Genomic DNA, 144,179 nt, shown 5'->3' with positions numbered 1-144,179 from the left:
ACTCTCTCACTTCGTCCCAGCTTCCCCTTCCCCGCTTGTGTCCTCAAGTCCATTCTCTACATGTGACTTTTTCTTAAATTCAATCATCCTTTTCTCTATCTGGTAATGGGTTCCTATTATATCAACAATAAGTATGGAAACTGGCAGTTGCAGTTTACTTTTATTTCCCAACAGGATTAAACAAATCATCATTGGCTAAGATCTTGAATTGTCTGGGTACATTCTGCTTTGTTCTATAGATCAAAAACCCTGGATGAGAGTTCAGAGAAATCCAATATTGCTTAGAAGACAGTTCTGTGATACCCAGCTTGCTTAATTTCACCACTGCTGACTCAGTGTTTGTCTATTTTTATATTTTCTAGAAAGAACATATTTTGGACTGCTTATCAGGTTTATGAACTTCTTATGGGTTCACGTAAAAGACTGAGCTCTGACCAGCCTAGGTTAGAAAAAGAAGCCTAAGTTAGGCAAAAGGAAAAGGTAATTCAGTGGAGGGAAAGAACTTGCCTGCATTTCCAGGTATTTAGTTTCCTTGGTATCTTTACTAGTGAAACTGACTGGAAAAAAGAAACTGATTTGACATGAAAGTTGTAGCTTACCAACTGGTATCGGGTCTCTTGGAAATCAACCAACCAGAAACTTTTAACTCAGTAAATTTAATAAAAGGCAGAACTGAAAGGGCCAAAATTGATGTTCTCCAAATGAGAAAATTGGAGCACTGCTCCCCACCCTGCCTTAGAAATAAAGTGCCTTTTGTTAGCGGTTTACAGATGCAGAGAATTGTTGCTATACCGATTCCACATTGTTTTTCATGTTCGAACCAAAATAAATTTCTAGAAAATTTGGATTTTTCCAGAAGAATTTCTAGGAAAGAGGGATAGGATACAGGTTACCTATAGGTAACCTATATAGGTTATATAGGTTATAAGAGGCTGGATTCAGTTGCTCAGTAGACAAACCTGAACATAACTTCCTGTTACTGCTGGACCATATGGTGACTTTAAGGCATCTTTAAAACCAAAACCCCCAAAGAAAACAACACACACACACACACACACACACACACACACACACACACACACACACACACACCCCCCCCCAGACACACACCAAAAACCAAACAAAGACCTCACCAACATGGCCAGACTGTTTTCCTTGCTCCTGAACATACTACTCATATGGGATTTTGAACTGTTAGGCACGCTGTCCCTCCTTAACATTCTTCCTTCAGTTTACTTCAATCTAGCTTCCACTTCCACCATTCTGCCAAAGCTGCTTTCATCAAGAATATCATCGATTTCCATGTTGCCAAATGCTACTTATTCTTTTCTCAACTTACTGTTGAGAAACGGATGAATAAGCTACTTTTTGTTAATTTTTCTTTACTCTTCCCCCTCTTTTAAAATATTATAGGTTAACTGTGCACACTAATGCATCTCTTAATTCAAGTTTGTGAGACGTAATTTTGGCTATTTATAAGTGATGACATTTTATCCTCTAAAATCTCAGTGATTTAGATAAAACCTTTCTTTCCCTCCCTTCTGTCTTTCCTTCAACTTCCTCCCTCCCTCCCTCCTTTCCTTCCTCTGTTTTTCACTTTCTTCCTCCCTTTCTTCCTTCTCCAAACATTTATAGAGCAAGAACAATTGATTAAGGAGACTTCCACGATCACCTCTATTACCCTCAGCACTGCTAAGATGTAGTCATAGATGGGCTAGACCAAAAATAGACTCTAAAATAGAAGCAACTTCATCCTCATTCTTTAGGTCAATATTGAAGCACATGTGTAGAGCTGTAATGGAAAAGAACATTTAAAAATTTTATTTTCTTGAAGTATAGTTGATTTACAATGTTATGTTAGTTTCAGGTGTACAACAAAGTGATTCAGATATATATATATATATATATTCTTTTTCATATTCTTTTCCATTATGGTTTATTACAGGATATTGAATACAGTTCGCTGTGCTATACAGTAGGACCTTGTTTTTTATTCATTCTATATATAGTAATTTGCATCTGCTAGTCCCAAACTCGCAATCCATCCTCCCCACTCCCCTTCCCCCTTGGCAACCACAAGTCTGTTCTCTATATTTGTGAGTTTCTGTTTCATGGATAACTTCATTTGTGCCGTATTTTAGGTTCCACATGTAAGTGATATCATATAGTATTTGTCCTTCTCTTTCTGACTTGCTTCACTTTGTATGATAATCTCTAGGTCCGTCCATGTTGCTGCAAATGGCATCATTTCATTATTTTGTATGGCTGAGTAGTATTCCATTGTATATATGTACCACATCTTCTTTATCCATTCACCTGTTGATGGACATTAAGGTTGTTTCCATGTCTTGGCTGTTGTAAATAGTGCTGCTATGAACACAGGGGTGCATATATCTTTTCAAATTAGAGATTTGTCTGGATATATGCCCAGGAGTGGAATTGCTGGATCATATGGCAACTCTATTTTTAGTTTTTTGAGGAACCTCCATACTGTTCTGCATAGTGGCTGCACCAATAAACGTTCCCACCAACAGTGTAGGAGGATTCCGAAAAGAATATTTTTAATCTACTATTATCAATTGGCACCTTATATTCATACCTGGTTCACTCAGGCTAAGGCAAAAGTGTTATATCATTCTAAATACTCAAATCTGTGATTTAGATAATAAGACAAGTAGTTAAATAATTGAATTTTTTCACTGTAATATTGGTAGAAAGTATATTGGTTTTGGGCTATCTGGTTTGAGAAATAGTTCTGCCCATACTGGGAATGTGATTGAGAGCGAGTCATTTGACCTCTTCGAAATTTAGATTCCTCTTCTTTAAATTGGGGCCATGTGACTTCATCTCATTTAGTAAGTATGAACAGAATGGAAACATTCAGGAACTGGTGCATGACTCTAGCCTCCTGCCAGAGTGACTACTGATGTTCCAGGTGGCAGAGCCTCCATCAGCCTGTGTCCTGAGTGAGTGAGCTGCAATGGCCATGTAAATGGAGCCTGTGCAGCATTAGTAAGCAGTTAGCTTCTGCATATTTATATTAGGTCACTGAATTTTGGGGGTTGTTTGTTACTGTGACCTAACCTAGCTTATGGTTCTGAAGAACCTAGGGGTAGGACAGGAATAAAGACACAGACGTAGAGAATGGACTTGAGGACGTGGGGAGAGGGAAGGGTAAGGTGGGACGAAGTGCGAGAGTGGCATGGACTTATATATACTGCCAAATGTAAAATAGATAGCTAGTGGGAAGCGGCCGCATAGCACAGGGAGATCAGCTCGGTGCTTTGTGATCGCCTGGAGGGGTGGGATAGGGAGGGTGGGAGGGAGACGCAAGAGGGAGGAGATATGGGGATATATGTATATGTATAGCTGATTTACTTTGTTATAAAGCAGAAACTAACACATCATCGTAAAGCAATTATACTCCAATAAAGATATTAAAAAAATAACTAATATAGAGGGAAGAAAAAAAATAAGGCAAAAAGTAGAGGAAAATCTAAGATTTAAGTTGGGTAATTTTAGGTTGGAAGAAACTTGAACCTACCTATAGGCTAAAGAGAAGGAGCTAATAGAGAAGGATAAATTGAATATATAGGGAAGAGGGTGGCAGGTCATGGAAGGATAAGAAGCAGGCTGGCCTTAAACATGAGGAAAGAGACATCTCTGAGACTGGATGAGATGCTTATAGATTGTGGGGTGAGGTGTTCAGGGAATTAAATCCCTGATCACTCATTTTCTTTGGTTAAGTATGAAGTAAGTTTATTTGCTGAGGGGGAGGAAGGATGGAGTTGAATGAAAAGAACTTGAGGAAGTTGGTGGGGATTTGGAATGGTTGCCAATGAGCATGAGAAAGGGAGCTGACCAAGGACAAATAAAGGACTTGACTGTCTCTTACACTCAATTATGAGCTCTTAAAGGCAAAGGATGTATCTTTATTCCTCTATATTATCAGATTCAAGCACAGTGCCTGACATACTAGAAGTGCTCAAGAAATTCTTGCCAAAAACATGACTGCCAGTCATTACTATTTGACCCATAGCTTTGACACGGAATGGCTGGGATTTCCCCCTTAACCTTGAAATATCAGCTTGCCCCAGACTTACTCTTACTTATTTCCTATAAAAGTTATTATTAAAAGAAACAAAATCAAAATCCAGTTCCTAATTGGAAAACTAAATCCCAATATACCCAGGAAGCAAATGCACAGACACAGCAAGACCAATCAGTCGTATTTCTCTTGTTGTATTTCAAACTCTTTCAACAGTAGTGGCAATTTTCCAAAAGGACTTTTTTTAACAGAAAGCTTTCATCACGTTCAGTTCTCATATCAAGCAGGTAGTATTGCAATGCATTTGCAGTGTGAATTGCAGTTAACATTCTAAAGAGATATGTGAATTTTGGGGATGCCTCTTGTGGCAATTAAGCTCTGGAGGAGTTAACATCATGGCTCCATTTTAAATAAAGTGCATGCATTTTTAAAAACTTTAAAAATTACCAAAATAATGTTTACCCATTGAAACAAGTAAAACAATGCCAAAATATGTAAAGGATAAGTTAAAAATTTCCACTTTTCCCATGCCCATCCACTGGAGACGATGTTAATAGCTTGGAGTATATTCTTCTTTATGCTTTTCTCTATGCTCAGACAAATATATGTAGCCCTATGGATGACTTTTTCTTATTGTTTTATGTTTTACTAAAACTACATACATTACTCTGCAACTTGCATGTGTAATCGTCTAATTTATCATGTATATTTTCCCCAGGTTAATAACTTTAGATTGAATTGTATTACCTAATGTATTAAATTTTCCCTTTTTCATAAACATTCAAGTTTGCTAGTTTTCTGCCATTTAAAAAAAGCTACAACAAATGTCCTTGGATGTACCTTCTCATGTTTTTAATTTCTTTTTCATAGCATCCCCAGAAATACTCTTTTGGGGTTTGTAATGAGAAAGCCCATTCTAGATATCAGGGGGGAAAATGTGTCCAACAAAAGCTAACGTGTGGGACAGTGCAGCAAATGGGGAGCAGAATGAGAGGAAATCAGAAGTGGGTTCTAAGTCTTGTTCCGGGTTTGCTGTGTGTTGGGGAAATCTCCGTGACTTCATCCCTTTCCTTGAAATTGAATTATTAATGTTTTCCTTGTCATCAACATAGCCCCTCATTATTTCTGCTATACAGAAAATGCTGCTTATTTATCATACATACATGATTATACGTATAATACAAATGACTGCTGGCTCCATAGCTCCCACTCATATTTCCCCCAAACCATTTACTTTAAAAAATTTTCCAAAGGGATGCTTATATGCTGCCCCAAAAAGTTATTTGGAGAAGCTTTATGCTCACTTGCCATCAAGAGGTGGCAATATTCTTGTCAAGGGGCTGACTCCAAATGCTCCATGCTTCCAGTCCTCTTGGTCCCTAAAGGTCCCAGGTTCTGCCATCTGCCACTGGGATGCCCAGACAACTCTGCTATGTACAGTCATACAAGGTTTTTCCTGAACTGCCCCCATGACTTCCTGGCCCTCTTCTCTCCCTAACCACTGGGCCTCAAACTCAGTCCAAGGGGCTGGATGGAAAACAGACGCCAAACCACCCTTTCCACGGTTGACTTCTTCTTTTGGAAGCTCTGATCTTTTGGGCAGTCTTCTGATGACCTCTTTCCAAACTCTTGTTCCAAGACAAGTTTCAGACAAAAGTTTGCAAGGTTACAATCGAAAGCGAACAGATATATTTAGAGGAGGAGGACAGCCTATTCCAAATGCCCTGTTACATATATCCCTATAAGGTGTAGCTATGTTCAATATTCTGAAGCTTAAGTATTCTGTTAATTAAATATGAGGGTTTTGTGAATGAAGAATAACAAAGAAAGTAAGAAAACTCAAAAGGGAAGTCATTACTTTCACCACGCGCACAGGTGAAGGGGTGGTTCTCATATTTGGTGGCATTTCATATGCAAACACACATATAGTGACGAAAATGTAAAGAAAAAAGTATCTGTAAGGAGGGATTTTATTACGGAAGTTTTTTTATTTTTTTTGGTGGTACACGGGCCTCTCACTGCTGTGGCCTCTCCCGCTATGGAGCACAGACTCCGAACGCGCAGTCTCAGTGGCCACGGCTCACGGGCCCAGCCGCTCCACGGCACATGGGATCCTCCCGGACCGGGGTACGAACCCGTGTCCCCTGCATTGGCAGGCGGACTCTCAACCACTGCCCCACCAGGGAAGCCCAGAAGTACTTTTTTAATGGCTACATTTAATTTTTTTAAGACTTTATTTTTTAGAGCAGTTTTAGGTTTAGAGGAAGATGGAGAGAAGGTACAGAGATTTTTCATATACCCCCTACCTCTATGCATATGTAACTTTCCCCATTATCAACATCCCCCACTTGAATGTTACATTTGTTATAATCAGTGAACCTACACTGACATCATAAACTCCCAAAGTCCATAGTTTATGTTAGGGTTCACCCTTGGTGTTGTACATTCTGTGAGCTTGGACAAATGATGATGACATGTATCCATCCTTATAGTGTCATACAGAGTACTTTCACTGCCCTAAAAATCCTCTGTGCTTCGCCTGTTTATCCCCCTCACCCACACTCTGCCAACCACAGCAATCACTGATTTTTTACTATTTACACAGTTTTGCCTTTTCTAGAATGTCATATAGTTGGAGTCATACAGTATGTAGCCTTTTCAGATTGGCTTCTCTCAGTAATATGCATTTCCGTTTCCTCTGTGTCTTTTCATAGCTTGATAGCTTATTTCTATTTAGTGCTGAATAATATTACATTGTATATTCTGGGTATACTACAGTTTATTTATCCATTCACCTACTGAAGGACATCTTTGTTGCTTCCGAGTTTTGGCAGTTATGAATAAAGCTGCTGTAAACATCTGTGTGTAGATGTTTGTGTGGACATTAAGTTTTCAGCTCCTTTGGGTAAATACCAAGGAGTTTGATTGCTGAATCGTATGGTAAGGGTGTGTTTAGTTTTGTAAGAAACCACCAAACTATCTTCCAAGGTGGCTGTACCACTTTGCATTCCCACCAGCAATGAATGACTTCCTGTTGCTCCACATCCTTGTCAGCATTTGGTGTTGTCAGTGTTCCAGATTTTGGCCTTTCTAAAAGATGTTTAGTGGTATCTCACTGTGGTTTTAATGTGCATGTCTCTGATGACATATGATGTAGACCATCTTTTCATAGGTTTATTTGCCATCTGTTTTTCTTCTTTGGTGAACTGTCTGTTAAGATCTAAGGCCCAATTTTGAATTAGGTTGTTTGTTTTCTTATTGTTGAGTTTTAAGAGTTCTTTGTGTATTTTGGATAACTGTCCTTTATCAGATGTGTCTTTTGCAAATATTTTCTCCTGTTCTGTGGTTTGTCTTCTCATTCTCTTAACATTGTGTTTCACAGAGCAGAAGATTTTAATTTTAATGAAGTCCAGCTTAACAATTCTTTCTTTCATGAATTATGCCTTTGGTGTTATATCTAAAAAGTCATTAACATACTTGAGGTCATCTAGGTTTTCTCCTATGTTACCTTTTAGGAGTTTTATAGTTTTACGGTTTACATTTAGGTCTATGATCCATCTTGAGGTAATTTTTTTGAAGGGTGTAAGGTCTGTGTCCAGATTCTTTTTTTTTTTTTTTTGCTTGTGGATGTTACAGGACCATTTGTTGAAAAGACTATTTTTGCCTATTGTATTGCCTTTGCCCCTTTGACAAAGATCAGTTGTCTGTATTTTATGTGGTTCTATTTCTGGGTTCTTTATTCAGTTCCATTGATCTATTTGTCTGTTCTTCCATTAATGCCATGCTGTCTTGATTACTGTAGCTTTATGGTAAGTCTTGAAGTCATGTCGTGTCAGTCCTCCAACTTTGTTCTTTTTGAATATTATGTTGGTTATTCTGGATCTTTTGCCTTCTGTATAAACTTTAAAATCAGTTTGTCAATATCCACAAAAAAAGACTTGCTGGGATTTTCCTTGGGGTTGCATTGAATCTATAGATCAAGTTGGGAAGAACTGACATTTTGACAATATTGAGCCTTCCTATCCATGAACATGGCATATCTCTCCATTTATTTAATTCTTTGATTTCATTCATCAGAGTTTTGTGTTTTTCCGCATATAGATCTTGTACATATTTTGTTAGATTTATACCTAAGTATTTCATTTTTGGGGTGCTAATGTAAATGATATTGTATTTTTAGTTTCAAATTCCACTTGTTCATTTCTGGTACTGGCATACCTCGGAGATATTGTGGGTTTGGTTCCAGACCATCACAATAAAGAAAATAAGGCAATAAAGCGAGTCACATGACTTTTTTGGTTTCGCAGTGCATGTAAAAGTTATGTTTACACATTACTGTAGTCTATTAAGTGTTCAATAGCATTTCTTTAAAAAAACAATCTATGTACTTTAATTAAAAATACTTTATTGCTAAAAAATGCTAAACATCATCTGAGCCTTCAGTGAGTCATAATCTTTTTGCCGGTGGAAGGTCTTGCCTTGATGTTACAGCTGTTGACTGATCAGGGTGGTGGTTGCTGAAGGTTGAGGAGGTTGTGGCAGTTTCTTAAAATAAGACAAGAATGAAGTTTGCCACATCGATTAACTCTTCCTGTCATGAACTATTTCTCTGTAGCATGCATTGCTATTTGATAGCATTTTACCCACAGTAGGACTTCTCTCAAAATTGGAGTCAATCCCCTCAAACCCTGCTGCTACTTTATTAAGTAAGTTTATGCAATATTCCAAATCCTTTGTTGTCATTTCAACAAAGCATCTTCACGGCATCTTCACGAGGAGTAGATTCCATCTCCAAAATCCAATTTCTTTGCTCATCTGCAAGAAGCATCTCCTCATCTGTGAAAGTTTCATTATGAGATTTCAGCAATTCAGTCACATCTTTGGGCTCCACTTCTAATCCTAGTTCTCTTGCTATTTCCACCATATCTGCAGTTGGTGGAAACTGCATATCACATTTTCCCATCACCACAATGACGATCTTTTTTTTTGGGTGTGGGGAAAAAAAGGGAAAGAATTCATAAAATTAACATTATGTCCTCAACATGTGGCAAGTCGATCAGCTATGTGATAAATCTTTTTCAGAGCTGCACTCTATAGGGCAAGAGTGCCTATTCTCTTCCACTACCTCCTGGCTTTCAATAACTCAGTACTTCAATTTGTATAATTGAGTTTTGCATCAGAGCAAAGTTCCAAAGGCCCCCAGTGGGCAGTTTGTTTCTTACTGAGCACATTTTAAGGTTGTATTTTGACTTGTTTGTCTTTCCTCCCCTTGAATGCCATGAAACAGTTTACTGGAGCAGAATTGCTTTTATGTGTCCTTTCTCTTTCATGTCCATTGCTGGCTGGCTCTTCAGTAGCGGTCATTAGCATGAGCCCTAATGCTTGGGTAACTGGGCAAGCAATTAGTCGAGCCAGACAGATCTTCCTTTTTTTAATCAGGCTCTCCTGGCTTCTCCAAACACAGCCAGAGAAACAAAGACCATGGGAGGAAACCAAACAGTAAGTCATTTCTTTCTTTAGAAGGAACGAACTCAAAACATCATTAAGTTGCTATTTTGTAGTTGAGGACAAGCTGCTTCAGGAAACAGTGCCATAGGGGTAATGTTGGAGGGGATGGCTGGATGCCATCCTAGCCCGGAATTTCCTGTGCTGACTCTTCTGTGCCACGCTGCCTCTGTTGTAGCACATCACCTTGGGGAAAACATTCAGATTCCACATGGCTAGTGGAAGAAGCTTCTGGAAATCTCCAGACATAACTGAGAAGCCCACTCGAAAGGGAAGAACTCTGAGACACCTCTTCAAACATCTTGGAAACAAATGACAGATTAATGCTGGAGCTGTAATTAGAGCCTGAGTTGAGATTTCTTTTGTCCTGGAAGCTAAACAAACTAGAGGAAGGGAAAAAAAATCCAAATATAATTTATAGACACAGAAGGAACAATTGAATTAGTAAGAGTAGGCAAGAGCTCAAAGATAAATTGGAGCATGAATTCTGTCAGCACGGGATCAGATGAAAGGTATTTTTTAAAGTTTTTCAAACCTCTGAATCCTGTTGCTCTTGAAACACGGTTGAAGAAATGGAAAAAGCATGACTAGAAGGTCTATTGAAGCCAGGAGAGTAGAAATTCTTGGTTCTAGCAGGCTGAGCTCATCTCAGGGATGGGGAATGAAGAATGAAAGAAATTATGTTCCCACATCATCCCTGTAGAGTACATGAGAAATGTAGCCTCACCCCTCATCTTTGTAGACACCATATGGGATCAATCTTGGTGATGATGATAAGTCCTTGGTGACTGTGATATTTCCTTTTAAGATCCTTCAGATTTGACATGAGAGTGGGTTGGAGTGGAAGGGTGGAGAAGGGGAGGGAGAAAAAGGGATCATAGGGGATGAAAGAGGGTAATGAATTTCAAACAAACCACAGGAAGACAAAAGGTTGGACTCATCAGAAAAGTTTCAACACTTCCAAAACAAGTAAGTTAGGGAAACCTCATGAATTGTGCCCATGACTTAAGGTAGTAAGGGAGAGGGTTCTTTTGTATTCTGCTTTCTGAAGCTGGAATAATTCTGATGGCTGCTTTGGCAAATGCTGTAATTCTTCCTTTCTCAACTCGCTGGAGCTTGCCACTAAGCAGGACACCTAGGATGAGTCGTTTGTGTGTTCTACCAGTTTACAAGAACAATCATGAGGGAAAGAGCACCGAGTTGGGAGACTGCAGATGTGGGCTTCTGCCACTACTTGTGCAACCTTAGGCAAATCAGATAGCATCTCTGGACCTGCTTTCTGATCTGTGAAATGAAGACATCGGGTCGGATGACTTTTCAGAACCCCCTAAGTTCTTTATGCCCTCAAATATAACATTCTATGGCTTTATCTTGTGTCTCTTAGTCATCCCTTCCGGCAACCTCCTCAAAATTCTCTTGAAAAGGAAAATTTCATATAAAATATTTCTTAGATAGTGAAAGAGTTCGGAACACACCACCCCCAAATATTCTGCTCTTGCCTTTAACTCAAGATATTGAGTTCAAGGCATTTCAGAAACAGCAGAAGGGCATTCCGACCTTCCTTTTTCTTCCTGAAAGCAGGAGATGAAACTCACATATGGAAGATGTCCTGCGTATATCAGGAGGAAAGAAACATTCTTATAACCAGGGATGGGGAGAAATTAGTTCAAACAAACCCTATTAAGCTCACCCTCATCCTCCTAATCACTCCTCTGCAATTAATTACTGTAGCCCAAGCCCCTTTGCCTTGTCGTCTTTTCACGATTTACTCCACCTTAATTGTCCAACTTAATGTATAAGTGTTCGGCTCTGGCTGCCTCTTTGGGTCTTCATTTCTCTTGTGAGGGCTCCAATGTACTAGTAAAAAGAGATTGAAACTTGTATGGTTTTTCCCTATTAATCTATCTTTTGTCCTTCTAATTCTTTAATTAGACCCAGCTGGAGACCCTAAGAGATTAGAGGAGAAAATTTTCTTTCCCTACAATAGCAGTATATGTCTCTAGCTTTTATTTGCTAAAGACGTGACAGGGACTTCCCTGGTGGCTCAGTGGTTAAGAATCCACCTGCCAATGCAGGGGACATGGGTTTGAGCCCTGGTCCAGGAAGATCGCACATGCTGCAGAGCAACTAAGCCCGTGCGCCACAACTACTGAGCCCTGCGTGCCACAACTGCTGAAGCCCACGTGTCTAGAGTCCATGCTCCGCCACAAGAGAAGCCACCGCAATGAGAAGCCCGTGCACCGCAACAAAGAGTAGCCCCCGCTCGCCGCAGCTAGAGGAAGCCCGCACACAGCAAAGGATACCCAGTGCAGCCAAAAATAACTAACTAAATAAATGTATTAAAAAAAAAAAAGACCTGTGACAAACATTGCCATCCATAGGCGTGTGCTTCTCTTCCCTGCCTTTCTTCTGGGGGAAAGTCTTCTTCCTTTCTCTCTGTTCTTAGTAGGAATTGCAGATGATGAGGCCCAAGTAGAACCCTTAAAAATAATATAGAGTGAAGGAAAAGGAAAGGAAGGAAAGGAAGAGAAAAGTGAAAAGGAGAATCTGGCCACAATGAGAGTTTCCTCTCTCATGGACTTTGTCCCTGGGTAGCCCTCAGGATGAGAGGAGTTCAACAATTCTGAGTTTGACAGCCCTCCAATTGCTCAAAATTTCTAAAAAGAACTAGAGATGCTTTAACTGGTCTAGCTGAGTCTATGCACCTACTTCTTCTTGAGCTCTATGGACTTTATGTTACACTAATAAAAGGACACGTCAACTTAGTCTGTGAGACAGACGTGGGATCTACTGACTATAAAAGTGAGCAGTCCTATGGGAGCAGAACCACCATGGGAAATTGGGGTGGCATCCCTTCAGGCTTCCTGTTAAAGAAGCCAGGGCTAGGTTCCTTTGGGGATGACTAAGACTCATGCAAGCCCATGACTTGCCATTGGATCCGTGAATAAAGGTCACTCTGCCTCTCCATTCACTTTCCCAACCCAAACAACTTGCACACTCAGGGTTGCCACTAGGCCTTTGTGTGAGGTGGACACGCAGTATCCCTCCATATTCCATCTGGTCTGGCAAAAGGGGCCAGGCTGGATTTGAGCAGAGACCCCTGCTGGCAGCTGTATTCAGCAGCCCTGCTCAGACTCTTTCATATGGGAATCATTGTCCAGGTCCATTCGAGGCAAAACTCAAATTGCCACCCATTAATCAGCAACTTGTAGCATTGCGGAGAATCAGAATCTGGTAATGCACAGGGAGTACGATGTTAGTATTGTTCCCCAGAAGGAGAGGCTCTGTTCTGGAAAAACCAGTACTTAGTTTTCCTCCCTTAAATCTCCTTGAAAAGTGAACTTCTTTCTGAAACACTTGGCTTTGTTAAAGGTCGGGAGAGTGCTTAACCTCGGCTAGGGGTCAGGGAAGGAGTGGTAGTGATTGGAAAGAGCAGGGAAACTTCTGGGCACTGGCAAAGTTCTCTTTCTTGATGTGGGTTCTGCTTACACAGGTGTGTTTGGTTTATGAAAATTCACTGAGCGGTACAATTATGATCTGTGTGCTTTCTTGTATATACGTTACAGTTCAATTAAAAAATGTTTTCTTTAAAAAGTTGTACTCTCCTTGAGGTGAGGGATTGTGATTTTATTCACACTCTATCCCCTGCTTTGAGCACAATGTCTGACTCATAATAAGTACTTAATAAATAGTTTTTCAATGAAAAAAAAGGAGGGAATGGCTTTCCTCTGGTATCCCAGCACCAACCGTTTGTCGTCCTTCAGAGGTGTTGGCTCCTGACCAGTGAGGGCTGCAACCACACAGTTTATAGAGGTCAGCTGGTGGAAACCTCTCAGCACTACCTTGGCAAGGAAACTTAATGGACAGGTACCTGGCTTTTTGTGTTCTAAGTTCTCTTAAGCATAGGGTGGATTTTCAAGCCTGGAGAAACCACGTTGATTACAAGTGTAAGTCATCCAGGACAAGGGCTCCATGATGGAGAGAAAGCCTAACTTCAAGTACAAAGACCCAGCTGTTCTTGGAAAAGCCAAAAAAGAACTGCACTGGGAAGTTCTGTCTTACCCACAGTGAATAGAGCAGCCAGACACCCTGATGCTTCCAGGAGAGCTATAGGACCTATTTGCCCTGGCGCAAAAAAAAAAATACTTAGAATTTCTTTGAAACAACCATAAACTTACAGAAAAGTTGAAACTATGGTATAAAAACATTGTTTTCTGAACTATTTGAGAATAAGATGCGGACCTGATGGCCCTCATCCCTGAATACTTCAGTGGGTATTACACACAACAGGACATTTTCCTTACATAGCCGTAGTACAACCACTAGATTCAGGATATTAGCAGGTACATCACTACCATCTGAACTGTAGCCTCCACTGTAGTTTCACCAGCTGTCTCCATAATGCCCTTTATTGCCTGTGAAAAGGTCCAGTTCAGAACTATGCATTGCATTTAGTTATTGTGCCTCTTTGGTTTCCTTCATTCAGCTGCAGTTCTTCAGTCTTTGACTTTCCTGACCTTCACGCTTTAAAAGATAATAGGCCAGTTATTTAGTAGATTGTCCTGCATCTGAGTATCTCTGCCGTTTTCTCATCATTAGATTTGGGTTATTCACTTTGGGCAGTGGCGTTGCAGAAACGAGGCTATATTCCTCTCATTGCAGCCTATCAGAAGGCACAGAATTTTAATTTGTCCCATGACTGGTAATGTTCACTTTGATTACTTGATTAGAGTGGTGTGTGCCTGCTTTCTCCACCATATAGTTACTTATAATTATGGGTATTTGGCGGGGGGGAGGTAATTTGAAACTATGTAACTATCCCATTCATCATCAAACTTTCAATTTATTCTTTTATTAATTAAGTATGTATGGTTTCTGTCGTCTTTATTTAGCGGGCTATAATGCATTGCTGTCATTATTTCTTTAAAAGCTCTAAGTTCATTGTCCCTCAGTGTGATCAGTGGGCCTCCTTCAAGTTGGCTTCTGTGCCCTTTTGACACGTCTTCATCATTCTCTGAGTACTTTCATTTCCTGGTATAAGATACTCTAGGCACATCTTGTATTTTCCCTGCTCCAGTGGGGAACAACAACAACAACAACAACAACACACACACACACACACACACAGAAGTCTTTATTTCTATGACTAGCTTTATATACGGAAAACCATGAGTTCACGTCCATACCTCTGATTCTAGTCCGACACCCACATCACAAGCTTCATATCTGTAGTTTCCTTTTCTGACAATGAGAGACTTGACTCCCATTATCTTTAATATATTTGCTTATTTGATCTAGCTCCTTGACGATAACCAACCTCCCTTCTCCCCGCCATCTCCTCCTCTGTAGGGTCCCCCTCCACACCCTCACACCCTGCTGGGACTCCCACACCGTTTGCTGGGTCACCCCTCCATGTGACCTTTCTTCACCCTGCTTGGGCTCTCACATCTACGCTGAGCCACCTCGCATTGTATGCCCCCATCCCCTGCTCTATCTCTGGCCACCTGTGCTGCCCCTCATTTCACACGGGCTCTGCCAGTCTGTGCTGGACTGCCCCTGCATGTGGATACCTCCTTACCCCATTTGGGCTCTGACACCCTGATGTAGCTTCCGCCATGCGTGCTACCCTCTCATCCTACCTAGACTCTGACACTCTGCTCTGGGCTCTGCAGCTCTTGTCCCAGTCCCATTGCCAGTGTGGAAGCCCACCTTGGTCTGCCCCACCTAATGGCTTTAGGATTGAATTCTTCAGGAAAGGCAGGAGAGAGAAATGAAGGGGAAGGGGAACAGCGGACAAGGAGAGCTTTCTCCTAAATTTTGGCACAGAAAAAATGTTCAGCATAATTGTTTTAAAAGCATATTATATTCTATTTAGATGGTTCACCCATATCTTTTGACTTATAACTGAGAAAGAGATATCTTTTCAGACCAGTAAGGAGAAAGATCTGATTCTTTTTATTATAGTTTTCAGAAAAGTATTTACCATGTAACTCTTAGTATGATTTCAAGTAACCCTGGTCGATCCATCCAGGTTGAGGAAGACTGAAGATGTGGCTAACAATTTCAGTGAGAGCAGACGAAGACTCTGCCTTTATTTTGTAATTTAAAATTGTTTTTAATTTTTTAACATCGTTATTAGAGTATAATTGCTTTACAATGGTGTGTTAGTTTCTGCTTTATAACAGACTGAATCAGCTATACATATACATATATTCCCATTTCTCCTCCCTCCTGCGTCTCCCTCCCACCCTCCCTATCCCACCCCTCTAGGTGAACACAAAGCCCCGAACTGATCTCCCTGTGCTATGTGGCTGCTTCCCACTAGCTATGGGTTTTACATTTGGTAGTGTATATATGTCCATGCCACTCTCTCACTTTGTCCCAACATACCCTTCCCCATACCCGTTTCCTCAAGTCCATTCTCTACCTCTGTGTCTTTATTCCTGTCCTGCCCCTAGGTTCATCAGAACCATTTTTTTTTTTTTTTAGATTCCATATATATGAGTTAGCATATGGTATTTTGTTTTTCTCTTTCTGACTTACTTCACCCTGTATGACACACTCTAGGTCCATCCACCTCACTACAAATAACTCAATTTTGTTTCTTTTATGGCTGGGTAATATTCCATTGTATCTATGTGCCACATCTTCTTATCCATTCATCTGTCGATGGATACTTAGGTTGCTTCCATGTCCTGGCTATTGTAAATAGAGCTGCAATGAACATTGTGGTACATGACTCTTTTTTTTTTTTTTTTAACGTCTTTATTGGAGTATAACTGCTTTACAATGGAGTGTTAGTTTCTGCTTTATAACAAAGTGAATCAGTTATACATATACACATATGCCCATATCTCTTCCCTCTTGCATCTCCCTCCCTCCCACCCTCCCTTTCCCACCCCTCTAGGTGGTCACAAAGCACCGAGCTGATCTCCCTGTGCTATGCGGCCGCTTCCCACTAGCTGTCTACTTTACATTTGGTAGTGTATATATGTCCATGCCACTCTCTCACTTCGTCCCAGCTTACCCTTCCTCCTCCCTGTGTCCTCAGCTTCATTCTCTACATTTGCATCTTTATTCCTATCCTGCCCCTAGGTTCTTCAGAACCCTTTTTTTTTTTTTTAGATTCCATATATATGTGTTAGCTTACGGTATTTTTCTCTTTCTGACTTACTTCACTCTGTATGACAGTCTCTAGGTCCATCCACCTCACTACAAATAACTCAATTTCGTTTCCTTTTATGGCAGAGTAATATTCCATTGTATATATGTGCCACATCTTCTTCATCCATTCGTCTGTCGATGGACATTTAGGTTGCTTCTATGTCCTGGCTATTGTAAATAGAGCTGCAATGAACATTGTGGTAGCTGACTCCTTTTGAATTATGGTTTTCTCAGGGTATATGCCCAGTAGTGGGATTGCTGGGTTGTATGGTAGTTCTGTTTTTAGTTTTTTAAGGAACCTCCATTCTGTTCTCCATAGTGGCTGTATCAATTTACATTCCCACCAAGAGTGCAAGAGGGTTCCCTTTTCTCCACACCCTCTTCAGCATTACTGTTTATAGATTTTTTGATGATGGCCATTCTGACTGGTGTGAGGTGATACCTCATTGTAGTTTTGATTTGCATTTCTCTAATGATTAGTGATGTTAAGCATCCTTTCATGTGTTTGTTGGCAACCTGTATATCTTCTTTGGAGAAATGTCTATTTAGGTCTTCTGCCCATTTTTGGATTGGGTTGTATGTTTTTTGGACATTGAGCTGCATGTAAATTTTGAAGATTAATCCTTTGTCAGTTGCTTCATTTGCAAATATTTTCTCCCATTCTGAGGGTTGTCCTTTGATCTTGTTTATGGTTTTGTTTGCTGTGCAAAAGCTTTTAAGCTTCATTAGGTCCCATTTGTTTATTTTTGTTTTTATTTCCATTTTTCTAGGAGGTGGGTCAAAAAGGATCTTGCTGTGATTTATGTCATAGAGTGTTCTGCCTATGCTTTCCTCTAAGAGTTTGATAGTGTCTGGCCTTACATTTAGGTCTTTAATCCATTTTGAGTTTATTTTTGTGTATGGTGTTAGGGAGTGTTCTAATTTCATTCTCTTACATGTAGCTGTCCAGTTTTCCCAGCACCACTTATTAAAGAGACTGTCTTTCCTCCATTGTATATTCTTGCCTCCCTTATCAAAGATAAGGTGATCATACGTGCGTGGGTTTATTGTTCCATTGATCTGTGTTTCTATTTTTGTGCCAGTACCATACTGTCTTGATTACTGTAGCTTTGTAGTATTGTCTGAAGTCACGGAGCCTGATACCTCCAGTTCCATTTTTCTTTCTCAAGATTGCTTTGGTTATTCAGTGTCTTTTGTGTTTTTATATAAATTGTGAAATTTTTTGTTCTAGTTCTGTGAAAAATGCCATTGGTAGTTTGATAGGGATTGCATGGAATCTGTAGATAGCTTTGCATAGTATAGTCATTTTCTCAATGTTGATTCTTCCAGTCCAAGAACATGGTATATCTCTCCATCTGTTTGTATCATCTTTAATTTCTTTCATCAATATCTTATAGTTTTCTGCATACAGGTCTTTTGTCTCCTTAGGTAGGTTTATTCCTAGGTATTTTATTCTTTTTGTTGCAATGGTAAATGGGAGTGTTTCCTTAATTTCTTTTTCAGATTTTTCATCATCAATGTATAGGAATGCAAGAGATTTCTGTGTATTAATTTTGTATCCTGCTACTTTACCAAATTCATTGATTAGCTCTAGTAGTTTTCTGGTAGCATCTTTAGGATTCTCTATGTATAGTATCATGTCATCTGCAAACAGCAAGGCAGCTTTACTTCTTTTCTGATTTGGATTCCTTTTATTCCTTTTTCTTCTCTGATTGCTGTGGCTAAAACTTCCAAAACTATGTTGAATAATAGTGGTGAGAATGGACAACCTTGTCTTGTTCCTGTTCTTAGAGGAAATGGTTTCAGTTTTTCACCATTAAGAATGATGTGGGCTGTGAGTTTGTCATATATGGCCTTTATTATGTTGAGTAAGTTCCGTCTATGCCTACTTTCTGGAGTGTTTTTATCATAAATGGGTGTTGAATTTTGTCGAAAGCTTTTTCTGCATCTATTGAGATGATCATATGGTTTTTATACTTCAGTTGTTAATATGGTGTATCACATTGATTGATTTGTGTAAATTGAAGCATCCTTGCATTCCTGGGATAATCCCCACTTGATCATGGTGTATGATCCTTTTAATATGCTGTTGGATTCTGTTTGGTAGTATTTTCCTGATGATTTTTGCATCTATGTTCATCAGTGATATTGGCCTGTAGTTTTCTTTCTTTGTGACATCTTTGTCTGGTTTTCTTTCTTTGTGACATCTTTGTCTAATCACTGCTGTGATTAGAACTGATCATACGAATAGTGGTGTATGGAATTGGGTTATAGCGGGTGGTTTTATGTTGCTAACAGTAGTGATAAAATTAATAACCCTGAGAATTGAGGGTACACAAGCTAAATGTAGACAGAAAATAGTAAGGTCAACTGAAGCTCCTGAATGTGCTACGTTTCCTGCTAAGGGTAGATACACAGTTCAGCCTGTACCTGCACTGGCTTCGACTATTGATGATGTTAGTAGTAATAGGAAAGAAGGAGGGAGTAGTCAGAAACTTATATTTTTTATGTGGGGGAAACCTATATCGGGTGCCCCAATTATTAGGGGCACTAGCCAGTTTTCAAACCCACTGATTATAATGGGTATGACTATAAAGAAGATTATTACAAATGCATGGACTGTTACTACCACATTATAAATTTGGTCGTCTCCGAGCAGTGTGCCGGGTTGGCCTAGTTCAGCGCGAATTAATAAACTTAGACCAGTGCCCACCATTCCGGCTCAGGCGCCAAATAGTAAGTATAAGGTGCCAGTGTCTTTGTGGTTGGTTGAGAATAATGAGCGATTTATGAACATAGGTAAAATGGCTGAGCAGGTATTAGACTGTAAATCTAAAGACAGAGGTTGAGCCCTCTTTTTGCCAAGTCCTGTGGTGAATGATCATTTTGAATTGCAAATTCACGGAAGCAGCTTCAACCCTGCCGGGACTTCTGCCTTTTTTTTCTCGCAGCGGGAGAGGTAGATTGAAGCCAGTTGATTAGGGTGTTTAGCTGTTAACTAAAAGTTTGTGGGAAACGTATCCCTGCAATCTAGTGAGGATTTAGCTTAATTAAAGTGTTTGATTTGCATTCAATTGATTGCAATCCTTATTGGGCAGGAATTAAGTAAATTGTACTTGCTTAGGGCTTTGAAGGCCCTTGGTCTGGGCTAACCTAAATTCCTATTCTAGGATTGACAGTATTGGTGTGAGACGTAGAAGTATTGTGGATATTACGATTATGGTTGTTAAAAGGGTTATTTGTTTTGTGAAGTTGAATTGTCACTTTATCTTCATGTTGTTTGTAGAGGGGAATAAAGTTAGTGCTGTGGAGTATGTGAGCCGTATGTAGAAGTATAGGTTGAGTAGTGCTGTGATGGCTATGAGTGTGGACAGGATAATGGTATTATTTTTTGTTATTTCTTGAATGATCATTCATTTAAGCATGAATCCTGATAGTGGCGGGAGTTCTCCCATTGAGGGTAGAGTGAGTATGGTGAGGGTTGTGGTGACAGGTATTTGGTTTCATGTGTGGTAGTTGTAGTGTGGTGGTGGTTGAGCTTTGAATAAAGAGTATGAATATAGTGAGGGTTGTTGTGATGTAGATGAGTAGGTTTAGGATGATTATGGTTAGGTTATACAGTAAGATGGCTGTTGTTCATCCCATGTGGGCGATTGATGAGTAGGCCATGATTTTTCAGAGTTGTGTTTGGTTTAATCCACCTCAACCTCCGATTAGAATAGAAAGTATTGATAGGGCTAATATTAGATTCAGACTGATTGATGGTGAAATTTGATATAGGATTGACAGGGGTGCAAGCTTTTGTCATGTTAGTAGGATTAGGCCTGCTGTTAAGGGGATGCCTTGTACTATGCCGGGCACTCAAAAGTGAAAGGGGGATAGTTCTACTTTAATAGCTAGTGCTATTGTTATTATTATGGATGCTGTTGGGTTGAATAGTTTTGTGATGGTTCATTGGCCGGAATGCAACAGGTTAATGATGATTGCTATTAGAAGTAATGTGGATGCGGTGGCCTGTGTTAGAAAATATTTAGTGGAGGCTTCCATGGCTCATGGATTAAAGTTTTTTTTATTATAATAGAGATGATGGCTATTATATTTATTTCAAACCCAATTCAGGCTAGCAGTCAGTGAGAGCTGGTAATTACGATTGTAGTTACTAAAATGACAGTTGTTAGGATGATAATAAAGATAATGGGATTTATTAGTATGGGAAGGATATAAGCCAACATTTTCGGGGTATGGGCCCGAGAGCTTGTTTAGCTGACCTAACTGTAGTATGTAGTGTAATGTGGTAGCACGGAGAATTTTGAATTCTTAAGGGTAGGTTCAATTCCTATGATTCTAGAAATAAGAGGGTTTGAACCTCTATTATTTACTCTATCAAAGTAACTCTTTTATCAGACATATTTCTTATGTTTGTGGAGGGATGCTTGCTGTTATGACGGATAGTGACACATGTCGTATACATAGGGCTAGTGTTAGAGGTAGGAAGTTTTTTCAGAGTAAGTGTATTAGTTGGTCACATCAAAATCGAGGGTAGGACGCTCGCATCCTTCGCATAGGAAGGATGTTGTTGGTAGCAGTGTCTTAATAATGAAGTGAATTGTGTATAGTTCTGGTGTGCAGGGGTTGTGGAATGCTCCTAGGAATAGAATTGTTGTGAATATATTTATTATAATGATGTTGGCATATTCTGCTAAGAAGAATACGGCGAAGGGGTCTGCCGCGTACTCTACGTTGAAGCCGGATACGAGTTCGGATTCCCCTTATGTCAAATCAAAGGGGGCTCGGTTGGTTTCTGCTAGGGTAGAAATAAATCATATTATGGCCAGTGGTCATGATGGGAAGACTAGTCATAGTTGTTCTTGTGTTGTGGTCAGGGTTGACGGGGTGAAGTATCCGTTTATTAAGAGTACTGATAGGAGGATGATTGCTAGTGCTACTTCGTATGAGATTGTTTGTGCCGCTGCTCGTAGGGCTCCAGTTAACGCGTAGTTTGAGTTGGAGGCCCGGCCAGATCATAGAATGGCGTATACAGCTAGACTTGATATTGCTAGTATGAATACTACTCCTAGGTTTATGTTGATGAGGGGGTATGGTACTGGTAGAGGGATTCATATTGTGAGGGCTAGGGTTGGGGGTAAGACGGGTACGATGATAAATATGGAGGTGGAAGATGTGGCTGGTCGTAGGGGTTCCTTAGTGAATAGTTTGATTGTATCAGTGAAGGGTTGGAGTAGGCCATGGGGGCCTACAGCGTTTGCTGCATTTCGGAGTTGGATGTAGCCCAGGATTTTACATTCTACTAGTGTCAGGAATGCTACAGCTAGGAGCATAGGAATGATCAGCATTAAAATGTTAATTATGAACATTTTGTTGGGGAGAGGGTTTGAACCTCTGAGTATAAAGGTTTAAGTTTTACGCAATTACCAGGCTCTGCCACCCCAACAAAACCCTGGTGTTGGGTGATTAGTTTGTGCTTGCTTATTAAGTTGAGATTAGATCATGAATTGTTTTGAAGGCGCTTACTTAAAATGGGCCTTATTTCTCTTGTCCTTTCGTACTGGGAGAAATGCGTAATAGATAGAAACCGACCTGGATTGCTCCAGTCTGAACTCAGGTCGCCTAGGACTTTAATTGTCGAACAAACGAACCCTTACTAGCAGTTACGCCATTAGGATGTCCTGATCCAACATCGAGGTCATAAACCCTATTGTCGATATGGACTCTAGAATAGGATTGCGCTGTTATCCCTAGGGTACCTTGTTCCATTGATCAGTTTTTTGGATCAATAAGTGATATTATACTTTGGCTAGTAGGTCTAGGCTTTAATCACTCGGAGGGTTTTTTGTGCTCGGAGGTCACCGAAATTGTCAACCCCTGTGAAATTTTGTTATTCCTTGGTGGTTTAAGATTATGGTTTTGGGGTTGATTAATTGAAGCTCCGTAGGGTCTTCTCGTCTTATTTTGTTATCCCCGCCTCTTCACGGGGAGGTCAATTTCACTGATTAAAAGTAAGAGACAGTAAAACCCTTGTGTGGCCATTCATACAAGTCCTTATTTAGAGAACAAATGATTATGCTACCTTTGCACGGTCAGGATACCACGGCCATTTAACGATTGTCACTGGGCAGGTGGTGCCTCTAATACTGGTGATGCTAGAGGTGATGTTTTGGTAAACAGGTGGGGTTTGTGTTTGCCGAATTCCTTTTACTTTTTTTAATCTTTCCTTAAGTGCATGCCTGTATTGGGTTAACAGTGTTTTTAATAAACAGTTTAGTGTTGGATTATATTTAGTTACTGTTAATTATCAGTATATTATTTGTTGCTGATGTAAGCTTGTGCAAGGAGAAATATTTCTTGTTACTCATGTTAACAGTATTGCTTCTATAGTCTTATAGATTAGTCCAGTATAAGGCTAGGAGATGATTTACTTAGTATTGGAATTGAAATGTGTTTTGTCGTTGAGCTTGAACGCTTTCTTAATTGGTGGCTGCTTTTAGGCCAACTATGGTATTGTTTGCTTTTACTCTCTAGTCAAGGTTGTATCCTTTTCTAAAAAGCTGTACCTTTTTAGACTAACGTTTAAATATACGTTGAAGCTTATTGTGGTTTTTAGTATTATTTAACGTTGAACTGAAATTCTTTTCCTGGACAACCAGCTATCATCAGACTCGTTAGGCTCGTCACCTCTACTTATAAATCTTCTCACTATTTTGCCACATAGATGAGTTTGTTCTAGTAACTGTTCATAAGTAGCTTGTCCGGTTTCGGGTATTTTAGCTTAAGTTCTCTTTGTTAAATTGTTCCTAGTTAAGACATTATGCAAAATGTACAAGGGATAAGCTTTGCTTTTTATTACTTTTAATATTTCTTTCATCATTCCCTTATGGTACTTTCTCTATAGCACCATCAGTGTTTCAATTTCTATCTCCTGTACTTTAGATGTCTGGTGAATGTTTTATTTGACTAGCTTGTGTTAGTATGGTGGGAAAGGTGTGGGCTAAGTTTAGTTCAAGACATACCTAGATCATGAAATCTTCTAGGTGTAAGCTAGGTGTTTTATTTAAGCTATGTCTTGTTTTATCCAAACACACTTTCCAGTATGCTTACCTTGTTACGACTTATCTCCTCTCATATACTTGTTTAGCATGTGTTGGTGGATTGTGGCTTTGTCATGGAACCTGAGGAAGGTGACGGGCGGTGTGTGCACGCTTCATGGCCTTATTCAATTAAGCGCTCTACTCTTAATTTACTGCTAAATCCTCCTTTAGTTTTTAGGTTTCATAAAAACTTTAGTGTGGGTAAAGGGTGTTCTTGGTGTAGAAAATGTAGCCCATTTCTTCCCACCCCATAGGTTACACCTTGACCTAAAGTTTTTATGTGTCATAATTATGCTTACTTTTGCTTCTTTTTAGGGTTTGCTGAAGATGGAGGTATATAGACTGGAGTAGCAAGGGTTGGTGAGGTTTATTAGGGTTTATCGATGATAGAACAGGCTCCTCTAGAGGGGTGTGAAGCCCCGCCAGGTCCTTTGAGTTTTAAGCTGTTGCCAGTAGTACTCTGGCGAGTAGTCTAGTTCTTATGATTATTTGGGTTTAGGGCTAAGCATAGTGGGGTATCTAATCCCAGTTTGGGTCTTAGCTATCGTGTGATCAGAATATATTAAAGTCACTTTTGTCGTTTATTTTTGTTTTAATTATGGCTTTTTACAGCTTAATTAAGGTTTAACTTTATCTTGTGTGGTTCTTCAACACGCTTTACCCTGTAGTTCTATTAATTCGGGTCAATCGTAGAACCCCGGTGGCTGGCACGAAATTCACCAACCCTAGTTAATACGACTTTTGGCTTATGGCTTAATTTTATCACTGCTGTCTCCCGTGGGGGTGTGGTCAAGCAGGGTGTTGTGAGCTGCTGGTGTGGCGTGCTTGAGACCTGCTGCTTTTAATCTTAGTGACTTAGAGGGCATTCGCACTGGGGTGCGGATGCTTGCATGTGTAATTCTATTGAAAACTATAGAAAGGCCGGGACCAAACCTTTATGTTCATGGGACTGGTGAGCCCATCTAGACATTTTCAGTGTCTTGCTTTATGAGATGTTTAAGCTACATTAACTTGCTGCATGTAGGTGAGGTTTGTGTGGTTGTATTATGTGGTTTATGTCAGATTTAGTATTAGATTTTTGATAGGATGGTTGGCGAATCTAGGGGGACGTCTGTCTGTATGGGTGGTGAATGTCTAACTAGCTCATTGGTATGATAGGAGGGGGGGTGAGGTTGATTCATTATGATATATAACTATTTTAAGCCGGGGGGGTGGAATAGTGAAGTGCTATGTCCTGTAACCATTAACTGACTGCACAACGTAGGTTGCTGTAGCCAAATAACAAATACATACAAGTCCAGCTACAATTTGCTTGACTGTGTTAAGACCTTTTAAGGTCATTAGCTGAGTCCAAGCAATTTCCCCCCCAAAAGTAAAAGATACCAAATGTATGAAACCGCAGTTATGTGTGAGCATGGGCTGATGAGTCACTAACCCATCGAGGTGTCTTATTTAAGGGGAAAGAGTGGGCGATTTTGGATGAGATGGCCCTGAAGTAAGAACCAGATTGTCTGATAAAGTTCACCAATAGAAATCCCCACAAGCTATGGGCCCGGAGCGAGGAGAGGGACACCTGCTGAGCGCGTTGATGGTTTCACGTGGCCTGGTGATCAAGCTCGTGGTCTAACGGACAGGGTTACCAAACATGTTGGTTTAAACTGATTTAACTCAATGTACTACGTACGATCGATAATATAAATGTACTATGTAATATTAATGATAGAATGGACATGTTCATTAGGCATGGGGTAAATAATGTAATACATGATTATACATACGATGTACATATATACATACGTGGGAAGAAGACAGTTATGTGGTGGTGACAAATATGTATGGTACACATAGCATGTATGTAGTAGAATGAATTATTTTTAGTACTGACGTAGTACTGTAGTTTTATGAATGTCTTATAATATACTTTTTTCAGGGAATAGTTTATATAGAATTTCAGCTTTGGGTGCTGGCGGTGAAGTTTAGTGCTTCTTCCTTGAGTCTTGGGGAGATATGCTGTTCTCCTTTTCCGGTTTACAAGACCAGGGTATTGTGTTATACTACAAAGGCTCTTCATTTTAGAAACTTGTTTTCAATGAGACTAATTACTGGTATTAACACTAGGATTAAAAGAAAGTATACAATGGGTGCAAGTTGTCCAATAATTATGTATGGGTGTTCCACGGGCTGTCCTCCGATCCATGTTAGTGTTAGTAAATCTGCCACTAGTACTCAAAATAAGAATCGGCTGAAGGGCCGAAATATCATGCTTCGTTGTTTGGATGTGTGGAGTATTGGAATAAATGCCAGGACTAGGATTGAGAGCAGCAGGGCCAGGACTCCTCCTAGCTTGTTGGGGATTGATCATAGAATTGCATACATGAATAGAAAATATCATTTTGGCTTGATATGTGGTGGTGTGCTGAGTGGGTTTGCTGGGGTGTAGTTGTCGGGGTCTCCTAGCAGGTCAGGTGAGAATAGGACTAAAATTAGTGAAGCTAAGATTAATAGTAAGGCGCCCAGGATAGCCTTCATTGTATAGTAAGGGTGGAATGGGATTTTGTCTATATCGGCTGGGATTCCTGTGGGGTTGTTGGATCCTGTTTCGTGAACGAATAATAGGTGGACGGCTGTGATGATGAAAGGGAGAATGAAGTGGAAGGTGAAGAATTGTGTTAGTGTTGTCTACAGAAAAGCCACCTTAGATCCATTCAGCGAGGGTAGTGCCGATATATGGGATTGCTGAGAGTAGGTTTGTGATGACAGTTGCACCTGATGATATTTGTCCTCAAGGTAGGACGTAGCCTATGAATTTGGTGGCTATGACTATAAGTAGTAGGATAATTCCAACATTTCATGTTTCCTGAAAGGTGTAGGATCCATAGTATAGACCGCATCCTACGTGGACAAAAGGGCAGATAAAAAATATGGAAGCTCCATTTGCGTGTATATATCGAATGATTCAGCCATAGTTGATGCCTCAGCAAATATGTTACTGATGAGAAGTCAGTTGTTCTGTCTGGTGTGTAGTGTATTGCTAGAAATAGGCCTGTTAGGATTTGTAGGATTAGGCAGATACCTAGTAAGGAACCGAAATTTCATCATGATGAGATATTTGATGGGGTAGGGAGGTCGATGAATGTGTTGTTGAGGATTTTTATCAGTGGGTGGGTTTTTCGGGTGTTGGTCATTGGTGTTCTTACAGCTGAATGACAACGAAGATTTTTCATGTCATTGGTCATGGTTGGAGTCTATGTGAGAATAATGATGACATATATTGTATTCATTTTAAGTATTATTTTTGTGATTAGTTTTGCGGGGGTTTCTTCAAAACCTTCGCCTATTTATGGGGGTTGAGGGTTGATTGTGGGTGGTTTTGGTGGTTCATTTTTGGGTCTGATAGTATTTTTGATCTATTTTGGGGGGATATGGGTTGTGTTTGGTTGTACAATGGCTATAGCCACTGAACAGTATCCTGAGGTTTGGGTTTCTAATAAGGTTGTACTGGGGGCATTTCTTTTAGGGTTGATAGTAGAGTTTTTAATGGTATATTGTATTTTGAAGGATGAGGATGTGGAAATTGTGTTTAAATTTAATGGGTTGGGGGATTGGGTTATTTACAACGCTGGTGACTCTGGGTTTTTTAGTGAGGCTGTGGGGATTGCGGCGTTATACAGCTGTGGTACTTGGTTGGTGATTGTTACTGGTTGGTCGTTATTTATTGGTGGTGTGGTTATTATGGCGATTACTCGGGGTAATTAAATTAGGAGTATATGGAGGGTGATGGTAATGAGAAATGATAGAAAGTATAGTTTAATAAGGCCTTTTTGGTTTGAGATTAGTGTGGAGGATTTTAGTTGAATGAAGGCTGCAGTCTTTGGTAGGACAGTTTCTAGTCAGATCAAGTCTAGTAAGGAGGTTGCTAAGCTTTGGCTTATTAATAGGTTTAGATGGGGAGGTAGGCGGTGTATGATGGTGGGGAAATACCCTAGGAGAGTGGAGAATTTAGAGGAGTTTGAGGGCTGAGTATATTTTAAGTTTTGTGTGTTAAGATTGATTTTGAGTGCTAGTACGAAGCCCATAGCTGTTACAATAAGGGCAGTTAGGTTTTTGTTTTTTTTTTTTTTTTTTGCGGTACGCAGGCCTCTCACTGCCGCGGCCTCTCCCGTTGCGGAGCACAGGCTCCGGACGCGTTAAGCCCAGCGCCCACGGCCCACGGGCCCAGCCTCTCTACTGCATGCGGGATCCTCCCGGACCGGGCCACAAACCCGCCTCCCCTGCATCGGCAGGCGGACCCCCAACCACTGCACCACCAGGGAAGCCCAAGGGCAGTTAGTTTTAAGTGCAAAGGTATAGTTATTAGGGGGATGGTTGTTGGAGGGATGTTGTTGGAGATGACGAAGCCAGAAAAAATACTGCCGATTAACAGGCGTTTGATGGGGTTAACTAAGACGGGGTTGTTTTCATTGATAGGAGCTGAAGGAGAGAAGCGGGGCTGTCCCAGTAGTGTGAAGAAGATATTGCGAGTGCTACAGATGGCTGTGAGGGAGGTAGCGGTTAGTGATTAACAGGGCTCAGGCGTTGGTAGAATACGTGGTGGTGGTTTCGATAATTAGGTCTTTAGAGTAAAAACCGGTGAGGAAAGGTATTCCCGTTAGCGCTAGACATCCAATGATAACGGCTGTTGCAGTGATGGGTAAGGTCTTGAATAAGCCTCCCATTGTTAGAATGTCCTGCTCGTTGTTTAGGTTGTGAATAATGGATCCAGAGCACATTAATAGTATGGTTTTAAAGAAAGCATGTGTGCAAATATGTAAAAATGCTAGATGAGGTTGGTTAATACCGATTGTTACTACCATTAGACCTAATTGGCTTGAGGTAGAGAAGGCAATAATTTTTTAATGTCATTTTGGGTGAGAGCACATATGGCTGTGAATAGGGTGGTAAGGGCTCCTAGGCAAAACGTTATTGTTTGAATGAGTTTGTTGTTTTCTGTTAAAGGGTAAAATCGGATAAATAGGAAAATTCCCGCTACAACTATTGTGCTTGAGTGGAGTAGGGCCAAGACTGGGGTCAGACCTTCCATTGCTGAGGGGAGTCAGGGGTGAAGTCCAAATTGGGCTGATTTTCCGGCTGCGGCTAGTAGGAGTCCTGTGAGGGGGAGGTTTAAAGGGCTCAGGTCGAGTATGAAAATTTGTTGTAGGTCTCATGCATTTATGTTGGATAAAAATCATGCCATTGATATAATGAATCCGGTATCTCCTATGCGGTTATATAAGATTGCTTGAAGAGCAGCTGCGTTTGCGTCTGTTCGTCCATGTCATCATCCGATGAGCAGGAAGGATATGATTCCTACCCCTTCTCATCCAATAAAAAGTTGGAAGAGGTTGTTGGCTGTAACAAGGATTAGTATGGTGATGAAGAAGAGTAGATACTTGAAGAACTGGTTGATGTAAGGACCTGAATGTATATATCATATTGAGAATTCTATGATAGATCATGTGATAAACAATGCCACTGGTATGGATATAATTGAGAAATAACCTATTTTGAAGCTAAGTGTCAACTTAAGTGTTTGGACAGTAATTCAGTGTCAGTTTGAAATGAGTATTTCTTGGCCTGTGTGAAGGAATATTATTGTTGGGATTAGACTGGTAATGAAAGCACATAAGATGGTATTTTTTACATATGATAGATATTTATCATTTTTGTAGAAGTTTGTGCTAGTTATCATGATTGGAATAATTAGTACTAGTAGTGTGATTAGGCAAAAGAAGGGAATAGGTTAATTACTTTTATTTGGAGTTGCACCAGTTTTTTGGTTCTTAAGACCAATGGATAGCTACCATCCTTTAAAAGTTTGAAAAAGCCATACTATTAGGTATGGGGGCATGAATTAGCAGTTCCTGCAATGCTTTCTCGGTAAATAAGAAGTCTTAGTCTTCTGTTGCTAGATCCACAATCTAGTGTTTTTTTATAAACTATATTTACAGTATAGGGGGCCCAAGATGATTTTAGGGTTTAGTGACAGGAGTAGAAGTGAGGATATGGAGAGCTGTAAGAGCGTGTTCTCGTGTGAAGGAAGGTATAATATTATCAATATGGTGTGTACGTTTGGCCGCATTGTGTTGTGATTAGTATATACATGGAGTATAGGACTGTAATTACAATATTGGTTCCTATTAGGATAATAATGAGATTTGACCATGAGAAAGTTGATATAACTACGAACAGTTCTCCGATTAGATTAATAGTTGGGGGTAGGCCAGGTTTGTTAGGCTTGCTAATAGTCATCAAGTGGTTATTAGTGGGAGGAGAATTTGCAGGCCTCGGGCTAAGATTATAGTTCGGCTGTGGGTTCGCTCGTAATTTGAGTTTGCTAGGCAAAATAATATAGACGACGTGAGGCCGTGAGCAATTATTAGGGCGGTAGCCCCTTTGTAACTTCAAGGGGTTTGAATGAGGATAGCTGCAATAACGAGTGCTATATGGCTGACTGAGGAGTAGGCAGTGAGGGATTTTAGGTCTGTTTGACGTGGACAAATAGAGCTAGTTATGATTATTCCCCATAAGGAAAGCATAAGGAAAGGGTATGCTATGTATTCTGTTAGGGGATTGAGTATTGATGTGACTCGTAGCATGCCATAGCCCCTGAGCTTTAGTAGTACGGCTGCAAGGACTATGGAGCCTGCGATGGGGGCTTCTACATGTGCTTTGGGTAGTCAAAGGTGGAGGCCGTAGAGAGGCATTTTTACTATAAAGGTTATTATGCAGGCCAATCATATCAAGATGTTGGATCAGGAGTTGGATAGTGATTGGGTCCAATATTGAAGTACTAGGACATTTAGGGAGCCTATGATGTTTTGTACGTATGTTAATGCCACTAGCAATGGGAGGGACCCAATTAATGTGTAGAATAGAAAGTAAACCCCTGCCTTCAGTCGTTCTGTTTGGTTATCCCAGCGGATAATGATAATAAGGGTAGGGACTAGCGTGGCTTCAAATATAATGTAAAATAGGATTAGCTCTGTGGCAGTGAATTCTGATTAGAAGTGTCTGTAACATGATTAGTATTGTGATGTACAGTTTTTTCCAGATGAGTGATTCTTTGAGTAAGTGGGATTGGCTGGCTATTAATATTAGTGGGAGGAGTCATATTAGGATTAGTAATGATGCAGAGAGGGAGTCAGAGAAGAATATTAATGAGTAGTTGAGGCTGTTGTCATTGAATTGGTTAAGAAGAAGTAGGCTTGTAAGGCTAATTAATAGGCTGTGGGTTGTGGAGGTAATTCAGATTATGTTGCTTTTTGATAGCCAGTTTAGAGGTATTAATATGATTGTGGGGATAATAAATTTTAGCATTGGAGAAGGTTGAGGTTTTGTACCTAATCGGTCCCACATGTGTTTGATACTATTACTAACAGGGCTAATCCGAGGGCTGCTTTGCAGGCCGCCAGTACCAGTAGGATGATTGGTATTATGCTGGCTAAGGTGGAATGTGAGTTTAAGATTGTCAGGGCTGCTAGGATAAATGGTGATAGTATCATGCCCTCCAGGCAAAGTAGTGAGGATATTAGGTGGGACCGGTATATTAGTAACCCTACAAGGGATATAGTGAAAGCTATAATAATGTTTAGATGTACTAGGGACACTTGGTAGTTATGAGTTTAGCCGTAATCTAAGGAGTCGAAATCACTGTTTTATTTTAAACTAAATACCATATTCAGCTCATTCCAACCCCTTTTGAGTTCATTCGTAGGCCAGGCTAATTGCTATTAATGAAATTAAAAATAAGGCTATGATAAGTATTGTTTTTAGGTGGCTTGGGTTGCTCTGGGGAGGGGTAGTAGGAGGGCAATTTCTAGGTCAAAAAGAAGGAAAGTGATTGCTACTAGGAAAAATTTTATGGAAAGGGTAAGCAGGCGGATCCTATAGGGTCAAATCCGCATTCGTAGGGACTTGTCTTTTCTGCGTAGGGTTTAGTTGAGGAAGTCAGAAGGCGATAAGTAGGAGTAATGAGGCTAGTATTGTGTCTGTTAATAAGGTCAGTATTAGGTTTATTGTTCTTTTTCGGGGTGTACTGAAACTAGCAGATTGGAAGTCAGTTGTACTAATTAATACTAAAAGGACTCTGAGCCTCATCAATAGGTAGATACGTAAAGAAATAGTCATACAACATCTACAGAATGTCAGCATCAAGCAGCAGCTTCGAAGCCGAAGTGGTGGGTGGATGTGAAGTGGAATTTTAGTTGGCGTAGGAAACAAACAATAAGAAAAGTAGATCCAATAATTACCTGCAGTCCGTGGAATCCTGTGCTTCGAACAAAGTTGATCTATAGACTCCATCTGAGATTGTAAAGGGGGCTTCGTAATACTCTGACGTTTCTAGGAGTGTAAAGTAAACACCGAGGGCAATTATAATAAAAAGGGCTTGGAGTATGTGCTTGTGATTTCCTTCTATAAGCCTATGATGGGCTCAGGTAATGGATACACCAGAGGCTAATAGCACAGAAGTGTTAAGGAGTGGTACTTCTAGGGGGTTTAAGGGGTGAGTGCCTGTTGGTGGCCAGCATCCACCTAGTTCAGGAGTGGGGGGTGAGGCTTGAGTGGTAGAAGGCTCAAAAAAAGCTGGTAAAAAGTAGGACTTCTGAGACGATAAATAAGATTATTCCGTATCGAAGTCCCTTTTGGACGGTTGGTGTGTGGTGGCCTTGGAAAGTGCTTTCTCGAATGACGTCTTGTCATCATTGATATACTGTTAGAATATTAGTTAGTAGGCCCAGTATTAGAAGAACTATTGAGTTGAAGTGGAATCACATGATTAGGCCTCATGTTACGAGAAGTGCTGAAAGAGCTCCTGTGAGGGGTCAGAGACTGGGGTTTACTATGTGATACGTGTGGGTTTGGTGGGTCATTATGTGTTGTCGTGCAGGTATAAGCTTACTAAGAGGGTAAATACATGGGCTTGAATTATAGCGACAGCAAATTCAAGGATGGTGAGTAGGGTGAGAACAGTAAAGGTAATAAGAGCTGTGAATGTGCTGGTGCTTACTAGCACGAGGGTCGTCTCCCCGATTAGGTGTATTAGTAAGTGGCCTGCCGTAATACTGGCTGTTAGTCGTACTGCCAGTGCTACTGGCTGGCTGAATAGGCTAATGGTTTCGATAATTACTAGCATAGGGATGAGGAAAGTGGGTGAGCCTTGTGGTAAGAAGTGGGCTGGGGATGCTTTTGTTTTATTACGGAGGCCCGTAATGATGGCACTGGCTCATAGAGGGATGGCTATTCCTATATTTACTGGGAGCTGTGTGGTGGGTATAAATGAGTGGGGTAATAGTCCGAGGAGATTGGTTGAGCCGATAACTAGAATGAGTGATATTAGTATTAGCGATCAGGTTTGTCCTTTATGATTATGAATACCTATTATTTGCTTTGATGTGAGTTGACTTAATCACTGTTGAAGGGAGATTATGCGATCATTAATTAGTCGTTTTGATGTTGGGGATAGAATACTTGGGAATATAACGATCAGGATGACTACAGGGATGCCTGTTACTGGGGTTACGAAAGGGGCAAATAGAGTTTCGTTCATACCGTTTCTCAAGGGGCGTGTTGTTTTTGTATTTTAGTGAGTGTTGATTTTGGGTTGGGGTAGTAGATGTGCTTTGAGATTTTTAGTTGAAATATAATAAATAGTGTTAGAAATATAGATGAAATAGTAACAAATGTTGTTATATCTAGTTGTGGCATGTCATCAAGGAGAACTTTGGCTCTCAATTTTTAACTTAAAAGGTTAACGCTAATCTAGCTTCTTAATGAGTTTATAGTGTAGATGCTGATCATTTCTTGAAGTATTTTAGGGGCACTAGTTCAAGAACAATTGGCATGAAGCTGTGGTTTGACCCACAGATCTCTGAACACTGTCCGTAGAACAAGCCTGGTCATGTTGATATTAGGGTTGTTTGGTGTAGGTGCCCTGGGATGGCGTCTGTCTTTAGGCCCAAGGAGGGTATGGCTCATGAGTGTAGTACGTCTTCGGAGGAAATTAGTACTCGGATTGTTATCTCTATAGGTAAAATTACTCGGTATCTACTCCTAGTAGTCGTAGTTCTCCTGGTTTTAGGTCTGGTGTTGGGATTATATAGGAATCAAAGTTTAGGTCTTTGTAGTCAGTGTATTCATAGCTTCAGTATCATTCATGGCCTATAGTTTTTACAGTAAGAGATGGGCTGTTGATTTCATCTACCATATAAAGAGTTCGTAATGATGGCAGGGCGATTAAGATTAAGATAATGGCCGGCAGGATAGTCCAAATAGTCTCCACCTCTTGGGCATCTGTTGTGCTAGTACGTGTTAGCTTAGTTGTAAGTATTAGTGTAATGATATAGAGGACTAAGGAGCTAATTAGGAAAACAATTATTCGTGTGTGGTCGTGAAAATGTAGCAGTTCTTCTATGATGGGTGATGTTGCATCTTGAAAACCTAGTTGGAAGGGGTATGCCATAGAGATATACAGTATTTTCACTTGTGACTTAACTTCGACAAAGTTATATAAAATTTTACTAATACCTAGTTCATGAAGAAAGACATAGTGGCTATGATGTGGGCTTGAAACCGATAAGAGAGGGTTTGATTCCTTCCTTTCTTGACTATTTTAGATTAATGTAGGTTGGTTCTTCGAATGTATGATATGGTGGAGGACATCCATTTAGTCATTCTAAATTTGTGATAGTAAGCTCTACTGCTAATACTTCTCGTTTGGATGTGAATGCTTCTCCGATAATGAAGACTCAGTATGACCGCTGTTAATGAGATGAATGAGCCTGTTGATGAGATGGTATTCCATGTTGTACAGGTGTCTGGATAGTCAGAGTTTCATCGAGGCATGCCAGATTAGCCTAGGAAATGTTGTGGGAAGAAGGTTATGTTGACATCCACGAATATGATCACAAAGTGAATTTTTGCTCATGTCAAGTTGAGTGTATACCCTGAGAATAGGGGAAATCAGTGTACAAATCCTCCTATGATAGCAAAAACAGCTCCCATTGAGAGCACATAGTGAAAGTGTGCGACTACATAGTAGGCATCATGAAGTACAGTGTCTAATGATGAATTAGCTAGGACAATACCTGTGAGTCCGCCGACTGTGAAAAGGAAAATGAAACCCAAGGCTCACATCAGGGCCGGTGATCATTGAATATTGCCTCTGTGGAATGTTGCCGATCAGCTAAATACTTTTACCCCTGTAGGGATGGCAATAATTATAGTAGCTGATGTAAAGTATGCTCGCGTATCGATGTCCATACCTACTGTGAATATGTGATGGGCCTATGCAATAAAACCTAAGAACCCAATTGATATTATAGCTCATATCATACCCATATATCCGAAAGGCTCTTTTTTTCCTGAGTAGTAAGGTGCAATGTGTGAGATCATTCCAAACCCAGGTAGGGTGATGGTGGCCTTGTAGAATGAGTGTGAGTGTTCCTTCTCTGCTATATTTTGGAAGAGTTTGAGAAGGATAGGTGTTAGCTTTTCTCTAAATGTTTGATAGAATTCACCTGTGAAGCCATCTGGTCCTGGGCTTTTGTTTGCTGGAAGATTTTTAATCACAGTTTCAATTTCAGTGCTTGTGATTGGTCTGCTCATATTTTCTATTTCTTCCTGGTTCAGTCTCGGAAGGTTGTGCATTTCTAAGAATTTGTCCATTTCTTGCAGGTTGTCCATTTTATTGGCATAGAGTTGCTTGTAGTAATCTCTCATGATCCTTTGTATTTCTGCAGTGTCAGTTGTTACTTCTCCTTTTTCATTTTTAATTGTATTGATTTGGGTCTTCTCCCTTTTTTTCTTGATGAGTCTGGCTTATCAGTTTTGTTTATCGTCTCAAAGAACCAGCTTTTAGTTTTATTGATCTTTGCTATTGTCTGCTTTCCTTTCTAAACGATTCACTTAAAAAAAGTTTATTTATTTATTTATTTTTGGCTGCATTGGGTCTTGCTGCACGCAGGCTTTCTCTAGTTGCAGCAAACGGGGGCTACTCTTCATTGAGGTGCGTGGGCTTCTCACTGTGATGGCTTCTCGTGTTGTGGAGCATGGGCTCTAGGTGCGCGGGCTTCAGTCGCTGTGGCACGCAGGCTCAGTAGTTGTGACTCGCGGGCTCTAGAGTGCAGGCTCAGTAGTTGTGGTGCATGGGCTTAGTCGCTCTGCGGCATGTGGGATCTTCCTGGACCAGGGCTCGAACCCGTGTCCCCTCCATTGGCAGGTGGATTGTTAACCACTGCACCACCAGGGAAGTCCCTGAATGATTCGCGCTTTTTTTTTTTCAAACTTTTTTTTTTTTTTTTTTTTTTTTTTGCGGTATGTGGGCCTCTCACTGCTGTGGCCTCTCCCGCTGCAGAGCACAGGCTCCAGATGTGCAGGCTCAGCGGCCATGGTTCACGGGCCCAGCCGCTCCGCGGCACGTGGGATCCTCCCAGACCGGGGCACGAACCCACGTCCCCTGCATCGGCAGGCGGACTCTCAACCACTGTGCCACCAGGGAAGCCCCCAATGATTCGCTTTTTAGTGCAGGGACTTATTCATCCTCAAATGATACCTGGTAGGAATTCAATGAATATCTGTCAGATGATTAAATAAATGAGCAACAATTTAATTCTGCAGCCACCTTTGCTGGGTAAGACACTTTGGATCTGAAGATTCTGTTGAACACAGGGCACCCTCCAGCTCCTCAGGAAATAGTGGACATGGAACCTTCCCTTGAGGGAGAGAAGGCCTGTTTCTGGGAGCTTTGCAAATGTTTCATGGGAATCCCTCTTTTGGTTCTCTTAAGGACTCTTTTTTGGTTCATCACTCCATATGCCTCATGGACCAAATTACTACATGTTTCTGGTGGTTCAACATGTTCTTGGCCACAGAGGCTGATATGCTGCTACAAACTGAGCCTGGTAGGAACTTAAAAGGAGATACTTCTCATCTGTCCTCTGGCATGCCTTCAGTGAGACTCAGGCATCTGAAGACATCAGACCCAGACACCAAAATGAAATTAACAAGAAGGGGCTCCCATGAGGGGGACTGGGCGCCTCAGATTCAAATGAGCAGTCGATTGAATCCAGTGAAGGCGCTAATGAGCTGTTCTACGCAGCTCTGGCAAACTCACCCTGCACCTATAATTTTCTCTCTGGATATCATTAAAATCAAATGATTCCCTTATTTGGGGTATCCATTTACAGTGTAATTATTTTGGTCTTTTGTAGTGACTTTCGTGGTTAAATTAGGCAATTCTCCTGCCTGTGTAGATAATGTAATGACTTTTTAATCATTTGTTTTCTACCAGCCAAATTGTTTCCATGATCCCATTAGAATTCTTCTGTAGTGATTCCAATGGATTTATTGAACTACTGGTGACAGCCTCACTGATGAACTGCAGGCTGCCTGCCGTTAAATTCAGCCAATGAATATCAAATACCTTCCATTTTCCCAGGAACCCAGAAAAAAATCTAATAATTTTGATCGATGGATATGTTTCCTGACATTCAGCATAGAAATTACAAAGAATACCATATGCTTATGGTAGGTTTTAAAAATATAAATTTTTTTTTATGATTATGAAAGTAATACATTATTATTCTTAAAAAATCCAGAAATAGGGCTTCCCTGGTGGTGCAGTGGTTGAGAATCTGCCTGCTAATGTAGGGTACACGGGTTCGAGCCCTGGTCTGGGAAGATCCCACATGCCACGGAGCAACTGGGCCCGTGAGCTACAATTACTGAGCCTACGCGTCTGGAGCCTATGCTCTGCAACAAGAGAGGCCGCGATAGTGAGAGGCCCGCGCACCGTGATGAAGAGTGGCCCCCGCTTGCCACAACTAGAGAAAGCCCTTGCACAGAAACAAAGACCCAACACAGCCATAAATAAATAAATTTAAATCATATGGGCTTCTAAGAAGACCTCTGCTTAAAAAAAAAAAAAAAATCCAGAAATACCCCAGATACAACAAATACTATAAGAACGCCTGTAATTTCACCATTTACTTAAAACCATTTTGTATTAGATGGTATCTCCCTATAGTTTTTTTTAAAAATCTATTTCTCTTTCCATTATCTATCAATTATCTACATACCTATCTATCTATTCAAAATTGGAGCCATAATTTTTTAACCATATTTTTTTCATTTAATATGCATAAGAATTTTTCCATGTCCCTGAATATTCATTGCAGTTATAATCGTTAATGGTTGTGTGATATTTTAGTGTATACATTTGTTCTCCAAATATTTTCTGAGCTCCTACTCTGAACAAGCAAAGACTTACTGTAATTTATTTAGTCATTGATCTATTGTTTGAACATTGTTTGAACTTTTAAAAATATAAGTCACATCATAGCTCTCTGCTCCAAACATTTCAAGAGCTCCCCATTTTGCTAAGAGTAAAAGCTTACATTCTTATGATGGCCTTTGAGGCCCTTCAAGGTTGCCCCCAACTCTTACCTCTCTGGCTTCATCTCCTATTCTTCTCCCTGCCCAGGCCACACCAGCCCCACTGGACTCCCTACTGTTTTTCTAATTGTCAGACAAGCTGTGCCCCTGGGCCTTTGCACTAGCTGTTCCCTCTGCCTGGAATGCCCAAAGACCCACTACCCAGATTTCTCACCTCCTTAGAATCTTGTGCTCAGGCGTCATCTTCTTAATGAAGCAAACTGTTCCTTTTTGTCTTGCCTCCAGCCACTCCTGATTGCTCTTATCTTGCTCTGCTTTGTCTTTTTTTCTTTCACAGCATCTATTATTTTCTCATGTACTATTATACTTTATTTACTAAGTTTACCATTTATTATCTACTCCTCCCACTGTAATGTAAATTCCGCGAGGGTAGAGATTTTTGTCAATTTTGTTCACCAATGTATTGCAGGTGCCCCAAACACTACTTGGCACATAGTAGGTGCTCAATAAATATTTGTTGCATGAATGTATAAATGTTTTTGCATTTTTGGCTACTTGCGTACAATGCTATATAGAGTCTAAATCTTTGAATCAATCTCTTGTGATTTTCTGAGATTTCATGGAATTACTGAATCAAAGGAACAACTTTTAAGGCTTTCTGATATATGTCATCAAACAGCTTTTTAGAAAACTTGTGCTGATTTACGCTTCCAGCAGAGTATAACTATGTCCATCTCATTGCATTAACACGGGCATTAAGTATTATTTTAAAAATAACTTCGTTAACCTGAGTGCTGAAGAACACTACTCATTTTAAAATTTTATGTTAAAAAATTTTACAACTATTTGACTACTAGTAAGTTTGAAGATTTAAAAATCAGCTTATTAGTTATTGATTTCTTTGGGGGATCACCTGATCACATTCCTTACTGATTTTTTGTAGTGAATATTAAGATTTATTTTCATGTTTATTAGGAATACTTTGTGCACACAAGAGAATATATTTAGAGAAAAAAAAATACTCTTGAACCCACCGCCCAGTTTAAGAAATAGGACATCGTCAGTTCTTTTGAAATCCTAATGTCCCAGTGAATGCCTCCCAGCCCCATTCCTTAACATCTTCACAGAGAAACCATTGCTTTTGTGTGTGTCCCCAGTGGCATATTGTTTAGTTTTGTCTGTTTTGAAAATGGAGTCATACTGCAGTTCAACATTGTGTTTCTAAAATGTTTGATTGCTGGAATCTGGCCGCAGCCTCCACCGCGCCCGCCGCCTCCCGCCGCCTCGGACAGTGGACCCGCGCAAAGTGAGCGAGCCTCGAGCCTTCGTGAAAATGTGCAAGCAGGACCCAAGTGTTCTGCACACCGAGGAAATGTGCTTCCTGAGGGAGTGGGTGGAGAGCATGGGGGAGTAAAATACCACCTGCTGCTCATAAAACTAAATTGGAAGCAAATACCAAGGAAGAAAAAACAGATAGTAAGAAGGTGGAGGAAAACATAAAGACAGATGAACCATCAAGTGAGGAAAGTGATCTAGAAATTGACAATGAAGGTGTGAATGGACCAGACACTGATGCCCCTCCAGAAATGGGAAATGAAAATGTAGAGATAACTGAGGAGATGATGGATCAGGCAAATGATAAAACAGTGGCTGCCGTTGATGCCTTAAATGATGGTGAACTACAGAAAGCCATGACTTGTTCACAGATGCCATCAAGCTAAATCCTCGTTTGGCCATTCTGTATGCCAAGAGAGCAAGTGTCTTTCTCAAATTACAGAAGCCAAATGCTGCCATCCGAGACTGTGACAGAGCTATTGAAGTAAATCCTGATTCAGCTCAGCCATACAAATGGCGAGGGAAAACGCACAGACTTTTGGACCATTGGGAAGAAGCTGCCCATGATCTTGCCCTTGCCTGTAAGCTGGATTGTGTTGAAGACGCTAGTGCAATGCTGAAAGAAGTTCAACCAAGGGCCCAGAAAATTGCTGAACGTCGGAGAAAGTATGAGCGAAAACGTGAAGGGAGAGAGATCAAAGAAAGAGTAGAAAGTGTCAAGAAGGCTCGGGAAGAACATGAGAGAGCCCAGAAGGAGGAAGAAGCCAGATGACAGTCTGGAGCTCAGTATGGCTCTTTTCCAGGTGGTTTCTTGGTGGAATCCTGGTAATTTTCCTGGAGGAATGCCTGGAATGGGGGGGGGGGGGGCATGCCTGGAATGGCAGGAATGCCTGGGCTCCATGAAATTCTTAGTGATCCAGAGGTTCTTGCAGCCATGCAGGATCCAGAAGTTATGGTGGCCTTCCAGGATGTGGCTCAGAACCCAGCAAATATGTCAACATATCAGAGCAACCCGAAGGTTATGAATCTCATCAGTAAGTTGTTGGCCAAATTTGGAGGTCAAGCATAATGCCCTCTGACAAATAAAGCCCCTGCTGAAGGTAAAGCAACTTAGATCACCTAATGGATGTCACAGTAATACAAACCGTGTACCTCTGACCTTCTCATGAAGAAAGCTGGGGTGCCTTGAGGATAATCCCTACCCCTCTGCCCCAAATGCAGCTGAAATATTTTACAGTGGTTTGCCATTAGGGTATTCATTCAGATAATGTCTTCCTACTAGAAATTAAAAACTTTAAACAATTTAAAAAAATAAAGTAAAATTAAATGTGAATTCAGCAACTACAGTTCATTTGCTTTTCCTGCTATATACTATTCTCTTGTGTACATATACCACTGTTTATTTATCTAAGCTCAGTGGGCAGTAGGATTGTTTCTAACTCTTTGGTATGATAAGTGACACTGCTACAAACATTCTTACTCATGAGCGCTGAGACGTTATACACAAAATGTCTGTAGGGTATGTACCTAGGAGTGGCATTTCTGGGTCATTGAGGATGTGTATGTTCAACTTTTCAAGATAATGTGGAACTCCTTTCCAATTTGGTTGTATTAATCTATATTCCTACTAGCAGTGGGTGGGCTTTCCCATCGCTTCACAATTTTTCTAACTCTTAGTACTATGCTGGAGTGGCTGAAAAGTGGTATCTAATTTTGGTTTAAATCTGCATTTACCTTTCAAATGATTATTGGCGATTTACCTTTCCTCTTCTTTTTATGTATATTTAAAGGGTGATAACCACTGTTACCACAGTCATTGACTGGGTACTACATTGTGTGCCAATCCCTGCACATTGCATCATCCACTCACCAACCCTGTGAAGTAGTTACCATCATATTTTGGGGCCCCAGGGAGATTACTATCAGAGTACATATTACAAACTGTATTTCTTCCAAATGATGACCTTCACATCTTTATAACATGTGACTTGAGACCCAAGACTAACCTGTAATCTTGTTAGACTGCAATTTGACAGAAGGTATCTAAGTTCTAAAGTCTGTCCTAGGTCTTCCAGAGATTAAAAAAAAGAACACTAATAGTCGTATGACAGAAAAATTTCTAGAGTTTATCTCCAAGGCCATTTTCTTGTGACCTTAGCAGAAAGGAAAAGGTCAATGGCATCTTTGTCATTATGTCTTGAATGATTTAAGAAATCACATACATGTGAAAGTACCAGCTGGAGCAAGATACATGCCTCCTCTCAGAGGAGTTGTCTCCTGAAGGAACCTATTATTATTTTTTCAATGAATTACTTTTTTTTCTGTTGGATTTCCAAAGGGGAGTTGGCTGGTTCCAAAATCGAGTCTGGAATTTTAGAAAAAGGGAATGTTGTTATTGTTTCTTTTGAACTAATCAATCCAATAAGCATCTATTTTGAATCTGCTTTCTATAAGACCCTAAGACACAGAGATGTTTGAAAGAACAAGAGGATATCATTCCCATTTCCACTCTGTTTCCTATTAAGTTGGAAGGTTTCAAACTCTCAGAAATAGAATTCATTCATTTTTATTTATTTTCTGTCATGTATGTGTACCCCTGGTGTGTGATGGTTAATCCAAGATTAGGTTAGGGGGCCTGATTGATCCCTAAATACATGGAAAGCCATCATTTTAAGAAATGTTTTCAACAATATTAATAGTATATCAGAGGTAAACAACCAGCCCAGAGCTTCCTGTCAATCTCCCTGTGAGAAAACCCATAGGAAGTAATGTGGGACGGATCTAAGGGAGCATGGAAAGGTGTTATCATTGTGCTTTGGAAGGCTAGGGCTAGACCATTGCAGGCTAAGCAGGTCTTCACTCCCAGAGTCCCCTCTCTGATGGAGGAGGCCCCAGCCAGCCTGATGGAGAGCTAGGTATGTGGGAGTGGAGAGGGGTGACATGCTTTGCTGACACTTGCCTTTGGGTCAAACTAGGCTCAGGAAGCCCACTGGGCCGCAGACCACTGGGTCTCCAGGCAGCCTGCGAAGGGTGGGCAAGCAGGAGGTCAAGAAATGGGCAGAGGAAAGAATGACACTGTGGGCCATGAGGCCAGACCTGAACCTGATCTTTCCCGTTGCACCTCTGGTTGGGTTCATCTGTGCTTGTCTGCCAGCCCAAGATAACACATACAGCACATACACACACACATATTCCACACTCATATCCTTTTCTCAACCTTTCCATCACTCACTTTACCTATACTGTATGTGGCCTTGTGCTATATTCACTTGAAACAAATAATTTTATTGAAGTATAATTGGCATACCATGAAAGTTACCCATTTTAACTGTACAATTCAATGTTTTTTTTGTTTTGTTTTGTTTTGTTTTTGGTAAGTTTACTGAATTTGGCAACCATCACCAAAATCTAGTTTTGCAACAGTTCTGTTACCCCAATAAAATCCTTCACGTCCATTGGAAGTTGACCCCTGTTTCCTACCCTCCAGGCCCAGAGCAACCAGTCGTCTGCTTTCCATCTCTTATAGATTTGCCTTTTCTGGATATTTCATATAAATGGAATCATGCAAAGTTGGCCTTTTGTGTTTGGCTTCTTTCAGTTAGCATGAAGTTCATCCATGTTGTAGCGTGTATCAGTTTTCCATTTCTTTTGACTGCTGAGTGGTGTTCTATTGTTTGGACACACAACATTGTGTTTGTCACTTGCCAGTTGATGGACATTTGGGCTGTTTACACTTTGGGGCTATTATGAATAAGGCTGCTATGAACATTCATGTGTAAGTCCTTGAATAAGCATATGTTTCCATTTCTCTCGGGCATGTACATAAGAGTGGAATTGCTGCATCATATGATTAAGTCTATGTCTAACTTTTTAAGAAACTACCAAACTGTTTTCACATCAGCTGTACCATTTTATGTTCCCTGTGATTGACTTTTTCGTATGAGTTCTGTCTCCCTTTACAGGCTATAGGCTTGTAGGGGACAGCACTCCCCTGTAGCTCTGTGTAATCATAACTCTCATAACTGTAGCTCTGTGTAATCATAACTCTCAGCATAGAGTAGGTCTGTGGTCATTAATGATGATTGCTGGAGTGGGCTGAATGGTGATTCCAAAGATATATCCACATTGTAATTCCTGGAACCTGTGAATATTACCTTATATGACAAAAGATGTGATTAAGTTAATGGTCTTGAAAGGAGGGGCTCCTCCTGGAATATCTGGGTGTATCCTAAATGCCATCACAAGTATTGTTGTAAGAGGACAGAGGCAGAGGGAGATTGCACACAGACACACAGAGGAGAAGGCCATGTGAACACAGAGCAGAGAGATAAGGGGCCACAAGCCAAGGAATGCTGACAGCTACCAGAAGCTGGAAGAGGTAGAGAACAGCTTCTCTCCTAGATCTTCCAGAAGGAGTGAGGCTCTGATGATATCTGGTTTCAGCTCACTGAAACTGGTTTTGGATTTCTGGCCTCCAGAACTGTGAGAATAAATTTCTGTTGCTTTGGTAGTTTATTACAGCAGCTGCAGGAAACTAATACAATTTGCTAAAAATGGTAGCTGGATGGAGCAGGAATAGAAGCTGAAACACAGCATATCTGGAGATCGTAAACATAGTCTTGGATGTAGGAGGCAAAGAGTTTTCCATTTCCTTTGGGGTAAGCCTATTATTATGAATGAAATGCATTCATTTACTCATTTAGTCATTAATTTTCAACCATTGAATTTCTAGCAGCTTTATTTGACTGACTTTCCTTTAGAGTGGATATGTTTTTCTTTCCATCTGGAATGAAGTTACATATCTGCCATTGCTTGATATACTTTATTTTATGTTGTGTCCAAACCAGTGTTACTGCCTGTAACCATCGGGAGGGCAAGATTCTGGAACCAGACCACCTGTGTTCGAATACTGGCTCCGCCACTGTGTGGCTCTAGGCATGTCATCTGTATAATTGGAATAATAAGTGCACATAACTCATAAGGTTTGTGTGAGGATTAAACAGTAACAGTTTAACGACCAGCTCTCTTGATTTGTAATATTTGCCAATTTCTGTGGTATAAGTACTCCCTCCATGAACCATTTTAAGGTATCAAAGTAGCATCACTGAAGGTAGAAGTTGGAAGAGATGCACAGTAGCACACCATGATGTAATATTTCCTCTAATACAGATACAATAGATACCTAAACCCAAGAATGTAGATAATAGTAAAATGCAGTAAAATAGTTAGGAAGACATTAGTTTTAAGTATTCGTTAACCTTGTTTTTTTAATAATTTATTTAATTGTATTTATATAATTTAATGTTTAATAACGGGCTGGGTTTAACAACTGGCTCATAAACTTCTTAAAAATTTAACAATTGCCACTCCCTCAGGCACTGGTATAAACTGACTCTAGCTCACCTAAATTAATGTATGTAAAGAACTATAAAGGCTGAAGTTAGGTATTTTTCTTTATTATCCTGGAAAAGCCCTGGCACTAGCCTAGGATCCTGTCTTGTCCCCACGGATGATTAATCGCTGTTAGGAGAGACCTAAATTTAAGGACGTGAGCGCCCAAGAACAGCACTGAATTGGTAGCAAAATGAAGGAAATGGTAGCTTCTCGATCTCTTTATCAGAGTGCTTGATGCACTCAGACCACTTTGGGCTTGAGGGCCCTTTAAGAATAAAGAAAGGGCCCAGAGAGGGGAATGCATAGGGCAACATCTAGCTTAAGATGTAGCATAGTTGGGGTCTTGGGTAAGAAACCTAGCTAGAGAGTGGCAGAGTTGGCGCTCTTTATTCCCAGTCTGTCTCTCTGTTAGTCTTTAGATGGCGACCTTTTGTTCTCTTCCCACCACCTCCATCTCTGATTTAAAGTTGACTAGTTTTTAAGAAGCGATGTGCTGCAGTGAACATTGTGGTGCATGTCTCTTTTGAATTATGGTTTTCTCTGGCTATATGCCCAGTAGTGGGATTGCTGGGTTGTATGGTAGTTCTATTTTTAGTTTTTTAAGGAACGTCCATACTGTTCTCCGTAGTGGCTGTATCAATTTACATTCCCACCAACAGTGCACGAGGGTTCCCTTTTCTCCACACCCTCTCCAGCATTTATTGTTTCTAGATTTTTTGATGATGGCCATTCTGACCGGTGTGAGGTGATACCTCATTGTAGTTTTGACTACTCAGCCATAAAAAGAAATGAAATTGAGCTATTTGTAGTGAGGTGGATGGACCTAGAGACTGTCATACAGAGTAAAGTAAGTCAGAAAGAGAAAAACAAATACCATATGCTAACACATATATATGGAATCTAAAAAAAAAAAAATGGTACTGGCGAACCTAGTGGCAGGGCAGGAATAAAGACGCAGATGTAGAGAATGGACTTGCGTACACGGTGGGGGAAGGGGGAAGCTGGGGCGAAGTGAGAGTAGCATCAACATATATATATTTACGAATGTAAAATAACTAAGTAGCGGGATGCAGCAGCATAGCACAGGGAGGTCAGCTCGGTGCTTTGTGATGACCTAGAGGGGTGGGATAGGGAGGGTGGGAGAGAGGCTCAAGAGGGAGGGTATATGGGGATATATGCATGCTAACACAGGATTATGAAGCAATTATACTCCAGTAAAGCTCTATTAAAAAAAAAAAGCAATGTGTAGATCAAGAATTGATGAATCACCGTAAACACAGTCCAAAGGCAGCTGACTTAAAGTGCTTTAGCTAGGTAACTCACGTGGACTCCCTAAATGTTGGATGTTACTTAAATACTTAGAAAAGTAATTCATGATAGTATCCATTTATCCTTTTGCTGATGAAACTAGTTCCATGAATTGTAAACTTAAATCTATATATACATATGTACATAAGTACATGTATATGTACATATATCCAGTGGAATATTACTCAGCCATAAAAAGGAACGAAATTGGGTCATTTGTAGAGACATGGATGGACCTAGAGACTGTCATACAGAGTGAAGTCAGAAAGAGAAAAACAAATATTGTATATCAACGCATATATGTGGAATCTGAAAAAATTGGTATAGACAATCTTATTTACAAAACAGAAATAGAGACACAGACGTACAGAACAAACATGGATACCAAGGGGGAAAGGGGAGGGGTGGGATGTATTGGGAGATTGGGATTGACATATATACACTATTGATACTATGTATAAAATAGATAACTAATGAGAACCTACTGTATAGCACAGGGAACTCTACTCAGTGCTCTGTGGTGACCTAAAGGGAAGGAAATCCAAAAAAGAGGGGATATATGTATACGTATAGCTGATTCACTTTGCTGTATAGTAGAAACTAACACAGTATTGTAAAGCAACTATACTCCAATAAAAAAAATAAAGTTTAAAAGTACTTATAGCAATGAAAGTGTTTTCTAATACTCCTTTAAATGAGTAAAACCAGAATATAACAGATCAATTTATTCTGGAATACATAGGGAGAAAATAAGCAAATTACCTAAAACCAACTAATTCACAATTTAAATTGAAAGTTCTTTGTATTGCGAGCTACAAATTTCAGTTTTCCTTGGATTACCTTCAAACAGGTAGGATAACATAAAAACTTCTGAAGCAAAAAAGGGTGTGGTAAAGACCTGCCTCCAGAAACTTCATGGCTTTGCTCCCCAAAGTGTGCTGTGTGGAATTTTATTCCTGGGAAATGCTTTAGGGGAAAAAGGTCTCTGATCAAATAAGCTTGGGGAATGCTGCATTTAATCCCCTCTCAGAGATGTACGAGGCTCAGCAGTTCAAGCTGTGAGCAGGGCTATTGTAGAGACAACTCCCTAATTTAGTGTCACTCTCCATCTCTTAGACTTATTTGACCCCAGAATCCTGTTTTCATGTAACTCCTACAAACATCTCGAGCAACCAGTGTCCTCCAGGACACAATTTTGTAATCCCCACAACTAGGATGATTATTATTGCTTCTAAATTGTTTTATGATCTTCAGCAAACCTTAGCGTCAGTTTCGCCTTTGAACTAATAACCCCCTCACAGAGATGCTGTGAACCAAAACTTCCACGGAAAGGTCCCCTGAAAACTTTGGCATACTACTTCTGTCTTGGGCTAATGTTCATTTACCAGAAAGACACCCTGTTAGTTCTTCTATTACCCCATTCTGCCAGAACTCTCAGTAATACCCCTCCGTGGAATGTCCGTCTCCGGTTGGCACGCACATAAAAGTGTGGACACTCGGCAAAGCCAAGGAAGCTACGACTTGCTTATATTTCAGCCTGATGGTCTGTTTTAAGGGTCATTGTTTTCTTCTAAAGGCGAAAACGCTGCAGTAATTTCCTTTAGTACATTTTTAGCCACCTATATCGAGACAAGTTGTCATGGAATAACCTGTGTTCACATCCTCATTTCAAGGGTGGCTTAGATGTGGAGCCAGGATGGCTGCAGCCTTAAGGCTCACCTCGGCTGGTTACTCTGAAGCTGCCTTCTCAGTCTGGTTTTGGTTTAGAAACAAGGTAGTACGTAATCCAAATACGCCAGGGCAGAAGATACAAATGACTAAAAAGCAAAGCAACTTTAAAACTCCAGTAGGGGGCTTCCCTGGTGGCGCAGTGGTTGAGAGTCCACCTGCCGATGCAGGGGACACGGGTTCGTGCCCTGGTCCGGGAAGATCCCACATGCCGCGGAGCGGCTAGGCCCGTGAGCCCTGGCCGCTGAGCCTGTGCGTCCGGAGCCTGTGCTCCGCAGCGGGAGAGGCCACAACAGTGAGAGGCCCGTGTAACGCAAAAACAAAACAAAACAAACTCCAGTAGGATACTGGGGGTTTGGCTCTTGTGACACTAGCCAAGGATTCATTATTCAACGAGGTGCCCAGTGGACTAGGTGCCCGTGGCTGGCTTGCTTCTGCAGAGGCAGCGTTTGCTTCTTTCCAAAGTGTGTTATGCTTTAGGCTCAAATGCAAACTCTGAATAAATATTGATCTTTACAGAGTAGGAAAAAAAATGACAGATGTGCTTTTTAGTTTTTGGGTGTTTCCTTGAAGTGAGGCAAGACTAATTTGGACTTTGGGGACATTTATCTTTGGAGTTTCTGGAGAGTGTCATAAAGGCTCTTCATCGAATCAAGCTTCCATGGGTGGAGATGAGCTTAATTTCTATCACAAGGCTTAAGGTCCCAACTCCAGCCAGGTTTCTGCCTTTCTGTCTCCTAATAAAGACCACTAGTTATAAATTGGAAAAACCCAAGATTATCTTTTTGGTTAAAATGGATTATTCACAGAATTCTGAAATATATCTTTCCCTCGTGAGCTGTAAACTTAAAGCTACAAACTCTTTCTCAAGCAGGAACTGAAGTTCAAAGAACTTGACTGGACTGAAGCACAAAGCAATAAATATTTGTCCCTTAATTTGCCCTCTAATGTCTTTCCTGTTTTTGTGTTTGTGATATTAATACAGGAGAAATTCAGTAAATGGTCACTGACTTTGATTTGATAGCTACTGAGTCCTTCGTTCTCGAGGCTTGGGTTCTGGAGTCAAGAGAAGGACAGGAAATGGAAGAGCTCATTTGGCCAGTGTCTAAGGAGGGGCTGGTGTTCTGCATTTTATCTAAACCTCCTTGTCCATGGACCTAAGGCCTTGCTCCTGGATGTGTGAATTGTGCAGTTGCATGGGGCCCCGCACAAAGAAGGATCCCAGGCTTGGTTCAGTGCCCTGTTGTCACCATCTTGATAGTCTTAATACTTTTTGAACAAGAGACTCCACATTTTCACTTTGCTCTGAGCCCCTCAAATTTCCTAGCTGGTCCTTACCCGGGATTACAGTTGATTAAGGCTCTCTGCTCTCCTCTTGCTCTTTTCTCCCACTCATGGCCCTAGATCCAGCCTCAAGACCATGCTCAAGGCTGGACTGTCCAGTGCCCTGTCCACTGGAGCAGGAAGCTAAGGATTCACCCTGCAGTGAACCAACTTTCAATGATTCTCCTGTGGATTTTTTAGATTATTTGTCATCTCAGAGTAGCTCTTCTTCGTTTGAATTTTCAAAACATACCAGGTAATTTCAACAGTTGTGCAAGCCAATCATGATTAGGAAGGGAAATATGTTACCAAGGAACAATCCCATAATGCCAATGCTTAATGCAAATTATTTTTCATTTGTAATTTTCTTTTTTTTTTTTTTTTTTGCGGTACGCAGGCCTCTCACTGTTGTGGCCTCTCCCGCTGCGGAGCACAGGCTCCGGACCCGCAGGCTCAGCGGCCATGGCTCACGGGCCCAGCCGCTCTGCGGCATGTGGGATCCTCCCGGACCGGGGCACGAACCCGCGTCGCCTGCATCGGCAGGCGGACTCTCAACCACTGCGCCACCAGGGAAGCCCTCATTTGTAATTTTTATACTCTCACTGATAATAAACCAGTAAGCAGGTGCAAAATCAATTTATATTTGGAGTTTACATTAGAATTTAAAAAAATCTTACCGAACACCTGAATACTTTGTTTTATGATGTCAGTTTCCTGTACATGGTTTCTGTTTCTTTATGTTGAGCCATATGGAGGACATTTATTCAATATGCTTATTAAACTTGTATATTTGCACCACTTGCATAAACTGCCTAAAATTATGATGATGAAACTCCTGTCTTTGGATAGGCATTTGTTTTCTTTCCTTTTCTGTTTTTCTTTTTCATTGCCTCAGGAAATTCTTCTGAAAGGGCCATGTTTCTCATTTACCCAATTTAAAAATTGCTCTCCTCCAATAGCCCCTTCCTCTCTCCTACTTTGGTAGAAAAGTTTTCATTAAATTGTACCTTATTGTGGTGATCTGTGCCTTCTTGAAGAATATGGAAAGAAACAGGCCTATCTGTTGTTACTCTGTCTGTATTACTGAGAGCATTTTGTATTACGTGACACTCTGACCTCATTACGAGAACCCACAGGAGACATTGCTCTCTGCTCTCAGTTGGAGTTGGTATAAGGCTTGGCTCATCTGGGGCTATGCCTAGTGTATCAAGCTCAGGTTGTGTCATTAGGCTCACTGGACATGGAATGAGATGAGAAAAAAAAATCTAGTTAATAAAACTTCTTTGGGATTTCCCTGGCGGTCCAGTGGTTAAGACTCTGCGCTCCCACTGCAGAGGGTGTGGGTTCAATCCTTGGTCAGGGAACTAAGATCCCGCATGGCACTGCCAAATGAAATAAAAAGCATCAAAAAACAAAAACAAAGAAACTCCTTTTAGGAGGAGTACTGTGTATGATTGAAGGGAATACTTTGAGAAGCTACTTGCAGAGGTGTTAAGAATTTCAAGGGGTGTGATCAAGTAACAGTATGCCCAATAATCTTCCCTCTGAGTAGTTTGGCTGGATTTAGCTGGAGAGGTTCCCCACCCCCCCCCCCCCCCCCCCCCCCGTACGCGGGCCTCTCACTGCTGTGGCCCCTCCCGTTGTGGAGCGCAGGCTCAGCGGCCATGGCTCACGGGCCCAGCCGCTCCGCGGCATGTGGGATCTTCCCAGACCAGGACACGAACCCGTGTCCCTTGCATCGGCAGGTGGACTCTCAACCACTGCGCCACCAGGGAAGCCCACATAGAAACCTTTTATTCATGCAGCTCCTCTGTAAATAAATGTGGAAGAGATATTTTAAAGACTATCAGCTTGAAGGGATGCCCACAGACCTACATGTCTTGATCAAGTCCTAATGTGAATTCCTTGTATAGTTTAACTTCCCCTGAGCAACTATTTAGTTTCTGTGTTTATGGTCTTTGGGACTCATAACCAGCCATGGTTTCCTCTTTGAGGCGCTGGAGCAGAGCTTAGAGCTAAGTATGCAGTCCATCTCTCCCAAGTGTGAAAAAGTCCCTGTACGCCTTTGTCCTAAGCTCACTCCTGGATCCGTTTTACTGTCTAACTTTTATTTCCTCTTGCCTCATTTCTCCTACTTATTTTATCTTGCCAAATGGTGTACATCTTCTCAGGCTGCCTTCACTCCCTCCTACTTCAACTTTTTTTTTTTTTTTGCGGTACGTGGGCCTCTCACTGTTGTGGCCTCTCCCGTTGCGGAGCACAGGCTCCGGACGCACAGGCTCAGTGGCCATGGCTCACGGGCCCAGCCACTCCGCGGCATGTGGGATCCTCCCGAACCGGGGCACGAACCCGCGTCCCCCACATCGGCAGGCGGACTCTCAACCACTGTGCCACCAGGGAAGTCCCTACTTCAACTTGTGTATTATCTTTTAGGTATATTAATATTCTCTCCTCTTCCTTCTTTGTCTTCTTCCTCCCCCTACTCCTCTTCTGTGGTAACTTCATAAGAGTAACAACAATTATTTCACACCCTGTATTATTGGCCTTCGTTTCAAGAGCTGGCCTCCATTGTTGTGATTCTACATAAATTGACATACATAAATTGATTCTACATAAATTGACAAAGTGACAAAGGATGAAGATTCATAATACATATGGTGGAGGGAAGGATGAAGGAAGGGCTCAATCAATTTGCCAAATAGTAAAGGCCTTACTGTTATCTAAGTAAACATATACATAGGTAAGCAGCAAAGGATGTTAACTGTATGTAGAATCTGAAAACACAATAAAATACAAGTGAATCATACTGCACCTCACCAAATAAAGCCATTATGTATATTTTTATTGAAAGTAATTCAATATATGACTAGTATTATTCATTTATAATATGACTAATAGTCAACAAATTTTTGGCTTACCCTCCTAACTGTATTTCCAAATGCCGTGGCAGACATTCCCACCAAGATGTCCTAAAGGCACATTAAACTCAGCATCTTCAAAACCAAACTCAGTATGTCTGGAAACCCTCACCCCTGCTCACACTTGTTCCTCTTTACTCATTAGCGTCACTGTCCAGATTCCTCTCTTTTCTTAACCCTTACATCTGATCAGTCATCCAGTCCCCTGCTTAGATTTGAAATTTCTCTTGAGTCCAAACTCTCCTCTCTGACACTAAAGACATTTCAGATCCTGTTATCTCTCCCCTTTACCTGAAGTCTCCTGGGGCTGTGTGTGTACTCCAGGTATACGTAAAGCTATCTTTTGGGGTAAGTGAAGAAAGTATTAGAGCTGTCACATATATTTTTACCTCTTCCTTTTTAAATTTATTGAACTGTATTTGATTTACAATGTTGTGTTAATAACTGCTGTACAGCAAAGTGATTCACTAATACATATATATGTATATATATACACACACATTCTTTTTTTTTGGCTGTGCCGTGCAGCATGCAGGATCTCAGTTCCCCAACCAGAGATCGAACCCACACCCCCTGCATTGGCAGTGTGGAGTCGTAACCACTGGACCACCAGGGAAGTCCCTACGTAGTCTTTTTTTTATGTTCTTTTCCATTATGATTTATCATAGGATATTGAATGTAATTCTCTGTGCTATGCAGTAGGACCTTGTTGTTTATCCATTCTATATGTAATAGCTTACATCTGCTAACTCCAGCCTCCCAATCCATCCCCCCCTCAACCCCCTTTCCCTTGGCAACCACCAGTCTGTTCTCTATGTCTGATTCTGTTTCTGTTTCATAGTTAGGTTCATTTGTGTCATATTTTAGATTCCACATATAAGTGATATCATATGGTATTTGTCTTTCTCTTTCTGACTTACATCATTTAGTATGATAATCTCTAGTTGCAGCCATGTTGCTGCAAATGGCATTATTTCATTCTTTTTTATGGCTGAGTAGTATTCCATTGTATATATGTACCACATCTTCTTTATCCGTTCATCTGTCAATGGACATTTAGGTTGTTTCCATGTCTTGGGTATTGTGAATAGTGCTGCTATGAACATAGGGGTGCATGTATCTTTTTGAATTAGAGTTTTGTCCGGTTATATGCCCGGGAGTGGGATTGTTGGATTATATGGTAACTCTATTTTTAGTTTTCTGAGCAACCTCCATACTGTTTTCCACAGTGGCTGCACCAACTTATATTCCCACCCACAGTGTAGAATTTACCTCTTCCTTTTAACATTTCTGGCTTTTATGATGTACGTATTGGAACAGTTATATATGTAGATAAATAATAGTCATATATAGGACTATGTGTTCAAAATTTTCTACTGGAGTGTGCAGTCAGAATTGTTGTGGAGATGACCAACCTAGACCATTGCAGTTTGTCACCATGCCTTCGGTCTAACTTCCCCACTATTCTGTTATTCATTATGAGTTAATACAAGTAATGTGTTCAGAATAAACTAAGCACTACCTAAGTGTCAACTATTATTATTATTATCCTGTCCCCAAACTTAACATTCTGCCACCTTTTAGATCCTCATAATCATGCATCTGGCCTTTTTATTTAAAAGTCTTTAATAAATAAGTCAGTTCTCATATTAGGATTCTCAGGGTTAGCTCCCTGGCTCCTGGCCTGCTTTGCCAAGTCTTTGTGAGCACAGGCTGACACCCTGGGCTCTGGCTAGAGGAGAAAGATCGCTGTGGTCTAGCACCGTAACAAGATGCGGTCACTCTGCTTCCAGCCTCTCCCTTGATTTCTTCCCATAACACATGTCACTTCCCTAAATCACACAACTGATTATGCCACTGCCTGGTGTGAGAGAACTTGTGGACTTTAGACTGTCTATAAAATAAGGTCCACATTCCCCTGGGAGAATGAGGAGAATAAAATATGTTGGAAGGTTGCTACCTAGGATTTGTAGAGTTTTGTGTTCTGCTGTATTTGCTGAGAAAAGGAAGGGAGGAAGAACAGCATAGTGTTAAGGCTTCAGAGGCAGATGACATGGATTCAAACCCGTCCCTCTCATGTGTGATCATGGGTAAACTGCTTCCTATCTCCATGACTCAGTTTTCTTATATGTAAAAGGGCGTAATGATACTTGCCCCGTAGGGTTGTAAGGTAACATATATTTTTCTTGGGAACCAATAGGTTCTTAATAAATGGTAGCACTTATTAAAAAAATTGAAGTATAGTTGATTTACAGTGTGTCTTAGTGTCTGATGTATAGCAAAGCAATTCAGATATTTTATATATATATATATATATGTATATTCTTTTTCAGACTATTTTCCTTTATGGTTTATTACAGGATATTGAATATAGTTCCCTGTGCTATATAGTAGGACCTTGTCGTTTATCTGTTTTATGTATAGTAGTGTTTATCTGCTAATCCCAAACTCCTAATTTATCCCTCCCCCACCCCCTTTCCCCTTTGGTAACCGTAAGTTTGTTTTGTATGTCTGGGAATCTGTTTCTGTTTTGTAAATAAGTTCATTTGCATCATATTTTAGATTCCACATATAAGTGATATCATATGATATTTGTCTTTCTCTGTCTGACTTCACTTAGTATGATAATCTCTAGGTCCATCCATGTTGCTGCAAATGGCACTATTTCATTCTTTTTTATGGCTGAGTAATATTCTATTGTATATATATATCACATCGTTTTAAAATTTTTATTTTACATTGGAGCATATTTGATTAACAATGTTGTGTTAGTTTCAGGTGTACAGCAAAGCGATTCAGTTATACATGTATCTATTCTTTTTCAAATTCTTTTCCCATTTAGGTTATTACAGAATATTGAGCAGCGTTCCCTGTGCTATATAGTAGGTCCTTGTTGGTTATCTTTTTTATTTTTAAATTAATTTGTATTGGAGTATAGTTGATTTATAATGTTGTACCAGTTTCTGCTGCACAGCAAAGCAAACCAGCTATACACATACATACATCCACTCTTTTTTAGATTCTTTTCCCATATAGGTCAGTACAGAGTATTATGTAGAGTTCCCTGTGCTAAACAGTAGGTCCCTATTAGTTATCTATTTTATATATAGTAGTGTATATATGTCAATCCCAATCTTCCAATTTATCCCCCCACCTTACCCCCTTGGTTAACCATAAGTTTATTTTCTATATCAGTGACTCTATTTCTGTTTTGTAAATAAGTTCGTTTGTACCATTTTTTTAGATTTCACATGTAAGCGCTATCACATGCTATTTGTCTTTCTCTGTTGGTTATCTGTTTTAAATATAGCAGTGTGTACATGTCAATCCCAAACTCCCAGTCTATACCTCCCCCCACCCTTCCCCCACTGGTAACCATAAGTTTGTTCTCTAAGTCTGGGAGTCTGTTTCTGTTTTGTAAATAAGCTCAGTTGTATCATTGTTTTAGATCCCACATATAAGCGGTATCATATCTTTGTCTGACTTACTTCACTCAGTATGACAACCTCTAGGTCCATCCATGTAGCTGCAAATGATGTTATTTCAGTCTTTTTTATGGCTGAGTAATATTCCACTGTGTGTGTGTGTGTGTGTGTGTGTGTGTGTGTGTGTGTGTGTACACACACACATCTTCTTTATCCATTCATCTGTTGATGGACATTTAGGTTGTTTCCATGTCTTGGCTATTGTATTGATAAATAGTGCTGTTAAGAATGTGCACATATCTTTTTGAACTATGATTTTCTCCAGATATATGCCCAGGAGTGGGATTGCTGAATCATATGGTAACTCCATTTTTAGTTTTTTAAGGTTTTCCATAGTGGCTGCACCAGTTTATTGAATACATTCCCAACTGGTAGCACTTTTATTTGCAACATTTTCACACCTTTCGAAAGTCTTCACTAAGGGATATTTAACACATCCTAGTTAGAGAAGACTTTTTGAAAGAATTGACAACTAAGCTGGGAGCTGACATAAATAGGAGTGCTGCAGGCTCTGACAACAAAGCGTAGTGTGACATGGCTGGAGTAGAGGCAGAACTGGGAGGGAGAGATGAGGCTGGAGAGCTAGGACAGAGTCAGGGAAAGAATATCTTCTGTTTTTTTGTGATACTGCAAAGTTTTAACTTCCACTCAATTGCAACCAACTTTATTTTCATAAAATAACACATGCAAAGACCACTCCATACAACACTCAGAAAACTAAAGCAGCACCTTTATTTTATACACACAAACAGTATAAAATGTTTATGTAAGAGCTGTGTTTGTTTACAATATATTATATTGCTTCAAGCCAATGCCGAAAGTTCATACATTATATTCCCTATTTTATTGTGTTTACAATATATTATATCGTTTAATGCCACTACCACAGTGTTGTTTCTTTCTCTCTCTCTTTTTTTTTTTTCAATACTGAATTCTCTGGAATCATGGTAAGGTCAAAATGTATTGTGAGTTTAGAAATAAGGGGAATTTAAAAAATGTGACAAATGTCTAAATACATGACAATATAATTTGAAATGCTATAACTTCTGCACTTTTATAACTGCTTCATCCAGACCCTTGTGATTAATGCATTTTTGTTCCATTTATCTTCTCTAATGTTGCCCAGCCCCTCGACATCATGAATGCATTGTACTTTTGGAAATTATCTGCCAACTACACACTGAAAAGACAAAAATTTAACCTGAACAACTTACATAACATAAAATCGGTCCCAAAGCACTGAAACAAGAAAATCTATACCATTACGCTACAGATGTACTTAGAAAACTTAAAAGGCAGAGTAAATATCAGCTTGGTGATTTATAATGAAGCTAATAAAATTCAGGCCAGTATTCTTAACTGTAATGAACATTATTTGAACATTCAACACATGAAAGGTTAACAAAGGCTATGAACTTGGTGTAACTTAAAACGTTTCAGATGCCGGAGTTCACCAGATGTAATTGGATTCAGGTGGGTCCTGCCGTTCCTCGGCCTTTTTAAGTGAAGGCGTGTGCTGCCTGAGCCCGGCGCCTGCTGGCCTCAGGGCATGCGTGAGGCTGGCTCCGTACCCTGCAAAATTATTCACAGCTTAAAAGAAAAGAAACTACAAAAACAGGCTCTTCAGATTCATTATTAATCATTCAAATGAAATCCATTTTCCCTTTTCAACCCAGAGTGAAAGACCACAGCAATCACAAAAAGCTACCTGAATGAAGAGATGTTACAGGTTCAAGATCTCTGTTGAAAGAAACCCATTTTACTAACTCCGTCAAATCTGGCTTCCACTGAATCTCTGATTCACTATGTATTTTGGCCATGCAGATACTCTTGATGCAAACTTTGGATGAATGTGATTGAATGGAAGGATGTTCTCCACCCAAGAGTTGGTAAGGATCTAGCACTGAGGTCTCAATAGCAGGGATGCTTCTGCAGAGGACTTGGTCATTGATCCTTTCACTGCCTTGTAAAACCAGACTCCATTACGTTGATCTAGTTCAATGTAATAACCCCCATTCTTCATATAGATCACATGATTAGGCGTGGCTATTGCATTTACACAAAATAGGAATTTTATAAGAATTAAGGACTCCAGTACACATGTTAGAGAAAGGTTATGATTTGAACTGACTCCTTATCAATGGGGATTTGTGAGTTTCGGTGAAGGTGGGCATCTATCGATAGCATTTCCAGCTCATTATAAGTGGAGTGTAACACTGAGTTACACAACTTGAAGCCTCTTTTCTTATTACTTGTGAACTTCTGGAGATGCTTCTGGGCACTGACTCACTTCTACTGCTTTCCTAAAACTGATCCAAAACAGCAATCACACTTTAAAAATCTGCCTCCATCTTCCTGTGCATTAGAGTCAAGTTTGGCATTTCATTTGTTCCTTGTGGTTTTTTCTAAAATTTATTTTAATTAATTAACTAATTAGGCTGTGCTGGGTCTTCATTGCTGTGCACGGGCTTTCTCTAGTTGCGGTGAGCGGGGGCTACTCTTGGTTGCACACAGGCCTCTCATTGCGGTGGCTTCTCTTGTTGCAGAGCACGGGCTCTAGGTGCATGGGCTTCAGTAGTTGTGGCACGTGGGCTCAGTAGTTGTGGCTCGCAGGCTCTAGAGCGCAGGCTCAGTAGTTGTGGCGCACGGGCTTAGTTGCTCTGCAGCACATGGGATCTTCCCGGACCAGGGCTCAAACCCGTGTCCCCTGTACTAGCAGGCGGATTCTTAACCACTGCGCCACCAGGGACGTCCCTTCCTTGTGGTTTTTAAATGCAAGCATGGGGGGGACTTCCCTGGTGGTCCAGTGGCTAAGACTCCACACTCCCAATGCAGGGGCCCAGGTTCGATCCCTGGCCAGGGAACTAGATCCCACATGCTGCAAAGAAGACCTGGTGCAGCCAAATAAATAAATAAATGCAAGCATGCCATTAAGTAACCACTGAGAACAGAATACTTTGTTCCTGAATGTGTCTCTTTGAATTGTCGGTATGCAGGCTAGTAGCTCATGGCGCAGCCAAAACAATGAGCCAACAATTCGCTGGAGTAAATCCCTACCCTGCTGCTCACCCCGCAACCCATGAAGCCCACACCTCCCTGGTGAGGGGAGCCTAAGCTGGGGAGTCTGTCTCCAGTATCCTCCTCCCAAGCAGGAATGTCTGGGTGCCTGGGACCTCTCAGCATGTCACCCTGCTGGGGGTCTGTTCTTAGCAGAACTCTGTGCCTCAGGGCTTCCTTGTCCCCTCCCGTTAATCAACATAAACCTCATTCTTTCAGCCTGATTCTCTCAGCCAATGTACAGAATGGCTGGGTGGCCTCTCCTAGAAAACACGTTTGCATTTGAATCAAACACCAAGGCATCTTCTTGACATGCAGTGCCTGGATCTGAAGGAGCAATGGATGACAAAAGCTTTCAGCAAGTGGGAGTGCTATTTGGTGGCTGGCAGACCTGTCAGAATTGCTCATCTAAACTACATGCATGAGGGCCCCTAACTTGCCTTCTTCCTAGAAGAGCGACCGGGTGTAACAGCAGGAACAGTGCCTCTTGTACTCCCCTCCCATCATCGTTGGTGGTCACCAGGCCCCAAATGCGAGTCCCAGAAGACCTTTGTAATTGAGTCCTGGGACGTATGATCTCACTTCAGGTCATCCCTAGGCCCAAGGACTTCTGGAAACTTACTCTGATTTGGGGACAAACTGCACAGTTTGTATCCTGAGTTAAAGGTGGCGTAAAGGGTTTGGTTTAACTCTTTTCCAAAACGGCTCCAGAAATGGTTAGTTTTCTATAGGTCTTTTACTCCCACGAAGGTCCCCCCCCACCCAGTATGTCCTAACAGGGATACCATTCAATCATTCCCACCTCGGTAAAGGAACGCTTTTCCAGAGGAGCTCCACTTCTTGTTAAGCTATGCCCACCTGAAGCCAATTCAGTCTACCATCCAGCCAATTCGGTGGGTGCAAAAGACTCAAATCAATGGCTTAGCCTAGACCAGACACCGGTATACTTTAAAATAAACAAATAAACGTGTATACCTACACATAAATGGTATATGTACATATCAGAATAATATAATGTGATTTATAAAATATGCACGAAAATTAGAAATTAGAGATTGAGATATATAACTATATATACATATAAAATTTATACATAAATGTAATAAAAGGATATAAAAAATGTTTTCAAACTATATTTTCCCTCAGCACCCAGCTGATCATTCCACACTCACTGGGCTACATGCATCACCCTTTGGAGACCACTGATTTAGAAAAACATCTGATGTGAAAGGGATCTGTTCAATTTGTGTACATTATTTTGGAGACACAACCTGGATGTCTGTTAATCAAGGGAGCTGTATGACTGAATGAAGCCTTTCTTTCCTCGAAGGAAAGTGGCCAGTGGGCCCATACTCAGGAGACTGAGTTCAAGCTGCAGGATGAACCTGCAGAAACTGCATTATTTATTTCCTTCACTTGCTGATTGTCCCTCCCTCTTGAACCTGGGTGCTACCAGGAAGGGCCTTTTCTGTCTGTTCACGGGTATGTCTCCAGTGCCTGGATTCATGCCTAGCATATCAATCAAAACGGAATGACTGAATTTAGCAACTTTCATTTTGTGTATAAAATAGGTCAGTGGTTTAACTTAGCCTATAGCTAGTTCATTTTTGGTACTCAATAAATTTGGAAAAACACAACTCCATGATAACATCTCTCCCGTACTTCACAGACCTTTACCGTCCCACAAAAGAACCCATTTAAAGCATACCATAACCAATACAGTTAAAAGATTTTACAGAGCAGAACTCTTCACGTTCTATATGCTGACTGATCAATCCTGAATGATAAAATCAGAACCATGTAGATACCGATCTACATTTGATTTAAAATCTTACTTATTTCTATCACAGTTAACATACCATATTACCAAATCACCACGTAGTACTAATTCAGCCTGGAAGATATTTGTGGTGTTATTGTACAGTGATGCTTTCTTTCCTCTTTATACTCTAAAGCTTAGGCTCTACAGTTTAGAGAGTACCGGGTGGGGCGGGGTGTGGCATGCAGAGAAGCACGGGGGAGAATAGGCAGCGGAGGAGAAGTTGCTTTCCTGAAAAGGAAAGCAGGGCTGAGTTAGGCTTGTCCATCCGCCTTTGGAGCCAGGAAACAGACATGCAAAAGGCTGGCTCCCCAGACGGCTCGCACTCACTTTTATTGCAGTGTCTTCCATGCCAGCCTTCCTGACATTGGCATTTGTTGGGTTCGTGGCAGGTTCCGTGTGTACCGCAGCCAGGCTCGCAGACAGCTAGAGTCAAAGGAGACAGAATGTTTCCTGAGCTTTCATTTGTCAACAGAATTACGCAGCTGCTTTTCCTGCACTTCTTTAGAATGTGTTAGTTTTGGCTTCATCCCTTAATTTTTCTTTCTTTCTTTCTTTCTAAGTCAATCTCCAGCTAGAAGTCAGTTTTGGACTTTTTGAAACAGTCCTGAGAGTAATCTTAAACTAGACTTGGTGCTTCTCATTCACAATAGATGCTCAGGAGGACTTTGAAACTGCTGGGCGATGGAAGTTCATCTTCCTTAAGAAAACTCCTGAGTTAAAAAGTTTGGTTGTGTGTGCGACTGTGTCTAAGGTTTTTTTACGTGCATGGATTTCATACAACGTCTTTGGTCCACTTCAAGGAAACATACGTCAGTGAAGAAAGGTTAACTGTGATGCCCAAGCGACATGCAGTAGGTACAGAAGTCATGAAGAGAGGAGAGACTCCTACTAGTTTAATTATTGTGTAACACAAGATCGACTATGTGTTCGGGGTACTTACGCTTTGAACAGAGGTCTCCTTGGTAACCTTTGGAGCACTTGCATTTACTTTTGCCAATGCATTTACCTCCATTTCGACAGGGCTGCGGGCATTTGCCTGAAATAGAGAAGAATGCAAATAAGCAAGGAACTCTGTGCTTCATTCAGAGGCAATTACATTTTTTCCAGAGGAACTGCAAGGCTTTGAGAGGATCAGGCCTTTTAAGCAGCAGTTATTTCCACTTATTTCTGATCTACCCTGGCTTTGTTACCGTTTGAGTCTCGTTTCTGGAACAAACAGGCTAGTCTTCTTACTTACGATTCTGGATACGTATCTTCTACAATGAAGATGTTCAAATGTATTTATATTACTTTAAAAAAAAAGAATAATGTTTTAACTGATTCATAAACGCTTGTAATTTAAGGTATACTAAAAATGAAGATAGGAATGACGCCCTAACTGATCTTTTCTGAGTTCTGATTTTTCTATGTCACTTTTTCTGAAAGCAGGCCTATACCTGGACATGATGACTTCTGTCTTAGCCTCGGATTCTCCAGAAAGCAGGGCCTGCGTGCAGAGTTTATTTGGGAAGTGGTCCTAGGGGTCAGGAATGGGGGGTGGGGAGAGTAAAACGGCGAAGGAGGGAAAGCCAACGCAAAAGCATAATATGTTTGTGGGTTGGTCATCACTATGGGCAACTGGGCTCTATCCTGCAGCATCTTTCTGAGGAGCCAGGTAGACTGACTGCACCTTCAAGGTGACTGAAGGAAGGAAGAGGGCAGCATTTATCCATCTGTACTTGTCTCCCACTGATCAAAGGTCACCCCATGGAATAACTTGCTGCGTTCCCATTCTGTGACTGTGTGAGTGCAGATTCTATTTTTTTTTTTAGTACTCAGGAGTCTCTGGGTGGAAAGCAAGAGAAGTGTGACACAGCTAAGGTGCAGTTAGGCTATGTCTGTGCAAAACAGGTCATAGCAGTGGCTGGAGTGAAAGGCTGGCTGAGAAGGATATGAGGTGGGGCACAAAAGGGGCCTGATTCCACACCTGTGCATTTTTCTGGAATGTCTTAGATCCTAATGATACATCATTCTTTCTTTTATCTCTGTGCCAAATGAGTATTGCTAGTCTTTTCACAGATCTTTGAATCACAGGATTTTAGAGCTGGAATAGGGCCTTAGATGTAAGAATTATATAATATTCTTCTTTTCTCTTACTTTTGAAGCTATTTATTCTCCCTCTGCAATCTAGAATTTGCCATCCTAAGGGTGAAGTTTTTTTCCAGGCAAACATTATGCTTGACAAACATAGAGTGAATCCCATATGAAAGTAATTTTGCTAAAAACACTTTCTTCTCTTTTTATTTCTCCCAAAATGACTTTCTTCATATATAAATCAACCAAAGCAGCATTTAGTCATTGTGGAGATAATAGAGACATAATATTGAGATGTTAGAATCTCTCAAGAACCTGGAATGCCATTAGACCTGTAGGTTCTTCTGATGCAGGGATGTTCTAGAAACATGTATTAAAACAATCTTAATATTAGAATGCCACCTTTTTACTGACCATTAAAAATCCAAAAGTATACTTTTTGATAGGTTTGGACACAAATAATAGCATTTACTATTTGGTCAAGATCCCAACTCTAATTTAAGGAAAGGAATACCTAATTCTGAATTTCCATTTGCATCAAAGAAACATCTGTCCCCATCATATGCACAAAATTGGATCATATCACAGTACTCTGCAATGCACTGGGTTTTTTCAAGTAAGCAAGATGTGGGACAATAACTATATGGCAGAGAAGATGGAGGAGTTATTGTGAAATACTTGGTGAGCCCAAGTTTCCCCATATTCTATGAAATGTGAACTTGGTATCCAGGGACAATGCAGAGAATGATTGATGGAGAGAATCTTTTCAGTGACTCCAAGGACCTTTTTGTTTTCTTGGCAAGAGGGAAGTGAGGACCCTTAGGATCACTGCAGCCAGGAAGGAGGAGGACGTTCTCTCCCAGTTATCTCACCACAGAAATATGATTGCCGGTGATGGTTAGAAGGCCATTCCTAGATCAAACCTCATGGAGCCAAAACATCATGAAGAGATGATTGTTTAAAATTACAAATTCTGTAAGTGTCTGTAACATTGACTTCCTTTTCCTGAAAATATTTTGCAACCAATCTATCCACTGGACAGTGGTAAACTGAGTCAACTTGAGCGATTACACATTTTTACCCAAATGAGACTAAATATTGCCTGAAGACAAACAGATTTGACTAATTCTAAACAATTTGAATTTTAACTCTAACCAGTGAGAACAGTGAGATAAGGTATTGACAAAATAAAGATATTAAACTTCCTCTGCCCATCAGATTGTGAGGTAACTTAAATTTGTGACTATCCTTCACATAGAGAAAAAGATAAAAATAGTTTACAATAAGCGCCAATAACTGTCATCTCTGGGTCTTAGAATTATGAGTGATTTTTAATTATTTTATCCAATATTCTAATTTTTTATGGAGAGCATTTTATACAGATAAGTTTTATAATAATAAGAACCCATTAAGGTATTAAGAAAACATTTATAGTACAGTATAAATAATTTGGCCTTTTTAACTGACGGCTCATTAAAGATTCTTGTAAAGTCTGTGAACCTTAAAGAACAAGATAAACATAGGTACATACATCTAGATACTTCTAACCATGGTCTTATTTGTTAAACTGTAAGTATATCTCACAGCCAAGTCAGAATGAAGTTTGAGAAGATATCAATTCTGATAGAGGCCAGGAGAAATGAAAATATAAATAGCATCAGAATACATATTTCATTAAAAAAACAGACAATAACAAGTGCTGGTAAGGATATGGAGAAATTGGAAGCTTTGTACATTGCTGGTGGGAATGTAAAATGGTACAGCCACTTTGGAAAACAGTTCAGCAGTTCCTCAAAAAATTAAAGAGTTAACATGTGGTCTAGCAGTTTTACTCCTAGGTATGTACCCAAGAGAACTGAAAATATGTTCACACAAAAACTTGTACACAAATGTTTGTAGCAGCACTATTATTCGTTGAGTCCTAAAGTGGGAACAGCCCAAATGCCCATCAACTGATGAATGGATAAACAAAATGTGGTTGGTATATCCACACAATGCAATGTTATTTAGCAAGTAAAAGGAAGTAATGATATATGCTACAACGTAGGTGAACCTCGAAAACGTGGTAAGTGAAAGAAGTCAGACATAAAAGGCCATATATTGGATGATTCTATTTATATGAAATGTCTAGAATAGGCAAATCTAAAGAGACAGGAAGTGGATTAGTGGATTCCAGGGGCTTGGGGAGAGGCAATGAGGAGTGACTGCCGATCGGTACAGGGTTTCTCTGGGGGATGATGACATGTTCTGGAATTAGAGAGAAGAGATGCTGCACAATTTCGTGACTATATTCAATTATATACTTTAAAATGGTGAATTTTACGGTATGTGAGTTGTATCTCAATTTAAAGATAGGATACATAATTCAACTTTTTGTCTCTATTACACTAGAGGCACTTTTCAACTCAAGACCCATTTAAATTTTTTCCTGGTAATTTGGTTCCTGTAATAGAAACAAAAAATTTCCTAAAAGGATTTGAGTATAACTTGTGATGGGGATAATCAGGAGCTTTCAAAAGGCCCACATTTTTGGTGCAGTTAAAAAAAAAAAAAGAATAGAAAACAGTTTCTGTCAATGGAAAGGTCATAAACCTAAGGGCATGAAACAGATATCTACATGAAGAGAAATGAACCCATGAACGAAGATTCATAAACATGAACCAACTAAATATGCGAAGTTTGAGAGTAAGTATGGGAAGAAAAGTGAGGGGAGTGAGCTCAGAGATATCTTTATCAGGGCAGGAAGAGCAGAAACCACATCCTGACGATTAATTACATTACATGTCCTATGGAAACCGTAGAGGTACTTCATTTGAACTCTATAAAAAACCGTCACTTCAGCTACTACTTATTAAACTACAAAAACCCACAAATAAATTAGAAGTTGAAAGTTAAAATAGGAAGTCAGTATTATTGAATTCTGAACCCAGTACAACTTCAGAAACTACGGCTGTACCAAACACAGTGGGTGTTTTATGGATACAATACAGCTGGAGGTGAAAATGCCACATTCCAGAACTTCCAGAAAGGCGGGGACACAGCCCCTTTAGCAGATGTGCTCACTCACACTCCTTTTGTGCCTTCCTGAGCGGGGCTTCGGTGGTATCTGTCTTCTGGGGCATAGAGTAATTGAGAGTGGGGCTGGCTCATTTCTGAGTTGAGCAGAGAGCTTTCAGTGATGTGACTGGGAGGTGACAGGGCCAGGGCAAGCGGTTTGGTATCCTGATTCCCAAAACAATGATTACCTACCACATTCCACCGTTACATTTTTTTCTTTGTACCAAAGCGTGACAAACGTCTAGTGAAGGCATAATGTGCACTGATTTTAAGTTTATGGCTCAACTCTTTCTTTTTTTTTTTTTTTTTACATAAATACTCATGAGACACTTCCTCAATCAAGATATAGAGCATTTCTGGCACCCCATAAAGTTCCTCTGTGCCCCCCAATCACTATTCTTGTTTCTGTGATCATCCATTACTTCTGCCTGTTCTTGAACTTCATAAAAATGGCAGCATGCACTTTCTTGTGTCTAGCTTTTACTTAGCATAACATCTGTGCAATTCATTCATGTTGTTGCGTGTGCTATTAGGTTTTTGTCTGTTTTTATTGCTCTGCACCTTTTTTCCCCATCTTTTTTCTTGAGTGAGTCTATCCTTTTCTCTGAGATAAGTCACGAGGCTCCGTCTGGTTAGGAAATGTGGCAGTGAGTGCCAGAGGAGAAACTCTATATGCCTGCAGGTAGGTGAACAAATTCCAGCTGTCCTAAAGCTCTGATCTACATTTCCAGGCTGAAACTATGGGCTCTGCACAATGATAAGGGGATAAAAATCACTAGCAAGAGACAACGCAACATGGTGAATAACTCGAACCCAGATAACTGAGTCAGAGAGCATTGGCTCTGAGTCACCTGTGCTGAGCTATGTCACTCTTTGCCCACCTTTAGCCAAAACAGATGGCAGCTCAATCTAGTAAAAAGAAACCACTGGCCTGAGTCCTTAGACAAGGTATTCATTGTCTCTGGGCTTCAGATTCCTCATCAATAAAACGAAGGGGTTAGATGGAGCTTCTAAGTTTCCCCCCCGAAAAAAGACAATGCAGGTCAATACTCACTTATTTCACACTGTTCCCCCTCAAGTCCTGGAGGGCAAATACACTTTCCAGGGTAGAAACAGGTCCCTCCGTTAAAGCAGGTGGCTGAGCAGTTTGCTGTTAGGATGAAAACAGGGTATTGCATTAGATAGTAGCTTAAATCTAACAACAGCAACATTTCATTAAGGCTAAGTGATTCTTCTTAGGCATCTGCTACTTGCCCATTTACTTATTTAACAAAACAAGCCACTTTACACATACAGGACTTGTAAGCAATTGCTTGACCATTTGCAGATTCCAGCAACACACACATTACATAGGGCCTACCTCTAGGGGTTTACTTCTTAGTGAAAAAAGGCATCATGTGTAAAAAAAAAAAAAAAAAAAATCTTTTTTATTTTCTTATAAATATCTATGCTCTTAAAGGAGAAGAACTCTATGAACCCAAGAAAATATTTTTTAAGATGAGGGAAGAGTAAAAGGAGAAAACTTTCTTTGGAATAGACAAAAGGGAGAGAAGTCATAAGTACTGGGATCAGAAAAAGGAGAAAGCAACTTCTTTTCTGAATAAGAGGAACAGAGATGCATCTTATATAACAGGAATTTTTTAAAAATAGACTTTTTTGACATTTGCAGGAAGGAGTAATTATATTTAGGAAAAGACAGACGGTTGCCCCTTGCGGGTCCCACAGGCAGGGAAGTGGTGGCAGTATGAGCTGGAGGGATGAAGAATGTGGGTATATTATTGTGGGAGTCCAATTAACTATATTTTCCAGGTAATAATCATACCGTTTGTGATTCATACTAAACCCTCTCTCTTAGAGTCAGCTTCTGAAATGTCACTGCTCACTGGCACCTAAAATAGAGGGAGGACAGAAATGGGGACGGGGGAGAGCAAATATCTAAAAATAGACAAGTTGGCTCATTCTGTAAAGGAGATGAAAATAAGAACTCGATTCTCAGCTATTCCAGTTTTATGGCCTATTTGTTCTTGTCCTATATAAAACAGGCCAGAGTTGGCTATAGATGAACGAAAGCTGGAATAAGCTTTCAGTAAGAAAATCAGAAAGGAAATCCAAAAGTTCTAAGTGTATGCTTTCTTTGTGGAAAAGAAGTCCAGCTGGAATATTCTATGAATATCATGCTTCTTAAATGATAAAGCTTTTTGTTAAAAATCAGAAGTACCTCTCAGCTTAAGGCCATGCTGTACTTGCTTTGGCAAAATCAAGCCTCCTGATGTAGAGGGGAGCAAAAGCTTTGGGGTACAGAATTTAGGAGTTAGGAGAATCAGCTCTTGGACTTCCTCTTTGCTACTTGCTGCTAGTATTGTTAGGGCTGGACAGTTGTTTTTTTTTTAATTGTGGAATGTTTCACGAATATGCATGTCATCCTTATGCAGGGGCCATGCTAACCTTCTCTGTATCATTCCGTATCATTCCAATCTTAGTATATGTGCTGCTGAAGCGAGCACAAGACAGTTGTTTTTGTGAGCGTGTCCTGTTTCTCCTGGGGATAATGAGAAGAGATGAGAAAACATCAGGACCTGTGTCCACTTGGCTGGAGCCCTCTGGGCACTGTCCCGTACTAATGTGTAGAATGCAATGAACCTGGGAGTATAATCAAAAGTTACAGAATATGACAAAGCTGATTACTGAATTTGGCCACACCCTTAGTATTTGCATAATACTTTACCACCTGGAGCTCCGGACGCACAGGCTCAATGGCCATGGCTCACGGGCCCAGCCGCTCCGCAGCATGTGGGATCTTCCTGGACCGGGGCATGAACCCATGTCCCCTGCATCAGCAGGTGGACTCTCAACCACTGCGCCACCAGGGAAGCCCATGCCATGATTCTTGACTCAGAAAATGAGCCAGAGACACCAAGTAACTTTCACTGGGGCTGAGGGTTTGCTAGGCCAGTGTTTGACTACTCAACTGTTAAAGTTTGCAACAGATGTCCCAAGAGCCAATAAAAGTTAATCTTTAGTGTTTCTTCAAATATGTAGGGCTAAGGTCTAGCTCCGTTCCAGTAATTAAACCATTTTTCAGAAGCTCTATACTCCCTCCTGGTTAATAAATGCATCTTTTTGTTGAGGGAGTAAAAAACATTAGTTTTTAATGTTCCCAGATCTCTGGGGAAACCAAGTGGAATTTCAACAGACTTTCCAAAAGAATAAAAAAAAGTTACTGGAGTCTAACAAGTAAGAAAATCTTTCATCTGAAAGGTAAAGTATTACAAATGTAGAAGAAACCGGAATACACATAGATCTTTCCCTTCAACAGGGACCATGCAGCATTTGTGACACCCTAGCGTAAGAAAAACATTACAATTGACAGTCCACTGTGCAAATACACCAATAACAGCCTCATCTACTCACAAACGGTCTTTCTAAACCTGATAATACATTCATTCTTCATCCAAATCTCTGAAGGCTTTGCTCTATTTCCTAATAGTTTTGAGATAATATGAGTTTAATTCTGCTTCAAGAATGAACTTCTGCCCAGGTTTGAAGTAGCAGAGATGCTGAAGGCTACATTCAGACAAAGGCAAAGAAGCTTCACAAGAAAGAGTTTTATTCACTGGCTGTTATTATGAGTGTCATTAGTGCTTAATCTTTATGAACATAAAATTTTAAAATTATTTTCACTCCAATGCTATAGTTTTAGAAGATCACTTACGACTAAAAGGTAGAGATGCTCTCACACGTGATCTCATTTAGCATAGAGGTGGGGGGACCAGGGGTCAATGGCTTAATTTCCAGTTTAGAGTTGGGAAAAGCATTCGCCCACAGAGATGAGGTTTTCTGCCCAGAAGCGGTCACTGGTAGAAGAACTAAGATGTGAAACAGGTAGCCTGAGTGGCAACATGGTACAGTGGAGGGTGTGAATTTCGGCCAAGCTTCTCAAGCTCTATAAACCCCATTTTGCTTAGCTGAGATTGAGATGGAGGATGCTTTACATATCTCAAAAGATCGTTGAGAGTAAAGTCAGGTAATTGTATGAAGGTACTTTGTATATCATAAAATAACAGACAACCATAAATGACTATTCTGACTCATATTAAGGGCTCTTTCCTTTAGCTTTTCCTTCTTTTTTTAAAAGCTGCTCAATCTTAACTGGTGCTATCTGCATTATCACTAAAGAGACACTTCTCTAAAATAACACATCATTTTATTTTGAGGCAAGTAGTTATTTAAAAGAAACAGTGCCCTACTCATGCAATTAGCATTTTGGACACAAGGATAATTTCATTAAATACATACACTTTAAGGATATAATTTAATTTCTTTCCATAAAAGATGTGAACTGGGCAAAATAGGTAGGTGTCCTGTAAAGAGTATGAATCATTCGGTACTATTTTAGAGCCACATTTGAATCTACTTTTGGAGAGTAAAATCCGGCTATGATGCAGCATCATAGGAAGGAGGATCCTGATCTCCCAGGGATGTGATATGTGAGCACAGAATTAAATTCGGGATCAGTGAACTTCTAGGTCAGGCAATTCGGAAAAGACTGTTTGATTTCAGTCTTTGAAGCTCACCCATAAAACTAATTTGGGACATACCAAAACCCCAATGGGGAAGGAGAAGTTAATTGTTCGCAAAAATCCATGCTCCCCTCCCATGAAGTTGTCATTGTCATTGGGAGATGGTTGTCCAACCCGGGATGACATTTCTCCTGCCTGCATCCAGGTAGGATCACGGAGCTAATTCCTATCCATAGGTGTTGAAGTTTTGTAGGTCACTTCTGAGCTTTTGTTTTGTTTTGTTTTTTGTTTGTTTTTTAAGCAGTACCTACTCCAGTCTTTCTTTCTCTGCTTATTGGCTGGATCTGGAGAGCTCCAAAGCTCTAGGCAGAACCACTGATGGAAGGCACCTGGGACCCTAAATCACTGCATGGAGAAGAACTGCCCTGCCCACTGACCAAGTATTCCTGCCCTGGAGCATTCTGTGAGCAAATGTAAGCTTGTACCGTGTTAAGCTACAATAAAATTTGGGGTTAAAGTTATAGCAGCCAACTGAGCCGGCGCAGCACAACTACTAGCCCGCGCGCGCCTAGAGCCCACGCTCCGCAACAAGACAAGCCACTACAATGAGAAGCCTGCACACAGCAACGAAGAGAGCCCCCGCTCGCCACAAGTAGAGAAAGCCTGTGCACAGCAATGAAGACACAATGCAGCAATAAATAAATTTACATTAAGAAAACAACAACAAAAAAGTTATAGCAGCTGGTGAAGTGATACATCCTATTTACAGAGCTGTTATGAAGAGTGATGATATAGTAAATATACGTCTTTTAATCAGACATTTAAAAAGTAAAAAGAACCTTGTTCTTAGAAAGTTACCTTTATCACAATTGACTCCATAGAATCCAGGTGGACAGATGCAGAAACCGGGAGTAACACAAAGCCCGCCGTTCATGCATCGTGGTGTACAAAGGGCTAATGGGGAGAGAGAATTCTGATTAAGACCAAATAGGGTTTTGCGAGCAGGACCATTTTGGAAATGTCAATAATACAACAGGTCTGTATTTTCAAGCTTTGTAGTTGACATTAAAGTAGTCACTCTTTAGAGATACAAGTTTGCTATATTAAAAATTATTTTTATGCAGTAAATAAGGCTATTTTTCAACCAATTTCATAGAAGAGAATTAAAATTTGCCCAGAATCATTATGTTAACTAAGATGTGGTCTTCTTAAGACTGTAAATATTTTTTCTTGCCTTATTTCCTCAATCTTCCAATTTCAAAATCAGTGCAGATGAAGGTCAGGACAAGATGGCGGAGTAGGACCTTGACCTCACCTTCTCTCACGAGCACACCAAAATCACAACTAAGTGCTAAACAATCATCGATAAAAAGACTGGAACCTACCAAAAAAGATATTCTACATCCAGAGACATAAAGAAGAAACCACAACGAGACAGTAGTAAGAGCACACTCGTGATATAATCAAATCCCATAGCCCTCAGGTGTGTGACCCATAAACAAGAATAGTTATATTGCAGAAGTTCTCCCACAGGAGTGAGAGTTCTGAGTCCCACATCAGGCTCCCCAGCCTGGAGGTCTGACATTGGGAAGAGGAACCCCCAGAGCAGTTGGTTTTGAAGGCCAGCAGGGCTTGAATGCAGGAGCTCCACAGGACTGGGGGAAACAGACACTCCACTTTTGGAGGGTGCACACCAGGTCTTGTGTAACTGGGACCCAGGGCAAAAGTAATGACTTCATAGGAGCCTGGGCCAGACTCATCTAGTTTTGAAGCGTCTCCAGGGGTGGGGGGCAGCTGTGGCTCACTCTGGGGACAAGGACACTGGTGGCAGAGGTATCGGAGGGAGAGAATTCATTGGTATGAGCTCTCCTGGAGGCCGACACTTTGCCACCAAGACCTGGCCCCACCCAATGGCCTGTAGGCTCTAGTGCTGGGACACCTCAGGCCAAACAACAAACAGGGTAGGAACACAGCCCCACCCATCAGCAGACAGGCTGCCTAAAGACTTCCTGAGCCCACAGCCACCTCTAGACATACCCCTTAACATGGCCCTCCCCAACAGAGGGCCAAGACCCAGCTGCACTCACCAGTGAGCTTCCCACCAGGACGCCTACACAAGCCTCTAGACCAGCCTCACCCACCAGGGGGCAGACACCAGAAGCAAGAATACTATGATCCAACAGGCTGCAGAACTGAGTCCACAAACACAGGTCAGAATCTACCAGCTGGTCGCTGGCCCCTGGGCAATGAGAGGGGAGTGTACTTCTGGGACACACAGGACATCCCCTACAGAGGGCCATTTCTCCAAGGTCAAGAAACATAACTAACCTACCACATACATAAAAATTCAAATAGAAATTTAGACAAAATGAGATGGCAGAAGAATACATTCCAGACAAAAGAACAAGATATAACCCCAGAAGACCAACTAAGTGGAGATAGGCAATCTACCCAAGAAAGAGTTCAGAGTAATGATCGTAAAGATGATCCAAGAACTCAGGAAAACAATGGATGCACAGAGCAAGAAGTTACAAGAGTTTTTAACAAAGAGTTCAAAAATACAAAAGACAACCACACAGTTGAAGAATACAATAATTGAAATGAAAAAATACACTAGAAAGAATCAACAGCAGAATGAATGAGGCAGAAGAATGTACAAGTAAGCTGGAAGACAGAGTGGTGGAAATCACTGCTGTGGAACAGAATAAGGAAAAAAGAATGAAAAGAAATGAGGACAGTTTAAGAGACCTCTGGGACAATACCAAATGCACCAGTATTTGCATTATATGGGTCCCAGAAGGAGAAAAGAGAGAGAAAAAGCCTGAGAAAATATTTGAAGAGATAATAGCTGAAAAATTCCCCAACATGGGAAAGGAAGCAGTCACCCAACTCCAGAAAGTGCAGAGAGATCCATACAGGATTAAACCAAGGAGGAACACACCAAGACATCTACTAATCAAATTGACAAAAATTAAAGATAAAGATAAAATATTAAAAGCAACAAGGGAAAAGTGATAAATAACAAAGAAGGGAATCCCCATAAGGTTATCAACTGATTTTTCAGCAGAAATTCTGCAGGCCAGAAGAAAGTAGCATGGTATATTTAAGTGATGAAAGGGAAAAACCTACAACCAAGAATACTCTACCTAGCAAGGCTCTCATTCAGATTTGATGGAGAAATTAAAAGCTTTACAGACAAGCAAAACCTAAAAGAATTCAGCAGCACCAAATTAGCTTTACAACAAATGCTAAAGGAACTTCTCTAGGTGGAAAAGAAAAGGCCACAACTAGAAATAAGAAAATTATGAAATGGGAAAGATAACAGTAAAGGCAAACATACAGTAAAGGTAGGAAATCATCTGCACACAAATACAATATCAAAACCAGCAATCGTGAGAACAGGAGAGTACAAATGCAGGATATTAGAAATGCATTTGAAATTAAGAGATCAGTAACTTAAAACAACTGTGTGTATGTATAGACTGATATATCATGGTAAAACCTCATGGTAACTGCAAACCAAAAATCTATAATATATATACACACAAAAAAGAAAAAGGAATCCAAACACAACACTGAAGATAGTCATCAAATCACAAGAGAAGAGAAAAAAAGAGGAAAGGAAGAAAAAAGACCTACAAAAACAAATCCAAAACAGTTAACAAAATGGCAATAGGAACATACATATTGATAATTACCTTAAGTGTAAATAGATTAAATGCTCCAACCAAAAGACACAGACTGGCTAAATGGATACAAAAACAAGACCTGTGTATATGCTGTCTATAAAAGACCCACTTCAGATCTAGAAACACATACAGACTGAAAGTGAGGAGATGGAAAAAGGTATTGCATGCAAATGGAAATCAAAAGAAAGCTGGAGTAGCAATACTCATATTAGACAAAATAGACTTTAAAATAAAGACTGTTGCAAGAGATAAAGAAGGACACTATATAATGAGCAAGGGATCAATCCAAGAAGAAGATAATAACAATTGTAAATATATATGCACCCAACATAATAGCACCTCAATAATAAGGCAAACGTTAACAGACATAAATGGAGAAATTGATAGTAACACAGTAATAGTGGGGGATTTTAACACCCCACTTACATCAATGGACAGATCATCCAGACAGAAAATCAATAAGGAAACACAGGTCTCAAATGACACATTAGACCAGAAGGACTTAATTGATATTTATAAAGCATTCCATCTGAAAGCCTCAGAATACACATTCTTTTCAAGTACACATGAACATTCTCCAGGATAGATCACATACTGGGTCACAAATCAAGCCTCAGAAAATATAAGAAAATTGAAATCATATCAAGCATCTTTTCTGACCACAATGCATGAGATTAGAAATCAACTAAAAGAAGAAAACTGCAAAAAACACATGCTATTAAATAACCAATAGATCCCTGAAAAAATCAAAGAGGAAATCAAAAAATACCTAGAGACAAATGAAAATGGAAACACGATGATCCAAATGCTATGGGATGCAGCAAAAGCAGCTCTAAGAGTGAAGTTTATAATGATACAAGCTTACCTCAGGAAATAAGAAAAATCTCAAATAAACAACCTAACATTACACCTAAGGCAACTAGAGAAAGAAGAACAAATAAAACCCAAAGTTAGTAGAAGGAAAGAAATCATAAAGATCAGAGCAGAAATAATAAAATAGAGACAAAGAAAACAATAAAAAAATCAATAAAACTAAAAGCTGGTTCTTTGAAAAGATGAATATAATTGATAAGCCTTTAGCCAGACTCATCAAGAAAAAAAGGGAGAGGGCCCAAATCAATAAAATTAGAAATGAAAAAGGAGAAGTTACAACTGACACCGCAAATACAAAAGACCATAAGAGACTAAGCAACTATATGCCAATAAAACGGACAACCTAGAAGACATGGACAAATTCTTAGAAAGGTACAATCTCCCAAGATTGAACCAAGAAGAAACAGAAAATATGAACAGACCAATTACCAGTACTGAAATTGAATCTGTGATGCAAAAGCTCCAAACAAACAAAAGTCCAGGACCAGACGGCTTCACAGGTGAATTCTAACAAACATTTAGAGAAGAGTTAACACCTATCCTTCTGAAGCTATTCCAAAAAATTACAGAGGAAGGATCACTCCAAAACTCATTCTATGTACCCACCATCACCCTGATACCAAAACCAGACAAAGATACCACACACACAAAAAAAATTAGAGGCCAATATCACTGATGAACATAGACGCTAAAATCCTCAACAAAATACAAGCAAACTGAATCCAACAATACATTAAAAGGATCATACCCAGTGATCAAGTGGGATTTATCCCAGTCATGCAAGGATTTTTCAATATCTGCAAATCAATCTGTGTGATACACCACATTAACAAATTGAAGAATAACAATCACATGATCATCTCAGTAGATGCAGAAAAAGCTTTTGATAAAATTCAACATCCATTTATTATAAAAACTCTCCAGAAAGTGGGCATAGAAGGAACATACCTCAACATAATACAAGCCATATATGACAAATGCACAACTAACATCATACTCAACAGTGCAAAGCTGAAAGCATTTCCTCTAAGATCAGGAAGAAGACAAGGATGTGTATTCTTGCCACTTTTATTCAACATAGTTTTGGAAGTCCTAACCACAGCAATCAGAGAAGAAAAAGAAATAAAAGGGATCCAAATTGGAAAAGAAGTAGTAAAACTGTCACTGTTTGCAGATGACATGATGCTATATATAGAAAATCCTCAAGACGCTACCAGAAAACTACTCACCTCATCAATGAATTCAGTAAATTTATAGGATACAAAATTAATACACAGAAATCCGTTGCATTTCTATACACTAACAACGAAAGATCAGAAAGAGAAATTAAGGAAATTAAGGAAACAATTCTACTTACCATTGCATCAAAAGGAATGAAATACCTAGTAATTAACCTACCTAAGGAGGCAGAAGACCTGTACTCTGAAAACTATAAGATGCTGATGAAAGAAACTGAAGATGACCCAAACAGATGGAAAGATGTACTGTGTTCTTGGGTTGGAAGAATCAATATTGTTAAAATGACCGTACTACCCAAGGCAATCTACAAATTCAGTGTCATCCCTATCAAATCACGAATGGCATTTTTCACAGAACTAGAGCAAAAATTTTAAAATATGTATGGAAACACAAAAGATCCCGAATAGCCAAAGCAATCTTGAGAAAGAAAAATGGAGCTGGAGGAATCAGGTTCCCTGACTTCAGACTATACTACAAACCTACAGTAATCAAAACAGTACGGTACTGGCACAAAAACAGACACATAGATCAATGGAACAGGATGGAAAGCCCAGAAATAAATCCATGTACCTATGGTCAATTCATCTCTGACAAGGGAGGAAATACTATACAATGGAGAAAAGACTGTCTCTTCAATAAGTGGTGCTGGGAAAACTGGACAGCTACATGTAAAAGAATGAAATTAGAACATTCTCTAACACCATACACCAAAAACGCTCAAAATGTTATAAAGACCTAAATGTAAGACCAGATACTATAATACTCGTAGAGGAAGACATAGGCAGAACACTCTTTGAGATAAATTGCAGCAATATCTTTTTATATCCATCCCCTAGAGTAATGGAAATTAAAAAATAAACAAATGGGACCTAATTAAACTTAAAAGCTTTTGCACAGCAAAGGAACCCATAAACAAGAAGAAAAGACAACCCTCAGAATGGGAGAAAATATTTTCAAACAAAGCAATTGACAAAGGATTAATCTCCAAAATATACAAGCAGCTCAATAACCAAAAAAAAAACAACCCAATCAAAAAATGGGCAGAAGACCTAAATAGACATTTCTCCAAAGAAGACATACAGATGGCCAAGAGGCACATGAAAAGCTACTCAACATCACTAATTATTAGAGAAATGCAAATCAGAACTACAATGAGGTACCACCTCACACTGGTCAGAATGGCCATCATCAAAAATTCTACAAATAATAAATGCTGGAGAGGGTGTGGAGAAAAAGGAACCCTCCTACGCTGTTGGTGGGAATGTAAATTGCACCCAATGTTCATTGCAGCACTATTTACAATAGCCAAGACATGGAAGTAACTTAAATGTGCATCGACAGATGAATGGATAAAGAAGATGTGAGACAGATACACACACACACACACACACACACACAATGGAATATTAGCCATAAAAAGAATAAAATAATGCCATTTGCAGCAACATGGATGGACCTAGGGATAATCATACTAAATGAAGTGAGCTAGACAGACAAATATCATATGATACCACTTATATTTGGAATCTAAAAAAAAAAAGATACAAATGAACTTATATACAAAACAGAAAAAGACCCATAGGCATAGAAAGCAAACTTATGGTTACCAAAGGAGAAAGGGAAGGTGGGGGAGGGATAAATTAGGAGGTTGGGATTAACAGATACACACACTACTAGATAACCAAGGACCTACTGTATAGCACAGAGAACTATACTCAATATTTTGTAATAACCTATATGGGAAAAGAATCTGAAAACAATATATATAACTGAATGACTTTGTTGTACACCTGAAACTAACAATGCTGTAAACCAACTATATTTCAATTAAGAAAATAAAGAAAAAAATCAATGCAGACAAGAAAAAAATCTATTTTTTGAAGATGAAAAATATTTTGCTTACTCTGGTCAAATAAGCTCAGTATATGTGAGCTTGTGGTTTAGACACATTTGTGGTTAATAAACATTTTCATGTTCATCTCTTTTTTCATATAGCTTTCTTAGTAGGAATTTCACCAATATATATATATTTACTACACAAATGATTTTCATCCTTTTTTTTTTTTTTTTTTTTTTGCCTAGAGCACCTTCATAACTCAGGTGTAGACTTAATTGTGAAACAAGCTACTTTTAATTGGAGTAGATACTTTCAAATCACTCATAATACTAGCTTTTTAAAACCAATTTTAGTGGAGGGAAAAAAAACTCAAAACTTTCATAAGATTATGCTAAAGCATAGTATATATAATAGTGAATTGCGGAGGGGGGTGGAAGAGAGTGAAAGTGGCCACAAAGAATGTAGACATTGTGCCAGTTTTCTGCTCCTGTCACCACATATTGGATTTAACAGAAAACCACTCCTAGAAGAATACTTTCCAATAGCTTTGCTGTGACTTTTTAAGACTGCACAAATCCTTATAATGTGACCAGAAAAATAATTTCAGGTGATGTGTTAAAAATACATGTGGGGCTCCTGTGTAACACCCATTTCATTAGGAAGCAAGCAGGGAAGCTGGCTGTCTCTGTTCTTACCTTTCTCACAGTGAGGTCCATAGAATCCGTCAGGACACTGGCAGACCCGTCTTTCATTACAAAAGCCTCCATTTCGGCACCCTCCTGGGCACTCAGCTTCACCAAAGAGAAACAAGGTTTATATAGACACCTTTCAGATCATGTTGAGTGAATTACAGGGGCACGAAGAGGCTAACGGTCACTTTTTCCCCAGCACACCAATTATCATAATTTACTGAATACCAGTACTTCCACTTCATTCTCTCTACACTGCCTGTACTTCACTAAGTCTTCATGAAAGTAAGATACTGCCTCTCAATCCTACTTCCAACAGTAGGGAGCTCGTGGAAGAAGGCAAAGCGAGCTTATGTTCTGCCTTCCTCCCACCCATGAATCTACTGCATTTCCTTAAATTCACACTGAAACAGAATGATGGATATTGCCCTCAATATTCATTTTCAGAGGGGGGGAATGACCTTTTGGTACATCTTTAGGGCACTGAAAGCCTCCGGAGCTTAAATTCTGTGTTGGAAGAGCTTGTATCAGGATGGGAAAGGAGACAGCATGGGAAAGCCTTCATGCTTAACTGGGAATCCGGGCTTTGATGGAGAGGTGCCTTTGCCTGGCAGAGATCACTGGCGTGACCTTTGGAAGTCAAAAGCACCAAGCTTTCGGCAGGGCGTACGGTTTGTAGTAGTTGCTGGTGATGACTGGAACCCTTGCTATGAAGGTGGGGACTCCCAAAGATTGTGTTGGAGGAGGGAAAGAAGAGAGGTGGAAGACAGGGCGTTTTGAAGGGTACTGGAGTTCCTAAACTTGTGAGTGCGGTCAAAGCAGAGAAAGTCTGTCTTAGTACTATTAGCGGACCCTGCGTTTACCCCTCCTCCCACTGGTGTGGTTTTAATTATACAAAATAATTATCTAGCTAGCTAGCTACAATTCTTGGCCCAAATCACACCTGGAAGCCTTATGAGCCTTCTCTGGAATCACCATCACTGATTACCTTGTTGACATGTTTTAAAGAAGATGGCGTTTTGAGGTGTCTGCAGGATGGTGTTGCCTTCAGAATTCATTACAATCACATTCACTTCAAACGCTGCCACTCCATCTTGTTTGCCGAGACATGGAAAACCAACTTGAACAACTAAAGAAAAAGAAGGTACGGAGAAACAGTTTATCTAGTTGATCCCATTTCTACGGAAATCTTGGTAAGAGAGACAAAGAACAAAGCAAAAATGTTCACATTTTGTTATCAGACGTGCTTGTATCTCCACTAGAGTACGGACTGTATTTTGATTCTCTGGGCATTCTCCACAGAACGTGTACATCATGCTGAGTGGAGAATTAATGACCCTCGTTAATTTGTACCCTACTAATATGAAACTGGGGATATTTTGTTCATAGTCTGAACCTGTACCATCTTGAAAAAAAAGATGGTAAAATGTTCTCTAAGAAGTAAAGGTGCAAATAGGTAGCATAGATTAATTAGGAGAAGAAACTTTGTGAACACCTTCACCAGCCTCCATATAATTCAAAAAGAGCTAAAAGTCAGCACTGCAGAATCTATTAAATAAAGCCTTATAAGCAACACCCCACTGGTTTACTTTTACTATGTATGCTTGAGAGTGACAAAATATCTTCTTTGGAAATATTCTACAACTCAGACTAGACCCCAATCATTGGACTGAGTTAATAAATGTAATATTTTCTCAGGCTATTTGTTAATATTGAGAAGTGTCCATATCTTGGGGATCTAGAAGAGAGTTTTCTGTGATGAAGTAATCTCACAATAGACATATCTAATGGTTTAGGTTCCTAAAGAGGAGACACTTCTTTTTAGTGAAACTGATGATCACTTGGGGTATGTAGGTGTAGACTAAGCAGAGAGTGGGAACTAATAGTGTTGCTGTACAGAGACAGCGAGGAGTTGTCCACAACTTCGGCTGTGAAATACTCACAAATCATTGGGTGGAAATTGGCTCAAGTCATTGGCTGAGAGGCCGATTTCATAAATTTCTGAAATCCACTGGATTATCCTAACATATCCACTGGAGAAGACTAATCTAGCTGATCCACTAGACTCCAGTTCTTCCTCATGAATAGAACAAATATTGCTAAGAGGTATACATATGAAATTCTGTTTCATTTTGTTTCTGTATGGCAGGTTATGGTTACTGCCAAGCTTGGGAAAATCGTACCATGCCAAGAAAAATCCTTTCCCTTCAGAGTTTTCATAAACCTTTCCCCTAGTTGTACAAGAAGAAGTGAGCTAGAAATTAGTGTGCTCTTTTCCATAATGCACTGCACACCAGTTGGTCATACAATCTTCTTAACGTGCTTGGCAACCAGAAACCACTCTCAAGGCTTTGGCATTGTCAGTGTTCATTACTGTGCTCTTCTCCAAATAACACGGGTTTCCAGTTCTCCTGAATCTTGAGATCTGAGCATTGTAAATAACTAAATGATGAAAAAAACCCAGATATTTTAACAGAAATAAAAAGAGAGAAAAAAAGCAAACTTGTTTCTGAAGTCCCAAAGTATAATTGTCCCCACTGAAAACCTTGGTTTAATGAAATTGTATATATGAAAATGCAAACTTACAAATTACAAAAATCCATAGTAGGGATTTCCATTTCAAAAGGAAGCAAAGGACTGTACAAGGAAAACCGCGCTGGATCTGTTATTGCGGGATACTTGTGAAATATACATAGGATTCTTTCTTATGGCTGCATCCCGGATCTGGAAATTTTACTTGGGGACCAAGGGAATCTGAAAGGCTACATGGATACAGAAGATTTGCGAAAAGCAAGACTCCAATTCTTGCTGTAGAGCTTACAGACTTCCTCACTTACTGGCCTTTTCTTTCCTTGTTTGTAACAAATGTCTTCCCTTTTTTTCTGCCCTCTCCTCTATCGGTCTCTACTTTTCTATCTGCCTCTTCTTTTTTCTCCCAGTTTTCTTTTGTTTCCCCTGCTCTGCACCTGGATTGTATCTTCACCGAACAATCGGGCACTTTGAGAACTAACTGGAGGCAGTTTTGTAGGGAAGAACTGTACGGAATTATCTGTTTTTATGGTGAACTTGGCATTTGTGAATGGGTATCCTGTTCACGATATTAATTGCTAGCAGAAACAAGAAAAAGAGCACAAGAGTAAAACGTGGATTTTTCTGAATATGCATTGTGATGACCAGCAGTTACCTTACCGACTGATATCCAGAGGAAAATAATTTGGAAGATTCTTCTGTCTGTGTGGATGACAGGCTCTTGGTGCTCCAGCCAGGCATGAGGGCTGTGCCTTTGAGGTGGGAGAGCCAAGTTCAACACTGGTCCACAAGAGACCTCCCAGCTCCACGTAATATCAAACGGCGAAAATCTCCGTGAGATCTCCATCTCAACACCAAGACCCAGCTCCACTCAACGACCAGCAAACTACAGTGCTGGACACCCTATGCCAAACAACTAGCAAGACAGGAACACAACCCCATCCATTAGCAGAGAGGCTGCATAAAATCATAATAAGGCCACAGACACCCCAAAACACACCACCAGACGTGGACCTGCCCACCAGAAAGACAAGATCCAACCTCATCCACCAGAACACAGGCACTAGTCCCCTCCAGCAGGAAGCCTACACAACCCACTGAACCAACCTTAGCCACTGGGGACAAACACCAAAAAACAACGGGAACTATGAACCTGCAGCCGGCGAAAAGGAGACCCCAAACACAGTAAGTTAATCAAAATGAGAAGACAGAAAAACACACAGCAGATGAAAGAGCAAGGCAAAAAACCCACCACACCTAACAAATGAAGAGGAAATAGGCAGTCTACCTCAAAAAGGATTCAGAATAATGATAGTAAAGATGAACCAAAATCTTGGAAATAGAATGGAGAAAATACAAGAAACATTTAACAAGGACTTAAAAGAACTAAAGAGCAAACAAACAGTGATAAACAGCACAATAAATGAAATAAAAATTCTCTAGGGGCTTCCCTGGTGGCGCAATGGCTGAGAGTCTGCCTGCTGATGCAAGGTACACGGCTTCATGCCCCGGTCCGGGAAGATCCCACATGCCGCGAAGCGGCTGGGTCCATGAGCCATGGCGGTTGAGCCTGCGCTTCCAGAGCCTGTGCTCTGCAAGGGGAGAGGCCACAACAATGAGAGGCCCACGTACTGCAAAAAAAAAAAAAAAAAAAATCTCTAGAAGGGATCAATAGCAGAATAACTGAGGCAGAAAAACAGATAAGTGACCTGGAAGATAAAATAGTGGAAATAACTACTGCAGAGCAGAATAAAGAAAAAAGAATGAAAAGAATTGAGGACAGTCTCAGAGACCTCTGGGACAACATTAAATGCACCAACATTCAAATAATAGGAGTCCCAGAAGAAGAAGAGAAAAAGAAAGGGACTGAGAAAATATTTGAAGACCTTATAGTTAAAAACTTCCCTAATATGGGAAAGGAAATAGTTAATCAAGTCCAGGAAGCACAGAGAGTCCCATACAGGATAAATCCAAGGAGAAACACGCCAAGACACATATTAATCAAACTATCAAAAATTAAATACAAAGAAAAAATATTAAAAGCAGCAAGGGAAAAACAACAAATAACACACAAGGGAAGCCTCATAAGTTTAACAGCTGATCTTTCAGCAGAAACTCTGCAACCCAGAAGGGAGTGGCAGGACATATTTAAAGTGATGAAGGAGAAAAACCTACAACCAAGATTACCCTACCCAGCAGGGATCTCATTCAGATTGACAGAGAAATTAAAAGCTTTACAGACAAGCAAAGCTAAGAGAATTCAGCACCACCAAACCAGCTTTACAACAAATGCTAAAGGAACTTCTTTAGGCAGGAAACACAAGAGAAGGAAAAGACCTACAATAACAAACCCAAAACAATTAAGAAAATGGTAATAGGAACATACATATCGATAATTACCTTAAATATAAATGGATTAAATCCTCCAACCAAAAGACACAGACTGGCTGAATGGATACAAAAACAAGACCCATATATGTGCTGTCTACAGTAGACCCACTTCAGACCTAGGGACACATACAGACTGAAAGTGAGGGGATGGAAAAAGATATTCCATGCAAATGGAAATCAAAAGAAAGCCGGAGTAGCAATTCTCATATCAGAGAAAATAGACTTTAAAACAAAGACTATTACAAGAAACAAAGAAGGACACTACATAATGATCAAGGGATCAATCCAGAAGAAGATATAACAATTGTAAATATTTATGCACCCAACATAGGAGCACCTCGGTACATAAGGCAAATACTAACAGCCATAAAAGCGGAAATGGACAGTAACACAATCATAGTAGGGGACTTTAACACCCCACTTTCACCAATGGACAGATCATCCAAAATGAAAATAAATAAGGAAACACAAGCTTTAAATGATACATTAAACAAGATGGACTTAATTGATATTTATAGGACATTCCATCCAAAAACAACAGAATACAGATTCTTCTCAAGTGCTCATGGAACATTCTCCAGCATAGATAATATCTTGGTTCACAAATCAAGCCTTGGTAAATTTAAGAAAACTGAAATCATATCAAGTATCTTTTCCGACCACAACGCTATGAGACTAGATATCAATTACAGGAAAAAATCTGTAAAAAATACACACACATGAAGGCTAAACAATACACTACTTAATAACCAAGAGATCACTGAAGAAATCAAAGAGGAAATCAAAAAATACCTAGAAACAAATGACAATGAAAACACGATGACCCAAAACCTATGGGATGCAGCAAAAGCAGTTCTAAGAGGAAAGTTTATAGCAATACAATCCTACCTTAAGAAATAAGAAACATCTCAAATAAACAACCTAACCTTACACCTAAAGCAATTAGAGAAAGTAGAACAAAAAAACCCCAAAGTTAGCAGAAGGAAAGAAATCATAAAAATCAGATCAGAAAGGAATGAAGGAAACGATAGCAAAGATCAATAACACTAAAAGCTGGTTCTTTGAGAAGATAAACAAAATTGTTAAACTATTAGCCAGACTCATCAAGAAAAAAAGGGAGAAGACTCAATAGAATTAGAAATGAAAAAGGAGAAGTAACAACTGATACTGCAGAAATACAAAGGATCATGAGAGATTACTACAAGCAACTATATGCCAATAAAATGGACAACCTGGAAGAAATGGACAAATTCTTAGAAATGCACAACCTTCTGAGAATGAACCAGGAAGAAATAGAAAATATGAACAGACCAATCACAAGCACTGAAATTGAAACTGTGATTAAAAATCTTCCAACAAACAGAAGCCCAGGACCAGATGGCTTTTCAGGCGAATTCCATCAAACATTTAGAGAAGAGCTAACACCTATCCTTCTCAAACTCTTCCAAAATATAGCAGAGTTAGGAATACTCCCAAACTCATTCTATGAGGCCACCATCACCCTGATACCAAAACCAGACAAAGATGTCACAAAGAAAGAAAACTACTGGCCAATATCACTGATGAATATAGATGCAAAAATCCTCAACAAAATCCTAGCAAACAGAATCCAACAGCCCATTAAAAGGATCATACACCATGGTCAAATGGGGTTTAACCCAGGAATGCAAGGATTCTTCAATATACACAAATCAATCAACGTGATACACCATATTAACAAATTGAAAGAGAAAAACCATATGATCATCTCTACAGATGCAGAGAAAGCTTTTGACAAAATTCAACACCGATTTATGATAAAATCCCTCCAGAAAGTAGGCATAGGGGGAACTTTCCTCAACATAATAAAGACCATATATGACAAAACCACACCCAACATCGTCCTCAATGGTGAAAAAGAGAAACCATTTCCACTATGATCAGGCACAAGACAAGGTTGCCCACTCTCACCACTATTATTCATCATAGTTTTGGAAGTTTTAGCCACAGCAATCAGAGAAGAAAAATAAATAAAAGGAATCCAAATTGGAAAAGAAGAAGTAAAGCTGTCACTGTTTGCAGATGACATGATACTATACATAGAGAATCCTAAAGATGCTACCTGAAAACTACTAGAGCTAATCAATGAATTTGGTAAAATAGCAGGATACAAAATTAATGTGCAGAAATCTCTTGCATTCCTATACACTAATGATGAAAAATCTGAAAATGAAATTAAGAAAACACTCCCATTTACCATTGCAACCAAAAGAATGAAATATCTATGAATAAATCTACCTAAGGAGACAAAAGACCTGTATGCAGAAAATTATAAGACACTGATGAAAGAAATTAAAGATGATACAAAGATGAAAGATATACCGTGTTCCTGGATTGGAAGAATCAACATTGTGAAAATGACTCTACTACCCAAAACAATCTACAGATTCCATGCAATCCCTATCAAACTACCAATGGCATTTTTCACAGAACTAGAATAAAACATTGCACAATATTTATGGAAACACAAGAGACCCTGAATAGCCAAAGCAACCTTGAGAAAGAAAAATGGAGGTGGAGGAATCAGGCTCCCTGACTTCAGACTATACTACAAAGCTACAGTAATCAAGACAGTATGGTACTTGCACAGAAACAGAAATATAGGTCAATGGAACAGGATAGAAAGCCCAAAGATAAACCCACACACATATGGTCACCTTATCTTTGATAAAGGAGGCACCCTCTTCAATAAGACAGCCTGGAAAAAAGACAGCCTCTTCAATAAGTGGTGCTGGGAAAACTGGACAGCTACATGTAAAAGAATGAAATTATAATACTCCCTAACACCATAAACTAAAATAAACTCAAAATGGATTAAAGACCTAAATGTAAGGCCAGAAACTATAAAACTCTGAGAGGAAAACATAGGCAGAACATGATGACATAAATCACAGCAAGATCCTTTTTGACCCACCTCCTAGAGAAATGGAAATAAAAACAAAAATAAACAAATGGGACCTAATGAAACTTTAAAGCTTTTGCAGAGCAAAGGAAACTATAAACAAGACGAAAAGACAACCCTCAGAATGGGAGAAAATATTTGCAAACAAAGCAACTGACAAAGGATTAATCTCCAAAATTTACAAGCATCTAAATATTAAAAAAACAAAAAAACCAATCCAAAAATGGGCAGAAGACCTAAATAGACATTTCTCCAAAGAAGATATACAGGTTGCCAAGAAACACATGAAAGGACGCTCAACATCACTAATCATTAGAGAAATGCAAATCAAAACTATAATGAGGTATCACCTCACACCAGTCAGAATGGCCATACTCAAACAAAAATCTAGAAACAATAAATGCTGGAGAGGTTGTGGAGAAATGGGAATCCTCTTGCCCTGTTGGTGGGAATGTAAATTGATACAGCCACTATGGAGAACAGTATGGAGTTTCCTTAAAAAACTAAAAATAGAACTACCATATGACCGAGCAATCCCATTACTGGGCATATACCCTGAGAAAACCATAATTCAAAAAGAGTCATGTACGACAGTGTTCATTGCAGCAGTATTTACAGTAGCCAGGATATGGTAGCAACCTAAGTGTCCGTTGACAGATGAATGGATGAAGAAGATGTGGCACATATATACAATGGAATATTACTCAGCCATAAAAAGAATCAAAACTGAGTTATTTGCAGTGAGGTGGATGGACCTAGGGACTGTCATACAGAGTGAAGTAACTCAGAAAGAGAAAAACAAAGACCATATGCTAACACATATAAGGTGTCTAAAAAAAAAAAAAAGGTTGTGAAGCACCTAAGGGCAGGACAGGAATAAAGATGCAGACGTAGGGAATGGACTTGAGGACACGGGGTGGGGGAAGGGTAAGCTGGGACGAAGTGAGAGAGTGGCATGGACATATATACACTACCAAATGTAAAACAGATAGCTAGTGGGAAGCTGCCACATAGCACAGGGAGATCAGTTCGGTGCTTTGTGTCCACCTAGAGGGGTGGGATAGGGAGGGTAGAAGGGAGACGCAAGAGGGAGGAGAAATGGGGATAAATGTATATTTATAGCTGATTCACTTTGTTATACAGCAGAAACTAACACACCACTGTAAAGCAATTATACTCCAAAAAAGATGTTTTAAATCTTCCACCCTGAGACCAGTATGGTGTTCATACAGCCTCAGCCTCGGTCATGCAAACCACTGCCTCACAGCAAGGGAAGAGATGAATAAGGTGGGCGAGATCTCATCCTCAACACCACATGATTATAAGCTGTTCCATGAATATAAATCATCCAACACAAATAGTCATCCATTCATTCTCTCAGCAAATGCTTACTGAGTACCTACTCTGGGCTTCACTTTCTAAGGATGGGGGTCACCCAGAAGAAGATGGTCCTCCCAGCACTAACACCTATTTGACAATTTCTACACATTGGATTCCTGATGGTCTTGGTTGAGAAACACCCCTGCTCTGTTGGTTTCATGGGATGACAGAGAAAGAGTGTTCCAACAGGTAAAGCCTTGGCTTGATGGAAACTGTTTTTCGTTATCCAACTGAGGAATTTTACTGAACCACCCTGCAGTTTGTATTTCCTGTTTTTGTTCTCTTCAGATGCCAGAAAGCAGGCACTTCATAACCGTTAAAGATCAAGAGTTTTCTTTTTCGTGCAACGCTTAGGCATATAGGAGTCTGTAGGATAAAAGAACACCTTAGCAGCTTGAGGGTATTAAATAGACCAGCAGAGTAATGAACGCTACCTGGACGCTTAGGAGCAAGACACACTGATTTGGTTACTTTTTATTAATTCAAGTTACCCTCACTGCTCATGCTGGGGGGACTGAGCTTAATGAGGCTAATGAATAACTGCCCTGAAATGAACTACAATCCCCATAAACTTCTTGCACCTGCATTTCTGCAAACAAATCCTACATCTGCCTCCAAAAATCTCTATGGGGGGAGGGGGGGTTGTCCGTGTAAAGTGTGTGTGTGTGTGTGTGTGTGTGTGTGTGTATAAATGCACACACATGTGCGTGAGTCACCTCATCCCAGGCTTGTTCTTTTTAGTCTCACCTTGCCCGAAGTATCATCCACTTTTCTTCTACATTTTATTAAAGATTCTAAATTATTAGCAAATGATGTTTTCTCTAAACATGACCTATTAAAGTGTTCTCATATCATATATTCAAAACCTTACTGCTTCAATATCCTAAGAAGTAGAATTTCAGTAAACTTTTTTTTTACTAGACACAAAAATTGATAAAACTGGGAAGATTTTGGATATAAGCATTTGATTAGAAATCCAAAGATTCAAGATTTATTTTAAGTTGAGGAGGTATAACTGTGCAATTAATTAATACCTTTTAATGGGCTAAATGAGTTTGTACTTCTTTAATAATCAGAAAAAGACAAAAGAAAAATTCAAAAATATGAAATGGAAATTGAGAGACATGTTATGTATTTATCTTACTCCTGACCACTTCTTAAGAAAAAGAACAAATATGCTCAAGAAAAATTTTATAGAAAATTATCTTCGACTAAAAAGGAACACCAAGTGACGTGGCATGAGACCGAGTAATGCCCTATTCCAAGAATTTGGTGGTCATATTCTAAGAACTTTCTTGTCTCCATGATGTAGCAGTATGCAATAATACTAGCATTATCATCTGAGCGGAATTGGGGTACCCATGTATCTGGAATGGGATATTCATATCCTTGAGGCTACAAATCTTAGGTGAGTGTATCTCCAGAACCCAAGGCCTTTTTCCTTCATAGGAGCTTCCTAGAACCTAAACCCATCTGGATTGGAAGTAAATCCTCTGGGAGGGCTGTGAGTCATATCGGCAGCACTGGGATGACCCAAGAGAAACTCAGATTCACACTCTTCCTGTCTATACCCACATGGGCATCTATGCCAGGAAATTAGAGAAACTCTGTGCTTATTTAGTCCCCAACTCTTACAGTACTGGGATGTGGCAATACAGATACATTGGAAGTAGTAGATAACTACAACCTGAAAATGGACTCTGTAAGGGTGCCTGATTTCCTGATTATTTCATCAATTTAAATTAGCTCCTCAGCAAAGGAAACCATAAACAAAATGAAAAGACAACCTACAGACTGGGAGAAAATATTTGCAAATGATGCAACCAACAAGGGGTTAATTTTCAAAATATACTAACATCTCATACAGCTCAATATAAAAAAAAAACAATCAAAAAATGGGCAGAAGATCTAAATAGACATTTCTCCAAATAAGGCATACAGATGGCCAACAGGCACATGAAAAGATGCTCAATATCACTAATCAGTAGAGAAATGCAAATCAAAATTAAAATGACGTACCACCTCACACCAGTCAGAATGGCCATCATTAAAACGTCTACAAATAACAAATGCCGGGGAGGGTGTGCAGAAAAGGGAAGCCTTCCTACACTGTTGGTGGGAATGTAAGTTGGTGCGGCCACTATGGAAAACAGTATGGAGGTTACTCAGAAAACTAAAAATAGATCTACCATATGATTCAGCAATTCCACTCCTGAGCATATATCCAGAGAAAATTCTAATTTGAAAAGATACAAGCACCCCTTTGTTCGTAGCAGCACTATTTACAATAGCCAAGTCATGGAAACAACCTAAATGTCCATCAACAGATGCATGGAGAAAGAAGATATGGTGTGTGTATATATATATATATATATATATATATATATACACACACACACACACACACACACACACACACACACACACACACAGTGGAATATTACTCAGCCATAAAAAAGAATGAAATAATGCCATTTGCAGCTACATGCATGGACCTAGAGATGACCATACTAAGTGAAGTAAGTCAGAAAGACAAATACCATATGATATCACTTATTTGTGGAACCTAAAACATGACACAAATGAACTTACATACGAAACAGACTCACATAGAGAACAGACTTGTAGTTGCCAAGGGGGAGGGGTGTGGGGGAGTGATGGATGGGGAGTTTGGGACTAGCAGATGCAAACTATTATATATAGAATGTATAAACAACAATGTCCTATTGCATAGCTCAGGGAACTATATTCAATATCCTATAATAAACCCTAATGGAAAAGAAAAAAATTAGCTCCTAACGAGATCTTCATTTGATGTCTGACAAATTATTCTAATGTTGCTCTAAAAGAACAAGACTAATCTTTTTTAAGAGGCAGGATTCTGCTATCAATTATTTTAATATAAAACTATAAATATTATAATATTAGAACAAACAGTAGTCTCTAAAACCAACTCTTATCTATAAAAAACTTACTGTAAAATAAAGAGCATATCTTGAGTCAGTCCAACCTCTTACGCTGGAAAAGTCGACAGTTCAGAAAAATAATTCAGGTTGAGCCCTACCTCATACTACTGCCAAAATAAATTTTTGTAAAATATTAGAAGCATGTGTAAATTATCACCTAATCGTTCTCTAGAATAGGAATTAATTTCCAAGCATAAAAGTAATAGGAAAAACATCACAAAGGAAAAGATAGTTTTGACCACACAGGATTTTAAAGCCTCTGCATATCCCTCCTCAAAAAAAATAAAATAAAACATAAATTGAAAAAAATTGCAATCAACAGTCAGTACTTTACAGTGAGCTTTGCAAATTAATAAGAACCACAGTATTTCAATATAAAAATGAGCACGGCACACAGACATTTACATTGTCTAACAGATACAAGAAAATAACTTCCTACCTCATAGGAATTTAAAAAATCAAACTGAAAGAACACTGAGAAACCACTTTTCACTTTTTAAGTCAGCAAAACAGCTAACATGATTAATAACACATGTTGATGAAGTTAGTAAGCCAGGCACTCTCCAGCACTGCTAGCCAGGGTGCAAATAGGCACAGCCTTTGCGGAAAGTAATTTGGCATTTTGGCAATTTAAGAGCCTTTTAAAAAGTTCATAGTTCATATCCTTTGACACAATAATTTTACATCTAAGAATCTATTCTTAACAAAATAATGAGATGAACTTTAAGATTTTGCTACACGCGTGAATCCAACAAGTATTTTCTGAGAGCCTGTTCTATGTGGGCCCTGTGTTGGCAGTCATGGTGAATAAGACAAACAGGGCTACTGACCATCTGTTACTTTAAAAATGATGTTTACTGTGATATTTCTAGTATGCCAACCCTAAAAACAATCTAAGTAACACAATAAGGGAATGAGTAAATAAATTACGGTATGTTCATAAAACAATATTATAAGGGCATTAAAAATAACTTTTGGAAATATGTGTAGTGACATGGGAAAATGCTTATGTTAAAATGTTAAAAGCCAAAAAATCATTATGCAAGACCAAATATATAATATTACTACAATTATGTAAAAATATATATATACTCAATGTAACATAGGTTACATAAGTGATCTCTGTATTTTTCTAAAAGTCATAAAACCTGGGCTCTAGTCTCAGCTTCACTGCTTATTACATGACTATGGGAAAGTCAGTTGAACGTCACAAGCCTCAATTTTCTAATTTGTAAAATGGAGCCGTAATTCAGGCCTTGACGCCCTCCCAGAACACAAATCAGATAATGCATGAACTGGTGTTCTGTAAGTTGAAAAGTTCTAAACAAATAACTGCATACTGGATTTTCTTAGTAGAGAAGAATGATTAGATCTGAAAGACTGAACCCCTTTCTCCTACTTTGCTATGTCTCCTCTCTACTTCAAATTCCTATTCAGGGCTTCCCTGGTGGCGCAGTGGTTAAGAGTCCGCCTGCCGATGCAGGGGACGCGGGTTCGTGCCCCGGTCTGAGAAGATCCCACATGCCGCGGAGCAGCTGGGCCCATGCCATGGCCGCTGAGCCTGCACGTCCGGAGCCTGTGCTCCGCAATGGGAGAGGCCACAACAGTGAGAGGCCCGCGTACCGCAAAAAAAAAAAAAAAAATTCAATACAATGTTCATTTAGGGGAAGTTTTTCTTGACTTGTCCCATTCTCTCTCGATCACTTACTTTGCATCTTTGCCACATTTATATGTACTACATTAATTCACACTTGTTGGCCAAGTATATCTCACATAGTGACTTTTCTTTTTCTAATCTGGAATCATTTATGAACTGAGTTTTTAGGAAATTCTAAAACTTCCATTTCTTCATGCCTATCCTAATCTTTTGCCCAAAGGAAATAGGGACATAACAACTGATTTGCCCTAAAATCAACAGATCTCTTCAGGAAAACATTCTGTAATGTCTCTGATGGGTGACAACTGGATCTAAAATATTATTCCCATCGCTATTATATTTTAAGTGTAAACCTTTCTCTGAGGTGAAGACCACCCACCTGATGCCTTGTGAGGCACTGTTCCCAGCAGAGGGACATTGACGGTTGGGTCTGCCATGATGCCTTTATCCAGGGAGCGCAAGGACAGGAATTCATAGAAGTATTCTGCCTACAACAAAAGGCATTGACAATCAGCACCATGGAAACCACAGAGAGTGGGAAGGCACTTCTCAATTCATCATCCCTCTGATGGAAGACTGACATTTTTCACTACAGGAATTCTGGAGCATACGGCACTTAAAATATTGTGTAGGCATAACTCTCTCTTCTGGGTTTTAGAACTCTAGAATTAGACTCTGCTTGGAGAGAAGTGATTCTTTAAAAATATTAATAACACATGTCCACGATATTCACAAGGTAGCCTTTTAGCTTAAAAGGATTGAGAAAACTTCTCTTAAGGAAACAGGTGATGTCAAAACAATCTTCAACTAGCCCTTAGAAAATCCACCTGAGCTTCTTGGGTCATTCTTTAATTCTTTTCAAATCTGACGTGAGTCTTTGACCAGAATTTGGAAAGATGTAATAAGTAAGTGATAATGAAAGCAGCAACCTATTGGCAAAAGAAGACATGAAATTCCAAAATTTAATTATCTTGGTGTGAATGTTCATTTTTCAGTATCATTCCCTTTGGAAGGTTTATATTTAACATCTCAATTTAATTATGGAGAGAAAAGTCTAAAAATGTGAAAACCACCTCTTCAATATGACAACAAGCCGTAAAGCTTTATATTGTAAACATTTTCATTTTCCCACTGAGTCTAGTTGAGAAATGATTCTTGCTACTTGAATGGCCATGAAATACTGAAAGTAGTGATGTATAATCTCACTCAAGCTTTGATGCTTAACTGATTCTCAGCTGGATTATTAAAACGGTTTGTGATGGAAACAATGTGTTCTTGCTTAAGAATAAAGAACAATCAATAAATAGCACAGATTCTGAAATGAAAGATAGGCAGATTGAGAGGTTCTGCCGTTATCTGTAGGATATCCAGAATTTGGATGGGTTAATTAAGTTGATTACATAAACATGGGATAGGAAGAGGTTTAAAAAAGAATACAGCCTATCTTATATGTAGTATAAAAATTTATATGCAGTATAAAATTTATTTTCCAATGTGGAAGATATAAGAGATATATGGTAGACATTGACACAATTTTCTGCCTTAAGTCACCATATCAATGTATTAGGCATTAAGGGCTTTACCATGAGGGTGATCATGCAAAAGGGTAATCTCAGCAGCTATAGGGACACTGTCCATGCCTGGAGTGAGTTGAAAAGCACTTGCAGCTTTCACTAGGTCAGAAGGGGCACCTTCACTGACCAAGTTCCCACTGCAACCGCTTCTTTGAATTGTGGCAGTGGTTCCAGAAGACCACAGTGAAAGGTTCCCTGGGTGGGTAAAAAGAGTTGTGTGAATTAATTTTACTAAATTCATTCACTAGGAGGGCCCTGAGGATAAAGGGTCATAAGACAGTTAACTCCTACCCTGTCTAAGGGAAGGATTGCAAGAATTCTGACGAAAAGAGTGTCATCAGGAAAGGTCATTCAATGGGAATGAATTCCTTTGAAAAAGAAAACATTATTTATGTCCCTTCAGGAAAAGCAACGACTATTAAAAGTGGGCTGCTACTTAGACTGCGTTTCGTGAATCTAGGTGTTTTAAATGACTTCTACCGGCTGTGCTTCCCTCTATACTTTACTAGATAATATTTGTCATTCCCCTTTTTGTTCTAAAGCATATCATGGTAGGTATTATGAAAGGATGTAGCACTGTATGCCCTTGTAATTAATAACTTTTGGTTACTTATATTACCAAGTACAGTAATATCAGCTAGCAACAATAACACAACAACCACTTGTGAAATTCCACATGCCAAAATATTCGAAATATTTGTATTTATAGTACATTTAACAATGGAAAAGAGCTGAGTGGACAGAGTGCAAATATGTTGAAAATAAAACATTTCAGTAGCTATATTGCTTCAAATAACACATAATGTTATCATTTGCTGCTCCATAATTATACCTTTCACGTTATAAATTAAATCTGTTTATATGGATGATGTATTTTAAAAATGCATTTATAAAATAATATAATTTCAGTAAGTTTTTAAAATCATTTTTTGCATTAATAAGAAAAAGGATGGAAGACTAGACACCAAGGTTAAAACAATGACTGTGTAGGATTTTTTTTTTTTAATTGGAGTGTAATTGCTTTACGATGTTGTGTTAGTTTCTGTTGTACAACAATGTGAATCAGCTATATCCCACCCCTCTAGGTCATAACAGAGCACTGAGCTGAGCTCCCTGTGCTATGTGGCTGCTTCCCACTAGCTGTCTATTTTACACATGGTAGTGTATATATGTCAATGCTACTCTCTCACTTCGTCCCACCCTGCGTCCACAAATCCCTTCTCTACGTCTGCGTCTCTTTTCCAAATTTTCCACATGTGGTTCCATGACTTTTATAGTGAAATAAATACACTTATTTAACAACAGACATTAATCATATACCCTGCTTTCAGTTCTGTGTGGCTGATGAGAATCATTGGCTCTATTTGTATAAACCTCTGATCAGAGTTGAAATATTCTTCTTGGGCTTCTATTTAGTGGGGCCACGCTCACGTAACAATGTATTTAATCTCCGGCAGTCTCCCTGAAAGTGTGCTTCCAGAAAACAACACTCGGTATTTAAGCAGATTCTGAATGTCTCTTTCAAAAGCTTTTGATGATGTTCACAGAAAGTGGGGCTGAAAGAATTTCACTCAGTCCAGAAATATAACTTCATAGAACCTTTGGGTCTCCTGTTGTTGCTTTTGAGTGTGGTCACGTAAAGTAGGTTGGGAAGCACGAATGCGCTATATTCAGTTTCAGAGAGTTTATAATTGGCATTGGCATTGGCATGGCCTCACCACAGGATGCAGCTAGGTTTAATAAACTTCTCTGGCAAGCCAATACTCTGATCTTATCAATCACAGATTTTACACTACAGGTTTTAGGATGTCCGTTTGATTTCTTTGAGAATCAGTAAACATCATGGCTTTTCTACTACAGTTCTATCACAAGGAACCGGTCAAAACAGTTTCTTCTTCGGATCTTATCAGCAAAAGGCAGCTGCCAGAGAAAACCTTTTTACTTATTTGGCTTTCTTTTTAGAGATGATGATGCTGTAATCTCTAAAGTATATGATTTTCTTCATACCTGGTATATATTTTTCAAAAGGGCTTTGTCCATGTTCATGTCCACTGCCTTCTTACAAACTCCAACTTGAAAACCACTTAGAAATTGACCCACCCTTTGTCTGATCTCAACACTGACTTCTTTCAGTTTCACTTTGTCATTATAAAGCAATCTATCAAAATCACCAATACCACATAAATATTTTTACAAATAAATTATCATCACCATGAGGTAGAGAGGAAATATATTCCTCATTTAGCTTAAGGGCTTAAATAGTTCCCTCAAAATCATAGAAAATGGCTGATGGAAGAGGTGATAGATTTATTAATGTCATATTATAACTCCTAGACAGGACTTTCTGTTTTTACTTTATTTATAATCAACATTCTTAGTCCCAAAACTCTCTCCTGGAAGAACTTACTTGGGGGCAAATAAAACCTAAATTCTATGCCAAAGAGAACAGAGAGCTAGCTTTAAAGTTTGGGAACAAGTTTCACAAATTGCACATTTATTATTGAGATAAAAGTAACTCAGAGCATGAACTGCAATAGGGAGGTGGCATGTTGGAAAGCATAAAACCTCTATTAGGAAAAAGTACATTCTGTTACATTAAATGACACTAGTGGAAACTCAGGTAGGGGTAACTAGGATGCTTATTTGGGAAACACATGAAAGGATTGCCTTGTATTCAAACAAAGAATGGGTCTATTCAGAAGAATAATTCACTTCTAAATTAAGTTGCTGAGAAATCTTGCTGGCCTGGTTTGCCATGCAGTAAATTTTCTTTTCATAGAGAGGTATAAAAGACACCCAAATATTATCAAGAAAGGAGGGCTGGAAGCCATTTAACTTGCTTCCAAGCAACTTGGCTGAATATTAGAGTTGTTCCTTCCAGAAGAGATGAAGACATCATTTAAACAGCAAAATGGGATAACTCATAAGGCCTTTGCTCTGGCACTCATTTTTGGGTAGACATGGAGAAAGGAAGCAGAGAATTGCATTAACCATTGGAAGGAATGGAGAGAATCCAGTATTTCTTTTCCACCTTTGAAGTTCTGAGTTTATGGTATACACTTAATCTAATAAGCACAATAATTGCAGGAACCTCTGAGTTAAGAATCAAAGGTTCTTCATAAAACCATGGCTCTCAAACCTCTTTTAACTTCATGCATTACGATGTTGGCCTAAGTATTCATGGGAAAACTTAAACAATAAAGGTATCGTATTTGTCCCTCCAAAATTCTCAGGTGATTTAAAAATACAGAACAGGACTTCCCTGGTGGCGCAGTGGGTAAGAATCCTCCTGCCAATGCAGGGGACACGGGTTCGAGCCCTGGTCTGGGAAGATCCCACGTGCCACAGAGCAACTAAGCCCGTGCGCCACAACTACTGAGCCTGCGCTCTAGAGCCCGCGAGCCACAACTACTGAAGCCCACGCACCTAGAGCCCGTGCTCCGCAACAAGAGAAGCCACCGCAATGAGAAGCCTGCGCACCACAATGAAGAGCAGCCCCCACGCACCAGTTAGAGAAAGCCCACGTGCAGAAATGAAGAGGTCTTCATTTCTTCACGCAGCCAAAAATAAAAAATATAAATAAATAAATAAATTTATTAAAAAAATACAGAACATACTGCCATAAAGTTTGAAATTTTACCAATAATTTTTGCTGAGTGTTCATTATACTCTAGTCACTGTTCATTTAATTGTCACAACAGCCTACTATTATAGCATACAAGTATGTTCAGATTAGCCAGGCCCTGAGCCTGAGAATTACTAAAGGAATATAAAATAGCTCCTACACAGTATGTGAAATGCAAGAAGAAATCTACTAAAATAAGCAAGAAAGGAAAATAGTTCAATGCTGAAGTCCCAAACAAAACGAATAAGCATGCCCAATGCTTAAAATAATCTGACACCTGAATGTCTAGACCAAAAATGCCAGATCTCACGTTCTTCCTCGGCATTCTTCTTGTGACCTCTCTGCAAAATTTCATCCTTCAAACTCACAACTCCTTATCCTTGGATTCTGCGACAGTCCACTGATTCTTGTCCCACATCTTGACCTTCCTGCATGTCCTTATTAAGTCTCCTTTCAGCTCACAGTCTCAGAAAATCGTTCGCACTCAAGCCTCAGCTCTTCATTCGTTACATTCTGCCATAAAACTCCCGCACTTTCACAGACTGAAGTACTGAATATTTCCTTCTGAGCAATGATGCTCAGGGCGAAACATTTACACCATGTCATGGCGTGCTGTTTCAGCATGGAGCCTCATTCACAAAGCACCATCCCCACCTGATTTCTTTGCATCTGTCGACAGTATTATCATTTTTCCAGAATAAAGGCACCAAACCTTAGAGTTGTTTCTTGCCTCTCCCGATAGCCAGACACAAAAATCTTATCCTTTCTCTTTTCGTAATCTTTTTTTTAAACATCTTTATTGGAGTATAATTGCTTTACAATGGTGTGTTAGTTTCTGCTTTATAACAAAGTGAATCAGCTATACATATACATATGTCTCCATATCTCCTCCCTCTTGCGTCTCCCTCCCTCCCACCCTCCCCATCCCACCCCTCTAAGGTGGTCACAAAGCACCGAGCTGATCTCCCTGTGCTATGCGGCTGCTTCCCACTAGCTATCTACCTTACGTTTGGTAGTGTATATATGTCGATGCCACTCTCTCACTTTGTCCCAGCTTACCCTTCCCCCTCCCCATATCCTCAAGTCCATTCTCTAGTAGGTCTGTGTCTTTATTCCCATCTTAACCCTAGGTTCTTCATGACCTTTTTTTTTTCTTAGATTCCATATATGTGTTAGCATACGGTATTTGTTTTTCTCTTTCTGACTTACTTCATTCACTCTGTATGACAGACTCTAGGTCCATCCACCTCACTACAAGTAACTCAATTTCGTTTCTTTTTATGGCTGAGTAATATTCCATTGTATACATGTGCCACATCAATTCCGTCTCTTCCTTTCACTCCCCCTGCTCACCCTAACCCAACCTTTATTTCTTCAAGGGGGCATTACTGTAACATTTCTGAATATCCTTCCTCTCTGCCGCTTTAAAATATCTGCCATAACATAAGCCAATATATCTAATGAAAACATCACTTTTTTATTGAAGTATAGTTGATTTACAATATTGTGTTAGTTTCAGGTGCACCACATAGTGATTCAGTATTTTTGCAGATTATATTCCATGATAGGTTATTACAAGATAATGGGTATACTTCCTGGTGCTACACAGTATATACTTGTTGCTTATCTATTTTATATATAGTAGTTTGTATTTCTTAATCCTATCCTCTTAGTTTGCCTCTCTCCCCGTCCCTCGCCCCTTTGGTAACCACAAGCTTGTATTCTATATCTGTGAGTCTGTTTCTGTTTTGTATATACATTTATTCGTATTATTTTTTATTTTTTTGATGTGGACCATTTTTAAAGTTTTTATTGAATTTGTTACAATATTGCTTCTGTTTTGTGTTTTGGCTTCGTGGCGGAGAGGCACGTGGGATCCTAGCTCCCCAACCAGGGGTTGAACCCACACACACCCCTGCACTGGAAGGCGAAATCGCAACCACTGGACCGCCAGGGAAGTCCCTGTGTTATTTTTTAGATTCCACATGTAAGTGATACAAAGTATTTTTCTTTGTCTGACTTATTTCAATAAGCATAATATTCTCTAGGTTCATCCACACTGCTGCAGATGGCAGTATTTCATTCTTTTTTATGGTGGAGTAATATTCCATTGTGTGTATAAACCACATCTTCTTAATCCAATCATCTGTTGGGCCCTTGGGTTGTTTCCATGTCTTGGCTATTGTAAACAGTGCTGCTATGAACATAGGGGCTCATGTATCTTTTTGAATTAGTATCACTTTTGCCACATCACAATCCTTTCCTGTCTCTCTTTATCTCCAGGATAAGGCCTTTAGCCTGTCTGAATGTCCTTCCACAATTTGGGTCCGCATTTCCTTTGTTTCTTACTACTCCCCAACGGGGATACACTGATGGAGCTCAACTGGCCTGCTCTGTACCTACCGGAGCCACACCTGTATCCCAGTGTTTTGGCCTATACTGACCTGTGATAGGACTTAAACCAGCCTGGCCCTTAAACATGTACCGCCATGTATTATTATGAAACTTTTCACATGTGTATATCATGTATTCTCATATACATTTTGGATTCTTTGTGTTGAGGGTGGGATTATATATTTTTTTCCAGAACTCTATTGGAGATTCGCTCAGCCTTGTGCACAGCACGACGTATTGAATAAATATTTGCTGAATGAATGAATGACCTACCAAGGAACGTCCAGATGTGTAAGCCCACTGCGTTCCAGAACACATGGTTGTGGTGAAGTGGCGTTCGCCTCTGATTCTACTGATAGGCAGCAGCTTCTCTGTTTTGGCAATTGCTCAATTACTTTTATGGGTCAAAAGATTCTCTTTTACTTTGCTGTGTGGCAGTCACCGCAGCATACATAGAGAATAGAGAACATTTTAGAAGAAAAGAACAGTCAAAGAAACATTGACATTTGATAGCCAGCCAATCTGGGCATAGTTTGTAACCGTTTTATGCTTGTTTGGGGACATAACCTTGGCAATCAGTCTCCCAGAAGGAATATAAGCAAATCGTGTAAACAAGGTCCAGTTCTGAATCATGACTGTCCAGCGCTCCTCTGGTTCATATTTCCCACTTTCATCTCTCCTATAAGTTACATAGATATACTTATAAGGACATGCAATTTATATAATTTTAAAAGTTTATAAATTTTGTAAAATTGTATAAATTTACATAAATTTTGCCTTCTGTAAGTTACAATATGCAATTGCCAATGTCACTGAAATATCAACAATGACTTTTTTCCTGCTTTCTTTTGAAACTGGCTCTAAGAGGAACTTGTTTCAAAAACAAAAAGAAAAAGCACCTTCTCATGCAGAGTAGTTATTTAATTATGTCGCTGGCTTGGATTAAATTGAAATTAACATTTTTAAGGAGAGAATTTCAATCAGCCTAGTTCTTCTGTTCTAGTAATTGTTTTTATACACACTAGAGTAGACCACAGTCAGTGGGCTGGTTGAGGGAGTGAAGTTATTGGAATATAATGGTAATAGTAAAACTTAAAGTCCAAGTAAACACACCCGGGACCACAAGAGTTTTGTAAACTAAAACTGGCAGGAGATCACACGGTTTGGCTTCACATGAATCTGAAATATCTAAGACATTTTCCATTTTTTCCTCCTAGGGTTTGGAACCATCATCGCTCATGCAAACCAGAAACAGACCCGGTTATCTGACAAATCCCTGGCTAGTCACTCTCTTTTAAGATTCCTAAAGATAGGAAAGCAATGCAAGAGAGCTATATTGCTATTTTGTATTAGATAAAACGAAAAGTTAGGTTTTGTTTTCTTTTTAATTTTTTTGAGGGAGGGGTATAACAAGGCAGCAGAAAAGCAAAGCATTAGAGAATGGAAAAGGTTTTTTTAAAGTTCTTTTGAAGAGTGAAAAAAAGAGTATCAGTATAAAGACCACGTAGGCTCTGAACAAAATACAGTCCCCGTTCAGCGCACATTCACCAGACTGCCAAAATTTTCCTTGGAAAGAGCAATGTTGGTAGGGTAGGAGATAGATGGGCCCCTGGGCTGGAAGGCTGGTGTTTGTCAGGTGGAGTAAAATTGAAGCTTTGTTCTCACCAGACACTCCAGAAGCCGAGCTCTGCTGAAGTAAAGAGATAAGATGACCACTGCTGAGGTCAAGGAAAACTTCCCTGTCTGCACATGCACAGGAAAGCTCCTTGGGGGTGAAAAAGCGAGGGTGTGCCACCCCATAATAAGTGTGGACATATGCCCCACAGGCCTCTGCGGTGGGATCCATCTTAGCAAAAATTTGTGCACACATGTTGGGGAGGATCCTAGGACCAGTCAAGTGTGGAAAATAGAACAAGATAATTGTCCAAAGGTAAACAAAGACCGGGAAGGACTGTCCTATATAAGTGATTTAAATCACCTCTTTACTGTGCTCCTCCCCTCATTAGAGAGGACGTCCTTACCCTTTCTCTCTGGGTGTGTATTTCTGCCTTGCTTCTGTCTTAAATAAACAGACTCCTTATCTGTGTGCTCTCCTACATGTTATGCTGTGTCTCTGATAATAAACTTTGTACCTGTTTTTACCTCCTTGAAACATTCTTGCTTTCAAATGGGGTTAAGAGCCAGGGAAACTTTGTCTTTAGCCTCTAGCTCCTGGTGGTCCAGCGGCTAGGATTCCTGGTTTTTTTAATCCAGGCTACCCGGGTTCAATTCCTGGGCACGGAACTAAGATCTCTCTTCAGGACCGCTCACTGCTGCCTCTCTGAGATCATCGACAGCAGTGGGGTTTCTGAAAGCTTCATTTCTTTTTATTCCTCAAGGCTTCTGGGACAAGTACCTCCTTCTCAGAATAAGCCTGCCCTAATTCAAGCATTTGTAAAGTTATGGGTCAGTGCCAACCTAAAAACTGGGCAGTAGGAAGAAGGACCATATTGGGCGATATTGCGTGGGGTAAGGTAAGGGACTGAGGAAAGAAAACATCATTACAAGTGGTGCAGCCGGCACTTTGAGGGCTAGGGACAGTCTATACAGGAGATATGGGGGAAAAAAAAACAGTGTGGAGGAACTCAGGGGTACAGCTACAATGTCTCCTGGACACTAAGAATAATTATTGGAGACCATGGAAGGGCTGATAAAGCAGCAGTATGACTGCAGGTGTTCTAGAGGAGACGGGAGAGGGAGAGTTCAGTTCTGACAAAGGAAAAGGAATACTTTTTCTATTTTTTTCCTTCACATCTCAAGATTTATATTTGAATATTTCTTTTCTTAAAGCTTCAGAAGCAGTCATCGGATATTCACTTAACGGAGGTGGTGGGTGGGAGAGAATGTGCTAAGAGCTATTTCTCTAATAATAATTTAGAAACCGCGCGAGTACCCTTAACACCTCGTTTAATTCTTCATCAGTATCTCATCCCCTTACTCTCTTTCACATAATTCACTTGGTGGTATATTTCAGCGTGTCACATTTTTGGGGGGCAGAATGACACTTATAAAGTGTACCAATAAATTTGGGTAGAACATATAAGTAGCTCAAAAGAGGCAAAGTTAATATTCCATTTCTTTCAGAGTTCTTTATAATTTATCTCTAGAGGTATATATTTATTACATTCTATTGATAAAAAGTGTTTGAAATTTTTAACGGACTTAGAAATGTCAGGAGATAGTCTCAGTGATGGCTTTTAAAATATTTAATATTAGGTCATATTTTTCTTAGTTTAAGCTTCAGGTAAAGAATTGCTTCTCCAAGTCTTTATTTTTTTTTTTATTGAATCCACATGGACAGTATTAACTTCTCTGATAAAACCCAGAAAAAAGACTTTCTCCCTTAATATTGTTTAAAAAAAATGCATTAAACTAACTTGTTAATGGTTATGAGATATGCCTTAATTTGACTTCTTTGTTCATATCATTTCAATTTCATATATCAGAATACTATGTGACAAGATATCCTCCAATGGCCAGTTGTTCTGTTCCTACCTAAGAGCCAAAGAGAAAAATAATCTGTAACCTCATAATTAGATTTGCAAAGTCCAAATTTTAGAGAACTCGTCTTACTAGCAAAAGATTCAAATAATAGTCACCACTATAAAGTTTTTTATACTTCAGAAAAAGCCATTGCCTCCAACATACAGCACAATTAGCCTTTTACATCTTCTAAGCTCCTCTGGACATTTGCTGCTATAAAATTGTTAGTCATCCATGCGCCAATCGTCCCTCTTTAAGAAAAAGAGAAACGGCACTGAAGCAATTTCCTGGAGACTACTGACGCTGAAGACCCATAATCTGAGGACTGGCTACATCTATGTGGCTAACTCCAGTCGTCTCCGAGGACCCCTGAGCAATTCTTTTAAACATCCCTAGTTTCTCCCTTCTCCTACACACAAGTCCATAGATTCCCCCAAGTCCTCTGCCCCATTCCTGCTGTCTTCACTCAACTCACGACAATATCTTATCCACAATGAAAACAGAGACTGCTAGATAGGAACTCTCTCAACTTTCCTCCGTCTACCTACAAAGAGGCCACATCCACATTCCATCCTGCTTCCTTCCCACATCCTCTGAGATTGGCTCCATCAATAATGTCATCTTCTCTCATCTATAATAATGTGATGAAAAGGTTAAAAACCCAACCCTGTGCCTACCAGGCTATCTTTCTTCCTTCCTATTATTATGATGTTTCCAGAGGAGGCTATACTTGTGGCCTTGGTTTTCTTGCCCATCGGTCTTCAGCTCACTAGAGTATGGCTTTTTTCTCTCATTACTATTAAAATGTTTTCCTAAAAGGTCACGGATGACTTCCAAGTTGTTAAATCCATTGAGCACTTTTCTGCCTTAATCTCTCCTGTGTTCTCTTAAATTTTTTTAACACAATCAGCTTCTCTCTCTTTGACCTATACATAAAAACAATTTGGGTTTTCTGTCTCCTTCTCTATGACCTTCACATGCTTCTCTTTTTATAACTGCACCTTACAACGAGTTTGGAATGTGGGCCCATACACCATTAGAGAATCCATAGCTTTTGTGTTTATATGTATATGACTATTCTGGGGGGAGAGTAGACCCTAGCTTTTATCACATTCTTAAAGGAGTCCAAAAAAAAAAAAAGGTTAAGAACCACTGCCTTCAAGGTTGATGTTTACTTCTGGTCTGCTCTTCTTGCTTCTGCTCTCTTCTTGGGGTGTCTTAATCGTTTCTATGTCTTCGATTTACACCTACATTTCCATGATCTCCAAATTTTTATCTCCAGTTTTCACCCTTCTTCTGAGCTCTAGATTCATATCAACAGCTGTCTACCAGACATCTACCCTTGGACTTAACATGCTTGAACCAAACGCATTATCTTCCCAATGAACCTGTTCACTTACATGTCTTTAGACAGCAAGTGCCCTGTAACCAGTGGCCCAAGCTCTAAACGTGGGTCTTTTTAGACTATTCTTTCAACACCCACCTCTACAAACTTTCACTGATTTCTCAAATCTATTTCCTTCTTTCCTTCCCATTGTTACGACCAAAATTCAGACATTTCTCACTCATGCTCCTGTAATTGTCCCTCAACAAATCTTCCTATTAATGAATGACCTCCAGATGTATGCCCTCCAATCCACATTATCATCCAGTTTTTCCTCCTGAATGCCAGCTGGACCACATCACCACTCCCACTTAAAACCCTTAATAATTTCTAACCACAGGAGGAGTTCAGCTACAGCTTTGCACTGGGCTCTGCACACCAGCCTCTTCTCTCATGTCTTTCCTCACGAGGCACTGATCCGGTCACAGCAAGCTTTGAATCCACTGAGCTGCCATGCTCTCTCATGAACCCTGCTGCCTCCTCTACACTTGGAATGTCTAGCCCTGCCCTTGTCCACCAGGCAAGGTCCACCTTGACTTACCTCTCCAGACTCAGGTGAAATGTCACCTCTTTGGTAAAACTCTTCCACTCCAGATGCTCCTTTCCTGTACTCTTCCTTATCTTTACTATCGTATTTATGCTAACAATCTAGTTACTTGTCTTCCCACTCTCCCTTAGGCAGAGGATCTTGTCTGTTCTTATTTGAATCCCCGATGACTTAATATATTTTTTGTGGCTCAAAAATGATTATAAAAAAACAGATACAAGCTTTAAGTCCAGTTAGTCATCTCCTTAAAAATAACAGGTAAATCAGGTCTTACCACGTCTAGTCCAAGTCATGAAATTTCTGACTTTAAACGAAACAGAAGCCCCAGTATACTTGTGAAGCTTTGATCGAGGGAGGTAGACTGGAATTCCAGTCACAAGTCAGCAGGAAACGGGTGACAATGAGGCCACACACAAGAAAACTAAGCTGCCTCTGAGTTGGCCCTCCGCTGAGACAGCTAGCAGTCCAAATAACACCATCCAGACTCTGGGGTGAATCTGGGTGAGACTCAGGCTACAGTCAGACCAAGTTGGCTCGAATTCTAATTCCACGACTTACTAGCTGGCCTTGGGCAAAATCTTAGCCTCTTATTCATTCAACACATATGTACTGAATGTGCCAGACACTAGGCTTTCTGTATGCCTACAATGCCAAGGATGAGTAAAAACAGATCTGGTTTTTGTCCTTATGGAGTTTGCAGGCTGGAAGGGGGTTGATCATTAATCAAATAATTAAGACTGTGATAAAGTACTTCAGAGGAGATGTAGAGCTTTGCGAATACGTAATTTGACTTAGCTTGGGGTCAAGAAAGGCTCGCCTGAGGTCTGCTGAATGCACGGAAGTTACACAGGTGAAAGAGGGAGCAGCATTTTCGGCAGTGGAAAGATCAGGTGTGTAAGCTCTGACAGGGCTTTGGCAAGCATGAGGAACCGCAGGGTTCCGAGCACTGTTGCAAGGATTAAAATAAATAATGTATGTAAAGCAGATAGCCAATGTTGGCACACAGTAAGCATTCAACAAACAGCAGGATTAATACGCGAGTCCCTTACTCATGGCGTGTGGCAGCAGTTTCTAGACAGTGGGAGAACGCATAGGTAGAAGGAAGCAGTCTGAGGATTTCTGGGTGTTTGGGGCTGGAGGAGTGTGATCAAGAGGGTTCTCACAGTCCTGAAGGACATCAGCCATGTGCTGTGGTTATAGGGAGAAGAGTTCAAAAGGAGAGCAGGGGTTGTGAAAATAGTCTAAAAACCTTTTCCTTTTCTGCTTATTGCAGACGTGGGTTTATAGTTCAGGTTATCCTGTGTAGGCAAAATTGCAATTACCTTATTTCTTTAGCTTTAAAACAAGTTAGAAATGTCTTTTCAAACTATTAATTTACAGGATAGAAGAACAAGTATGACTACACCACAGAGATGTAATCAGAAATATCTAGGCTATGGGAAACTCTATATGCCAAAAACCTAGTCTCCTCAACAAAAATTTGAAGAAATTTAAAAATGAGAGCAATGGAGGGGAAACATAGATTAAAAGAGACCGAAAAGACTTAGCAACCAATCACAATATGTGGACCTTATTTTTGGATCCTCATTCAAATAAACAAACCTTTAAAAATGTATGATGTTATACACCATGATCAAGTGGGGTTTATTCCAGGAATGCAAGGATTCTTCAATATATGCAAATCAATCAACGTGATACACCATATTAACAAACTGAAGGAGAAAAACCATATGGTCATCTCAATAGATGCAGAGAAAGCTTTTGACAAAATTCAACACCCATTTTTGATAAAAACCCTGCAGAAAGTAGGCATAGAGGGAACTTTCCTCAACATAATAAAGGCCATATATGACAAACCCACAGCCAACATCGTCCTCAATGGTGAAAAACTGAAAGCATTTCCACTAACATCAGGAAGAAGACACCGTTGCCCACTCTCACCACTCTTATTCAACGTAGTTTTGGAAGTTTTAGCCACAGCAATTGGAGAAGAAAAGGAAATAAAAGGAATCCAAATCGGAAAAGAAGAAGTAAAGCTGTCACTGTTTGCAGATGACATGATACTATATATAGAGAATCCTAAAGATACTACCAGAAAACTACTAGAGCTAATCAATGAATGTGGTAAAGTAGCAGGATACAAAATTAATGCACAGAAATCTCTGGCATTCCTATACACTAATGATGAAAAATCTGAAAGTGAAATCAAGAAAACACTTCCATTTACCATTGCAACAAAAAGAATAAAATATCTAGGAATAAACCTACCTAAGGAGACAAAAGACCTGTATGCAGAAAATTATAAGACACTGATGAAAGAAATTAAAGATGATACAAATAGATGGAGAGATATACCATGTTCTTGGATTGGAAGAATCAACATTGTGAAAATGACTCTACTACCCAAAGCAATCTACAGATTCCATGTAATCCCTATCAAACTACCAGTGGCATTTTTCACAGAACTAGATCAAAAAATTTCACAATTTGTATGGAAACACAAAAGACCCCGAATAGCCAAAGCAATCTTGAGAAAGAAAAATGGAGCTGGAGGAATCAGGCTCCCTGACTTCAGACTATACTACAAAGCTACAGTAATCAAGACAGTATGGTACTGGCACAAAAACAGAAATATAGATCAATGGAACAGGATAGAAAGCCCAGAGATAAACCCACCCACATATGGTCACCTTATCTTTGATAAAGGAGGCAGGAATGTACAGGGGAGAAAGGACAACCTCTTCAATAAGTGGTGCTGGGAAAACTGGACAAGTACATGTAAAAGTATGACACAAAAATAAGCTCAAAATGGATTAAAGACCTAAATGTAAGGCCAGAAACTATCAAACTCTTAGAGGAAAATATAGGCAGGACACTCTATGACATAAATCACAGCAAGATCCTTTTTGACCCACCTCCTAGAGAAATGGAAATAAAAACAAAAATAAACAAATGGGACCTAATGAAACTTCAAAGCTTTTGCACAGCAAAGGAAACCATAAATGAGACGAAAAGACAACCCTCAGAATGGGAGAAAATATTTGCAAATGAAGCAACTGACAAAGGATTAATCTCCAAAATTTATAAGCAGCTCATGCAGCTTAATAACAAAAAAACAAACAACCCAATCCAAAAATGGGCAGAAGACCTAAATAGACATTTCTCCAAAGAAGATATACAGATTGCCAACAAACACATGAAAGAATGTTCAACATCACTAATCATTAGAGAAATGCAAATCAAAACTACAATGAGATATCACCTCACACCAGTCAGAATGGCCATCATCAAAAAATCTAGAAACAAGAAATGCTGGAGAGGGTGTGGAGAAAAGGGAACCCTCTTGCACTGTTGGTGGGAATGTAAATTGATACAGCCACTGTGGAGAACAGTATGGAGGTTCCTTAAAAAACTACAAATAGAACTACCATATGACCCAGCAATCCCACTACTGGGCATATACCCTGAGAAAACCATAATTCAAAAAGAGTCATGTACCAAAATGTTCATTGCAGCTCTATTTACAATAGCCCGGAGATGGAAACAACCTAAGTGTCCATCATCAGATCAATAGATAAAGAAGATGTGGCACATATATACAATGGAATATTACTCAGCCATAAAAAGAAACGAAATTGAGCTATTTGTAATGAGGTGGATAGACCTAGAGTCTGTCATACAGAGTGAAGTAAGTCAGAAAGAGAGAGACAAATACCGTATGCTAACACATATATGGAATTTAAGAAAAATAAAAAATGTCATGAAGAACCTAGGGGTAAGGCAGAAATAAAGACACAGACCTACTAGAGAATGGACTTGAGGATATGGGGAGGGGGAAGGGTAAGCTGTGACAAAGCGAGAGAGAGGCATGGACATATATACACTACCAGACGTAAGGTAGACAGCTAGTGGGAAGCAGCCGCATAGCACAGGGAGATCAGCTCAGTGCTTTGTGACCGCCTGGAGGGGTGGGATAGGGACGGTGGGAGGGAGGGAGACGCAAGAGGGAAGAGATATGGGAACATATGTATATATATAACTGATTCATTTTGTTGTAAAGCAGAAACTAACACACCATTGTAAAGCAATTATACTCCAATAAAGATGTTAAAAAAAACGTATGATATTTATGAGAGAGAGTTGAAAATTTAAACACTAACTGGATATTTGTTTGTATTAGAGAATTATTTTTAATAATTTAATAGTGTGGTTTTTTTTAAAGTTATCTTTATAGATACATACTAAATATATTTGTGGATGAAATGATATGATACCTGAAATTGTTTCAAAATACTATGGGAAGGGGAAGTAGTTGGGGCGTACAGATGAAACAAGACTGGCCATGAGTTAATAATTCTTGAATTTGGGTGACAGATACATGGGTGTTCATTTTTCTATTCTGTCTATATTTGTACTTTATATTTTCCATAATGAAATCTTTTTAAAAAAGAAAATGAAGTCTCATACTGGCATCTATGTTGACTGGATAACCTTCAATTCACAGACAATAACACATCCATACGGCAATGCTTCCCCTCTGGCCGGATGCTCGTAACGAAGGCTCCCCACCTGCTCCAGACACACTAGCTTCCTGCTGTTGCCTTAACATGCCAGGTATATTCCCACCTGAGGAGCTTGGCACTAACTATTCTTTCTGCTGCAATGCTCTTGCTCCAGATATCTGCACAGCTTGCTCCCTGAATTTTATTCCAGTTTCAAGTAAAATGTCATCCAAGCAGCCTTGCTTGTTCATCGTCTCTGAAATAGCAACACCCACCATGCATATTCTTATTTTCTGCTTTAATTTTCCACATAGTACTTATCATCACTTGATATATATCCATTTAAACTTTTAAAAATTATGTCTCCTATTCACCACATGGAAAGTAAGCTCTATGAGGGCCAGCACGTTACCTCTTTTGTTCACTGCTGCATCCCTGGCACCTAGAGCCGTGCCTGCCACATGGAAAGTGCTCAATCAATATTCATAGGATAAATGAAAGAAGGAATAACTAAAGAAAGATCCACTAAATACAATGACCTATTCTTCTGTCCATGTTTCAATTTGGAAACGTTTTTATTAATTAATTGGAATTAATTTACTTTAAAACCTTTGCCATCATCAGAGCTGTTGGCTGAAATTGAGCCCTAGGATAAAAGGCAAGATATAGGAAAATCAAACATACTTTTGGAAATATAAGCATAGTATAATTTAACCACAGTAACATTTTACCTATTGTCTGATTTCTTTCCATTCAAACTGTAATATAGGAAATTGGTTGTATGGGATAAAACACTGAATTTAATTTAAGCAGAAGAAAATACAGTCGGTCAACCAACCATGGATTCAAATTGGATGAAACTGCCGATGCGAAACCGCAGATACAGAGGGTCGACTGTATTCACTGCACTGAGCCACTTTATATACTAAGGGATGGAGCATTCTCGGATTTGGGTATTTGTGTGGGCTTTTGGAACTAATACCCTGTGGATACCGAGGGATGACGGTACTCTTATATTCTTAAGTAAGTTCAGGCAAATAGTATTACTATCAGAGTTTCTCTAAGACAAAAATTAAGACTTCTGTAGCTCTTGCCTTGTTTAACACTGTACTATACACTAGACAATATAGGCAATAAATACTACTGACGTAAACCAGTACTTAAAAAAAAATTTATCTGTTGTTTTTGTCAGAAAAGGTTCTATATCAATACAAGTAGGTGAATATGAGTGTGAGGAAAACTTGTAAATAACTGAACCAATATTAGGGGGAAGAGCAAGCCAGCAGAAGGAATAGTTAGTGCCAAGTCCCTCAGGTGGGATGGTACCTGGGACAATCAGGAAACAGTACGGAGGCCAGTGTGGCAGGACCAGAGTGGATAGGGCACTGTGATTATGAGCACCTGGCTGGAGGGGAAGCATTGCCCTGTCACAGGCAAAGGGGTCAGATCCTCCCAGTGGAGGAACCCAGGAAAGCTGCTCGTAAGAACAAGATCAGCTCTAAACATCCTCTGGGGCCAGAGTTAAACACTGTGGGTTACGTCACACCCTGCCGCTTATCTCCTCTCACTTCTTCGTGCTCCCCCCGCCCCAGCCTGTACCCCCTTGCCCCAATCTAGCCTTGGAGGCGTGGGAAGTGGTCTAGTGAGAAGAGTCAGCCATGGTGCCTTCCAGGTCACAGCTGAGGGAGGAGAGGAGTTTTAACTGTGAATAAAGATCAGAATTTTTACTACTATACAGAAATGGATATTTTAGTTACTGAAATGAGAATAGTCTTAGCACGAAAATACTCAGAGGACATTTTATATCTCTGGCTGACTAGAGAAATTCCAGGATCTGCCTGAGGACTGATCCAAAGGCTCAGGAGAAAGAAGCCTACATAGTAAGTTGGGAGGTGCTGTTGTGAAAAAGATAGTTCTGTGGTGTTTTGCTTATTTAGTGTAATAGTTTTAAGCCCTTAGATTCTTACAGGAGGATTTTTAAGAGCCAAAGACAGGGCACCATATTTTCCATCTGAATATTAGCCAACCTCATGGCCTCTCTATTTTGCCCACTTAAAACACGTCAGAATATTAGGGCCAATCTGAACCTTCCCTTGTTACTTTTTAATTGTTACGTGACATATTCGCTTTCTCATTTCTAAAAATTATTTCCTGTAGATTATTTATTTCGTACTTGCAGTGCCTCTTCCTAGAGGTGAACCTACTTAATGATAATCACTCTTTTCCAAAAGCACAGTGAATGACAGTGCTTTACAGTTAAGCAGTTTGAGGCAGATGCGAGCAGACACCACGGTTAGTCAAGCTGATTCATTTAAAAAAAAAAAAAGGCACATTAAAGCTGAATCAACTGTCATCTTTTAGTGATGACTGTTGATCTGATGTGATGAGAGAAAGTTCACGCACGTGGATGGGTCGATTCTGCTCCCGGATGGCCTGGGACATCGTTAACTCATACAGACTGATTCTGGGCCTGGTTCAAACTTCTAAGCCTTTGTTCTTGGGGCTCAGAGGACGGCTTTGAAGTTCAGGATAAAGCTCTTCTAACACACCATTACCAAAGAATAACCTTTTGATTATGATCTCATGAAAGTATAATCAATAACTTACATAAGTTAAAACCATGGCAAACAGTGATGGTCCTGTAATTGGACCTTTATGAATTCCATATGTTACAATCTCTGCATTAGCTATCAGTCTTGCATAATACATATATCTCTTCCCCAAACATAGCCATTGAACTTTCTTAAAAGGCCATGAAACTTTTCACAGCTACTGAAAAGAGTTCAGCCTTGAACTCTTCAGGCCCTTAAGCTAGTGTGTGGGTACCTAACGGGCAGGAATTTTTGGAAAGTTTAAAAGGATACTTCCCGCAAATCCAATAGACACTCATTTGTGCAAAGCAATTTAATCAGAGCCAGTAACTTTTTACTTAATTGCATGACTTGTGTGCTTTAAAAAAATATATCAGGGGAATAAAAGACTTTTCCAACAAATCACCGTTAAAATATAAACGGAAAATATATTCATTTAGCAAAAGGCATGCTCTCATGTGAAGTTCTCAAATGACTGGGACCGGGCTAGGAAGCCATTATGTCATTATCTACATTATCTAAGATTTATATTTACTTCTCTCTCTCTCTCTCTCTCGTTGAACTAAATTACATTTTTACTAAATTTAAAATGTGGGTGTTTAGTGTAGCTTAATTAGCTTCACTTTGGGAGGAAGGGCAGTAAGCATGCAAGAAAAGAGAAGATTTGGGAAGAAAAGTACCTAATCCAGGGCCATGGCAGCTAAAAACAAACAAACAAACAAAAACCCCAAACAGAGTTTTCTGATCTATGTAAGGGACAAAGAAGAAGTCTAAATTGAAGGAACACTTAATGACAGAATAAAAGATATCCACAGAAAGATTAGCCCCATCCTTTTGTACTAAACACCAGACCTTTAAAGAGAGATAAGTATATAAAGTAAAGAGAGGACACATCACAGGAATTACTTTGGCATCTTGACCCCCTCCCTCACAACTGTTACTACCCCTGCCCCAGTGTCACCTATTCAGTTTTGTTACCTGTTATCACGATTTTTTTCTTTTGGAACATATTTGAAAGTTGGAAACCTAATTTCCAGCAAATGTATATGCCTTTAGAGTCCTTAGTTCAAAATAGCACTGCTAAATCTTTGTAACTCTACTGTTACTATATCGAACTTCTCCACTTGCAAATATGTTACCAGCTTTCAAATTAAAATTTGAATTACTGACTCACAATGCATTCATTGTACCCGTCTACAGAGAAGTGTAATATTTGGCTTCATATCTATTTGATTATAATTCCTAGAGGCTGAGACCGTAACTATTTACCAATCTCTTTTCAATGGTCCAATGTCATTTTATAAAAGTAAATTCAAATATCTGTGTGTGCGCACACACACACACACACACACACACACACACAAAGGGATGACCAAAGACCAGTAACATCAGAGGGAAGAAGGATCAGGCTTTTTTGTTATTAACATCTTCAGCTTGACTGTTTTTTAAGAAAATATCAGTGAGCTAGTTTTGTCCCCAGTTGTGACAGAGAATAACACGTTACATAAAGAGGCAAAGAAATAGGCCAATGGGAAAACTGTATGGATGCAAATCAGCAGAGCTGATATGATCTGAATCATGATTTGTGTGAATATGTGGAAATTAAAAAGCACTGAGAAATGGGTCTCCTATATTCAGGAGGAAAAAAAAGGATGGCTCTGGAAATTATAGACTGGTCAGCATCAATATCTCTTTTAATACCTAAAAGAATAACATCAACACAGAGTCACATGACACAAACAGTGCCTGACTAAACTGATGTCCTTCCTCAAAAGAGAAGAAGCAACGGAGTGAGTCCCCCTCTATTTCAATTGGGACGTCCCGCCTTTCTACCATTCTATGGGATGACAAAACAATCAAATTAAGAGCCACACCCAAAGCATAAACCTATGTCAGCCTGGTCTGCATACTGGATGGTGTTTCGTTCAGAATGGTCTTGGAAACCCAACCTATTAGATATTCTTATTAGTGACTTTTATAAACAAAATGTGAAGTTGCTCACAAAAGCTGTAGACTTTCTTAAATTAAGTAGATTTTAATACTCTAGAAGACAGAAATATCCAAATCTTAACCAATTAAAATACAACACTATTAAAACTAAAAAAAAAATATGCCAACCACTGAAGCATACTGGGGCAACTGAAACTAGGCAAATCAATCCAGAAAACCACAGTTTATCATAACCTGGATTTGAGTAAGCAATTTTATGCTATCTGAAAAAAGTCAACTTGATTATGAAACTTATTGTGTGTAAAATCCTTCCTTCATGCCACGCATTAGATATAATACTAGTATTTATTTTAAATGATATGAATGAATCCCAGGGATTCAGAGAAGCATACCAAAAGCTTATTAAAACCATTTAAAACGGCTTATAAAGGACTGTTTTTGAAAATTAAGTATCCAGATTGATTACTTTTCTAATTTCATTTTTGTCTTTAATTCTTGGTAGGTTTTTGTTGTTGTTGTTTGTTTGTTTTTGTTCTTTGTTTTTGTTTTATGTATCAGTCTGGAATACCAGTCTCTGATTTCAGTGAATTTTTGCTACACGGCTGTTCTCAAGTCCTTAAAGGAACAACAAAAAGAAATGAGATTTCACTGTAGCAAGTAAGATTCTGGATGGAAAGAAAGTGAGGGCCATCAACATGATGAAAGTCTGGATAGCTAAACTGACAGGTGAGTTCTTAACACAAGGCACTTAAAAATCGGCCCTACATGCTTCCTATGAGAGGCTGAGATTCCTTCCAGCTCTACTAATCTACAGTTGACCTTGAAAGTCTCTTCATTCACAAGCAGCCTCCCTGTCAACATTTCCTCCCCACTCCTCATGCTCTGGACTGGTGCTTTGCCTACTTCTTGTTTCGACTTTTTCCATGCCCAGACTTTATCATTTGTTCATGCTACTCTGTATCACTCTAATTTCTTCAAAATTGCTTTGTTCTTAAAAAAAAAAAAAAAATCAAACCTTCCATAACATTTATTTCTGAGTTATCTCCCTCCCACAGAACTCTTTCCATCAGCAATTTTTTTTTTTTTTTTAAAGAATCACCTTGGCATTATCTCTTATGTATTTCTATCTCTAGTGTTTTCCCTCAATTTTCTCTGGCTGTGCTGTATCACTTTGGTTCATACTATTAGAGGAAATCAAAGTAATAGAAGTTCTAAGACCATGAGGAAAAATCATGTTTATTAAATGGAAGAGGGAAGGAAAGGGAGAGAAGCTGTAATTCTAAGATCAGTGGATTCCAGGGGAAAGAACTAAACCCAAAAAAGAGCCAACATTCTAAAATGAATTGAGAGGACAACAGAACATAAGGGTCAGTACAAGTTGTGCTAACATAATGTCTTTCTTCCTTCTTAGGTAGTGGACAAAAGACAAAGCCAATTTATGAACCCAGGCCAAGTTTTCAAAGTCATGTAAAAACAGTGCTATTTTATATTATCTGACTATTAAACACTTTTCAACTCTCATTGAAAAATCTGTATCTGTAGTTCCTTTTGATGCTGTTGGGATTTCCACAATTCGGGATCTCAGAGAGCTTTGTAAACAGATCAGGCTTCACAAAGCCCCTCTAAGGTAAAATGGTAGAAGGTGACATTCTAGAGCTGGAAAATTCTAGGAGATCATATGGGGAAACTGAAGGCCATGGAGGTTAAGTTATAGTTCCAAGGCCCATCCAGGCAGGTCTGGCCCAGCATGCTTTCCATAATACCACATTGCCTCCCTACCAACCATTTCCATTATGCTAATGTTGAAATTAAAGGGGAAAACCCCACACTGACATTAGCCTGAGATTTGGGGGACTACCATTGTTAAATATCTACCATGTCCTAGGCACTGTGCTGGGTAAAAAATACCATGGCCAGAACTGAGTGGTGCCTATAAGCATCCCATCCAGCTATTGCCCCCAGATTGAACATTAAAGTGTGTGTGTGTGTGTGTGTGTGTGTGTGTGTGTGTGTGTGTGCGCGCGCGCGTGCACGTGCGCACGCACGTGCTTATGGGACTGGAAAACACAAGAACAGATCAACAGACTTCCTCAGCTCCATTCCAGGAGAAAAACTGTAGGCAATTCTTTCCTTCCACATTTTATGGGACCGTTGAATTGTGATGTGGTGATGCTACACCTTCTCACAGCTTAAACATTCAGACTAAAACAAAGTGGAAAGCTCTGCTCTGGCTGTCAGAAGATACGTGCTCTTTTGCCAGTGCTGTGGCCAGGTTTCTCTGTGATACTCAGAAAGTCAGTCATCATCTCTGGTTTTCTTATCTGAAAAGGAAGGTGTCTGAAGGAATCTTTAAGACTCCCTCCCTTTTAAGAGTTTATAATTCTAAGTGGAGGCAGCCCTTGACAAATTCTTCTAAGGTTTAACATAGAGTCCGAGCATTTGGGAAGAATATAGTTCATTCTGCATAGATAACCAGGTGGAGAACTGGGCTCAATAAAGAGTTGGTTCTCAATGTTAAAGTCTTGGCGTATTAGATCTGTGCTCTTAGTGATTTAAGACTCATTACTCATTAATCTCAGAAGCATATGAAAACCTGGACATTCGCAGCAACATCCTTGGATGACACTTTTGTCTTTATCAATATCTGATGTTTTCGAAGTGCAGAGATACGTTTTGAGAAGGAATTGATGAGATTACTTAGGGCAAGCCAGTGGGATGGTTGAGAATGATTTACCTCCATCAGACCTGCCCATTTCCCTTCTGTTCACCACGTGTTCACCGCAGAAGATCTCACTCAAAGAAGCACGTGAGGGCCCTGCCTTTGAAGTGGCTGCAGAAGATGCTCAGCAGCAGAGAAGCCAGCAGTTTATAAACAATAGTTGGAGTCTACCTCCCAGGCTTTAGTTCCCCCCTGAACATTTTATTCCACAGAGAGCAAATTCAGCAGAAGTTAGCGGACACTTCAAAGGCTAAAATGCAGAGTATTTACTCAGATATCAAGACTGCTGGACCAAGTGAAACCAGCTCTTTAGCTGCTCGAGGACTTTCTCTTAAATACTCCCCTTCTCCTCTTTCCCCTTCTACCCCCTTGGATGTTCAGCTCTGATTACAAAGTAATAGGTCCTCCCTTTTACAGAACACCCATAAGAATTCCCTTATTTTGATAAATGTAGCAAAATACAACATTCTTCCTCTTAGAAAGATAGCACTTAGAAGTGCTATCTTCTAGCCACTGATGACAATAACTCTCTAGGCTTTGAAGTTGATCTACTTGCTAATCCCTCTTTGCCTTGTTCCTGTCAAGAGTGAGAAAATTATACTGCTGAGTGTTGGGAGACTAAATTACTTAATATACTAAAAAAAATTTTTAAGAGTATACATGCAAAAATAAATGTTCCAATCACTGTTATTTCAAAATACTTCTGGATAGATATGTCTAAATGTGTATACGAAACACGAAGAGAAACATATTTATCCACATTCACTTAAAATTAGTAGAAAATGTGTTTTGTTGCTATGTTAAAAAGGAATTACCTGTTTTATTCTTTAGAAATCGCCCACCAGTTGTATTTGTAGACTAGAAGTATAATTTATAATTAATATATATTTGAAGAGTCCTATTTTCACAATTAATAATCATCCCTAGGTAGAGCTTTTTACCTTGGCGGACTTAACATCCCTGTATGGGAAGCGAGAGCCACTTACTGATCCCCCACTGCCCCCTACAGTATGAAATTCCCACTAGATGAACTAGTCAGAACTTAGCAAAATGCAGGCACAAATCAACAACCATCAGTACCGTTTGGAAAGCTTCATTTGGAGGTTTAGAAATAAGCCACAAAAGAATACTGAAAAGGACACCCTTGCATAATTCTGTTGGAAGTATGGAGTAGCCAGTGCAAGCCATTCAGCAATAGTGTATGTGCCAAGAGCCTGTACAATGATCCCAGGTACTCCGACTCAGAAGTTCCACTTGTGGAACTCAGTCCTAAGGAACTATTATTAATATTATTAATCCTAATATGGAAAAACTTCTATTCATCAAGTTGCTCTTCACAGTATTATTTATATAGTGAAAAATTATCTAAAGACATAATCAAAATAGGAGAATGTTTAAATAAACCAGAGAATAAATGTAATAACATGAGGAACTGCCCCACTGTCCTTAAGCAAACAACAAACAGAAAAGGACACAAATCATTACTTCAGTGCAAACAACTAGATGAAAAAACACCAAAATATTAATATTTCTTAACTATACATGACTTCCCCATTCTTCTTTCTCTTTTTCTGTATTTTCCAAAAATTTTTAGAGGGTATACTGGTTTATGATGGAAAAAAAGTAATGAACTTAAAATAAAACTCTAAGGATTCATAAAATGAAACAGTTATACCCAGGAAATTAAGTACTACAAACTCTAATGAAGTTCAGTTTATGCTCCTGAGTGAGTAGTGGGTTTCGCAAGTTATAATCACTACAAAGACAGTTTGCAATTTAAAAAAATCTCAGTTTGTAACAGAGAGACAAGATCTCAGAGCTGATTCCTCGCTTCTTTGTGAAGAGCCAAGGCAGGCATAAATGTTATGAATATCCAGAAAGGAGCTACAATTAGGAGAAGGTCTTAAAGGATAAATATTAGTAACATAGCTGTCCTGCCTTACCTGCCTCAGAGTTTAACTCCAAAAGTCGGTCAAACTGAAAGGACTGAAACCAAGCTAATAAGAAAACGAGAGAAAAGTTGTCTAAAATCAATTTTAGGAGATTTGATCAGCCTTATGAAGGCAAACAGGATTTTGAAAAGTTAATTCTGGTCAAAGTTTATTTTTTCGATACAAGAAACCATACTGTCCAAACTGTTTTTCTTCCTGGGATTTGAATTCAGACACAAAACCAAGAACAATGCGGAAATGGTAATGACAAATAATAAATCACAGACATTTCAGAACTGAAAGGAACCCTCCTATTTTACAGATGAGAAAGAAAATGAAATACTTGTCTGAGGTCCCAGAGAAATGGTGTAGGAGCCAGGCAGGAAGCCAGGCCTCCCAAGGCTAGCTCAGTGTGACACTCTGGGTTCAGAGAGTTGGACGCCATCACTTGGAGTGGCATTTGGGCATCCCGCCAGTACACTCCCTTGCCTGGGATCTGACCGACTACCTTCCTTTGGCCTCATGGCTCCCATTTAGCACTAACAGCTCATTAATATAAAGGAAAGAAAAGACCTTACTTTTTCAGTGTCTACTATGTGTCAAGTACTTTGTACACATTATGTAACTGCATTTTGCTGCCACTGTACGAAGTAAATTAATTCTTTTCTTTTAGTACTTGAAGAAACCAAGGCCCCAGGAGTTTAAGGGATCAAGACTTGGCCCGAGCTGCCCTTTGCCTCTCTTTGATGGTAACTTCTCCCACTGTTAGGCAGCTAACACAGAAAACTGACGTGTTAGAGTTCTCCAGAGAAAAGGAACCAAAAGGATAAATAGTTAGATAGATGGTACATATGATTTTGGAGGCTGACACTTAGCAAGCTGGAGACCGAGGAGAGACAGTGGTGTTCTTCCAGCCAGAGTCGAAAGGCCTGAGAATGAAGACAGCCAATGTTTCCAGTCTGAAAGAAGGCGGGCTCAAGGCCCAAGAAGAGTCGATCTTTCCATTTGAAGGCTGCAGGTAGGAGGTGTTCCCCCTACCCCTTACTCCTTCATGAGGGTCAACCTTTTTGTTCTAGTCAGGCCTTCAGCTGACTGGATGGGGCCCACACACATGGGCCCAATGTGTGTGGGCCACACACTCTCAGTCTACTGATTCAAATGTCCATCTCATCCAAAACGCCCTCACAGATCTATCAAGGGTAATGTTTGACCAAATGTCTGGGTACCCTGTGGCCCAGTCAAGTTGACACATCAAAGTAACCATCATCCATCGTATTCTTCAGTATGTTGAGGGCCTGGACTAGAGGGAGGTAAGCAAGGCACCCAGAGCACAAATTTATGGAGGCGCTCACCCAAGCTCCACAAGCACCCTGGGTGCCTTACTTCTCTCGCCCCGGTCCTGGCCCCATGTTCCACTCAAAAGGGCAGATTTGATTACTTTTTTAAAACTGAAGTGTTTTATACCGGGGAACAACTTTCTACAATCACGTAAATACCATTCTAGAAAAGTCTTGGGTATGCAGAGTTTCTCAAGGAATTGATAGCAAAAAATATCTGAAATACCAAATAAGGAAACAGAAGAAGGGTAATTATTTCTACACTTACTATGGAATGGAATGATAACTCACTTACATTTTCCACTGAAAATGTTGCCTTATAATTTAAATAGTATTTATTGCATGGGGCCTCATTTATTTTTATTGAAAGGCAGAAGCCTTTCTACAAAATCACAAACACACAGATCTCCTGTGTATTATAGAAAAATGCATAGCTATTAAAGATTAGGTTTGAATTATTTTACTTTTGGCTAAAGGCCACTCATTGCAAATTATCATAGTTATTCCACATTTATTCCACATAGTTATAACACATTTGGTTATCTACAGTTTCACTGATGCATGATTTTTTCACAGTTATGGGAGGACTGAATGAACCTAATGAGATCATATAAATGAAAACATGTTTTAAACTATTAAGTGCAATATAGAAAAGTGTCACTACTATTAGCAGAATGATAGAACAACCTCTTACCTCAATTCAGGAGAGCTGTATCAGTTCATACACTCTCCCTCAGTTAACAAGTAATGTTTCCTCAAACCGTGGACAACATAGGACATGCAATATATCCAAGAAATATATCTGCAGATATCCAAGATATCCAGATATCTGCAGATATCCAAGAAATCAGGTAAGTTTAATGATCAAACTTTGGGAACCAAAGACATTCAGCCAGTCTGGAGTCAAGTGCCATTTGGCATCTGAACTAGATCTTGACTTAGATGATTTGGTTTTTGCCTTGTAAAGTAGGACTCTCTAAATGACATGGGCTGCGGGAACTCGATATTGGTGGCTTCAGTTGATGTCAGGGTCTTAAGTTGTGCTGCATTAAGTAGCAAGTGACAAAGTTCAATGCCAAACTGTGGACAGGGGTAGATTCCTCAGTTTTACACAGAACACCAAGCTGCTCTGAGGCTGTAAGCCTTGTGGAGAATATAGCCCAGCTTGACCCCTTGAGTCTGTATAGCTTGGGGAGCAGGGAGAGGCTGAACCTAGACCTGAGAAGCAGACTCCTCTCAGTGCCGCCCTGCTGTAGCAGAGGTCAAGACATTCCCCTCCAGGATGGCATGGGTAGAGCCTTTGCAAGAACTCACAGAAATAGTTGGTCTTTGCTGGGGAAGAAGTAAGAGTAAATGAACCAGAGGCCTTACATCAGCAACGGAGGGGACAAGTCAGTAAATTTTAGGGTATAAATGCAAAGTAGGACTCACCAAATGTGAGTCCATAGACTGGTAGAGTCTTGGTATATTCAAGTTACAACAGGAAGACAGGTTTTGCCCTATTACGAAGAACTTTCTATAATTAACACAATCAAATTTACTAAATAAAATCTGCCTTAATAACTTCCTTGCCACTGAGCATGTTCAACTAGAGGTTGAGCGATCACGATTCCTGGATGCTTCAAAGAAAGGGTGGGATTCATGGGACGGATGAGTTCTGAGATCTCTTCCAACTCTATTCTGTGACATCTAAAGATACAGCCAGAGAAAGCAAAGAAAAAATTGGATGAACACGGACACGTAACTCAAAGCTTGACTCCTTCCTGAAATTGAGCAACTGTTTCAAAGGAAGAAATGGGTAATCAGTGTATAATGAAATCATGCACATTTTTAGTTATTTAGGATGAGTTCTCAAACATAGGATGAGTTTTAATGTTTTCAGGGGCACTGAATTTGAGCAAGGTGTTTTCTCACTTGCTGAATATATTAAAGATCTACTGAAATGAGTTACATAAAGATCATAGTTACTCAAAATGGGTCTCTGTTATAGAGAGCACCCCTACAGCCTTTAAAAGTATTGGGGTGGAAAATTCCACAAAGGAGTAACCTTTACATTGCCATCTGCTGGCTACTGGCTACTGCTATAAGTGACGGCAACATAATACACTCTCAAATCCTAATCAGATTCCAACTGGAAATAGGAATATTGATTGAATTTACAAACGATAGAAATCAGATGACTTCACTAAGTACTCAAAAGCCAAATAAATACCAGAGTACTTTTACAAGTCTATTGGAGATCCGTCTGGTTATTGCCTTGATTAGGCGATGTCCTACTTGGACTTGTGAATCCTCCCAATGGTGCATCCATGACCAGTACTGAAATAACCCTTTGAAATGAGGTATCCTAACAAGTCCTACATTGGAGGTTTATTCAGGTGTATCTTCAGCTCCCACAGATAGTTTCCTAAAAGTAGTTTTAAATGTTTAATTTGGGAGAGCTGACTTACTCTATCACCTAGCAGTATAGTGACATTTGTTGTAGTCATTTCAAAAAAAAAAAAAAAAATATATATATATGGCAAGTGGAAGGCAGAATACATTAGGCCAAATTATCTCAAGTACATAAAAGCCATGAAGTTAAGCAAAGAAGTTGTTCCAAATGTGCATATCTTAGTTTCACAGGTCTCAGGTTATGCCCTGAAGAACACTGGGGACCCTATGCTGGTAATTCACTCCTCTCCCAACAGAGGTAATGCTCCCTCTTCAGTACTTTCATAGAATCTTGTTCATATTGCATTATTGCATGGTTGATATTGTATTATTGTTATTTTGGTTCGTATCTGTTTCTGTACCAGATTGTAGTCGCCTTGAAGGCAAGCATCATATACAATTCACATTTTCTTTTTTTTTTTTTTTTTAAGCATTCAACACACGTTTGGCATTAGGTAGGCCCTCAATAAATATTTATTGAGTTGAGGTCAAAAGAAGGAAGAAAGGGAGGAAGAAAAGAAGGTTCCAAAGTCTCCAAAATCAGTATTTCTATTCTACTCCTGAAGTCTTAGCTCTAGACTCCAGTTTTCAAATGAACACCAGACTTTGCCATCTGAAAGGTTCAGCAGAAATTTCATGTTCAGCAATTTTCAAATGGACCCTACTGTCTCTGTACCTCAAACTGTTCTGCTTTTGCTCCTGTAATTAATTTCTCAGTTAAGACATAATTATCTGCCCAACCATCTGAGTCATCCTCTATTCCCCCATCTCCGTAATACCCACATTCAATAAGTCCTGTCAATTACACTGAGAGAGACCTCTCAGTTGTAACTTCCTCTCTCCTCCCTCTCTCCCCCAATTACCTGCCTTAGTTCACATCCTCGTCACCTCTTGTGGTGTCTTAAGTAACTTCCTAACTGGCTCCTGTCCTCAGCCAGGTACTTCATCATCTATCCTCCATCTGCCACCGAAGTTATCCTCCATACAGATACATTTTCATCTACTTTTAAACTTTCAATGGCTCCCCACTTTTTACAAGACAACTGTGGCATACAGAAGTCATCATAATGTTCCTCAACTTACTTTTTTAGATCTATATTCTTCAGGTGTGTTCCATAAACCCTAACCATTCTGAGCTAATTGTCATTCTCCAACCACACCAATGATTCTCAATCCTGTGTGCCTCCCCACAGGTCATTCAGCAGACCTAGAATGCCCATCCAATCCCTACCCGCCTTGGCCACTCTCTGCCTACTGAACATTTTTTGTGACCCAGTTTAGATGTTACCTCCTCTGTGATGTCTATTCCAGAATATAAGCAACTGCAAATTTACCTGATCATTGACAAAATCCTCTGGCTTTATGCTCCAGTAGCACTTTTCTTAGGGCAGTTAATGGGGGCTACAGCTAGCCCATATGAAGGCTCTGTGCAAATTAGGTATAAGTGCCCCCCCCCCCCCCCACCGCCACGGGCAGAGGCAGCTTTGTGTCAGGCTATAAGACTTGACAAGTGAAACATGGGCTGGATTTCAGCTTGGTCAGGTTGAACCTGCCTCTTTGGTCAGGTTCCCTCATGCAATGAAAAACCTTGTTCAGCTGTACATGGTGGCCCTGAGAACTTATCACAATGATTATGATAGCTTTTTTTTTTTTTTTGCAGTACGCAGGCATCTCACTGTAGTGGCCTCTCCCGTTGTGGAGCACAGGCTCCGGACGCGCAGGCTCAGCGGCCATGGCTCACGGGCCCAGCCACCCTGCGGCATGTGGGATCTTCCCGGACCGGGGCACGAACCTGCGTCCCCTGCATTGGCAGGCGGACTCTCAACCACTGCGCCACCAGGAAAGCCCTATGATTGCCTTTTTGATGTCACAGTCTTCACCACCACCTGGTGAATTCCAAGAAGGCAGTTAGATCAATCAAAATTTGTACTCTCAGAACATATGACATGTAAACATTGATGAGTGTTCTATGAATTGCTATTTTTTGGAATGAGAAGATATTCCAAAAATCATCAAAGAAACATCTGTGAAGTATAAAAATGTGTACATAAGTATTCTTAGCTGTATAGTCTTGGGCAAGTAATTTGACTTCCTTATGCCCTAGTTTCCTCATCCATGAATTGCGGATAATAATAGTACCTACCTCAGGACTGTTGTGAGGATCTGATAATATCTGTAGAGTGCTTAGAAGAGTGCCCAGTTCAGAGTATGCTTTATGTACGTATTGGCTGTTATCATTAACATAGGATAAAGAAAGTATTCTCAGATGAATCTTTTTAAATTTGACAACAAGATCATTTTGGAGGAAGAATCTTTCTGCCTTGATTTAAAAAAATCTAGAGACAGACGTTACAGTTTGTATAAAGATATTACCATTATGGGCTTCCCTGGTGGCGCAGTGGTTGAGAGTCTGCCTGCCGATGCAGGGGAAATGGGTTCGTGCCCCGGTTCAGGAAGATCCCACATGCTGCGGAGCGGCTGGGCCCGTGAGCCATGGCCGCTGAGCCTGCGCGTCCAGAGCCTGTGCTCTGCAACAGGAGAGGCCACAGCAGTGAGAGGCCCGCATACCGCAAAAAAAAAAAAAAAAAAAAAAAAAAAAATATATATATATATATATATATATATATTACCATTACTATTAAATGATTGAAGATGTTCTACTTAAGACATAGAATCATAACATTTCAGAATTCAGAAGGCATTTAGAGGTCATCTAAACTGCTTTTCTTATAGATTTAAGAATTGGGTCAAGTGACCTTTCCGTGGGTTCTAGTGTTTCTCCATCTGGCCCTTACCAAATATCCAGCTTTATTGCCTCATCTCCCCCCATCCCTAGCCCCCAGTATTCTCCCTTCCACTCATCAGCCCTCAGTCTCGGGCACCACCAGCCTCTCCCAGAATGCACTTGCACAACTCTTTGGCCTCTGCCTGTGACAGCCCTCCTTCCTGTGCCTTGCTCCCGTCTCAGCTGATTAAACCACCTCATGCACATCCTTCAAGTCCCAGTTCGATTACTGTAGCTTCTCTGGTGAAGCCTTCCCCTACTTCTTCAGCCAAAATTAGCTGCTTCCTCCTCTGTGTTCCCAGAGCTTGCTGTGTGTTCATACCTCTATTTAGCACTTATCAGAGCAAGGGCTCTGGATCTCACCTGCCTAGGTTTAAATCCCAGCTCTGTCCCTTGCTCCCTGTGTTTCCTTTGCTCCTCTGTGTCTCAGTTGCTTTATCTATCAAATGGGAACAACAGTATATTCATTCATTCAACAAATAGTTATTGCCTACCTATTGTGTATCAGATGTTCCAGGACCTGGAGTTATATGGTGAATAGGACACAAAGTCCTTGCTCTCATGAACTTACATTTATTGGGAGAGTCAAACAATTAAAGTCCAATATAATCAAGTATTATCATTATTTTAGGTGCCATGGAAAAATATGCAGCAGAGCAGAAGACTCAGAGTGCTGGGTGGTGGGTAGCTCTTGTTTTAGAGGAGGGAGTCAGGATAAGTTTCTTAGAGGGGGTGACATTTGATCAGACATGGGGGAGACGAAGGAACAAGCCACACAGAAATCTGGCAGGAGTGCACCTAGGCAGAGCAAACTTGATGTGCAAAGGCCCTGAGGCAGGAAGGGTAAGCTTGGGGGTAGGGGACAGAAAGGCTAACAGGGCTACTGCCAAGTTAGTGAAGCAGAAAGTGGAGGAAATGAGGCACTCCTTATTCTTAGCACCAAGACTTTCAGATTTTTCTCTCTTAAATGTTTCCCCAATCCATTTTCCCTTCTCTTCATCCTTGATCTTGTATCTCATTATCCCTGATTTCTCTCCTTGCTGTCAACCCCCCTCAAAGCTCTCCTCCATTCTGCTGACAGGATGATCTAAAGACTGTAACTCTGACTCTGTTGTCCTCTGCTTTATACTTTTTCACAGACTGACTCAACACGGCCTATAGAGTAAGTCTCAGATGCCTTAACATGAAGGACAAAGTCGTCTAGACCTACCCCCTGCCTTCCTCTCCACTCCCTACCTTGCATATACACTCCAGCCACACCAAAGTACTAGTTCCCCAGATAACATATCTCTGGTCTCTCTGCCTTGTCTGATGTTGTCTCCTTTCCCTAAAAATCATCCCCTCCTCCATGTTTGTGCTTGTCCAACTCTATAGTCAGACCCAGTGCCGGAGTTACTTCTCCTATGTACTCTCATTCCAACCTGGGAATGCCTCAGTACTTCTACAATACCACTTACCAGGAATTATTAAGATGATCTGTTTATATACAGCTGCCTCTCCAGTTAGCTTCTAATTTTCTCAAGGGCACGGACGTGGTTCTTAATCATGTTTTGCACGCAGTGCATGATCCGAGTTCCGGCCAAAGAGCAGCTACGCAAGGACTGGGTTCACGTCCTTCTCTCATCACTGCCAGGTAAGAACTCACTCCCCAAATCTGTCCCGTTGTCCCAGGCCCACAACACACTGCTGCCCTGTGAGATTCTGTTCAGGTGAATGGGTTTCAAAAGATGCCTGATATTTTCCAAGATTCTTTAATCAGATTCATCCATAAAATCCAAAAAGAAGACAAAAGGTACAGCGCAGAGGCATAGGCAGCCGTACCTCTACCTGAGGAAAACAGGGAAGAAGAGAGTGTGTCCTATGACTTTAGAGTTTTAACTATTAGGTTTTGAGAGAAAGTCATATACTTGAAGAAGCAGGCTTAGTTTGAGTTAACCCGTTTCCAGTGTTCGACCTCTCATTATTTTAACTGAAAGATCACCTGCCAAGTGTAATTTCTATATCTTTATTACACTTTTCTTGATACTTAGAAAAGTTTTCTTGATAATCAGAAAGGTAGTATGGGAGTTGAGAATAGATGCTAAGTCGATTCTTCTTCAAATTAACATGACTTTCTTTACTCAAGCATCCTTTTACAGTAAGTTCAAAGTTCTAGATTCCATTAGAAAAAATTTTTCCTATGCACTCACATAAGTGATTTTTTTATAGTTCTGTGCCCTAATCACATAAAAAAATGTAACCTGGAGCTGAGACTAATCATTGCAAACTCTTCCAAAAGTTTAGTAAGAAAGAAGAGCTAAATGGTGGTTGTAGAAAAGCCACTGTCATGGAATCTAAACTATGATACAAATGAACTTATCTATGAGACAGACTCACAGACATAGAGAACAGACTTGTGGTTGCCAAGGGGGAGGGGCGTTGGGGGAGGGATGTTTTGGGAGTTTGGGCTTAGCAGATGCAAACTATTATATATAGAATGGATAAACAACAAGGTCCTACTGTATAGCACAGGGAACTACATTCAAGATCCTGTGATAAACCATAATGGAAAAGAACATGAAAAAGAATGTATATACATATATATGTATGTATAACTGAACCACTTTGCTGTACAGCAGAAATTAACACAACATTGTAAGTCAACTATACTTGAATAAATTTTTAAAAAAGAAAAGAAAAGCCACTGTCTACCCAACAGAGAAACCAAAGATTTACTTAATACATCCCTGGGACAAAGCTGCAAAATGTTGAGTCCATTCTCTTCACAGCAGAGAAGACAGAAACCTACCTTCTTCTCCTCCCCCAAAACACTTCTCCATTGTTTGACCTTGACATCCCCTTGACTGAATTTCCCTTACCTCGCAGATGAGACACAAGGTCCATCATGATCACCTAGAACATGCCTTCCCTTTAAGACCTCCATGCACTTGAACATCCTGAGCTCTTCTCTTGGAAGGCATTTTCCTCTCTCGCTGGTTTGATGAAAGCTTACTCATTCTGCAGGAATGAATTCGGACATCACATGCTCAGCTCCTGGCTCCTTTCCTCCTCCAGACAGGGAAAAGTATGGCCTTCTTTGTGTTCTCTGCCAGTCCTAGACTTTCTAACCTCATTTGCCTGAGTGTGATGGATATCTGTTTCCTAGACTATAAGCTACCTGAGGGCAGGGAGCATGTTTACTCCTCTTTGTATGCTCCTGTGACTGACTGTCTGTGTTTGTTGACTGACTGTGTACTGAAGGCAGAGAACATGTTCTCCTGCATGGGAGAACAACTCCCCATCCACTAAGGTTCAGGGGAATGTAACCAAGTTCATCCCAGGTTGGCAAATGGAGAAAGCTGGCTAAAAAACTGCAGCAAAAGAAGCCCTGATCTGACAATACCTCTTCCAGAGATCCAGCTGAAGGATGAAAAGCATTTTCACTATACTCTCAATCCCCAAAGTTTTTTCCGCACGACACCCATCCTGTTCATTAGGGACATTTAAGTTAAATGAGTTTAATCCAAAACAAAATGCTTTATTGACCATCATTCCTTTCCACTTCACCACAATGATTTAAAAGATTTCTATTGGTGCAAGCATTTAAAAGTCAGAAATAAAGATAGAGGATAATGGCAAATGGTTTGTTTACGTGCCTTTACACCACTGTGTAAGGAAGACAAAGCACAGTTTACATTTATACCATGTAAATCGCTCTAGAACCAGATGTGGCTTACAAGGTACCTTGTAACTCATCTCCTCTAAGCTATAAAGCCTTTTTTTTTTTCCTTGCAGAAGTTTGAGAAACTTACTGCTGTTTTCTATCAGCAGATACGACAGATGGCTGGCACATGCCTGCTTTGCTAAATGAAATGGGCCCTCTGCAGAATTACTCTTTGATTCCCTTGTGGCATGTCCACAACACCACAATGCAAAATACTACAGCATAGCAGAATCTAAACACTAAAGGTTTAAAGCTGTGGGGTAGTTTTTTTTTTGTAGAAAATGGATTTATTCGAGTGGAATAAAATGCATCAAATATATTTTTTAAAAAAAGGGAGGTTTGTTAAAGCTGTGCTTTTGATATAAGTACCTTCTTTTAAAAAAATCATGCTCACAGTATGTAAACATATTCACATTCCCACTTTGAAACCATGGAACAGGGGTCAAAAAACGAGGCATTTCCTCCATTTCATGACATAAAACCACTGCAAAGGTATGATGGCAAACCCCAGGAGTACAAAGGTATGCAACTACTCGGCTGTAACTACCAACACAATCATAACTCCATTAGGAAAAAATGTGGACAGTACACATTAAGGGATTTAAATAATAATAATAAGTGTTACCATAACTTCAGAGTTGGGAGGAGGTGTTTCAGGGCATTTGGCAGTTCTTTTGAAGACGGAGAGGAAGTACTTGAATGAAAATTCACTCTCAATTGTTTTTCTTTGATTTTTGTCAAGGGGAGAAAGGAAGGAAAAAACCATTTCAATACAGGTCTCCTTAACTCAACCAGTCCAAGGGGAAATTTGAGACCTCAAACTGCAGCTAGTTTAAGGGGGCCAGTGTTACATCATATCAAACACAACGTTGCAAAAACAAGCTATCTGGAGCTTTAGGGGTATTTGAATGACGAAACTAGATTATCCAGTTGATCTTACACGTACATGCCAGTAGAGTGATTCTATTTTTTTTAAAAATTAGCAAAACTGTGAGTCAGAGTTCGGCAAAATGGCCTGTTTCTAACTTTTCTTTTCTCCAGTGGTACTTTCCTCATTTTAAAACTGAATTTGGATACAGATACACACATGTATACTGTGGACAATTGACTTTATCGGGTTAAACTGCAGAAACGTGCTCCTTTGTTCGATGTGTGATCACTGAAAATAGAAAATATTAGAACTACTGAAGATACAGTGTAGAAAGTGAAATATTTTCCAACATGTAAGGTTAATTTAAATGTGTTCATAAACTTTACTAGCTACCTATCAATTAAAGACAACTTCTTGAATTATTGAAAAGTGCCAGAAATAACAAGAACAACCATTGTAAAGCAATTATACTCCAATACAGATGTTAAAAAAAAAAAAAGAAATAACAACAACAATAATACAAAATCAAGTATAAGGAAAGCCTGAGAACTTTGCCTGGATAGTTGTGTCTTTGTGAATGATTCCAGTCAGTAGCACCCAAATTCAGCTTTTTTAAAAATGTGAAGTGTAGTGTATTTACAATATTGTGGGGAGACATTCAACATGGTGGAGGAGTAGGATGTGGAGATCACCTTCCTCCCCACAGATACATCAGAAATACATCTGCACGTGGAACAACTCCTACAGAACACCTACTGAATGCTGGCAGAAGACCTCAGACTTCCCCAAAGGCAAGAAACTCCCCACGTACCTGGGTAGGGCAAAAGAAAAAAGGAAAAACAGAGACAAAGAATAGGGACGGGACCTGCACCAGTGGGAGGGAGCCGTGGAGGAAAGGTTTCCACACACTAGGAGGCCCCTTCTCGGGTGGAGACTGCGGGGGGGTGGAGGGGGGAAGCTTCAGAGTCACGGAGGAGAGCGCAGCAACAGGGGTGCGTAGGGCAAAGCGGAGAGATTCCCGCACAGAGGATCGGTGCCGACAGGCACTCAGCAGCCCGAGAGGCTTGTCTGCTCACCCGCCACGATGGGCGGGGGCTGGGAGCTGAGGCTCCGGCTTTGGTCGGAGCGCAGGGAGAGGACTGGGGTTGGCGGCATGCACACAGCCTTAAGGGGCTAGTGCGCCACGGCTAGCCGGGAGGGAGTCTGGGAAAAAGTCTGGAGCTGCCGAAGAGGCAAGAGACCATTGTTTCAGAGACCACTGTGCGAGGAGAGGGGATTCAGAGCACCACCTAAAGGTGCTCCAGAGACGGGCACGAGCCGCAGCTATCAGCACGGACCCCAGATACGGGCATGAGACGCTAAGGGAGCCTGTGCAGCCCGCTACTGCCAGGGCCCCGGGATCCAGGGACAACTTCCCCGGGAGAACACACGGCTTGCCTCAGGCTGGTGCAACGTCATGCCGGCCTCTGGGGCTGCAGGCTCGCCCCGCGTCCGTACCCCTCCCTCCCCCCGGCCTGAGTGAGCCAGAGCCCCTGAATCAGCTGCTCCTTTAACCCCTTCCTGTCTGAGCGAAGAACAGACGCCCTCAGGCGACCTACACGCAGAGGCGGGGCCAAATCCAAAGCTGAGCCCCGGGAGCTGTGAGAACAAAGAAGAGAAAGGGAAATCTCTCCCAGCAGCTTCAGGAGCAGCGGATTAAAGCTCCACAATCAACTTGATGTACCCTGCATCTGTGGAATACCTGAACAGACAACGAATCAGCCCAAAATTGAGGCAGTAGACTTTGGGAGCAACAGTAGCCTTGGGGTTTGCTTTCTGCATCTAATTTGTTTCTGGTGTTATGTTTATCTTAGTTTAGTATTTAGACTTTATTATCATTGGTAGATTAGTTTATTGATTTGGTTGCTCTCCTTTTTTTTTTTTAATATAGATATATATATTATTATTTTCCTTTTCTCTTTTTGTGAGTGTCTATGTGTATGTTTCTTTGTGTGATTGTGTCTGTATAGGCTTTGATTTTACCATTTGGCCTAGGGTTCTGTCTGTCGTTTTTTTTTTTTTCTTTTAGTATAATTTTTAGCACTTGTTATCATTGGTGGATTTTTTGTTGGTTTGACTGCTCTCTTCTTTCTTTTTTTTATTACTTTTAAATTTTTTTTAATTTTAATAACTTTATTTATTTTCTTTTTTTCTCCCTTTTCTTCTGAGCTGTGTGGCTGACTGGGTCTTGGTGCTCTGGCCGGGTGTCAGGCCTGTGCCTCTGAGGTGGGAGAGCCGAGTTCAGGACACTGGTCCACAAGAGACCTCCCAGCTCCACGTAATATCAAACGGCGAAAATCTCCCAGAGATCTCCATCTCAACACCAAGACCCAGCTCCACTCAACAACCAGCAAGCTAAAGTGCTGGACAATCTATGCCAAGCAATTAGCAAGACAGGAACACAACCCCACCCATTAGCAGAGAGGCTGCCTAAAATCATAATAAGGTCACAGACACCCCAAAACACACCACCAGATGTGGTCCTGCCCACCAGAATGACAAGATCCAGCCCCATCCACCAGAACACCGGCACCAGTCCCCTCCACCAGGAAGCCTACACAACCCACTGAACCAACGTAAGCCACTGGGGGAAGACACCAAATAAAACGGAAACTATGAACCTGCAGCCAGCAAAAAGGAGACCCCAAACACAGTACGGTAAGCAAAATGAGAAGACAGAGAAACACAAAGCAGATGAAGGAGCAAGGCAAAAACCCACCACACCTAACAAATGAAGAGGAAATAGGCAGTCTACCCGAAAAAGAATTCAGAGTAATGATACATGATCCAAAATCTTGGAACTAGAATGGAGAAAATACAAGAAACATGTAACAAGGACCTAGAAGAACTAAAGAGCAAACAATGATGAACAACACAATAAATGAAATTTAAAATTCTCTAGAAGGAATCAATAGCAGAATAACTAAGGCAGAAGAACGGATAAGTGACCTGGAAGATAAAATAGTGGAAATAACTACTGCAGAGCAGAATAAAGAAAAAAGAATGAAGAGAATTGAGGACAGTCTCAGAGACTTCTGGGACAACATTAAATGCACCAACATTCAAATTATAGGGGTCCCAGAAGAAGAGAAAAAGAAAGGGACTGAGGAAATATTTGAAGAGCTTATAGTTGAAATCTTTCCTAATATGGGAAAGGAAATAGTTAATCAAGTCCAGGAAGCACAGAGAGTCCCATACAGGATAAATCCAAGGAGAACCTGGCCAAGACACATATTAATCAAACTATCAAAAATTAAACACAAAGAAAAAATATTAAAAGCAGCAAGGGATAAACAACAAATAACATGCAAGGGAATCCCCCATAAGGTTACCAGCTGATCTTTCGGCAGAAACTCTGCAAGCCAGAAGGGAGTGGCAGAACATATTTAAAGTGATGACAGGGAAAAACCTACAACCAAGATTACTCTACCCAGCAAGAGTCTCATTCAGATTTGACGGAGAAATTAAAACCTTTACAGACAAGCAAAAGCTAAGAGAATTCAGCACTACCAAACCAGCTTTACAAAAATGCTAAAGGAACTTCTCGAGGCAGGAAACACAAAAGAAGGAAAAGACCTACAATAACAAACCCAAAACAATTAAGAAAATGGTAATAGGAATGTATATATCGATAATTACCTTAAATGTAAATGGATTAAATGCTCCAACCAAAAGACACAGACTGGCTGAATGGATACAAAAACAAGGCCTGTATACATCATGTCCGCAAGAGACCCACGTCAGACCTAGGGACACATACAGGCTGAAAGTGAGTGGATGGAAAAAGATACTCCATGCAAATGGAAATCAAAAGAAAGCTGGAATAGCAATTCTCATATCAGACAAAATAGACTTTAAAATAAAGACTATTACAAGAGACAAAGAAGGACACTACATAATGATCAAGGGATCAATCCAAGAAGATATAACAACTGTAAATATTTACGACCCAACATAGGAGCACCTCAATACATAAGGCAAATGCTAACAGCCATAAAATGGGTAATTGACAGTAACACAATCATAGTAGGGGGGTTTTAACACCCCACTTTCACCAATGGACAGATCATCCAAAATGAAAATAAATAAGGAAACACAAGCTTTAAATGATACATTAAACAAGATGGACTTAATTGATATTTATAGGACATTCCATCCAAAAACAATATAATACACTTTCTTCTCAAGCACTCATGCAGCATTCTCCAAGACAGATCATATCTTGGGTCACAAATCAAGCCTTGGTATATTTAAGAAAATTGAAATCGTATCAAGTATCTTTTCCTACCACAACGCCCTGAGACTAGACATCAATTCCTGGAAAAAATCTGTAAAAAATTCAAACACATGGAGGCTAAACAATACACTACTAAATAACCAAGAGATCACTGAGGAAATCAAAAAATACCTACAAACAAATGACAATGAAAACACGATGACCCCAAACCTATGGGAAGCAGCAAAAGCAGTTGTAAGAGGGAAGTTTATAGCAATACAATCCTACCTCAAGAAACAAGAAACATCTCAAATAAACAACCTAACGTTACACCTAAAGCAATCAGAGAAAGAAGAACAAAAAATACCCCCAAAGTTAGCAGTAGGAAAGAAATCATAAAGATCAGATCAGAAATAAATGTAAAAGAAATGAAGCAAATGATAGCAAAGATCAATAACATTAAAAGCTGGTTCTTTGAGAAGATAAACAAAATTGATAAACCATTAGCCAGACTCACCAAGAAAAAAAGGGAGAAGACTCAAATCAATAGAATTAGAAATGAAAAAGGAGAAGTAACAACTGACACTGCAGAAATACAAAGGATCATGGGAGATTACTACAAGCAACTATATGCCAATAAAATGGACAACCTGGAAGAAATGGAAAAATTCTTAGAAAAGCACAACCTTCTGAGACTGAACCAGGAAGAAATAGAAAATATAAACAGACCAATCATAAGCACTGAAATTGAGACTGTGATTAAAAATCTTCCAACAAACAAAAGCCCAGGACCAGATGGCTTCACAGGCGAATTCTATCAAACACTTGGAGAAGAGGTAACACCTATCCTTCTCAAACTCTTCCAAAATATAGCAGAGAGAGGAACACTCCCAAACTCAATCTATGAGGCCACCATCACCCTGATACAAACACCAGACAAAGATGTCACAAAGAAAGAACACCACAGGGCAATATCACTGATGAACAGAGATGCAAAAATCCTCAACAAAATACTCACAAACAGAATCCAACAGCACATTACAAGGATCATAAACCATGATCAAGTGGGCTTTATCCCAGGAATGCAAGGATTCTTCAATATACGCAAATCAATCAACGTGATACACCATATTAACAAACATGGATAAAAACAATATGATCACCTCAATAGATGCAGAAACAGCTTTCAACAAAATTTAATACCCATTTATGATAAAAATCCTCCAGAACGTAGGTAAAGAGGGAACTTACCTCAACATAATAAAGGCCATGTATGACAATCCCACAGCCAACATTGTTCTTAATGATGAAAAAAAATGAAACCATTTCTACTAAGATCAGGAACAAGACAAGGTGCCCATTCTCACCACTACTATTCAACAAAGTTTTGGAAGTTTTAGTCACAGCAATCAGAGAAAAAAAGAAATAAAAGGAATCCAAATCAGAAAAGAAGAAGCAAAGCTGTCACTGTTTGCAGATGACAGGTACTATACATAGAGAATCCTAAAGATTCTACCGGAAAACTACTAGATCTAATCAATGAATTTGGTAAAGTAGCAGGATACTAAATTAATGCACAGAAATCTCTTGCATTCCTACACACTAATGATGAAAAATCTGAAAGAGAAATTAAGGAAACATTCCCATTTACCATTGCAACAAAAAGAATAAAATATCTAGGAATAAACCTACCTAGGGAGACAAAAGACCTGTATGCAGAAAACTATAAGACACTGATGAGAGAAATTAAAGATGATACAAACAGATGAAGAGATATACCATGTTCTTGCATTGGAAGAATCAACATTGTGAAAATGACTATACTACCCAAAGCAATCTACAAATTCAATGCAATCCCTATCAAACTAGCAATGGCATTTTTCACAGAACTAGAACAAAAAATTGCACAATTTGTATGCAAACACAAAAGATCCTGAATAGCCAAAGCAAACTTGACAAGAAAAACAGAGCTGGAGGAATCAGGCTCCCAGACTTCACAGTATACTACAAAGCTACAGTAATCAAGACAGTATGGTACAGGCACAGAAACAGAAATATAGGTCAATGGAACAGGATAGAAAGGCCAGAGATAAACCCATGCACATATGATCACCTTATCTTTGATAAAGGAGGCAAGAATATACAATGGAGAAAAGAGAGCCTCTTCAATAAGTGGTGCTGGGAAAACTGGACAGCTACCTGTAAAAGAATGAAATTAGAACACTCCCTAACACCATACACAAAAATAAACTCAAAATGCATTAAAGACCTAAATATAAGGCCAGACACTTTAAAACTCTTAGAGGAAAACATAGGCAGAACATTCTGACATAAACCACAGCAAGATCCTTTTTGACCCACCTTCTAGAGAAATGGAAATAAAAACAAAAATAAACAAATGGGACCTAATGTAACTTAAAAGCTTTTGCACAGCAAACGAAACCATAAATGAGACGAAAAAACAACCTTCAGAATGGGAGAAAATATTTGCAAATGAAGCAACTGACAAAGGATTAATCTCCAAAATTTATAAGCAGCTCATGCAGCTCAATATCAAAAAAACCAACAACCCAATCAAAAAATGTGCTGAAGACCTAAATAGACATTTCTGCAAAGAAGATATACAGATTGCCAACAAACACATGAAAGGACGCTCAACATCACTAATCATTAGAGAAATGCAAATCAAAACTACAATGAGGGATCACCTCACACCGGTCAGAATGGCCATCATCAAAAAATCTACAAACAATAAATGCTGGATTGGGTGTGGAGAACAGGGAACCCTCTTGCACTGTTGGTGGGAATGTCAATTGATACAGCCACTATGGAGAACAGTATGGAGATTCCTTAAAAACTAAAAATAGAACTACCATACGACCCAGCAATCCCACTACTGGGCCTTTACCCTGAGAAAACCATAATTCAAAAAGAGTCATGTACCACAATGTTCATTGCAGCTCTGTTTACAATAGCCAGGACATAGAAACAACCTAACTGTCCATCGACAGACGAATGGATAAAGAAGATGTGGCACATATATACAATGAATATTACTCAGCTATAAAAAGAAACGAAACTGAGTTATTTGTAATGAGGTGAGGTGGATGGACCTAAGGTCTGTCATACATAGTGAAGTAAGTCTGAAAGAGAAAAACAAATGTCATATGCTAACACATATATATGGAATCTTAAAAAGAAAATGGTTCTGAGGAAACTGGAGCAGGACAGGAATAAAGACGCAGACATAGAGAATGGACTTGAGGACATGGGGAGGGGGAAGGGAAAGCTGGGATGAAGTGAGAGTCGCATGGACATATATACACTACCAAATGTAAAGTAGATAGCTAGTGGGAAGCAGCCACAAGCACAGGGAGATCAGCTCAGTGCTTTGTGACCACCTAGAGGGGTGGGATACGGAGGGTGGGAGGATGCAAGAGAGGAGATATGGGGATGTATGTATATGTATAGCTGATTCACTTTGTTATAAAGCAGAAACTAACACACCATTGTAAAGCAATTATACTCCAATAAAGCTGTTTAAAAAAATAAAATACTGTAGTGCACACTTAAAAAAAACAATATAGTGTTAGTTTTAGGTGTACAGCAAAGTGGTTCAGATATATAGATTCTTTTTCAGATTCTTTTCCATTATAGGTTACTACAAGATATTGAATATAGTTCCCTGTGCTATACAGTAGGTCCTTGTTGTTTGTCTCAAATTTAGGGGAAAATTAGAATAAGGAATGCCTCATTGAAAAATATCAACTATTGTTAAGTTATGTACAGTAATAAAGAGTATTTTCACTTTAATTACCAAAAATCCTTTAAGCCTCAGCCTCTGTAGTAGAAATTCTTCTCTAATCTAAAGGGCTTGAGATGTGCCACACCTAGAGAAGCCCGCACGCCACAACAAAGAAGAATCCACACGCCACATCGAAGACCCAGTGCAGCCAAAAAAAAAGCCTTGAGAAGGAGCATGTCAGAAAATGAATATTTTAAATTGCAGATAAAGTAGAGACAGGGTTTTCCATGGAAAATGAGGATTACAGGGAGAGGAAGAGGCCAAGGAATCGGATTTCAGGCAGGAAAGCTTTGCAAAGCGGATTTTGGGAGATAAAGAGGAGACGGGGTTGTCCATGGAAAATGAGGATTACAGCAAGAGGAAGAGGCCAGGGAATTGGATTTCAGGCAGGAAAGCTTTGCAAAGCAGATTTTTGAAGATTTCATAAGAAACTGGTAGGTAAGAATAAGGTAAACATTAGCAAATTTGGGCTACATAGGTTACAATCAGCCATGAAATCAAATTCTTTTACCATTTTGTGAGTGATATGTAGTGGATAAATGATACTGGATAATAAATGAAATAAACTATTTACAATACAGAACATCGTACAATTTTAAACTCTAAAGTACAACTTTTTACATGTGTTTAATGTAAAATAATTTTTAAAATTACAAACCAATACACATTCACTGTGGAAAAAACCAAAACATAATACATGTAGATGTAACTAATGTGAACACCTTGGAGGATTAGACTTTTATCAGACATGTTTTCCTATGTCTCCCCACATATTTTGTAATGGAACCAAACAGAATATACTGTTATAGACGACTGACTTAATTTGTCATGAACATCCTTCCATAGCATTGAGTGGATGTCTAGAATATTCTTATTAATGCTTCTTGCCACTATCACAGACCTCTAGGTTCTGCCGTTTTTCACTTTTATAAATAGCATGACCAGGAACAGGCTTGCACCAAAAACTTTATTCATATCCATGATTATTTCCTTAGGAGGAATCTCTGGAAGTAAAATTTCCTAGTCAAAGGATCTATGTCAAGCCTTTTGCCATCAAAGTCAAATTGCCCTGCAGAAAGGCTAACATACGCATCAGCTACAAATAAGTATGCATAATTCTCCACATACTAAAAACACTTTTAAAAAACTTGACCAATGTGATGTGAGGAAATAATTCTCACTGTACTTTTTATTTGCATTTGTTTGAAGTAGAACATGAAAGTTATTTTAAATGGCTCCAAGAACCCCTTGGGTTACTGGACAATACTTTATTGGAAGTAGATAACACCTACTGCCTCTGCTAGATCTTAATCCTAAAGTTATTTTAACTTTTCCCACATGTTTCCAAAACACTTAAATATTAAGTTTAAAATTTCATTAATCAGCTATGTATTTTGCTTGTGTTGAAATCCCTAAATGTTTGATATTCTTTTGAATGAAATAACTAGATAATGGAATGAACATTTCATTTTCCATGTAGATATTTTGACGTGGTTTGGCTTTAGCCAAAGATGCCTTTCAAAATACCTAATTGACATTGAAGTCATTTTTCCCATATTCAAAATTTCCATGCATTTCAAAAATTATGGTGCTGGAATCACAGAACTTTATTGGCATTAGTCAAATTTAAATAATATTTTAAAACATCTTGCTGTTTGGCATTGTGTAGATCCTTTCCCCCTTCCCAGTACGCCACACTGCTCCAAAAAAAACATACCAGATTTCACACAGTTACCTGTGGTAACCTATCTGGAGCAGACTGGACATAGAGAGTAAGATAACTGAGGTGCTAATATTGGCCTGCATAATCCACATGGGTAATCAACACCTAAACAAGAGAGGGAAAGATTCTAGAAGCTTCATCTCCATGCCAGTTCTACCATCTTCTCTAATCCCCTACAAGAAATAGTCCTGAGATTGTTTGATATGCAATCCATTTTGTACTCAACAATATGCCAACGTTTGCAAAGGGGAGAGAGCATGGAACTTAAGTCTTTGCTTCAAATTTCATTCTTCAGAAGACAAACTCAGAGGAAAAATAAATAAATTGATCAATCAATCAATCGGAGCTACTGACATTTTCTACTTCAAGTGCAGTTACTGAACCCTTTCAGCTAAGGAGGGGTGCAAGTCAAACTACCTTCTAATGGTTCTTACAAATCCATTTTCTTTAGAAGTAAAGAAAATGTTCTTTTAAAAAATATTGATCCCAGCTGACAAGTGGTCAAACACAATAGATTCAGGTGAAAAAGAAAAGGAGATAATAAAAGGTCATTAACTGATTTATTACTGATTTCATAATATTTCAAAATTAGTTGTCCATAAAGTATCTATGAAGAGGAAACTGTAGGAAAAAAAAAAAAAAAAGAGGAATACTCTCCCTATAGAGCAACAGGAGCCTCAGTGAACTTATCTGCAGAATGGGGGTATTAGAATAGATGACCTTCCTGTTAGGAACTTTGGTGGATCCAGAACATCTATTCCTTTATGACAATGGAAGTGTTGAAGGGTCTAGATTTGATCTGTTTTAGAAAGGAAAAATGAGAGAACAGACGTGAAGGAAAAAAGGCAGCTAAAATGGTCACGCCCATACTACAACAGGTAATTAGAGGGAACACTAGTGGTGTCTCAATTCAAAATAGCTACTTTTTATAAAGTGTTTTCTGGATCACATTCTTTATGAAGATATCCATTTAAACAGTTTTAGAATAAAAAGACCCGAAAATGTGACTTTAATTATAACTACAATGATTTTCCTAAGTAGATACACTTTACCAACTAACGAGCAAAAGAACTTACTTACCATTTGTCCTCTAGAGTAAATTCTCCAACTGCACAAAAGAAACTAAACTCACATAATGTTTATTCTCCCTTTCCTTCCCAAATTAGGTCATTTATGTAATACTGAACCTCTACAAAAGGTAACATACAAAAGATGCTAATGTGCTAAGAAATAAAAGGAACACTTCATAAAAATATAGTGGTTTTCTTTTTCCATATGAAAGTATTTAAAAAACAGTAGCTTGCAATATGTTACAAACATTCTTATATGACACTTTTCGAGTCTGTGAATTCTTGCCAGAAATATATAGTGTTCACATCATTCCAGTGAATAACTCAACATACCAATTTTTTTCAAAGGCACAGTGTCAAAAATACTTAACGACTTTAAAATTTGTTTTTTCTGTAGTATATACCAACCACCTGTGACATTGTTCTAAACAATGTCATTGTTTAGAACAATGTCACAGGTGGTTGGTATATACTACAGAAAAAAGTCTTAAATATTATGCTAAATTTCAATGTTAGTGAACACAGAAAAAAAAGTAATGTTGGTATTTGAGGTCATTATATTTCCAGCAGCCTGAAGACATTGAGACTTATCAAAATAGTGATCTTAGGCACTTTGCCTACCCCTTTCTTTTGGGAATCTTTAATTTATGTGACATGTTTAAATAAATGGGAGTTAACTCTTCATATGCTTTGGAAATTACATAAAAATCACTCTTAAAATTGTAAAAAAATGTAGCCGACTACACACTATATAGTATTATTTCTACCTGCCATCAGGTGCTGCAAATATTAAAGGGTAATTTTCTTCAACCTTTCTGGTTAACATAACTCACCTGCCCTTCAGCTTGCCAGGTGAAATTCATGGAATGGATATTGACAGGAATGGCTGGCATTCTCTGTTGTGCTCTTCTGAAATCATGTGTAAAAGGGGCCATTTTCCCCTCTGAAACAATCAAGATATCTTCTTCAAATCCTGGTTTTAAAAAAACAAATAAAACTATCAAACTAGCTGGACTTAAAAGCATCCAAATGAGAACTTGCACGCAAAAAGAACACCAAAGAATTAGTAATGGGTCATTTCTTTTCACAAGGCACCTGCCTTCGTACCAACTGATATTCCTGTGGGTGATAAGAATGATGCCAAAGACGCATGCTTTCGGGGAAAAGGAGTGGACGTGGAGTTAACTGGTGCTAGCAAATGCTGGGTCCACCTAAAAACGCAGGATTGTAGAAACTAGCAACAGCATGATCAGAACACTAGATCAGCTTAGGTTTCTTGAGAGAGAAGTTTATACGCTTTTAGATGGAAAATAGCTAATTAAAAGGGGGAGACCAATCTTCCTTGGAAATTAAGCTTTGAAAACATACTAAATGTATGCATCTCTCCTCCTTTAATGGAAAAGCTGGACAGAGAGTGAAGACCCAGGCAGGGGAAGAAGCAGAAGCTCCCGTGTTAGGCGCGAAACCTTACCTATGAGCACTCTCGCCTGGTGAGCATCGATCCACAGGTACAGGCTTTCCTCCGGCGGCTGCCCGACCTCCGCCCGCAGCACCAGCAGGCACGGGAGGATGCTCCAGAATCGGAGCGCGGCGGCAGGGAAGGCGCCTCTCCGGGCCATACTACTCCGGACCTCCTGGCTGGTGGCTCTCGCAGCTGAAACTCCTGCCGCACGTACCCAACCTGCAGCCGTTAAGCTGTCTCTCAACCCGAGCTGTTCCCGCGTAGTCAGCTGGGCGTGTAGCCTCTCGGCTCTGATGCGAGTGAGCCCGGGTGAGCGCGAGGAGGAAGAGAAGGGAGTGGAAGAACCGGCGAGAGCGGGGCAAGACCGGGGCGGGGGGGCGGGGGCGCAGGAGGAACAGGGGAGAGCAGAGACGCAAGACTGGCAAAGCAGGAGATGCCAGCCCGCCGAGCAAGGCCAACAGTCAGAGGGTTAAATACAGCGGGAGAGGAAGAGCGGGAAGGGCCGGCGCAAGTGCGGTGCGAAAGAGGAGGCACTCGGCCCAGTCGGCCGCCACTGGGCGGCGCTGGGGAGACGCACGGGGGTGGGGCGGCACGGGACCCCGGAGGCCGCGTCCACGCCGCTGTGCGCCGCGTGGGAGCACGCACGAAAGGCGCACGTGGTGGAGGGAGATGCGGAGAAGGGCGCTCAAAGGCGCCTCTGGGATGTCCCTCGCTTCTGCCTCTGGCCAGACGAGGCATGAATGGAGGGAAGTGGGGTGAACTGACTTCACAGGGCTTAACTGAGCGCAGGTGATGATGATGATAACTCCCATTTGTACTCCGGGGCTAAATGAAGGCGCATATTCCTCCACTTCTCCCTTTCCGCTACTGTCATTCCTCCTTCTGCAAACCCTATCCTCATCCATCCGCGCTAAGCTGACACGGCGCATTCCCATCCATTTAAAACCCAAGACTCGACCGTCCAGTGGTTCCCTGATGGCTGGCGCTCAGGTTGGCGGGGGCGTGGGGTTTCATTGCCACTTGCCTGACACCATGGAGGATGATTTTTAACAGCTGTGGAGGCTCTTCTCCCTGATCACCGGAAGCACTTGGAAGAGTTCCCTGAGCTCTGGATGACAGGCTTACCTGACCTGCTGGGGTAGGGCTCCCAAAAGTTGTGAATATCTTCATAGTTGCCGGTATTTTAAGAAATTTGGAGGCGTGCCGCGCTGGTACTGAAATCGCAGGCGCTTTAGAGCAACACCAAGGATCTGGCCTTGCCTGTGGGAAGAGTAGGTGGCTGGCAGTGGGCTCCAGCCCAGCCACACCGACTCGACCCTAGCAGAGAGGATTTGTTTTGCCCCCTGCCTAATCCCTTGGATGAGCAATGAAAACGGAAGCAAAGGTTTAAAATTTTTTTTTTAACTTAGATTTCAGACTCAGAAAAGAGTTGTTTACTTCTGTATTTTTTGGCATCCGAATGCTGGACAAATGTCCCAAGGATTGAGCATCTGGGGCTGGGCGTGTTGTTTCACCCAGTCCCTTGCAGAAGT

General features: G+C 39.9%; 1 protein-coding gene and 1 pseudogene across 3 annotated transcripts; one reads left to right on the top strand and one right to left on the bottom strand.

Annotated features, from left to right (window-relative positions):
• Positions 1-21,874: 21,874 nt before the first annotated feature.
• On the top strand, positions 21,875-40,657 carry LOC307194386 (hsc70-interacting protein-like; annotated as a pseudogene). The gene is made up of 7 exons: positions 21,875-21,950; positions 24,139-24,156; positions 27,341-27,571; positions 28,291-28,373; positions 29,811-29,902; positions 31,242-31,394; positions 39,508-40,657. The product of its transcript is annotated as a hsc70-interacting protein-like (transcript).
• Positions 40,658-56,474: 15,817 nt separating this feature from the next.
• On the bottom strand, positions 56,475-143,008 carry WIF1 (WNT inhibitory factor 1). Of its 2 annotated transcripts, XM_079937839.1 has the most exons (10): positions 142,657-143,008; positions 142,019-142,158; positions 92,844-92,952; positions 79,589-79,729; positions 78,607-78,702; positions 71,132-71,227; positions 66,808-66,903; positions 61,564-61,659; positions 60,951-61,046; positions 56,475-57,316 (listed from the first exon to the last, which is right to left on the bottom strand). In XM_079937839.1, the coding sequence occupies exons 1-10, from the start codon at positions 142,802-142,804 to the stop codon at positions 57,195-57,197; spliced, it is 1,140 nt and encodes a 379-aa protein (XP_079793965.1). In that variant the 5' UTR covers positions 142,805-143,008; the 3' UTR covers positions 56,475-57,194. The 2 variants fall into 2 exon arrangements, with proteins under 2 accessions (XP_079793965.1, XP_079793966.1); XM_079937840.1 differs by lacking the exon at positions 71,132-71,227.
• Positions 143,009-144,179: the final 1,171 nt, after the last annotated feature.

Source organism: Stenella coeruleoalba (assembly GCF_951394435.1).
Source record: "Stenella coeruleoalba genome assembly, chromosome: 11".
NCBI lineage: Eukaryota > Metazoa > Chordata > Mammalia > Artiodactyla > Delphinidae > Stenella > Stenella coeruleoalba.
This window is presented reverse-complemented; position numbering and strand designations above follow the sequence as displayed.

Bases quoted from the DNA above. Each gene is read 5' to 3' on its own strand.
- WIF1 (XM_079937839.1), bottom strand. From the start codon at position 142,804: ATGGCCCGGAGAGGCGCCTTCCCTGCCGCCGCGCTCCGATTCTGGAGC. The intron at 61,660-66,807 runs GTGAGTATTGAC...TCTCTATTTCAG, and splicing joins GGGGGAACAGTGTGAAATAA to GCAAATGCCCGCAGCCCTGT. The intron at 57,317-60,950 runs GTGAGTGCGAGC...ATAATTTTGCAG, and splicing joins TGGAAGACACTGCAATAAAA to GGTACGGAGCCAGCCTCACG.